Raw genomic sequence first — 142,661 nt, forward strand, 5'->3', positions numbered from 1 at the left:
CATGGATAGGAAAGGCTTAAAGGGTTACGCACTAAACACGGGCAGGTGGGACTACTATAGATGTTGAGGACGGATAGGTGACATTTGAGTCTGAAGACGACAATAGACGATAGGTGCAGGAGGAGGCCATTCAGCCCTTCGAGCCAGCACCGCCATTCAATGTGATCATGGCTGATCATCCCCAATCAGTATTTAAGAAGGAACTGCAGAGGCTGGAAAATCGAAGGTACAAAAAAATGCTGGAGAAACTCAGCGGGTGCAGCAGCATCTGTGGAGCGAAGGAAATGGGCAACGTTTCGGGACGAAACCCTTCTGGAAATAGGCAACGTTTCGGGCCGAAACCCGGAAGGGTTTCGGCCCGAAACGTTACCTATTTCCTTAGCTCCATAGATGCTGCTGCACCCGCTGAGTTTCTCCAGCAATGATCCCCAATCAGTACCCCGTTCCTGCCTTCTCCCCATATTCCCGGACTCCATTATTTTTAAGAGCCCTATCTTGCTCCCTCTTGAAAGTATCCAGAGAATTGGCCCCCACCTGAGGCAGAGAATTCCACAGACTCACAACGCTCTCTGTGAGAAAAAGTGTTGCCTTGGCTCCGTTCTAAATGTCTTACCCCTTATTCTTAAACTGTGTGGCCCCTGGTTCTGGACTCCCCCAACATCGGGAACATGTTTCCTGCCTCTAGCGTGTCCAAACCCTTAATAACCTTACATGTTTCAATAAGATCTCCTCTCATCCTTCTAAACTCCAGAGTGTACGAGCCCAGCTGCTCCATTCTCTCAGCATATGACAGTCCCACCATTCCGGGAATTAACCTTGTAAACCTACGCTGCACTCCCTCAATAGCAAGAATGTCCTTCCTCAAATTAGGGGACCAAAACTGCACACAATACTCCAGGTGCGGTCCCAACCTTTGAGCAATTCAATATGATCGTGGCTGATCATTGAAACTCAGTTCCCGCTTTCTCCCCATATCCCTTGATTCTGTTAGCCCTGAGAGCTCTATCTAACTCTCTCTTTTATACATCCAGTGAATCGGCCTCCACTGCCTTCTGCGGCAGAGAATCCCACAGATTCACAACTCTCTGGGTGAAAAAGGTTTTTCCTCATCTCAGTCCTAAATGGCCGACCCCTTATTCTCAAACTGTGTGTGGCCCCTGGTTCTGGACTCCCCCCAACATGGGGGGAACATTGTGGTGAAGAATGAATGCTTATCTTGACCATAAACCAGGGCTACTGATGAGTCAGCATGTTTGGGATTGTGTTGGAGGCAAGGGAGGGATGAGAAGGCAGTTCTGTGGTTGCAAGAGAGCGTTGCTATTAATAGCCTGCATGAAGTAATCACCTTTGCCCACGCATACACGACTTGAACTCCCTCCTTCCCCTTAATCAAACCATCACCTTGGTCTCCTGTTTCCAGTCAAAAGTCAGGAGTTTTTTTAGTTTTAGTTTAGAGATACAGCGCGGAAACAGGCCCTTCGGCCCACCGCGTCCGCGCCGACCAGCGATCCCCGCACGCTAACACTATCCTACACACACTGGGGACAATTTACATTTATACCGAGCCAGTTATCCTGCAAACCCGTACGTCTTTGGAGTGTGGGAGGAAACTGAAGATCTCGGAGAAAATGCTGAGAGAATGGAGCAGCTGGGCTTGTACACTCTGGAGTTTAGAAGGATGAGAGGGCATCTCATTGAAATATATAAGATTGTTAAGGGTTTGGACACGCTAGAGGCAGGAAACATGTTCCCGATGTTGGGGCGAGTCCAGAACCAGGGGCAACAAACAGTTTAAGAATAAGGGGTCGGCCATTTAGAACAGAGACGAGGAAACACTTTTTCTCACAGAGAGTGGTGAGTCTGTGGAATTCTCTGCCTCAGAGGGCGGTGGAGGCAGGTTCTCTGGATGCTTTCAGGAGAGAGCTAGATAGGGCTCTTGAAAATAGCGGAGTCAGGGGATATGGGGAGGAGGCAAGAACGGGATACTGATTGGGGATGATCAGCCATGATCACATTGAATGGTGGTGTTGGCTCGAAGGGCCGAATGGCCTACTCCTGCACCTATTGTCTATTGTCTATTGTCTAAAACCCTCGCAGGTCACGGGGAGAACATACAAACTCCGTACAGACAGCACCCGTAGTCGGGATTGAACCCGGGTCTCTGGCGCTGTGAGGCAGCAGCTCTACCCGCTGTGTCACCGTGGAGCAGGTTGTTTAATTATCAGAAGTAGAAACAAGGAACCTCAGGTGCCGGTTTGCAAGAAAAGGCACAAGGTGCTGGAGCAACTCAGCGGGTCAGGCAGCATCTCTGGAGAACATGGATAGGTGACGTTTTGGGTCGGGACCATCTCAAACCATCAAGGCAGGGTTTGGGAACAGCTCCATCCAAGACCGCAAGAAATTGCAGATAATTGTGGACGCAGACCAGACCATCACACAAACCAGCCTCCCTTCCATCGACTCCACTTACAAAATTCTTAAGGGGTTGGACAGGCTGGATGCAGGAAGATTGTTCCCGATGTTGGGGAAGTCCAGGACAAGGGGTCACAGCTTAAGGATAAGGGGGAAATCCTTTAAAACCGAGATGAGAAGAACTTTTTTCACACAGAGAGTGGTGAATCTCTGGAACTCTCTGCCTCAGAGGGTAGTCGAGGCCAATTCATTGGCTATATTTAAGAGGGAGTTAGATGTGGCCCTTGTGGCTTAAGGGATCAGGGGGTATGGAGAGAAGGCAGGTACGGGATACTGAATTGGATGATCAGCCATGATCATATTGAATGGCGGTGCAGGCTCGAGGGGCCGAATGGCCTACTCCTGCACCTAATTTCTATGTTTCTATGTTTCTATGACTCCATCATCGGGGCACCTCACGCTGCCTCGGCAAGGCCAGCAGCATCATCAAGGACCAGTCTCACCCCCCCCCCCCCCCCCCCATCACAGTGTTAACACAAATGGTGCATATCCATGTTCTCCACAGATGTTGGCTGACCCGCTGAGTTGCCCCAGCACTTTGTGTCATTTTTAAGCTTGCCGTAACTTTATACATTCTAGGAGCAGAATTAGGCCATTCGGCCCATCGAGTCCACTCCACCATTCAATCATGGCTGATCTATCTTTCCCTCTCAACCCCACTCTCCTCGTAACCCTAAACGCCCCTGAATCCTTGTCTCTCTCTGTGGATGATGAATGTTTTGTGTCTGTTTTACCCCATTTTATGGATGGATTGAGTGTTTACACAGGTGCTGAATTATTCTGTGCCTAAGTGAAGGGCGGTAGAGTTGCTGCCTCACAGTGCCAGAGACGCGGGTTCGATCCCGACTGCGGGCGCTGTCTGTACGGAGTTTGCGCGCTCTCACCGTGACCCGCGTGGGTATCCTCCGGGTGCCCTGGTTTCCTCCCACACTACAGGTTTGTACGTCATAGAAACATAGAAAATAGGTGCGGGAGGAGGCCATTCGGCCCTATCAGTCAATTGGTGTATGTGTAAACTGTCCCTAGTGTGTGCGGGATAGTGTTATAGTGTGCAGGGATCGCTGGTCAGTGCGGACTCGATGGGCCGAAGGGCCTGTTTCTGCCCTGTATCTCCAAACCAAACCAAACCAAACCAAAAATGAATTGATGCCGCTATTATAGAAACATAGAAACATAGAAATTAGGTGCAGGAGTAGGCCATTCGGCCCTTCGAGCCTGCACCGCCATTCAATATGATCATGGCTGATCATCCAACTCAGTATCCCGTACCTGCCTTCTCTCCATACCCCCTGATCCCCTTAGCCACAAGGGCCACATCTAACTCCCTCTTAAATATAGCCAATGAACTGTGGCCTCAACTACCCTCTGCAGCAGAGAGTTCCAGAGATTCACCACTCACCACTTATGCATTTCGTTGTCTCTGTACTGTACACTGACAATGACAATTAAAATTGAATCTGAATCTGAATCTGAATCTGAATCACAAGAAAAAAGCAGGAGATAGGATTCATTTTGCCATTGGGTATTTATTCCCAAGACCAACATTGTGACTACTGCAGGAACCAGTTAAAACAGGAATTATTCAACCTTTTCTTGCAACATTCTCGTAAACTCTCACGGACTATTGTGGAAGATTAATTGCAAGTTAATAACCTGGCTGTGATTGCTGTGACACACAGTAAGTTGTTTCCTGACCACCCCTTCATCTCTCACAACACTGCGCCTCTTGTCGCTGCCCAGCTAAAGCAAACATCGCTCGCTCACTAAATGTCACGTACACCTGGATTTTCCCGAAAGTGAAATACTTGGCAGAACTAGTGAGGCACCTCTAACAATAACCATTATGTGGCGTTTTTTGGACAACAGGTTGACTAGTTTGTCGGTTTAGTAGAGCATCGCTTTTCTTTAGAAGCTTTTCGGAAGAAGGGTCTCGACCCGAAACGTCGCCTATTTCCTTCGCTCCATAGATGCTGCCTCACCCGCTGAGTTTCTGTGGAGGAAGGAACTCCATCTTCTCCCCTCTCCCGTCGGGCAAGAGGTACAGAAGTGTGTAAAAGCAGTGAGGCGACTATGTTGGCTGACCCGCTGAGTTGCCCCAGCACTTTGTGTCATTTTCAAACTTGCCGTAACTTCACCATGAAGTTCATCATGGTGCACTATGTTGCACCAACCTCTATTCTAAGGTAGACAAAAATGCTGGAGAAACTCAGCGGGTGAGGCAGCATCTATGGAGGGAAGGAAATAGGCGACGTTTCGGGCCGAAACCCTTTGGGTTTCGGCCCGAAACGTCGCCTGTTTCCTCAGTCTGAAGAAGGGTTTCGGCCCGAGATGTCACCTATTTCCTTCGCTCCATAGATGCTGCCTCACCCGCTGAGTTTCTCCAGCATTTTTATCTGCCTTCGATTTTTCCATCATCTGCAGTTCTTTTCTTTGGAATGTCGGGGCCTGGATCATGCATAGAGTCATAGAGTCATACAGTGTGGAAACATGCCCTTCGGCCCAACATGCCCACACCGGCCAAAAGTCCAGCCATCCCGGCAATTAACCTTGTAAACCTACGCTGCACTCCCTCAATAGCAACAATGTCCTTCCTCAAATTAAGGGGACCAAAACTGCACACAATACTCCAGGTGGCTGTCTCACTAGGGCTAACTAAGTGTGTGTGTCTCATTGTCACCTTAGCCTCAGCCAACAATGAACCAGTCTAAGGTTACACAAAAAAGCTGGAGAAACTCAGCGGGTGAAGCAGCATCTATGGAGCGAAGGAAATAGGCAACGTTTCGGGCCGAAACCCTTCTTCAGACGGGTTTCGAATGAACCAGTCTACATTTCCCCGACCATCGTCTGCTTTGATCTGTCATCGGGGGCTGAGACGCTCACGTGAGGGCAACCCGGCTCGGGGCTGGAGTGGTGCCCCGGTGGCTGAGACGGCGTTCTGGTGGCGGTGGCCTGAGTCCGGGGTTCGGCCGCGGGCCAGTGGACGATGCCGTCAACAGCTGCGTCCGCTGGACTGGAGCGCGGCAGCTTCGACCACCCCCGGGCCGCGGTGTTTGAACCGGCCCGTTCGCGGGGTTCGGCGAGCCACGGGAATGACTTACCATCGCCCGGTGGGGTATCGCCTCAGCGCAGAGGGAGAAGAGGAGGGAAGCTATGTCGCTCTTCCAGGGAGATGCTAAATGCATTTCGTTGTCTCTGTACTGTACACTGACAATGACAATTAAAATTGAATCTGAATCTGAATCTGAATCGGAAGAGACTGCAGCCTTAAGATGACTTTTGCCTCCATCGCAGTGAGGAGGTGCTTGGTGGAGTCACTGTGGTGGATGTTAATTTGTGTTCACTGTCTGTTCTGTTGTCTATTATTGTATTATTGTATGTATGACTGCAGGCACGAAATTTCGTTCAGACTGAAAGGTCTGAATGACAATACAGGAAATTCAATTCAATTCAATTTTCACACCTTACCTTTCCATACCTCTGGTAGACAAAAATGCTGGAGAAACTCATGGGGTGAGGCAGCATCTATGGAGCGAAGGAAATGGGCGACATTTCGGGTCAAGATCGAAGGGTCTCGGGAGTGCAGCGTAGGTTTACAAGGTTAATTCCGGGATGGCGGGACTGTCATATGCTGAGAGGATGGAGCGGCTGGGCTTGTACACTCTGGAGTTTAGAAGGATGAGAGGGATTCTCATTGAAACATATAAGATTGTTAAGGGTTTGGACACGCTAGAGGCAGGAAACATGTTCCCGATGTTGGGGAATCCAGAACCAGGGGCCACACAGTTTAAGAATAAGGAGTTAGCCATTTAGAACGGAGACGAGGAAACACTTTTTCTCACAGAGAGTGGTGAGTCTGTGGAATTCTCGGCCTCAGAGGGCGGTGGAGGACGGTTCTCTGGATTGAAACATAGAAACATAGAAAATAGGTGCAGGAGTAGGCCATTCGGCCCTTCAAGCCTGCACCGCCATTCACTATGATCATGGCTGATCATCCAACTCAGATGCTTTCAAGAGAGAGCTAGATAGGCCTCTTAAAAATAGCGGAGTCAGGGGATATGGGGAGAAGGCAGGAACGGGGTACTGATTGTGGATGATCAGCCGTGATCACATTGGATGGCGGTGCTGGCTCGAAGGGCCGAATGGCCTCCTCCTGCACCTATTGTGTATTGTCTATTCCTTCTCTCCAGGGACGCTGCCTGTCCCGCTGAGTTACTCGAGCACTTTGCGTCCATGTAAAAGCCGTCTTAAACACCACTATGATATCTGCCTCCTCCACCACCACCCCAGGCAGCGCGTTCCAGGCACCCACCACCCTCTGTGTTAAAAAAGACCTGCCCCGCACATCTCCTTTAAACTTTGCCCCCCCCCCCCCCCCCCCACCTTAAATGTACGCCCTCTAGTCCTTGACATTCCACCCTGCAGCAATGCATCCCATAATTCCATACAATTCCATCAGCTCCCCCGCCAGCCCAGAGAAGACCAAGGATTTGAAGGCACTGGGCCTCTACTCGCTGGAGTTTAGAAGGTTGAGGGGGGAGGACCTCATCGAAACTTACAGAATAATGAAAGGCCTGGATAGAGTGGATGTGGAGAGGATGTTTCCACTGGTGGGAGAGTCTAGGACCAGAGGGCACACACAGCCTCAGAATTAAAGGGCGCTCTTTTAGAAAGGAGGCGAGGAGGAACTTCTTTAGTCAGAGGGTGGTGAATCTGTGGAACTCATTGCCACAGAGGGCTGTGGAGGTCAAGTCATAAAAACATAGAAATTAGATGCAGGAGTAGGCCATTCGGCCCTTCGAGCCTGCACCGCCATTGAATATGATCATGGATGATCATCCAACTCAGTATCCCGTACCTGCCTTCTCTCCATACCCTCTGATCCCCTTAGCCACAAGGGCCACATCTAACTCCCTCTTAAATATAGCCAATGAACTGTGGCCTCAACTACCCTCTGTGGCAGAGAGTTACAGAGATTCACCACTCTCTGTGTGTGAAAAAAGTTCTTCTCATCTCGGTTTTAAAGGATTTCCCCCTCTATCCTTAAGCTGTGACCCCCCTTGTCCTGGACTTCCCCAACATCGGGAGCAATCTTCCTGCATCTAGCCTGTCCAACCCCTTAAGTCAGTGGTCTCTTGCTAGCTCGAAGGGCCGAATGGCCTCCTCCCGCACCTGTCGTTTATTGTCTATTGATAATTTTAAAGGCAAAGATAGACAAATTCTTGATTGGAACCGGTGTCAAGGTTAATGGGGAGAAGGCAGGAAAATGAGATTAGGAGGCAGTGATCAGCCATGAGTGGACTCGATGGGCTGAATGGCCTAATTCTGCTCCTATAATGTAACATGATTTAAAAAAAAATATCCAATTCTTTTTCCAGCTGGGTATAGAAATGTCTAGCAGGGGTGTTATTTTGACAGACACAAAAATGCTGGAGTAACTCAGCGGGACAGGCAGCATGTTGTGTTTAAGAAGGAACTGCAGATGCCGGAAAATCGAAGGTAGACAAAATGTGCTGGAGAAACTCAGCGGGTGCAGCAGCATCAGTGGAGCGAAGGAAATAGGCAACGTTTCGGGCTGAAACCCTTCTTCAGACTGAGGAAATAGGCGACGTTTCGGGCAGAAACCCTTTGGGTTTCGGCCCGAAACGTCGCCTATTTCCTTCGCTCCATAGATCCGCCTCAGAATAGAGATTGATGCAACATAGTTGCCTCACTGCTTTTTCACAGTTCTGTACCTCTTGCCCGACTGGAGAGGTACAGAAGACTGTCTTCGGTTTAAAGCAGCATCTGCAGTTCCTTCCTCCATGGGGTTATTTTGATCTTGAGCCCAGGGTAAGAGGATTTGAGTATAGGAGCAGGGAGGTTCTTCTGCAGTTGTACAGGGTCTTGGTGAGACCACACCTGGTGTATTACGTGCAATTTTGGTCTCCAAATCTGAGGAAGGACATTATTGCCATAGAGGGAGTGCAGAGAAGGTACACCAGACTGATTCCTGGGATGTCAGGACTGTCTTATGAAGAAAGGCTGGATAGACTTGGTTTATACTCTCTAGAATTTAGGGGATTGAGAGGGGATCTTATAGAAACTTACAAAATTCTTAAGGGGTTGGACAGGCTAGATGCAGGAAGATTGTTCCCGATGTTGGGGAAGTCCAGGACAAGGGGTCACAGCTTAAGGATAAGGGGGAAATCCTTTAAAACCGAGATGAGGAGAACTTTTTTCACACAGAGAGTGGTAAATCTCTGGAACTCTCTGCCACAGAGGGTAGTTGAGGCCAGTTCATTGGCTATATTTGAGAGGGAGTTAGATGTGGTCCTTGTGGCCAAGGGGATCAGAGGGTATGGAGAGAAGGCAGGTACGGGATACTGAGTTGGATGATCAGCCATGATCATATTGAATGGCGGTGCTGGCTCAAAGGGCCGAATGTCCTACTCCTGCACCTATTTTCTATGTTTCTATGTTTCTAATAGGGGCAGGCAGAGGCCACTGATGAATTAGAACGTAATGTCCTTCTGAGTTGGCAGAACACTGTATTCCTACAAAAAAAACACTGCTCAAACGCTGCAGCTTCTGGGATCAGTGGCTGTGGTATACGACCATCCGCACTTCAAACAGACCAGAGTCTTTCGAAGTGTGGAATCAGCTGCAGGAGACGTTAGTTTAGTTTAGATTAAATTTACAGAGCGGAAACAGGCCCTTCGGCCCACCGAGTCCGCGCCGCCGTTGAGCTGGATAACTCAGCGGGACGGGCAGCATCTCTGGAGAGAAGGAATGGGTGGCGTTGCGGGTCGAGGCCCTTTTTATGACTGAGAGTCAGGGGGGGAAGGGGATAGGAGAACGAATTGGGCACCAATCCAATCGCCCTTCCTGTATTTAAGGACAAGGCGGAAATCTTTTAGGGCCGAGATGAGAAAAACATTTTTCACACAGAGAGTGGTGAATCTGTGGAATTCTCTGCCACAGAAGGTAGTTGAGGCCACAGTTCATTGGCTATATTTAAGAGGGAGTTAGATGTGGCCCTTGTGGCTAAAGGGAATATGGAGAGAAGGCAGGAACAGGATATTGACTCGGTTTGTACTCACTAGAATTTAGAAGATTGAGGGGGGATCTTATAGAAACCTACAAAATTCTTAAGGGGTTGGACAGGCTAGAAGCAGGAAGATTGTTCCCGATGTTGGGGAAGTCCAGGACAAGGGGTCACAGTTTAAGGATAAGGGGTAAATCTTTTAGGACTGAGATGAGAAAAACATTTTTCACACAGAGAGTGGTGAATCTGTGGAATTCTCTGCCACAGAAGGTAGTTGAGGCCACAGTTCATTGGCTGTATTTAAGAGGGAGTTAGATATGACCCTTGTGGCTAAAGGGATCAGGGGAGTATGGAGAGAAGGCAGGTACAGGATACTGAGTTGGATGATCAGCCATGATCATATTGAATGGCGGTGCAGGCTCGAAGGGCCGAATGGCCTCTACTCCTGCACCTATTTTCTATGTTTCTATGAAAGCTAGGGCATAGGAAATAGGTAACGTTTCGGGCCGAACCCCTTCGGGATTCGGCCCAAAACGTTGCCTATTTCCTTTGCTCCATAGCTACTGCTGCACTACTGAGTTGGATGATCAGCCATGATCATATTGAATGGCGAATGGTGCAGGCTAGAAGGGCCGAATGGCCTCTACTCCTGCACCTATTGTCTATGTTTCTATGTCCCACCGTAGCCACTCAAGGTCAATGCCAACATCAAGGCTATACGACGGAGTTACAATCAGTTTAATTTGTCTCCCTGAAACCTGGCAACGATTGTGAAATGAAGATGAGAACCAGCCTTCTCTGGCATTGGTGAGAGATCGCTTTCAAAGATTAAGAGAATGTCTCTCCAACATGCGGGCTTCTTTGTAACTATGGTGAGCGAGTCCAAGATGTAAACAGTGCGGCCATTGTTGGAATAGTGTAGTTGCTATTAAATGATGTCAACGCCTTCCCTCGATCACCGTTGTCCAGGACTGCTCTTCCGTACAATCAGTAGAATGGTGATAAGACAGTGCAATGTAGTGTACAGTACCACCAGCTACCTTGGCAGAAGTTTCAACTTGTGGCCATTTACCAGGTAGACTAGCAAAACACAGCAGCGGTAGAGATGCTGCCTTACAGTGCTTGCAGCTCCGGAGAACCGGGTTCAATCCCGACTACAGGAGCTGTCCAGAACCAGGGGCCACACAGTTCAAGAATAAGGAGTAAGCCATTCAGAGCCATTCGGAGATGAGGAAACACTTTTTCTCACGGAGAGTGGTGAGTGTGCGGAGTGCGGTGGAGGCAGGCTCTCTGGACGCTTTCAAGAGAGAGCTGCTAGAGGTGGTGGAGGCATGATACGATAATATTGTTTAAAATACTCTTGGCATATTGGCCTTCATAATGAGGAGTTGAGTGTAGGAGCAAAGAGGTCCTTCAGTTGTACAGAGCCCTAGTGAAATCACACCTGGAGTATGAGAGACCTCTTCCACCCCTGCAACGGACTGTTCCAGCCGCTACGGTCAGGCAAATGCCTCCGTTGCCATGCAGTGAGAACGGAGAGGTTGAGAAGGAGTTTCTTCCCATAGGCAATTCGGACTGTAAACGCCTATCTCACCAGGGACTAACTCTACAGAACGTTTTTCCTTCTATTATTTATTATGTAAAAGAATATGTGTGATGATTGTGTTTATAATTTGTTTGGTTGTTTTGTTGTTTGTCTTTTGCACAAAAGTCCGCGAGCATTGCCACTTTCATTTCACTGCACATCTCGTATGGGTATGTGACAAATAAACTTGACTTGACTTGACTTGACTTGTGTGCAGTTTTGGTCCCCTAAATTGAGGAAGGACATTCTTGCTATTGAGGGAGTGCAGCGTAGGTTTACAAGGTTAATTCCCGGGATGGCGGGACTGTTATATGCTGAGAGAATGGAGCGGCTGGGCTTGTACACTCTGGAGTTTAGAACGATGAGAGGGGATCTAATAATAATAATAATAATAATAATAAATAATTTATTGATCCCCTCAGGGAAATTCAAATGTCCAGAAGGCCCCAACCAACAAACTTATACATCCAGAACAAGAGCAGACAGAAAATACATAAAATACCATGTAGACAATACCTGAGAGCAATAAATACTTAAAAAGACCAAAAATGAACAATTAAAAAATGCAAAAAGCATCCCCCTACAGGCTAGCGGTCCGTATTATAAAATCTATTGGCTGCAGGGGTGAAGGAGTGAAGGATCTTATTGAAACATATAAGATTGTTAAGGGTTTGGACACACTAGAGGCAGGAAACATATTCCCGATGTTGGGGGAGTCCGGAACCAGGGGCCACACACACAGTTTAAGAATAAGGGGTAAGCCGTTTAGAACGGAGACGAGGAAACACTTTTTCACGCAGAGAGTGGTGAGTCTTTGGAATTCTCTGCCTCAGAGGGCGGTGGAGGTCGGTTCTCTGGATGCTTTCAAGAGAGAGCTAGATAGGGCTCTTAAAGATAGCGGAGTCAGGGGATATGGGGAGAAGGCAGGAACGGGGTACTGATTGGGGATGCACAAAAATGCTGGAGAAACTCAGCGGGTGCAGCAGCATCTATGGAGCTAAGGAAATAGGTAACGTTTCGGGCCGAAACCCTTCTGGGTTTCGGCCCGAAACGTTGCCTATTTCCAGAAGGGTTTCGTCCAGAAACGTTGCCCATTTCCTTCGCTCCATAGATGCTGATGCACCCGCTGAGTTTCTCCAGCATTTTTTTGTACCTTCGATTTTCCAGCCTCTGCAGTTCCTTCTTAAATACTGATTGGGGATGATCAGCCATGATCACATTGAATGGCGGTGCTGGCTCGAAGGACTGAATGGCCTACTCCTGCACCTGTTGTCTATTGGAAAGGCATTTGATAGGTAGGAAGTGGAAGGAAATGCATTATGTGCAGGCAGATGATTTGGTCTGGGCATCATGTACAGCACAGACATTGTGGGCTGAAGGGCCTGATACATTTATATTGTGTCATGTTCTATTCCACACTAGTACCTGCCCTATTTCAGCTTTGCATATAAGACATTATATGTCCATTATAAAGGTTAAAAACATAAAATTTAAATTGTACACAATTTAAAAACCATTTTGTCCAAGTGCCAAATTAAACGAGTCCCGGTATCATTAAAAAGTCAAACTTGGTTGCACTAAATGTTCTGCATAGGAAGGAACTGCAGATGCTGGTTTAAACCGAAGATAGACACAAAATGCTGGAGTAACTCAGCGGGACAGGCAGCGTCTCTGGAGAGAAGGAATGGCCTGACGTTTCGGGTCGAGACCCTTCTTCAGCCATGCACTACATGTTTTGTTTTCGACAAGTTTTCTTGCCCGCAGTCTTCAGTTTGGTTTAGGTATACAAGGGTGGAAACAGGCCCTTCGGCCCACCGAGTCCGCGCCGACCAGCGATCCCCGCACACTAACACTATCCTACACGCGCACTGGCGACAATTTGCGATTTTTACCAAAGCCAATTAACCAACAAACCCGCACGTCTTTGGAGTGTGGGAGGAAACCGGAGCACCTGGAGAAAACCCACGCAGGTCACGGGGAGAACGTGCAAACTGTGTCAGACAGCGCCCGTAGACAGGATCGAACCCGGGTCTCTGGCGCTGTGAGGCAGCAGCTCCACCGCTGCGCCACCGGATCAAGTGCAAATACATGCAGCATTTTGTGGAATTAACTAAATATCAGTTTAGAAATTGGTTTCGTTCATCCTTAGAAAAAATAAATATTTCTATATAAACAGAGGAGTCCTCAGAGCGCCTGATGCCAACACATGGTTCAAATGGAGTCCAATCCGAGCCGGTTTAATCCCGATATTCAGCAGCATTTCTTCCTCTCTGCTGAATCACCGTCTCCCAGAGAGATAGAGTTTGTTAAATAAAAATCTTTGCCTTCAGATATCTAACAACGAAGGAAAAATAAACAGTCAAATGTTGTTTAGAATTACGTTTAGAGATACAGCATGGTAACTGGCCCTTCAGCCCATCGTGTCCACGCTGACCAGCGATTAACTAAATTATCTAAACGGTGGCCGATTGGGAAGGGGGAGATGCAGCGAGACCTGGGTGTCATGGTACACCAGTCATTGAAGGTAGGCATGCAGGTGCAGCAGGCAGTAAAGAAAGCGAATGGTATGTTAGCTTTCATTGCAAAAGGATTTGAGTATAGGAGCAGGGAGGTTCTACTGCAGTTGTACAGGGTCTTGGTGAGACCACACCTGGAGTATTGCATACAGTTTTGGTCTCCAAATCTGAGGAAGGACATTATTGCCATAGAGGGGAGTGCAGAGACGGTTCACCAGACTGATTCCTGGGATGTCAGGACTGTCTTATGAAGAAAGACTGGATAGACTTGGTTTATACTCTCTAGAATTTAGGAGATTGAGAGGGGATCTTATAGAAACTTACAAAATTCTTAAGGGGTTGGACAGGCTAGATGCAGGAAGATTAGGGTTCCCGATGTTAAGGGGGAAAAGTCTCACACAGAGAGTGGTGAATCTCTGGAACTCTCTGCCACAGAGGGTAGTTGAGGCCAGTTCATTGGCTATATTTAAGAGGGAGTTAGATGTGGCCCTTGTGGCTAAGGGGATCAGGGGGTATGGAGAGAAGGCAGGTACGGGATACTGAGTTGGATGATCAGCCATGATCATATTGAATGGCGGTGCAGGCTCGAAGGGCCGAATGGCCTACTCCTGCACCTAATTTCTATGTTTCTATGTTTCTAACCCATTCACACTATCTCACTTAAAGATTCAGTCTGAAGAAGGGTTTCGGCCCGAAACGTTGCCTATTTCCTTCGCTCCACAGACACTGCTGCACCCGCTGTGTTTCCCCAGCACTTTTGTCTACGTATACAGATACATGACAAGGGAATAATGTTTAGTGCAAGGTAAAGCCAGCAAAGTCCGATCAAGTGTTCAAGAAGGAACTGCAGATGCTGGAAGATCGAAGGTAGACAAAAATGCTGGAGAAACTCAGCGGGTGCAGCAGCATCTGTGGAGTGAAGGAAATAGGCGACGTTTCGGGCCGAAACCCTTCTTCAGACTGAGGAAATAGGCAACGTTTCGGGCCGAAACCCTTTGGGTTTCGGCCTGAAACGTTGCCTATTTCCAGAAGGGTTTTGGGCCAAAATGTTGCCTATTTCCTTCGGGAGAGGCAGCATCTATGGGAGTGAAGGAAATAGGCGACGTTTCGGGCCGAAACCCTTCTTCAGTCTGATGGGGATCAAGGATAGTCCCAGGGTCCCTGCTGAGGTAGATAGTAGTTCAGGACCGCTCTCTGGTTGTGGTAGGATGGTTCAGTTGCCTGATAACAGTCGGGAAGAAACTGCCCCAGAATCTGGAGGTGTGCGTTTTCACACTTCTGTACCTCTTGCCCGATGGGGGAAGATTAGGTTAGATTAGGGTTACATTGGGATTAGATGAGGTGACAACGTGCAGTTGTTTGAAAGACAAATGTTCCTCCAGCTCTTTGCCAGGGATTTTCTGCAATTTCATAAAAGCGGAATGCAGTGAAAGGGAGGACAACTAATCCAGGAAAGGGCAGCCCCCTAGATTGCTCCGTTGTGAGTCATGGCGATGTTTCCTAAACACAACTGCTCCCCACGCTCTGTGTCTCTCCCACAACTCCTGATTAATGCAGCAGCTCCAAAAACATTCCACTCACCTGGCCCCGGATCACCTGGTAGCCGAGGTACAGCTCACCTGGCAGTGGGATCACTGCTTCCTTCCCCCCAGATTCCCCAGCCCACCCCCGCCCCCGCCCTCTCTCCTCCTCCTCATCATCTACCTCTCACCCCCCCTCTCTCTATCTCTCCTTCTACAGTTTCTCTTTCTCTCTATCTCTCGTGTTCTCTCGTCTCTCATTCATTCTTTCTTTCTGGCTATTCTCTCTCTCTCTCTTTTCTCTCTCTCTGTTCCTCTCTTCTCTCCCTCTCCCTTTTGCCTTTCCCTCTCTCTTCTTCTGGATAGGGGAAGAGGGGAGAAGGGGGAGTGACCGGGGGTGAGACTGGATAGACTTGGTTTATACTCTCTAGAATTTAGGAGATTGAGGGGGGATCTTATAGAAACTTACAAAATTCTTAAGGGGTTGGACAGGCTAGATGCAGGAAGATTGTTCCCGATGTTGTGGAAGTCCAGGACAAGGGGGTCACAGCTTAAGGATAAGGGGGAAATCCTTTAAAACCGAGATGAGAAGAACTTTTTTCTTTCACACAGAGAGTGGTGAATCTCTGGAACTCTAAGCCACAGAGGGTAGTTGAGGCCACAGTTCATTGGCTATATTTAAGAGGGAGTTAGATGTGGCCCTTGTGGCTAAGTGGGTCAGGGGGTATGGAGAGAAGGCAGGTACGGGATACTGAGTTGGATGATCAGCCATGATCATATTGAATGGCGGTGCAGGCTCGAAGGGCCGAATGGCCTCTACTCCTGCACCTATTTTCTATGTTTCTATGAAAGCTAGGGCATAGGAAATAGGTAACGTTTCGGGCCGAACCCCTTCGGGATTCGGCCCGAAACGTTGCCTATTTCCTTCGCTCCATAGCTACTGCTGCACTACTGAGGTGGATGATCAGCCATGATCATATTGAATGGCGGTGCAGGCTCGAAGGGCCGAATGGCCTCTACTCCTGCACCAAATTTCTATGTTTCTATGTTTCCACTCCCTCGTTTTACTGCCCCTCTTTCATGTTCCGACCTCTCTCTCTCTCTCTCTCTCTCATTCTTCCCGTCTTCTATCTCTATCTGATAACTCCTGGAGAGAAACCTATGGGAAATCAGCCGTGTTTCAGGGGGGGGGGGGGGGGGGGGGGGGGTGTGGGTGGAGGGGAGAGGAGGAGGTGGTAGGACCGAAGGGCCTCTTCCACTGCTGTACTGTTGTATGTTTGAGGATCGCCGACAGATTGCGGGCACTACCTGAGACAGCGCAATGCGGGCGATGCCATCGAAGGCTTCACTAACACTCGTTCCCTCCTTAGCGCTCACTTCATAGTACGGAATGTTCCGGCTGTGACTCCAGGTCTCGGCCTCCTCTGTTGTAACCTGCAGCAGGGAAGAGAGATCAGGACATTAAACAAGGCAGCATCTCTGGAGAGAAGGGATAGGTGACGTTTCGGGGTCGAGACCCTTCTTCAGTCTCCTTAGAGAGTGTGTGTAGAGAAACTGTCCTCAACGTTGGGAGGTTTAGATTTAATTCCGTCACATGTGCCGAGGTACAGTGAAACGTTTTTTATTGCGTGCTATCCAGTCAGCGGAAAGACAACACATGATTACAATCGAGCCGTCCACTCTGTACAGATACAGGATAAGGGAATAATGTTTACTGCGAAATAACGTCCAGCAAAGTCCGATCAATGATAAGTCCGAGGGTCTCCAAGGGAGGTCAGGACCGCTCTCCAGTTGGTGAGAGGACGGTTCAGTTGCCTGATAACAGCCGGGAAGAAACTGTCCCCGAATCTGGAGGTGTGCGTTCATTTTCACACTCTTGCCCGATGGGTGAGGGGAGAAGAGGGAGTGACCGGGGGTGAGACTGGTCCTTGGCTATGCGGGGTATGGCGAAAAGAAAATGTGTTTCTAAGTTCTCCCGAATGGTGACCTGCGTGAGTATAGGTTTTCTCAGGGTCGAGATGGAGTATTCGGTTTTTCCCTTCCAGGACATTATTGCCAAGAGGGTGCAGGTAAGGTAGGTTAATTGGCTTGGCGTCTAATAAAAGTGGATATAACTTTGTATACTCCTAGAATTTGATTGAGAGGGGGAAACTTACAAATGCGGGGATCGCAGGGTCGATGTTGGGGAAGTCCAGGCGGGTCACAGGCCAAAGGGCCTGATGAGAAGAACTATTTTCACCGTGAATCACTGTATCTCTAAGTCGAGGCCTTCAAACTAAACTGACTCGATGTGGCCCTTGTGGCTAACAATGGACACACACAACTGACACACAAAAAATTATGAACATCATGCATTGTCTTTCCGCTGACTGGATAGCACGCAACAAAAGCTTTTCACTGTACCTCGGTACACCTGACACCTGAACTAAACTCAAACAAATTATATATAAATTATACACAAACTGCACGTAATTGCAATTGCACAAATTGTTTTAAAAAGAAATATGCAAAAAAAACAAAACAAGACATAAGATAGACACAAATTGTTGGAGTAACTCAGCGGGACAGGCAGCATCTCTGGAGAAGGGTCTCGACCCGAAACGTCACCCATTCCTTCTCTCCGGAGATGCTCCGTCTCGCTAAAGACCCTGTCCCACCATGCGAATTTACCCAAGATCTCTCCCGAGTTTAAAAAAAAAAATCTAACTTGTGGTAAGTCCGTCGAATGTACGTAGCGGGTACGTCGGAGCTCGTGGACGTCTTGTAGCGGCTCGTAACGCTAACGGCAGGCACTCCGGAAACGCGGAAACTCGTGAGGTTTTTTCAACAGTGTGAAAAATTTCCAAGAGTAAAAAATACTCGTGATGAAGTTTGTTTTTTTTTAAACTCGGGAGATATTTAGATCTTAAATATTAGATATTAGATATTTAACCTATTAGATAATTGATATCAGATTCAGATTCAATTTTTGAATCCCCGTTCAATATTTAGATGTTTAAATGTTACGTTAGATGTTTAGATATTTGGATATTTAGATACATCACTATTTAGATGTTAGATATGAGATATTAGAAATAAACAGGCCCTTCGGCCCACCAAGTGCATGCCGACCATCGATCACCACTTCCTACTAGTTCCTGCTATCCACTCCCTACTCACTAAGGGGCAATTTCCAGAGGCCACAAACCCGCACGTCTTTGGGGAGTGGGAGGAAACCGGAGCACCCGGAGAAAACCCACGTGGTTGAGGGGGAGAGCCTGCAAACTCCACACGGACAGCACCCGAGGTCAGGATCGAACCTGGGTCTCCGGCGCTGTGAGGCAGCGGCTCCAAACGCCGCGCCACCGAGCTGCCGAGTTCTGGAATGAACCAGAGGGTCAAACCGGGAGCCAGTGGAAATTTCCGAGCCTCTCAAACCACCTCGGCAATTGAATGAGATCGCGGCTGATCTGGCTGCAATCTGCACACTACATTCCTGACAACCCCACCAACCTTTCCCCCCCTGCCTTATCTCCCTTCCTCTGCCTTCAAATATTCAAAGACTCTGCACGCCACCATCCTTTAAATTCCAGACCCAGAGCAAAAGAATCTGCCTCAGTTGGCGGCACGGTGGCGCAGCGGGTAGAGTCGCTGCCTCACAGCGCCAGAGACCCGGGTTCGATCCCGACTACGGGCGCTGTCTGTACGGAGTTTGCACGCTCTCCCCGTGACCTGCGTGGGTTTTTCTCCAAGATCTTTGGTTTCCTCCCACACACTGGAAGACGTGCAGGTTTGTAGGTTAATTGGCTTGGCGCATGTGTAAATTGTCCCTCGTGTGTGTGGGATAGTGTTAGTGTGCGGGAGTCGCTGGTCGGCGCGGACTCGGTGGGCCGAAGGGCCTGTTTCCGCCCTGTATCTCTGAGGCTAAAGCTAAAACAGAAACCCACTGCCCCCGATACAAATGAGCAAGTGAATGTGAATGGTAGTCTTAATCAATAGGATTACCTCCCCTCTCCCATCAGGCAAGAGGTACAGAAGTGTGAAAACGCACACCTCCTGATTCAGGGACAGCTTCATCCCAGCTGTAATCAGGCAACTGAACCATCCTACCACAACCAGAGAGCAGAGCTGAACTACTATCTACCTCTTTGGTGACCCTACACCTGGGTAGTTTACACCCCAGCGGTATGAACTTTGACTTCACCAATTTCTGGTAGTCCCTGCTTTCTCCCTCCCCTTCCCAGCTTCCCTGAGATTGGAAGTGAAGTGAAGTCAAGTTTATACAGGTGAGGTTCAGGTGAGGTGCAGGTGAGGTGCAGGTGAGGTGCAGTTGTACAGGGTCTTGGTGAGACCACACCTGGAGTATTGCGTACAGTTTTGGTCTCCAAATCTGGGGAAGGACATTATTGCCATAGAGGGAGTGCAGAGAAGGTTCACCAGACTGATTCCTGGGATGTCAGGACTGTCTTATGAAGAAAGACTGGACAGACTTGGTTTATACTCTCTAGAATTTAGGAGATTGAGAGGGGATCTTATAGAAACTTACAAAATTCTTAAGGGGTTGGACAGGCTAGATGCAGGAAGATTGTTCCCGATGTTGGGGAAGACCAGGACAAGGGGTTACAGCTTAAGGATTAGGGGGAAATCCTATAAAACCGAGATGAGAAGAACTTTTTTCACACAGAGAGTGGTGAATCTCTGGAACTCTCTGCCACAGAGGGTAGTTGAGGCCACAGTTCATTGGCTATATTTAAGAGGGAGTTAGATGTGGCCCTTGTGGCTAAGGGGATCAGAGGGGTATGGAGAGAAGGCAGGTACGGGATACTGAGTTGGATGATCAGCCATGATCATATTGAATGGCGGTGCAGGCTCAAAGGGCCGAATGGCCTACTCCTGCACCTAATTTCTATGTTTCTATGTTTCTATGAGGTGCAGGTGATATACAGATACAGAAGCATCACAGGGACACAGACTCAGCCAACACACAAATCCATAAATCATACATAAATGACACAGAAACTCTCCAAGACAGCGAGAGAAATAAAAGATTTGCAAAGACAAGGCTTCCGTTCAAAACCATGTCTAACCCAAGTACAATTAAAACCTTGCCCTCAGCTACGTGGTAGACAAACCCCACAAATTAATTGTGTACAAATTATATGTAAATGACAGAGAAATTCTACAAGACAGCGAAAGCACACGGTTGCCAAAAACAAGGCATTAGTTCAAAACCCTATCCCACAGCCACATCATACACAAATGTACAAACTAATTCGGCATAAATCATACATGAATGACATGTAAATTTTCTAAAGACAGGTACATAAAAATGCTGGAGTAACTCAGCAGGTGAGGCAGCATCTATGGAGAGAAGGAACAGGTGACGTTTCGGGTCGAGACCCTTCTTCAGACTGGACATGGTACATGGATAGGACAGGTTTAAAAGGACATGGGCCAAACGCGGGCAAGTGGGACTTACGATAAGGGGGATTGTTGATGATAGATGCTGCCTACTTGAAGCAGCGCCTAGTGTCAATGGCCTCGATGGAGGGGAGGGAAGGGGAGGGGGATGGGAGGGGAGGGGAGGGGATGGGAGGGGATGGGCAGGTATGGGGGGGGATGGGAGGGGAGTGAGGGGATGGGAGTGAATGGGAGTGAATGGGCAGGGATGGGAGGGGATGGGATGAGAATGGGGGGATGGGAGGGATGGGGGGGGTGGGAGGGGACGGGAGGGATGGGGAAGGAAGAGGAGTGGAGCGGAGCCGAATGGGGGGGGAGGTGGGGAGTGGATGGGGGAGATGGGGTGGGAGGTGAGGGGAGGCGGGGGATGGGAGGGGATGGGAGGGGGAATGGGAGTGAATGGGCAGGTATGGGGGGGGGGATGGGAGGGGGATGGGGGGGATGGGAGTGAATGGGAGTGAATGGCAGGTATGGGGGGGATGGGATGAGAATGGGGGGATGGGAGGATGATGGGGGGGTGGGAGGGGATGGGAGGGGTGGGCAGTGGCCGTGATGGACCATCCACCACTCTCTCCAGCCACTTGTGTTCCTGTGCCGGGGAATTACTGGAGCAGTATGTGTTGGGCTGGAGAGACCGTTCTATACAGCTGCCCGACTCCTTCAGACAAGAGTTCCCAACCTGCCCTTATATGTCGATACCCATTGGGTAAATTTGTTGATTCTGGATTTGTAGATATTTGTTCTCACACACTGACTGTGTTTGTTTCTGGTAAAACCCCCGGTATCTGTTCATCGTTAGTTGTTCATATATAAATGAACTAACATTGTTATGTGCTATAAATGTTGCCGGGGGGGTAAACAGGACGAAAACAGTTGTGAATCCCTGCCTTGAGGGATGAGAGAAGCTCTCCCTCTCCTTCCCGGCTCATCCCGAAGGTTCCTGGCGGAGTGTTAGACAAGGTGCAGGAGAAGGCCATTCGGCCCTTCGAGCCAGCACCGCCATTCAATGTGATCAATCCCCACTGGGTAACTCAGACCTGGGCCTCGTGCCCCACCTGCTGGCCACCCTTGGAACAGCACCATGCATTTGACCCAGGCCTCTGGAGCAATGGGATACTGCAGATGCTGGTTCACATTGAAGATAGACAACAAAGTGCTGGAGTAACTCAGCGGGTCAGGCAGCATCTCTGGAGAAAATGGATGGCTGACGTTCTCCAGACCCTTCTTCAGACTGAGAGTCAGGGGAGAGGGAAACGAGAGATGATATGGAAATATGAATGAATGAACAAGCATATTGGCAAAGTATATATTGGCCACACCTGGAGTATTGCGTACAGTTTTGGTCTCCTAATCTGAGGAAAGACATTCTTGCCGTAGAGGGAGTACAGAGAAGGTTCACCAGACTGATTCCTGGGATGGCAGGACTTTCATATGAAGAAAGACTGGATAGACTCAGCTTGTACTCACTAGAATTTAGAAGATTGAGGGGGGATCTTCTAGAAACTTACAAAATTCTTAAGGGGTTGGACAGGCTAGATGCAGGAAGATTGTTCCCGATGTTTGGGAAGTCCAGGACAAGGGGTCACAGTTTAAGGATAAGGGGGGAAATCCTTTAGGACCGAGATGAGAAAAACATTTTTCACACAGAGAGTGGTGAATCTCTGGAATTCTCTGCCACAGAGGGTAGTTGAGGCCAGTTCATTGGCTATATTTAAGAGGGAGTTAGATGCGGCTCTTGTGGCTAAAGGGATCAGGGGATATGGAGAGAAGGCAGGTACAGGATACCGAGTTGGATGATCAGCCATGATCATATTGAATGGCGGTGCAGGCTCGAAGGGCCGAATGGCCTACTCCTGCACCTATTTTCTATGTTTCTATGTATTCACATACAAGGAATTTGCCTTGGTGCTCCGCCCACAAGTGACAACATGACATACAGTGACAGTTATGAACGACACATAAAACGCTAAACATTAATAATAAAACATTATTGATTAAACATGTGAATTAAATAAAATACCAGATCAAAGGGAGGCTACAGATTTTTGGTTGTTGAGTAGAGCAACTACTCGTGGAAAAAAAAAGCTGTTTTTTATGTCTGGCTGTGGCAGCTTTGACAGTCCGGAGTCGCCTTCCAGAGGGAAGTGATTCAAAGAGTTTGTGGCCAGGGTGAGAGGGGTCAGAGATGATCTTGCCCGCTCACTTCCTGGCCCTTGCAGTGTACAGATTTATAGAACAAATGAATGAAAGACATGCAAAAAAGTAACGATGATCAAAGAAAGGTGGAGCCCACAATGGTCCATTGTTGGCTGTGGGGAAGGTGATAACGAGTTATGCAGACAGTGAAACAGCCAAACTCGTACAACGACTTGGGGAGGGGGAGCGACGGAGAGAGAGGGGATCCAAGGGTTACTTGAAGTGAGAGAAAGCAATATTCATACCAGGTAGACACAAATGCTGGAGAAACTCAGCGGGTGCAGCAGCATCTATGGAGCGAAGGAAATAGACAACGTTTCGGGTCGAAACGCCTTGTTCAATATTCATACCGCTGGGTTGTTAGCTGCCTGCTGTGGCAGAGAATTCCACAAATTCACAACTCCTTGGGTGAAAATGTTTTTTCTCATCTCAGTATTAAATGGCCTCCCCTTTATTCTTAGACTGTGTCCTGGACTCCCCCAACATCGGGAACATTTTTCCTGCATCTAGCTTGTCCAGTCCTTTTCAAAATTTTATGCGTTTCTATAAGAGAGCCTCTCGTCCTTCTGAATTCCAGTGAATACAAGCCCAAGTCTTTCCAATCTTTCCTCGTATGACAGTCCCGCCATCCCGGGGATTAACCTCGCGAGACCTTTGTCCTCTTTGATGTCTTGTTTTCGCATCTTAAAATTTTAAGAAAGAACTGCAGATGCTGGAAAAATCGAAGGTAGACAAAAATGCTGGAGAAACTCAGCGGGTGAGGCAGCATCTATGGAGCGAAGGAATAGGTGACATTTCGGGTCGAGACCCGGAAGGGTCTCGACCCGAAACGTCACCTATTCCTTCGCTCCATAGATGCAGCCTCACCCGCTGAGTTTCCAGAAGGGTCGAGACCCGAAACGTCGCCTATTCCTTCGCTCCATAGATGCTGCCTCACCCGCTGAGTTTCTCCAGCATTTTTGTCTGCTACATATTAAAATGTACATCAGCCTCAGTCACAAAATACTCTGGACTCAAAGTGAAAGCAGATTCCACCCCAATAGTATTAAATCAAAAGGAAAAATACACGAGGGGCAAAACACTTTTTCTCACAGAGAGTGGTGAGTCTGCAGAATTCTCTGCCTCAGAGGGCGGTGGAGGCAGGTTCTCTGGATGCTTTCAAGAGAGAGCTAGATCGGGCTCTTACAGATAGCGGAGTCAGGGGATATGGGGAGAAGGCAGGAACGGGGTACTGGTTGGGGATGATCAGCCGTGATCGCATTGAATGGCGGTGCTGGCTCGAAGGGCCGAATGGCCTCTACTCCTGTGCCTATTGTCTATTGTCTATATCTCTGTGTCTCCTTCTGCCCCTGACTCTCAGTCTGAAGAGGGGAAGGGTCTCAACCCGAAACGTCACCCGTTCCTTCTCTCCAGAGACGCTGCCTGTCCCCGGCTGCGTTACTCCACCAGAAACTCGTGCCTCGTCTTCGACTTACCTCCCTGTCGCTGAGATCCATTTTGTTGCCCAGGACTGCGAGGGGGAAGTCCTCTTGCTCGGCCGGTACATTGGCCAAGACCATGTCCCTCCAGCCTTCCATGGCGTGGAAGGAATCGCGGTTGGTCACGTCGAACACCAGCAGGCAGCCGTCCGAGCCTTTGAAGAAAGAGGACACCAGGGCTTTGAAACGCTCCTGTCCGCCCGTGTCCCAGATCTGGCCCGGGAGAGAACAGAAGAAGGTGAGCACCAGGAACAGGAGTTGGTCAAACAGTTGTATCGGGCCACACTGCCCTGCCCTGCCCTTCATATTAAGTTCAATCCGCTCAGAAACTGTAGATCAGTGCATGTTCCTTTAACCATAGTGACCTCCCCATTACTAACCACTCCCCATTGTCTCCAGTATAATTGTAGTGTCCCCACCTCTAGCTCGCTCTCTAGCTCCAGTGATGACCACAGACAGCTACAGCCTAGTGTTAACTCTAGTATTAATAAACAGTTTCAGTAAAAAGACTTGTGTGTGCAGTAAGTCATTTTACAGAAACTTAATTTAGACAATAGACAATAGGTGCAGGAGTAGGCCAGCACCGCCATTCAATGTGATCATGGCTGATCATCCCCAATCAGTTCCCCCCGTTCCTGCCTTCTCCCCATATCCCTGACCACTATTTTTAAGAGCCCCGTCTAGCTCTCTCTTGAACGCATCCAGAGAACCTGCCGTAGACAAAAGTACTGGAGGAACTCAGCGGGTGCAGCAGCATCTATGTAGCGAAGGAAATGGGCAACGTTTCGGGCCGAAACCCTTCTTCAGACTGAGCGTGCAGAGAACCGGCCTCCACCGCCCTCCGAGGCAGAGAATTCCACAGACTCTTAATTTAGTTTAGTTTAGAGATACAGCGCGGAAACGGGCCCTTCAGCCCTTCCGAGCCGACCCGCGATCCCCGCACGTTATCCCTATCCCACACACCGCACACTTAGGGACAATTTACATTTATACCAAGGCAGGCAAAAATACTGGAGAAACTCAGCGGGTGAGGCAGCATCTATGGAGCGAAGGACGTTTTTCGGGTCGAGACCCTTAAGGGTGAGGCAGCATCTATGGAGCGAAGGAAATAGGCAACGTTTCGGGCCGAAACCCAAAGGGTTTCGGCCCGAAACGTTACCTATTTCCTATTTCCTTCGCCCTTGGTTTCGTCCCGAAACGTTGCCTATTTCCTTCGCTCCATAGATGCTGCCGCACCCGCTGAGTTTCTCCAGCATTATTGTCTACCTTCGATTTTTACCAGCATCTGCAGTTCGTTCTTAAACTAGTGTCTTTTAAATGTTGTTGTAGTCCCGGCCCCAACTACCTCCTCTGGTAGCTCTTCCCAAGTACCCATCTGTGTGAAACGGCTGCCCCTCAGGTTCCTATTAAATCTTTCCCCTCTCACCTTAACCTATGTCCACTGGTCCTCGATTCCCCTACTCTGGAAAAGGGACCTTTATCCTTATTCCCTCGTGGATCTCCATCCGATGAAGATCCTGCTGCGATATTTGACAACCATCTTCGCAATCTGCTTTCCCACCCATGGTAAGGTCTCTAACCTTAAGTAACCCCGCATTCCCCCCCTCTCTCTCTCTCTCTCTAACCCCCCCCCCCCCCCCCTCCCTCCCCCCACCCAAGTTAAGTTCTTAAAGATATCTTAAAGATAGCAGAGTCAGGGGATATGTGGAGGAGGCAGGAACGGGGTACTGATTGGGGATGATCAGCCATGATCACGTCCTACCTATCTGAGCTTCTTCACCCTTATTCGCCCTCCCGCTCTCTCAGGTCAGATGATCAGCTGCTCCTGATTGAGCCAAAGACTAAGCGGAAGCTCAGAGGGGACCGTGCCTTTGCTGTGTCGGCTCCGAGATTGTGGAATGAATTGCCTCTGCACGTTAAACAGGCCCCTTCTCTAGCTGTTTTTAAGTCACTCCTGAAGACATATCTATTCTCCATGGCCTTTGTAGACCAGTGAGGTGTTGAATTGTTTATTAACTTTATTTGCTTGGTTTTGCTGCGTTGTTCGTACTCGTGTTTTATGTTTTTTAATTTATTGTTTGGATTTTTGTATGTAATTTATGCGCCTCGTGTTAGTTGTATGTTCTGTTGTTCTGCCTGTTTTATGATATCTTGCTTGTTTTCTTTTTTCTGTACAGCACTTTGGTCAGCTTTGGTTGTTTTTAAGGTGCTTAACAAATAAAGTTATTATTATTATTATTATTATTATTGAATGGTGGTGCTGGCTCGAAGGGCCGAATGGCCTACTCCTGCACCTATTGTCTATTGTCTATTGTACACATAAATGCTGGAGATACTCAGCAGGTCCAGCAGCATCTATGGAGTGAAGGAAATAGCCAACGTTTCGGGCCGAAACCCTTCTTCAGACTATTGTCTATTGTCTATTGTCAAGTGGCACCAGCTTCTCGTTCTCACCCAACAAACAGCTAACAACGGCCTGTTGCCTTCATCATCGTTACTTTTTTGCATATCTTTCATTCATTGTTCCTTATCTCTCCACATCATCGTCTATATCTCTCGTTTCCCTCATCCCTGACTAGTCTGAAGAAGGGTCTCGACCTGAAACGTCACCCATTCCTTCTCTCCAGAGATGCCGCCGGTCCCGCTGAGTTACTCCAGCATTTTGTGTCCATCTTCGGTATAAACCAGCATCCGCAGTTCCTTCTTACACATGCCACCTCTTGGCATTCACCCACCTTTGGAGCCGATTGTCGGCACTGAGCCTGTACTCGCTGGAGTTTAGAAGGATGAGGGGGGACCTCATTGAAACCTACCGAATAGTGAAAGGCCTGGATAGAGTGGATGTGGAGAGGATGTTTCCACTGGTGGGAGAGTCTAGGACCAGAGGGCACAGCCTCAGAATTAAAGGACGTTCCTTTAGAAAGGAGATGAGGAGGATTTCTTTATTCAGAGGGTGGTGAATCTGTGGAATTCTTTGCCACAGACGGCTGTGGAGGCCAAGTCGGTGGATATATTTAACGCAGAGATACATAGATTGATTGTTGATTAGTACGGGTGTCCGAGATTATGGGGAGAACGCAGGGGAATGGGGTTGAGAGGGAGAGATAGATCAGCCGTGATTGAATGGCGGAGGAGACTTGATGGGCCGAGTGGCCTAATTCTGCTCCTAGAACTCACAAGCCCCCCCTAGTGTTTCATCGATGGATCTGCTCACCAGTAGCTTGACTGTCACATTGTCCACTGTGATGTGTTTTGTGAGGACATTTACTCCAAGTGTACACTGGTAGTCGGACTTATACCTGTTGTTGATGTATCGGTTCAGAAGTGCTGTTTTACCCACGCTGTAATGAGACAAGTGGATACGAGTTTAGTTCAGTGTAGTTTAGCTTAGGGATACAGAGCGCAAACAGTCCCTTCGGCCCACCGAGTCCGTGCTGACCAGTGATCACCCCACACACTAGCACCATCCTACACCCACTAAGGACAGCTTACAATTCTCCCAAAGCCAATGAACCTACAAACCTGCACGTCTTTGGAGTGTGGGAGGAAACCGGAGCACCCGGAGAAAACTCACACAGGTCATGGGGAGAATGTACAAACTCCATATAGACAGCACCCGTAGTCAGGATCGAACCAGGGTCTCTGGTACTGTAAAGCAGCAATTCTACCGCTGCAACACCAGCCTGAGTACTTGGAAGGTGCTGCCAGGGGTGGTGGTGGAGGCAGGTACACCCAGTGGCGTTTAAGAGGCTTTTGGATAGGCACATGGATATGCAGTGAGATAGGAATTGGGCTAGGCACAGACATTGTGGGCCGAAGGGCCTGTTCATTTGCTGTCTTACGAACTTCTACAGATGCACCACGGAGAGCAGACTGTGTGGGGTTGCATCACAACTAGGTTTGGGAACAGCTCTGAGCCCAAGATCACAAGAACTTGCAGAGAGTTGTGGATGAAGCCCAGCCCATCACACGGACCACACTCCCCATCATTGACTCCATCTACACTTCACGCTGCCGCAGAAAAGCAGCCGACAGAATCAAAGACTTGTCCCTGTCCCACCCCGGTCATTTCTCCTTCTCCCTGGTCCCTTAGATTTACTAGAATGTTGCCTGGGTTTAAACAACTAAGTTACAGATAAAGGTTGAATAAGTTAGGTCTTTATTCTCTGGAGCGCAGAAGGTTAAGGGGGGACCTGATAGAGGCCTTTAAAATGATGAGAGGGATAGACAGAGTTGATGTGGACAAGCTTTTCCCTTTGAGAATAGGGAAGATTCAAACAAGAGGACATGACTTCAGAATTAAGGGACAGAAATTTAGGGGTAATATGAGGGGGAACTTCTTTACTCGGAGAGTGGTAGCGGTGTGGAATGAGCTTCCAGTGGAAGTGGTGGAGGCAGGTTCATTGGTATCATTTAAAAATAAATTGGATAGGCATATGGATGAGAAGGGAATGGAGGGTTATGGTATGAGTGCAGGCAGGTGGGACTAAGGGGGAAAAAAATTTGTTCGGCACGGACTTGTAGGGCCGAGATGGCCTGTTTCCGTGCTGTAATTGTTATATGGTTATATAGTCCTGTCTAGCAGAAGGTATAGAAGCTTGGAAGCGCGCACCACCAGACTCAGGAACAGCTCCTTCCCCTCTGCTATCAGGCTTCTGAACGGTCCTTCCATAAGCTAGGGTACTGTCCGATTCACCTCTGCCCCATTGCGGACATTGGTTCTGCAGAGTCCCTGCTTTTTCTACGCTACCTGCCCACAAAGCAAAGCTTTTCACTGCAACTTCAGTTCATCTATGTGGCAATATCATAATCAACCAGCAAAACCAAGGAACTGAATGTGGACTTTGGAAGGGGTAGGATAGGGACCCACAGTCCCGTTTATATCAACGGGCCGATGGTGGAAAGGGTCAAGAACTTCAAATTCCTGGGCGTGCACATATCCGAAGATCTCTCCTGGTCCCAGCACACTGATACAATTATAAAGAAAGCTCATCAGCGCCTCTACTTCCTGAGAAGATTACGGAGAGTCGGTTTGTCAAAGAGGACTCTCTCGAACTTCTACAGGTGCACAGTAGAGAGCATGCTGACCAGTTGCATCGTGGCTTGGTTCGGCAACTTGAGCGCCCAGGAGCGGAAAAGACTACAAAAGGTTGTGACCACTGCCCAGTCCATCATCGGCTCTGACCTTCCCACCATCGAGGGGATCTATCGTAGTCGCTGCCTCAAAAAGGCTGGCAGTATCATCAAGGACCCACACCATCCTGGCCACACACTCATCTCCCCGCTACCATCAAGTAGAAGGTACAGAAGCCTGAAAACTGTTACATCCAGGTTCATAGAAACATAGAAACATAGAAAATAGGTGCAGGAGTAGGCCATTCGCCCCTTTGAGCCTGCACCGCCATTCAATATGATCATGGCTGATCATCCAACTCAGTATCCTGTACCTGCCTTCTCTCCATACCCCCTGATCCCTTTAGCCACAAGGGCCACATCTAACTCCCTCTTAAATATAGCCAATGAACTGTGGCCTCAACTACCCTTTTCCTTAGAATTCCACAGATTCACCACTCTCTCTGTGAAAAATGTTTTTCTCATCTCGGTCCTAAAGGATTTCCCCTCTATCCTCAAACTGTGACCCCTTGTCCTGGACTTCCCCAACATCGGGAACAATCTTCCTGCATCTAGCCTGTCCAACCCCTTAAGAATTTTGTAAGTTTCTATAAGATCCCCCCTCAATCTGCTAAAATCTAGCGAGTACAAGCCGAGTCTATCCGGTCTTTCTTCATATGAAAGTCCTGCCATCCCAGGAATCAGTCTGGTGAACCTTGTCTGCACTCCCTCTATGGCAAGAATGTCTTTCCTCAGGAACAGCTTCTTCCCCACAGCCATCAGGCTATTAAACCTGCCAGCAAACAGACTCTGAACTGTAACAGCCTATTGCACTTTATCTGGTTATTTATGTGTATATTGAATTGAATTGATCTGTTCTGTAGTCAATGCCTACTATATTCTGTTGTGCTGAAGCAAAGCAAGAATTTCATTATACTATCTGGGACACATGACAATAAACTCTCTTGACTTGACTTGACTTGGCTGCTGTGTGAAATGTCCCATCATCTGGTCTCCTAATCTGAGGAAATACATTCTTGCCACAGAGGGATTACAGAGAAGGTTCACCAGATTGATTCCTGGGATGTCAGGACTTTCATATGAAGAAAGACTGGATAGACTCGGCTTGTACTCGCTAGAATTTAGAAGATTGAGGGGGGATCTTATAGAAACTTACAAAATTCTTAAGGGGTTGGACAGGCTGGATGCAGGAAGATTGTTCCCGATGTTGGGGAAGTCCAGAACAAGGGGTCACAGTTTAAGGATAAGGGGGAAATCTTTTAGGACCAAGATGAGGAAAACTTTTTTCACACAGAGAGTGGTGAATCTCTGGAATTCTCTGCCGCAGAAGGTAGTTGAGGCCACAGTTCATTGGCTATATTTAGGAGGGAGTTAGATGTGGCCCTTGTGGCTAAAGGTATCAGGGGGTATGGAGAGAAGGCAGGGATGGGATACTGAGTTGGATGATCAGCCATGATCATATTGAATGGCGGTGCAGGTTCGAAGGGCCGAATGGCCTCTACTTCTGCACCTATTTTCTATGTTTCTATGAGACCAATATTTCCTTCGCTCCATAGATGCTGCTGCACCCGCTGAGTTTCTCCAGCATTTCAGTCTACCTTAGAACAATCCCGCTCGCCTCCAGTACTGGGGATGGCCTCTGGATGGCGCCCCTGGCTCACAACCAGCACCAGCACAGAGGAGGTTTGTGTGGGAAGGAACTGCAGATGCTGGTGTGAATCTGAAGATAAACACGAAGTGCTGGAGTAACTCAGCGGGACAGGCAGCATCTCTGTAGAGAAGGAATTGGTGACGTTTTGGGTCTCGACCCGAAACATCGCCCATTCCTTCTCTCCAGAGATGCTGCCTGTCTCGCTGAGTTATTCCTGCATTTGTGTGGTACATAGAAGGCTTACCAGAATGCTGCTTGGATTAGGCAGCATTAGCTACAGGGAGAGGTTGGGCAAACTTAATACAAGTATAACGTTTTCTTTGAAGCATTTGAGGGTGTTATTGGGGAGACCAGATAGAAGCATATAGTATATCTGAGAGGCATTGAGATATGTTTCCCCATGTTGGGGGAGTCCAGAACCAAGGATCACACACAGTTTAAGAATAAGGGGTTGGCCATTCAGGACTGGGATGAGAAAAAACATTTTCACCTAGAGAGAGTTGTGAATCTGTGGAATTCTCTGCCACAGATGGCAGTGGAGGCCAATGCAGTGGATGTTTTCAAGAGAGAGTTAGATGTAGTTCTTAGGGCTAACAGAATCAAGTGATATGGGGAGAAAGCAGGAACGGGGTACTGATTGTGGATGATCAGCCATGATCATATTGAATGGCGGTGCTGGCTCGAAGGGCCGAATGGCCTCCTCCTGCACCTGTTGTCTATGTTTCTATGGTAATAGTGAGAACCTTTTTTTCCCCAGCATGTGAATGTCAAAGACTAGTCTAGACTAGAGTGCACTGCTTTAAGATGAGAGGGGCAAGGAGATTTGAAAGGGAAGTGTTTTGTTTGCACAGAGGGTGGTGGGTGCCTGGAACATGCTGCCAGGGGTGGTGGTGAATAGAGATATAATAGTGGGGTTTAAGGCATTTTTGGACAAAAAACCTTTCAACCCCGACACCAAACATCACGTTTCCGTTTTCTCCAGAGATGCTGCTGACTCGCTGAGTTATGTCCCCGTCCCACTTAGGAAACCTGAACGGAAACCTCTGGAGACTTTGTGCCCCGCTCAAGGGTTTCCGTGCGGTTCCCGGAGGTTTTTGTCAGTCTCCCTACCTGCTTCCACTACCTGCAACCTCCGGCAACCTCCGGGAACCGCACGGAAACCTTGGGTGGGGGGCAAAGTCTCCAGAGCTTTCCGTTCAGGTTTCCTAAGTGGGACAGGGGGCATTAATTCTCCGGCACTTTGCGCCGGTCTGTGTTTGGACAGGCACGCGGATATGCAGGGGATGTGTCGGAAGGAACGGCAGAAGCTGGCTTTTAAAAAAAACGAAGATAGACACAAAATGCTCGGGGGTAACTCAGTGGGACTGGAGGGAAGGAATGGGTGACGTTTCGGGTCGAGACAAATGGTGCATACAACGAGATTCAGGCACACCGCCCGTGCGGAGCTCAAATGCACAAGATAAAAAATAACAATAAAATAACAGCAAAAATCTGAGAAAAATAAAATTGTTCACACAGTCGCTGCGACTCATACACTCAGACTCACACACACACACACACATGCATGCACATTATGCCTACCCATGCATCCTTAACTGAATATACGATATTGCACTCAGAAGGTCATTGTCAGAATATTAGATATTGTTGCACATAATCGTATTATAAAAATAAATATTATGCATGAATATGTCAGTATTGCACAAAGGTAGGTGTTGTACAGGGTAAATATTGATTATGGTGTGGGGGGTGTTCAGTGCAGAGTTCATTGTAGTGATGGCCTGAGGGTGGAAGCTGTTTGTTAGTCTTGTGATGGACCTGTAGCGCTTTCCTGAGGGCAGCAGGGCAAACAGGTGATGGGTGGGGTGTGATGGGTCCCTTTAGGATGCAGGATGCCTTCCGCAGGCAACGAGAGCTATAGAAGGTACACAAAAATGCTGGGGAAACTCCGCGGGTGAGGCAGCATCTATGGAGCGAAGGAAATAGACTATAGATGTCCGTCCAGATGTGTGTCGGTGATCTTCTGGGCTGTGTTGATGGCTCTCTGCAGAGAGCCTGAATGGATATACATGGACCGTCCTCTGTCTATTCCCTCCACAGATGCTGCCCGACCCGCTGAGTTCCTCCAGCACTTTGTGCACTTTGCTCTAGATTCCAGCATCTGCAGTTTGTGATTGAGGCAGTGCAGCGTAGGTAAACGAGATTGATCCCTGGGATGGCGGGACTGTCATATGAGGAAAGATTGAAAAGTCTAGGCTTGTATTCACTGGAGTTTAGAAGGAAGAGGGAGAGGGGGGGATCTTATAGAAACACATAAAATTATAAAAGGACTGGACAAGCTAGATGCAGGAAAAATGTTCCCAATGTTGGGCGAGTCCAGAACCAGGGGCCACACACACAGTCTTAGAATAAGGGGGAGGTAATTTAGAACTGAGGTGAGAAAAAATGTTTTCACCCAGCGAGTTGTGATTTTATGGAATTCCCTGCCACAGAGGGCGGTGGAGGCCAAGTCACTGGATGGATTTAAGAGAGAGTTGGATAGAGCTCTAGGGCTAGTGGAGTCAAGGGATATGGGGAGAAGGCAGGCACGGGTTATTGATAGGGGACGATCAGCCATGATCACATTGAATGGCGGTGCTGGCTCGAAGGGCCGAATGGCCTCCCCCTGCACCTTTTTTCTATGTTTCCATGTCCCGTACAATTCTGCGCATCTCTGCTCTCCAGTTGTAATTCCTGGGCCAAGCTGCAGGTGGTGCCGTTGTCTGATGATCAGCACCAGAGGCCTTTGTCGTTTTTAAAGTTGCCTCAACATTTCACCATTTATATCTCGATCTTTTCCCACTTATTTATCTTTGGGCATTTCCTTGGGTTCAAATCATCTGGGCGGCAAAAGCAGAAATTTCAGATATTTAAGGAACAAAAAAATTAAAAAATGACTGGGCAGGCCTTGGAGTTTACACAAAAAAGCTGGAGAAACTCAGCGGGTGCAGCAGCATCTATGATGCTGCTGCACCCGCTGAGTTTCTCCAGCTTTTTTGTGTAACCTTCGATTCTCCAGCATCTGCAGTTCCCTCTTAAACACAGGCCTTGGAGTTTACAAGGAACTGCAGATGCTGGAGCCTTGAGCAAAATACAAAGTGCTGGAGGAACTCAGCGGGTCAGGCAGCATCTGTGGAGGGAATGGAGAGACGATGTTTCAGGTCAGGACCCTTCTTCAGTCTGTGTAGGATTTAGTTTAGTTTAGAGATACAGCGTGGAAACAGGCCCTTCGGCCCACCAAGTCCACGCCGACCAGCGATCGCCCCGTATACTAGCACTATCCAACATAAATATCCCGGGGAGAATGTACAGAAGCGAATTAACCAACGAACCTGCACGTCTTTGGAGTGTGGGAGAACGTGCAAACTCCGTACAGACAGTCTGTTCTAGAGTCTGTTCTCACCTTCTCCATCATGGTCTGGTTTGGCTCGGCCACCAAGCACGACACCTGGAGGCTGCAGCGAATCGTCCGATCAGCAGGGAAGGTTATTGGCTGCAACCTTCCCTCCATTGATGAACTGTACACTGTGCAAGGGCCAGGAAGCGAGTGGGCAAGATCACCTCTGACCCCTCTCACCCTGGCCACAAACTCTTTGAATCACTTCCCTCTGGAAGGCGACTCCGGACTGTCAAAGCTGCCACAGCCAGACATAAAAACAGCTTTTATCCACGAGTAGTTGCTCTACTCAACAGCCAAAAATCTGTAGCCTCCCTTTGATCTGGTATTTTGTTGGTTCACATGCTTGATCAATGGTGTTTTATCATGAATGTTTTATTATTAGTAATGTTTAGTGTTTTCTGAGTCATTTGTAACTGTCACTGTATGTCATGTTGTTACTTGAGGGCGGAGCACCAAGGCAAATTCCTTGTATGTGAATACTTGGCCAATAAACTGACTTACTTACTTACAGCGCCCGTAGTCGGGATGGGAGACCCCGTTTCCGCCCTGTCCCTCTAAAGTAATGTCTAATGTCAGATTGTTATTCCTCCTTCCCACCCCCCCACCTCTCCAACACTTTTCTCAGACGTTCCCGCAATATCTCCACATGACAGCAGGCTACAAAAAAAGGGAAGACATGTCGTGACTTACGCTATGGAGCCGATGATGATAATTTTCAAGGCCTTTGTTCTGTCGGCTGTCATCGATGGTATCTGTAAAAACAAAAACAGCGGTGACTGTTTCAACGTTGTGTCTGTCGAGGAAAGACAATCGATCGAGCAGCTCGGAACAGCGCAGCGGCAGACTCAAGAACAGCCTCGTCTCCTCCGGCACCTTACAACCCAGCCCCATGAATATTGAATGTCGCCCGTTCCTTCTCTCCAGAGATGCTGCCTCACCCGCTGAGTTACTCCAGCATTTTTGTGTCTGCCTTTAGCATGAATATTTATTACTCTAACCCTCACTCTCTCCACCACCCAACTCGTTATACCAGCTTCAAAGTCCTCTCGTTCAGTCTCATTGTCTGCAACTCGTTTTTCATCTACAATTAGCCAACGATGTCCTATTTCCTTTATCAACGTTACTTGTTTGCATATCCTTCATTCATTTGTTCTATATCTCGCTATATCACTGTCTAGATCTCTTGTTTCCCTTCGCCCTGACTCTAAGTCTGTAGAATGGTCTTGACCCGAAACGTCACCTATTCCTTTTCTCCAGAGATGTCGTCTGTCCCGCTGAGTTACTCCAGCATTTAGTGTCTATTTTCGGTTTAAACCAGCATCTGCAGTTCCTTCCAACACTTCTCCCCTCTGCTATCAGGCTTCTGAACGGTCCTTCCATAAGCTAGGGTACTGTCAGATTCACCTCTGCCCCATTGCGGACATTGGACTTGGTGTCTGGAACTGATGCGCTACGATGCTGAGAACAATATTCTGCACTCTGTACCTTCCGCTTGTTTAGTTTAGAGAAACAGCGCATAAACAGGCCCTTCGGCCCATCCAGTCCGTACCGACCAGAGATCCCCGCACACCAACACTATCCTACACACACTGGGGACAATTCACATTTACACCAAGCCAACTAACCTGCACGTCTTTGGAGTGTGGGAGGAAACCGAAGATCACAAAGAAAACCCACGCAGGTCACTGGGAGAATATACAAACTCCGTACAGACAGCGCCCGTAGTCGGGATCGAACCCGGGTCTCTGGTGCTGTGAGAGATCAAGATTCAATTTTAATTGTCATTGTCAGTGTACAGTACAGAGACAACGAAATGCATTTAGCATCTCCCTTGAAGAGCGACATAGCAAACGATTTGAATAAAAAAATAATAAGTGAGGCACCAACTCTACCGCTGCGCCACAGTGCGGCCCCGTTTAGTTTAGTCTAGGTTAGGTTAATGTAGGTTAGGTTAGGTTAGGTTGGTTTTAGTTTAGTTTTTAGTTAAGTATTTTATTTGAGTTCGACCTTACTGTATTAATGTACGATATGTCTCATCGAAACAAAGCTTTTCACTGTACCTCGGTACACTTAACAAAAATTAAACTTAAAGCTAAGATTTTTAATCAACGGCATGCAAGACAAGGTATTTCTTTGTACCTATTTACATGTTCTATTTGTTTTTAATGCTATTCAATATCGGCACGTTGTACTGAGGTACATACAGAAATTGTGTCTCAATTTTGATCTTATAGGGGTGAAAGTTAGGCGAGGGTTTTATTCCTTGGAACACAGAAGGCAAAGGGGTTTAGATAAGTTGTAGTTTAGTTTAGTATAGGGTGGCACAGCGGTAGAGTTGCTGCCTCACAGCGCCAGAGACCCAGGTTCGATCCCAACTACGGGTGCTGTCTGTACGGAGTTTGCACGCTCTCCCCGTGACCTGCGTGGGTTTTCTCCGGGTGCTGCGGTTTCCTCCCACACTCCAGCGTCACAGCTTGGTTCGGGAACTGCTCCATCTAAGAGCGCAAGAAATTGCAGCGAGTTGTGGACTCAGCCCGGACCATCACACACACAAACCAACCTCCCTTCCATTGACTCCACCAGCACCTCACGCTGCCTCGGCAAGGCCAGCAACATAATCAAGGACCAGTCTCACCCCTGGTCACTCCCTCTCCCACCGGGCAAGAGGTACAGAAGTGTGAAAACGAACACACACACACCTCCAGATTCAGGGGCAGTTTCTTCCCAGTTGTTATCAGGCAACTGAACCATCCTCTCATCAACTAGAGAGTGGTCCTGAGCTCCCATCTACCTAATTGGAGACCCTCGGACTATCCTTGATCGGACTTTACTTTGCACTAAATGTTGTTCCCTTATCCTGTATCTGTACACTGTAAACGGCTCGATTGTAATCATGCATTAATAATAATAATAATAAATGTTATTTATGGGCGCCTTTCAAGAGTCTCAAGGACACCTTACAAAATTTAGTAACAGAATAAAAAACATGTAAGCAGAATGGAACAAAACAAAAAATAACGACAAAAATATATATAAAGACATCAACAATACACAATTCAAATACACAATTGAAAGAGAGAGCAGCGGCAGCTAATCGCGCCAGCGTTCACTCTCCCATCCGGCAGCCATCTTGGAAACGGAACAAATTTAGAATCATTTAACATAGAAACATCCCCCCACAATGGTTCCCATTATGAGGGAAGGCACAATGTCCAGTCCCCATCCCCAGTTCACCCATAGTCGGGCCTATTGAGGCCTCCACAGTTGCCTCTACGGAGGCCCGATGTTCCAGGCCGTTCTCGCCGGGTGATGTTGGACCGGCGTCGGGAGAGTCCCCTCAGCGGCTGGGACACCTGGAACGGCCGCTTCCTTACCGGAGACCGCGGCTTCCGAAGCCGACAAGGCCGCGCCGGTTGGAGCTCCACAACTGGCGATCTCATCGAGAGATCCCAGGCTCCCGATGTTGAAATCAGCGCCGCCGCCTGCAGCTGGTCGCTCCGCAGACCCGCAGCTCCGCGATGGTTTCCTCAGCGGTCTCAGCTCACACGGCGATCCAGCGCAGTGACCCAGGCAAGGCATCGCCCGCTCCGCTCCGCGAAAGCGCCCCGGCGCTGTGCCGCCACTGAAGCCGAAGATGCTGGGAGGTCCCCGACAGGAAACGCCGCTCCACGCCCGCTGGTAGGGTGCGAGGACGGGTCGAAACTGCAGCCCGGAGAAAAGCTGCCTCTCCGACCAGGTAGGGACCTAGAAAGTAGTTTCCCCCCCCCACATAAAAAAGTCTAGACCTCCTAAGACAAAATACAAAACTCACTAAAAATTAAAGAAAAGAGTGGAAAAAACGGACAGCTGCTAGCTAGGCAGCCGTGCCCCAAGATGGCGCCCCCTACCCTTGATGCATTGTCTTTCCGCTGACTGGTTAGCACGCAACAAAAGCTTTTCACTGTACCTCGGTACACGTGACAAACTAACCAAACCATACCTGCAACTGTACAGGATTGTAGATGAATTGCCTTTGGTAAAGATTGTAAAATTATCCCTAGTGTGTGTCGGGCGGTGTTAGTGTGCGGGGTGGTCGGCGTAGACTCGGTGGGCCACAGGGCCTGTTTCCGCGCTGTATCTCTAAAGCTAAACCTAAAATGAATAAGTTTGCTATGGTCATGTGTGCTGAGAGAAAAACTTTAGTTGTGTGCTATCCAGTGAAAGAAAAGATGAGATGAAATCAGTCAAATCCTCGACAGTTCACAGATCAGGAATTAAGGGGTACAGCGTTTAATATAAGAGACTACACCCTTAAGAGTATAAGGCCCGGATAGAATGTATGAGGAGAGGAAGCTTGTATGTGTTGGAGAGTCGAGGACCAGAGGTGACAGCCTCAGAATAAAAGGACTTTTCTTATTTAAGAATAAGGGGTAAGCCATTTAGATTGGAGACAAGGAAACATCTTTTCTCACAGAGAGTGGTGAGTCTGTGGAATTCTCTGCCTCAGAGGGCGGTGGAGGCCAGTTCTCTGGATACTTTCAAGAGAGAGCTAGATAGGGCTCTTAAAGATAGCGGAGGCAGGGGATGTGGGGAGAAGGCAGGAACGGGGTACTAATTGGGGATGATCAGCCATGATCACATTGAATGGCGGTGCTGGCTCGAAGGGCCGAATGGCCTACTCCTATTGTCTATTGTCTTTAGGAAGGAGATGAGGAGCAATTTCTTTAGTCAGAGGGTGGAGAATGTGTGGAATTCATTGCCGCAGCCATGATTGAATGGTGGAGTAGACTTGATGGGCCGAATGGCCTAATTCTACCCCAATCACTTATGACCTCATGACAGCTGGCTGTGGAGGCCAAGTCAGAGATAGATAGATTCTTGATTAGTATGGGTGTCAGGGGTTATGGGGAGAAGGCAGGAGAATGGGAGTTAGATGTGGCCCTTGTGGCCAAGGGGATCAGAGGGTATGGAGAGAAGGCAGGTACGGGATACTGAGTTGGATGATCATCCATGATCATATTTCTTGAATGGCGGTGCAGGCTCGAAGGGCCGAATGGCCTACTCCTGCACCTAGTTTCTATGTTTCTATGGGGTTAGGAGGGAGAGATAGATCAGCCACGATTGAATGGCCGAGTAGACTCAATAGACAATGGATGCAGGAGTAGGCCATTCGGCCCTTCGAGCCAACACCACCATTCAATGTGATCATGGCTGATCATCCACAATCAGTACCCCGTTCGGGGTGGGAGATTGCAACCTTCACGCGATCCACCCTGTTGTGACTAATGCAATCACCCCGATGTGCACAAACAAGATCAAATAGAACAAGTTGACCAACAACTTGAAACAGTGCAAGCCACACGCAAGTAGAAGTACCCAGTTCCTGCCTTCTCCCCACATCCCCTGACTCCGCTGTTTTTAAGAGCCCGATCTAACTCTCTCTTGAAAGCATCCAGATAACCTGCCTCCACTGCCCTCTGAGGCAGAGGATTCCACAGACTGGATTTACGAAGTGGATTAAAGTGGAAGTAAAATATCATTGAAGCATTGAAATTGAACGTGGCGGCTGTGGTGTTGTGTTGTTCCACCAGTACTCACTGCTTGGCACATCCCCAATGCAACTTGGAAGGAGGTTTGTGCTGTCTCTCTCGGCAGGAGAGAGTCCCCCTCCCCTGACTCGCGATGTGAAAACAATCGGACATAGAACTCAGTAGACTCACCTGGAGAAGGGCTGCTCAGAGCAACCTGTCGGCTGTCTCCAGGTGCAGTGCAGGAAACTGGTCTGTTGAGATCCAGATTCCAGAGGGTGTGAGATGACAGGCAGGGAGGGAGGGGTGTTCCCCAGTACAGCTCCTCTGCCGAAGGGTGGGACTAACTCGTCATTCACTCTCTGCTGCATTAAAGGGAGAGCTCGGCTGCCTGGTTTTGCAATCAGTGACTCACCCCCACCACGGGCTGGCAAAGCGTCACACCTACACTGACCGCCTGACTGTGGGGAAAAAACACACAGCTTAGAAACACACACACAGAGTGCTGGAGTCATCTATTTATTTATTTATTTCAGACTGGACACCAAAATAGAGAACAAACTATTAAACATGAAGGACTATCATGTTAGCCTACTCCTGCACCGAATTTCTATGTTTCTATGTTTAATTTCTATGACAAAGGTTTTGTCCCTGGAAGTTAAATATCAGATAATATACAATAGACAATAGGTGCAGGAGTAGGGCATTCGGCCCTTCGAACCAGCACCGCCATTCAATATGATCATGGCTGATCGTCCAATTCAGTAACTCAGTATCCTGTACCTGCCTTCTCTCCATACCCCCTGATACCTTTAGCCACAAGGGCCACATCTAACTCCCTCTTAAATATAGCCAATGAACCGGCCTCATTAGGTGCAGGAGTAGGCCAATCGGCCCTTCGAGCCAGCACCGCCATTCAATGTGATCATGGCTGATCATCCCCAATCAGTACCCCGTTCCTGCCTTCTCCCCATATCCCCTGACTCCGCTATTTTTAAGAGCCCTATCTAGCTCTCTCTTGAAAGCATCCAGAGAACCGGCCTCCACCGCCCTTAGAATATGAGATATTGTTGTGCAGAATAGTATTATAAAAATAAATATTATTATTAAATATGTCAGTATTGCACAAAGGTAGGTGTTGTACAGGGTAAATATTGACTATGAGGGGTTGTGTGTTTCAGTGCAGAGTTCATTGTAATGATGGCCCGAGGGTGGAAACTGTTTGTTAGTCTTGTGGTGCGTGCCCTGATGGACCTGTAACGCTTTCCTGAGGGCAGCAGGGTGAACAAGTGATGGGTGGGGTGAGATGGGTCCTTTAAGGATGCAAGATGCCTTCCGCAGGCAATGACAGCTATAGATGTCCTTCCAGGTCAGGCAATGGACAATAGACAATAGACAATAGGTGCAGGAGTAGGCCATTCGGCCCTTCGAACCAGCACTGCCATTCAATGTGATCATGGCTGATCATCCACAATCAGTACCCCGTTCCTGCCTTCTCCCCTGACTCCGCTATCTTTAAGAACCCTACCTAGCTCTCTCTTGAAAGCATCCAGAGAACCGGCCTCCACTGCCCTCTGAGGCAGAGAATTCCACAGACTCACCACTCTCTGTGAGAAAAAGTGTTTCCTCGTCTCCGTTCTAAATGGCTTACCCCTTATTCTTAAACTGTGTGTGGCCCCTGGTTCTGGACTACCCCCAACACCGGGAACATGTTTCCTGCCTCTAGCGTGTCCAAACACCTTAATAATCTTGTGTCTTCAGTCTAAAGAAGGGTTTCGGCCCGAAACGTTGCCTATCTCCTTCGCTCCATAGATGCTGCTGCACCCGCTGAGTTTCTCCAGCGTTTTTGTCTACCTTAATAATCTTATATGTTTCAAATGGAGATGTGAGTCGGTGATGTGAGTGGGCTGTGTGTCGCTGAGTCTCTGCAGAAACTTCTTGTCAGCCGCAGATGCTGAACGTCCAACTGTTAGCGAGCACATCTGCCAACGCAACGAACTCTGTGACTTCCTGAGGATGTGAGCAGTGTTTCAATATTCCTTCCTGAAAGTGACATCTTGGCAGACTGCTCTCGGAGTTCTGTCATCTCTCTGGATACATTTCACCGATCAATGCGTACAGACAGCACCCGCAGTCGGGATCGAACCTGGTTCTCTGGCGCTGTGAGGCAGCAACTCTACCGCTGTGTCATAGAAACATAGAAACATAGAAATTAGGTGCAGGAGTAGGCCATTCGGCCCTTCGAGCCTGCACCGCCATTCAATATGATCATGGCTGATCATCCCCAATCAGTATCCCGTACCTGCCTTCTCTCCATACCCCCTGATCCCCTTAGCCACAAGGGCCACATCTAACTCCCTCTTAAATATAGCCAATTAACTGGCCTCAACTACCCTCTGTGGCAGAGAGTTCCAGAGATTCACCGCTCTCTGCGTGAAAAAAGTTCTGCTCATCTCGGTTTTAAAGGATTTCCCCTTTATCCTTAAGCTGTGACCCCTTGTCCTGGACTTCCCCAACATCGGGAACAATCTTCCTGCATCTAGCCTGTCCAACCACCCCTTAAGAATTTTGTAAGTTTCTATAAGATCCCCTCTCAATCTCCTAAATTCTAGAGAGTATAAACCAAGTCTATCCAGCGAAATTTCAGGACCATTAGGGCTGCACGGGGGCGCAGCGGTAGAGTTGCTGCCTCACAGCGCCAGAGAACCAGGTTCGATCCCGACTACGGGTGCTGTCTGTACGGAGTTTGCACGTTCTCCCCGTGACCGTGTGGGCGTTCCCCGGGTGCTCCGGTTTCCCCCCACATCCCAAAGACGTGTGGGTTTGCAGGTTAATTGGCTTCTGTAGATTGTGTGTAGGATAGTGTTGGTGTTGTAGGGGATCGCTGGTCGGCACGGACCCGGTGGGCCGAAGGGCCTGTGCCCGCGCTGTATGGCCAAACCTAACTAAAGTAAACCTCATAACGTCAGAGACATGGGTTCAATCACGACCCCTGGTGCTGTCTAAGTGGAGTTTGCACGTTCGTCCGATTTCCATCCACATTCTAAAGATGTGCAGGTTTTTGTAGGTTAATTCATAATTGTATAAGTCTCAGGAGATGCTGCCTGTCCCGCTGAGTTACTCCAGCTTTCTGTGTCTATCATTATTTTAGTTTAGTTTATTCTTATGTGTACCGAGGTGCAGTGAAAAACATTTTTGTTGCGTGCGATCCAGTCAGCGGAATGACTATACAGGATTACAATCGAGCCGTCCACAGTGTACAGATACAGGATAAAGGGAATAAGGTTTTGTGTACCTTCGATTTTCCAGCACCTGCAGTTCCTTCTTAAGCACTCCGATTAAAGATAGTCTGACGGTCTCCTATGAAGTGCCGTTGTCTTGGTGATAGGACGGTTCAGTTGCCTGAAGAAACTGTCCCCGAATCTGGAGGTGTGCGGAGTGCGTGCGTTCGTTTTCACACTTCTGTACCTCTTGCTTGATGGGCGAGGGGAGAAGAGGGAGTGACCAGGGGTGAGCCTGGTCCTTGATGATGCTCACATACAAAAAATAATCCTCCGTCAGTTTCGCCACCTCCAACGTGACCCCACTACTCGCCACATCTTCCCATCTCCCCCCATATCTGCCTTCCGCAAAGACCGCTCCCTCCATAACTCCCTTGTCAATTCTTCCCTTCCCTCTCGGTCCACCCCCTCCCCGGGCACTTTCCCTTGCAACCGCAAGAGATGCAACACTTGTCCCTTTACCTCCCCCCTCGACTCCGTTCAAGGACCCAAGCAATCGTTCCAGGTGCGACAGAGGTTTACCTGCATCTCTTCCAACCTCATCTATTGCGTCCGCTGCTCTAGATGTCAGCAGATCTATATCGGTGAGACCAAGCGGAGGTTGGGCGATCGTTTCGCCGAACACCTCCGCTCGGTCCGCAATAACCAAGCTGACCTCCCGGTGGCTCAGCACTTCAACTCCCCCTCCCACTCCGTCTCCGACCTCTCTGTCCTGGGTCTCCTCCATGGCCACAGCGAGCAGCACCGGAAATTGGAGGAACAGCACCTCATATTCCGTTTGGGGAGTCTGCACCCCCGGGGCATGAACATCGAATTCTCCCAATTCTGTTAGTCCTTGCTGTCTCCTCCCCTTCCTCAGCTCCCCTGCTGTCTCCTCCCACCCTCCAGCCTTCTGGCTACTCCTCCTTTTCCCTTTCTTGTCCCCACCCACCCCCACCCCCGATCAGTCTGAAGAAGGGTTTCGGCCCGAAACGTTGCCTATTTCCTTCGCTCCATAGATGCTGCTGCACCCGCTGAGTTTCTCCAGCTTTTCTGTGTAACCTTGATGATGCTGCTGGCCTTGGTGAGGCAGCGTGAGGTGTAGATGGAGTCAGTTCTCTAAGGTAGATCAGTAGATCAATTCCTTGGTTTAGTTTAGTTTAGTTTGGAGATACAGCGTGGAAACAGGCCCTTCGGCCCACCGAGTCCGGGCTAACCAGTGATTCCCGCACACTAACACTAACAATTTTTATATTTACCAAAACAAGTATTGGTTTTGTAACGGCGCCTACTGGCGCACGCAGGTATCGAACCCAGCGTTCGGAAGCCGCGGTCACGTGACTCGGGAGGGGCTGCTTGTTTTCGCGCGGTTTCGCTTTCGCCCGGCAGTTCAGCGCTGACCACCGTTGTGGCCAGACGTGTCGAGAGAACCTGTAAACTGAGAGGTGATTTTCTGAATAAAAGTTCGTTGTTAAACTCAGTTGTCGTTCCCAAAGTTTTATATTTACACCAAGCCAATTAACCTGCAAACCCGCACGTCTTTGGAGTGTGGGAGGAAACCGAAGATCTCGGAGAAAACCCACGCAGGTCACGGGGTGAACGTGCAAACTCCGTACAGACAGCGCCCGTGGTCAGGATCGAACCCGGGTCTCCGGCGCTGCATTCAATGTGAGGCAGCAACTCTGCCGCTGCGCCACCGTGACCGCCCACGTTGATGTTGAGCGAGGGATTGTTGTTGATACCACATCAACCGGGTTTAAGTTGTTAACCTGGGTCTGTGGGGCCCCCGTCCCATTTAGGAAACCTGAACGGAAACCTCTGGAGACTTTGCGCCCCACCCAAGGTTTCCGTGCGGTTCTCGGAGGTTTTTGTCAGTCTCCCTACCTGCTTCCACTACCTGCAACCTCCAGCAACCACCTGCAACCTCCGGCAACCACCTGCAACCTCCGGCAACCACCTGCAACCTCCGGCAACCGCCTGCAACCTCCGGCAACCACCTGCAACCTCCGGCAACCACCTGCAACCTCCGGCAACCGCCTGCAACCTCCGGCAACCACCTGCAACCTCCGGCAACCACCTGCAACCTCCGGGAACCGCACGGAAAACTTGGGCTGGGGCGCAAAGTCTCCAGAGGTTCCGTTCAGGTTTCCTAAGTGGGACAGGGGCATAAGGCAGCAACTCTACCACTGCGCCCGACTGTCTCCGCCTCTCTCTCCTGCCCGCCGGCTCATCACCAGCCGTGATTCAGGCAACATTCAGGCAGCACTGAATTAGTGGCTGCCATGGTGACTGGATACACATTCAACACGTGACTGTCCTTTGCTGCCTCTGTTTGTGGTTAGTGGTTGCATGAGTCATTGTTTAATCTTGCAAATACACACATCTCTGTCCTCCAATTCCTTCGGACCTCAGCCGCTGGAAGTATAGGATTTTGGTGTGTGTGTGTGTGCTTTGTCATCGTTCCTTACAATGCCGTGTGCGACAGTGATCGCAACTTCTACTGAAGGTAGACGAAAATGCTGGAGGAACTCAGCGGGTGAGGCAGCGTCTATGGAGCGAAGGAATAGGCGACGTTTCGGGTCGAGACCCGGAAGGGTCTCGACCCGAAACGTCGCCTATTCCTTCGCTCCATAGATGCTGCCTCACCCTTAAGAGTCTCGACCCGAAACGTCACCTATTCCTTCGCTCCATAGATGCTGCCTCACCCTTAAGAGTCTTGACCCGAAACGTCGCCTATTCCTTCGCTCCATAGATGCTGCCTCACCCTTAAGTGTCTCGACCCGAAACGTCGCCTATTCCTTCGCTCCATAGATGCTGCCTCACCCTTAAGGGTCTCGACCCGAAACGTCACCTATTCCTTCGCTCCATAGATGCTGCCTCACCCTTAAGAGTCTCGATCCGAAACGTCGTCTATTCCTTCGCTCCATAGATGCTGCCTCACCCTTAAGAGTCTCGACCCGAAACGTCGCCTATTCCTTCGCTCCATAGATGCTGCCTCACCCTTAAGAGTCTCGACCCGAAACGTCACCTATTCCTTCGCTCCATAGATGCTGCCTCGCCCTTAAGAGTCTCGACCCGAAACGTCACCAATTCCTTCGCTCCATAGATGCTGCCTCACCCTTAAGAGTCTCGACACGAAACGTCACCTATTCCTTCGCTCCATAGATGCTGCCTCACCCACTGAGTTCAGGGCCTGTCCCACCTGCCCGTCATTAGCACGTAACGCGGATGGCGCGCAAAGGTTTTGTACATCACGAAATCCCGCGACGCCTGCACCATGCGCGCGCATCACGTGCGTGACCCGTAAATTACGTGCAATTGATGGCCAAGTGGGACAGGGTCCTTTACTCCAGCATTTTCTGTCGACCACGTTACAGGTGTGCCTTTGGAGGTAGGGCGCGGGAACAGGCCCTTCGGCCCCTCCGAGTCCGGGCCGACCATCGGTCACTCTCATCATACCCACAAAGGGGGACAATTTCGCAACCTGCCGAAGCCAATTAGCCAGTCGGGGATTCTTCCCACAGGGCGTTGGTGGAAGCTAGTCGAAGTATTTGGTGACATGCCAAATGTCTCGGAGGATGTATGCTCTGGCAAGTCCTACGCTGCTGGTACTGGGTGAATCGGGCCAGCAACACGCAGGAATTTGACGATGTTAACCCTCACAACGCTGAACACACTAGGCCGACATTATCCCACTTCCTCATCCACTCCCTACGTTCCAGCCGGCCCAGCCTCTCCCGACGCCGGAGCAACACCACCAGGAACATCGGGCCTCCGTAGAGGCAACTGTGGAGGCCTCAATAGGCCTGACTATGGGAGAACTGGGGATGGGGACTGGACATTGTGCCTTCCTCCACAGTGGTAACCATTGTGGGGGGGATGTTTTTTTGTGTGTAAATTATTATTTTATTTTGTGTCCAAGATGGCTGCCGGAAGGGAGCGTGTACGCTAGCGTGCTTTAGCTGCCGCTGCTCTCTCTTCACATTGTGTCTTTGATTTTTGTCTTTGGATTGAATTCTGTCTTTAATTTGTGTACTGGTGATGTCGTTACTATTTATTTAATTCCGCTTACATGTTTTTACTCTATTTGCTAAATTTTGTAAGGTGTCCTTGAGACTCTTGAAAGGCGCCCATGAATAAAATTTATTACTATTATTATTATTATTACACACGAGGGGCCAGTTTACACAGGGGCCAATTAACCGTACAAACCCGCACGTGTTTGGGGTGTGAGGGGAAACTGGAGCACCTGGAGACAAACCCACACTGTGACATAAGTTCATAAGTCCAGAGGAGCAGAATCAGGCCATTCGGCCCCACCGAGTCTACTCCGCCACTCTATCATGGCTGATCTATCTCTCCCTCCTCACCCCCATTCTCCTGCCTCCTCCCCAGAACCCTGAAAATGCAACAACGTTTTTTGCATGTGTTTAAGAAGGAACTGCAGATGCTGGGAAATCGAAGGTAGACAAAAGTGCTGGAGAAACTCCGCGGGTGCAGCAGCATCTGTGGAGCGAAGGAAATAGACAACGTTTCGGGCCGAAACCCTGATGGGGGGTGGGGGGAGCGGGGAGAAGAAAGGAAAAAGGAGGAGGAGGCTGAGGGATGGGAGGAGACAGCCCGAGGGCTGAGGAAGGGGAGGAGACATCAAGGACTAACAAAATTGGGAGAATTCAATGTTCATTCAGACTGATGGGGGGGTGGAACATTGAATTCTCCCAATTTTGTTAGTCCTTGCTGTCTCCTCCCCTTCCTCAGCCCTCGGGCTCCTCCTCCTTTTTCCTTTCTTCTCCCCGCCCCCCCCCTCCCCACCCCCCATCAGTCTGAAGAAGGGTTTCAGCCCGAAACGTTGCATATTTCCTTCGCTCCATAGATGCTGCTGCACCCGCTGAGTTTCTCCAGCATTTTTGTCTACCAACGTTTTTTGCATGGACTGATTTCTTTAACCAGGCCCTGGTTTTTGCACAATATGTTGGCCAGCCATTTAAAGAATTTGCAGGAATGCACAAGACTGATATCCTTCTTGATGAAGCTTGTCAATACTAGCTGGATTTGTTACCAACACCTATGAGAGAGAAGCGAGTGTCACCAAACTTCTGAATTCTCTGGTCGGGGTGGAACCCTCCCCAAGACAGACAGACGTGAAGCTCACCGTTTGATCTGTTTTAACAAAATGTTAAATGGTCAGCCCGACATAGACTGCAAGACCTACACCAAACCCAAACCAATTAGGAGCAGACGAGGGCATTTGATCCAATTTGTGATCCCAGCTACAAAGACAGATGTGTACAGCAATTCGTTCTTCCCCCGCACAATTAAAGCACGGAATAATCTCCACCCAACTATAGTTACCCAACCAGATGCAACTACATTTAAAGTAGCTCTTTCTTCCCAAAACCCCTTTCTGGCTTAAGTCCTCCCTCCACCACCTCCAGTTTAAATTCCAATTTGGAATATTTTGGAGGACCAAGAATTCAAGAACCAAGTATGTTCATCACTTTAAACATGCCAGTTATTTTCCACTTCCAGGACAAGGGGTCACAGCTTAAGGATAAGGGGGAAATCCTTTAAAACCGAGATGAGAAGAACCTTTTTCACACAGAGAGTGGTGAATCTCTGGAACTCTCTGCCACAGGGGGTAGTCGAGGCCAGTTCATTGGCTATATTTAAGAGGGAGTTAGATGTGGCCCTTGTGGCTAAGGGGATCAGAGGGTATGGAGAGAAGGCAGGTACGGGATACTGAGTTGGATGATCAGCCATGATCATATTGAATGGTGGTGCAGGCTCGAAGGGCCGAATGGCCTACTCCTGCACCTAATTTCTATGTTTCTATGACTTGGCTCCAGAGAGGAGTCCATGGGTAGATTTTGGTTTCTAGTTACATAAGAAGAGAGATTATTAGGAAGGAACTGCAGATGCTGGAAAATCGAAGGTAGACAAAAATGCTGGAGAAACTCAGCGGGTGAGGCAGCATCTATGGAGCGAAGGAAATAGGCAACGTTTCGGGCCGAAATCGTTCTTCTGACTGAGGAAATAGGCGACGTTTCGGGCCGAAACCCTTGATTGGAACTAGTGTCAAGGGTAATGGGGAGAAGGCAGGAAAATGGGATTAGGAGGCAGTGATCAGCCATGATTGAATGGTGGAGTGGACTCGATGGGCCGAATGGCCTAATTCTACTCCTATAACGTGATCTTGTGAACATGATTTAAAAAAAGTATCCAATTTCTTTCAGGCTGGATACAGAAATGTCTAGCAGGGGTGTATTTTTGACAGACACAAAAATGCTGGAGTAACTCAGCGGGACAGGCAGCATGTTGTGTTTAAGAAGGAACTGCAGATGCTGGAAAATCGAAGGTAGACAAAAATGCTGGAGAAACTCAGCGGGTGCAGCAGCATCTATGGAGCGAAGGATAGTCAACGTTTGTAGGTTAATTGAATAGTCAACGTTTCGGGCTGAAACCCTTCTTCAGACTGAGGATATAGTTTGTAGGTTAATTGAAATAGTTTGTAGGTTAATTGAATAGTCAACGTTTCGGGCTGAAACCCTTCTTCAGACTGAGGAAATAGGCAACGTTTCGGGCCGAAACCCTTTGGGTTTCGGCCCAAAACGTCGCCTATTTCCTTCCCTCCATAGATGCTGCCTCACCCGCTGAGTTTCTCCAGCATTTTTGTCTACCTTAGAATAGAGGTTGGTGCAACATAGTCCCCTCACTGCTTTTACACACTTCTGTACCTCTTGCCCGACGGGAGAGGGGAAAAGATGGAGTTCCTTCCTCCACAGCCTGTGGAAGATGGTCGGGGAACTATGAGTGCCGCAATAATCACTGCCACAATATTCAACGTTGCTACATGTCCAGTTTATCTTTTGCCTGGCGCATGGATGGACAGATACATCACGGGACAGATTTGGCCAGCCCCACTTTGTTGTTGCCTCTATCGAACACAGCGTAGTAATGGCCGATGAAGACATCTCCGAGGATCCACAGGGGCCCAGCGGGAGGGGGGATGTCCATGCCCTGGAACCCACTGGTGCAGAACATTTGTCCCCATTCAGCGGCCTCCTGCACAATAGACAAAGAGGATTCATGAGTCTTATGAAGAAAGACTGGATAGACTCGGCTTGTACTCTCTATTATTATTCATTGCAAAAGGATTTGAGTATAGGAGCAGAGAGGTTCTACTGCAGTTGTACAGGGTCTTGGTGAGACCACACCTGGAGTATTGCGTACAGTTTTGGTCTCCAAATCTGAGGAAGGACATTATTGCCATAGAGGGAGTGCAGAGACGGTTCACCAGACTGATTCCTGGGATGTCAGGACTGTCTTATGAAGAAAGACTGGATAGACTCTCTAGAATTTAGGAGATTGAGAGGGGATCTTATAGAAACGTACAAAATTCTTAAGGGGTTGGACAGGCTAGATGCAGGAAGATTGCTCCCGATGTTGGGGAAGTCCAGGACAAGAGGTCACAGCATAAGGATAAGGGGGAAATCCTTTAAAACCGAGATGAGAATAACTTTTTTCACACAGAGAGTGGTGAATCTCTGGAACTCTCTGCCGCAGAGGGTAGTCGAGGCCACAGTTCATTGGCTATATTTAAGAGGGAGTTAGATGTGGCCATTGTGGCTAAGGGGATCAGGGGGTATGGAGAGAAGGCAGGTACGGGATACTGAGTTGGATGATCAGCCATGATCATATTGAATGGCGGTGCAGGCTCGAAGGGCCGAATGGCCTCTACTCCAACACCTAATTTCTATGTTTCTATGCTTCTATGAGTTAATTATGAGAGTGAAGCCACATGCATCCTAGACAATAAGCAATAGACAATAGGTGCAGGAGTAGGCCATTCGGCCCTTCCATTCAATGTGATCGTGGCTGATCATCCCCAATCAGTACCCCGTTCCTGCCTTCTCCCCATATTCCCTGACTCCGCTATCTTTAAGAGCCCTATCTAACTCTCTCTTGAAAGCATCCAGAGAACCTGCCTCCACCGCCCTCTGAGGAAGAGAATTCCACAGACTCACAACTCTTGTGTGAAAAAGTGTTTCCTCGTCTCCATTCTAAATGGCTTACCCCTTATTCTTAAACTGTGTGTGTGGCCCCTGGTTCTGGACTCCCCCAACATCGGGAACATGTTTACCGCTGCCCCACCGTATCTCTCCCTCCCCTCCCCCCCACCCCACACGTACACAGGCAGCGTTTAGCACGTTGGGACCCTTCTTCAGACTGATTGAGGGTGGGGGGGATGTGGTGGTGGGGGATGGGGTGGGTGTAAGGAAATTGGAGGGGAGGTGGAGCACAACAAACCCTGCTCCCTGTGGAGTCAAAGAGGTTTTTTTCTTCTTGGAAAGAAATGTTAAGGGCCTCGACCCGAAACGTCGCCCATTCCTTCTCTCCAGAGATGCTGCCTGTCCAGCTAGGCACAAAATGCTGGAGTGACTTAATGGGACGGGCAGCGCCTCTGGAGAGAAGGAATTGGTGACGTTTCGGGTCGGGCTGAGTTACTCCAACTTGTTGTGTCTGTCCTGGGACACCGTTCCTTCCCACACAGTCAACCTACCTGAAGTACGTACGCCTCTGGAGGTAGAATGTACTTGACCCCTCCTATGATGAAGGTGATGTCAGGCATGGCATCTAGACGGTTGCAATCCACGGCTGCCTGCAGAAGCAGAGCGGGATCGTGTTAGAATTAATATCACTGCTCATTGCAACATATAAGATTATTAAGGGTTTGGACACGTTAGAGGCAGGAAACATGTTCCCGATGTTGGGGGAGTCCAGAACCAGGGTCCACACAGTTTAAGAATAAGGGGTAAGCCATTTAGAACGGAGATGAGCAGACAATTTTTCTCACAGAGAGTTGTAAATCTGTGGAATTCTCTGCCTCAGAGGGCGGTGGAGGCCGGTTCTCTGGGCACTTTCAAGAGAGAGCTAGATAGGGCTCTTAAAGATAGCGGAGTCAGGGGATATGGGGGAGAAGGCAGGAACGGGGTACTGATTGGGGATGATCAGCCATGATCACATTGAATGGCGGTGCTGGCTCGAAGGGCCGAATGGTCTCCTCCTTGTTTATTGACCACTACCCATTTCCCAGCTCCCTTGAGCCGCTCCGGAGATTATCCGTTTTGCCAGACCAACTAATGTCTGGAAACCGTGACCTCCAGGTTCTGGAACATTCATTCATTCACCATCGTTGAAAACACTAGTGGCGCTGGTTTCCGATGGGAACGGTGACAGACGCACCACACACCTCTGTCCTCCAGTTCCTGCGGACCTCCGCCGCTGGAGGTATAGGATTTTTGTGTGTGTGTGTGTGTGTGTGTTTTACCATCGTTCCTTACAATGCCATGTACCACAGTGGTGGCCGATTGGGAAAGGGGGAGATGCAGCGAGACCTGGGTGTCATGGTACACCAGTCATTGAAGGTAGGCATGCAGGTGCAGCAGGCAGTAAAGAAAGCGAATGGTATGTTAGCTTTCATTGCAAAAGGATTTGAGTATAGGAGCAGGGAGGTTCTACTGCAGTTGTACAAGGTCTTGGTGAGACCACACCTGGAGTATTGCGTACAGTTTTGGTCTCCAAATCTGAGGAAGACATTATTGCCATAGAGGGAGTACAGAGAAGGTTCACCAGACTGATTCCTGGGATGTCAGGACTTTCATATGAAGAAAGACTGGATAGATTTGGTTTATACTCTCTATAATTTAGAAGATTGAGAGGGGATCTTATAGAAACTTACAAAATTCTTAAGGGGTTGGACAGGCTAGATGCAGGAAGATTGTTCCCGATGTTAGGGAAGTCCAGGACAAGGGGTCACAGCTTAAGGATAAAGGGGAAATCCTTTAAAACCGAGATGAGAAGAACTTTTTTCACGCAGAGAGTGGTGAATCTCTGGAACTCTCTGCCACAGAGGGTAGTTGAGGCCAGTTCATTGGCTATATTTAAGAGGGAGTTAGATGTGGCCCTTGTGGCTAAGGGGTTCAGGGGGTATGGAGAGAAGGCAGGTACGGGATACTGAGTTGGATGATCAGCCATGATCATATTGAATGGCGGTGCAGGCTCGAAGGGCCGAATGGCCTACTCCTGCACCTAATTTCTATGTTTCTATGTTTCTATGTGATCGCAACTTCTACTGAAGTTACGCAAAAATGCTGGAGAAACTCAGCGGGTGAGGCAGCATCTATGGAGCGAAGGAATAGGTGACGTTTCGGGTTGAGACCCGGAAGGGTCTCGACCCGAAACGTCGCCTATTCCTTCGCTCCATAGATGCTGCCTCACCCTTAAGGGTCTCGACATGAAACGTTACCTATTCCTTCGCTCCATAGATGCTGCCTCACCCTTAAGGGTCTCGACCCGAAACGTAACCTATTCCTTCGCTCCATAGATGCTGCCTCACCCTTAAGGGTCTTTGGAGTGTGGGAGGAATCCGGTGATTTTGGAGAAAACCCATGACGGATCACGGGGAGAACGTGCAAACTCCGTACAGACAGCGCCCGTGGTCGGGATCGAACCCGGGTCTCTGGCGCCGTGAGGCAGCGACTCTACCCGCTGCGCCACCATGAGGCCCTTGATTCGTGACTAACGAACCTATTGCCGACGTGACAATATTGAACGCTGGTCAACGCCTGTGATAACGTGTGTCCCGTGTTGATCGACATACCGTCCCGTCACCGCTGGTCACCGCGCCGATCCTGTCCTGAATCACCGCGATACTGCTGGTGGGGCCCGTCAGGAGTGATGTCCCCGTGTCTACGATGGCTTTACATCCACCCTCACACAACACAAGGGCACCCCCCACCTCCACACTGAAACATATGAAACACACACACACACAAGCATCAGAATGGGAGCAGGAGTTGTCCTAACAGCTGATTGAGTCATTTGCTCAATTTCTTTCTAGCTTAAAGTTTAGTTCAGATATAATTGTCATTAATTTACAATTTTCTCACAGAGAGTGGAGGAAACACTTTTTCTCACAGAGAGTGGTGAGTCTGTGAAATTCTCTGGTGGAGGCAGGTTCTCTGGATACTTTCAAGAGAGAGCTAGATAGGGCTCTTAAAGATAGCGGAGTCAGGGGATATGGGGAGAAGGCAGGAACGGGGTATTGATTGTGGATGATCAGCCATGATTACATTGAATGACAGTCCTGGCTCGAAGGGCCGAATGGCCTATTCCTACACCTATTGTCTATTGTCTATTGTCATAATAGCAAGTATTTTAAAAACATACAAGGAAGTTGATTTGCCATGTACATAGTTACATCAAAAAAGCACAAGGCACACAACTACATGAAAATTAACATAAACATCCACCACAGCGCGCTCCACTACATTCCCCACTGTGATGGAAGGCAATAACGTATTGTCTTCTTCCCTCCTTTTCTCCCTCGTACCATCCGCGATCGGGGCGGTCGAAGCTTCCACGGCTTGGAGCTCCCGAAGTCGATCCCTAAACAAGGGACCGCCACCTCCACGATGTTAGGCCGCAGCGGGGACGGAGATACGATACGGGAAATGTCGCATCTCCGTCGAGGAAATAGATTGTTAAAAGTTTCCCCATCCCCGCCAAATAATACAAAACTAAAGATACACTCAAACATACATTTTACAACAAACTAAAAACACCAAGAAGGAAAAAGACAAGACAGACCGTTGGCGAGGCCGCCAGCGTGCGGCGCTACCCGATGTAAACAAGCCCTTCGGCGCACCAAGCCTGCGCAGTTTAGTTTAGTTTAATGTTTGTCTAAAGTTTCGTCCATCGAGAGCCTGCTGACATACTGCATTACAGCATGGTATGGCAGCTGCACCATGGCAGACAGGGAGAGGCTTCAGAGGGTAACTAGGACAGCGCAGAAGATCATTGGTTGCCCTCTCCCCTCCCTGATGGATATCTACACCTCCCGCTGCCTTAGCAGGGCAAAGAATATCATCAAAGACAGCTCCCATCCTGCGTTTGGACTGTTCAACCTGCTGCCCTCTGGAAGGCGCTATAGGTGCATCAAATCCAGGACAAATAGACTCAGGAATAGTTGCTTTCCGAGAATTATAACTACTCTTAATTCAAATTCACACATGCACTGACTTCACAGCCCAACACCCGGACTTCCATCTGTATATATGTATATATAGCGCCGCAGAATTGTGCACCTATCCCCCACCTCTTCCCCTTCTCCCTTCTGTTTTTGTTTTTCTGTTTCTTGTTTTTTGTACTAAATTGTATGTATGCACTGAGTACGAGCAGCTTTTAATTTCATTGTACATGTACAGTGACAATAAATGGCATATCTATCTATCTATCTATCTATCTAGTTGAGAGATATAACGCGGAAACAAACCCTTCGGCCCACCGAGTCCGCACTGTTTAATTTAGCTTAGCTTAGTTTACTTTAGAGATACAAAGTGGAAACAGTCCCTTCGGCCCACCGAGTCCGCCCTGCACACTAACACTATCCTACATACACTAGGAACAATTTACAATCTTTACCAAAGCCAATTAACCTACAAACCAGCACGTCTTTGGAGCGTGGGAGGAAACCGGAGCACCCGGAGAAAACCCACGCAGGTCACGGGGAGAACGTACAAACTCCGTACAGACAGCACCCGTGGTCAGGATCGAAAACCCGGGTCTCTGGCGCTGTGAGGCAGCACCTCTACCGCTGTGCCACCGCGCGGCCCCAAGTTTAGAGATACAGCGCGGAAACAGGACTCATCATTTCAAACTGGAAACCAAAATAGGGAATAAACTACTAAAGGCCATCATGACAAAAGTGCAAAACTTATGAGTTTTGTTCCTGGAAGTTAAATATTTTCTTGTAACTTTAGGTTTGGACATCAGTCATGAACTAGAGCATTAATTACGTATTGTCTTTCCACTGGCTGGATAGCACGCAACAATAAACTAAACTAAACTCAATTAAACTGGCTGGTTAGCAGGCAACAATAAGCTTTTCACTGTACCTCGGTACACGTGACAATAAACTAAACTGAACTGAACTAATCTATATTAAGCTAAGGTCGACAAAAATGCTGGAGAAACTCTGCGGGTGAGGCAGCATCTATGGAGCGAAGGAATAGGTGACGTTTCGGGTCTTCAGACTGATGTGGGGTGGGGGGGAGGGGGCGGGAAGATGAGAGGAAGTGGCGGTGACAGTGGGCTGTGTGGGAGAGCTGGGAAGGGGAGGGGAAGGAGGGAGAAAGCAGGGACTACCTGAAATTAGGGAAGTCAATGTTCAATGTTCATGCCGCTGGGGTGTAAACTACCCAAGCGAAATATGAGGCGCTGCTCCTCCAATTTGCGGTGGGACTCACTCTGGCCGTGGAGGAGGCCAAACTAAACTACATCAAACTAAAGTAACTGGATAGCATGCAGCAATAACCTGGTCACTGTTCCTCAGTGCAAGTGACAATATACTAAACTAAACTAAACTTAACTGACTGGGCGCATGTGGAAACAACTGCAGATGCTGGTTTAAATCGAAGACAGACACAAAATGCTGGAGTAACTCAGCGGGACAGGCAGCATCTCTGGAGAGAAAGAATGGGTCATGTTTTGGGTCGAGACCTATCTTCAGACTGGACAGCACACAACAAAACGCTTTTCACTGTGTCTTGGTGCACGTGACAATAAACTAACCAAAAGTAAATTGTGTGACTGCTGCGGTCTGGAGTGCAGGAGCATTTCCCTCAGCTGACAATGCACTATTCTATATTCCCTTATCATCATCTGCTTTGATCTGCCAGTTTCACTCGCACCTTACTCTTCCATATCTCTAGTCAAAAGAATGGTCTCGACACGAAACGTCACCCATTCCTTCCGCTGAGGTACTCCGGCACTTTGTGTGCTCTATGCCCCTGTCCCACTTAGGAAACCTGAACGGAAACCTCTGGAGACTTTGCGCCCCACCCAAGGTTTCCGTGAGGTTCCCGGAGGTTGCAGGTGGTTGCCGGAGGTTGCAGATAGTGGAAGCAGGTAGGGAGACTGACAAAAAGCTCCGGGAACCGCACGGAAACCTTGGGTGGGGCACAAAGTCTCCAGAGGTTTCCGTTCAGGTTTTCTAAGTGGGACAGGGGCATTAGGATCTGACGAAGGTTCACCGCCTGAAGCATCATCTATCCGTGTTCTCCAGAAATGCTACACTGAGTTACTCCAGCACTTGGTGTCTTTTTTTGGTAAACAAGCATCTGCAGTTCCTCTTGTCTCAGATACATTGTGCTGTGGTTAGACCTCAGCTTGAGTTTAGTGGATTCATCGGATTAGCACATGACAGGAAAGACATGATTGCCTGTGAGAGATTAGGTCATATAGTAGAGTCGTTTACCACAGAAACAGGCCCTTCGGCCCAACTCATCCATGCTGTCCAAGATGCTGTGGGTTGCCGAGGTAGTTGGATGAAGTGGAAAAAGTTAATCCGTGCATCTCTGGGGCTGTAAGCGCTGTAAAGGCATTATCTCTACTTTAGTTTAGTTTAGTTTAGTTTAGAGATACAGCGCGGAAACAGGCCCTTCGGCCCACCGGGTCCGTGCCGACCAGCGATCCCCGCACATTAACACTATCCTACACACACTAGGGGCAATTTTTACATTTACACCAAGCCAATTAACCTACAAACCTGCACGTCTTTGGAGTGTGGGAGGAAACTGAAGATCTCGGAGAAAACCCACGCAAGTCACGGGGAGAACGTACAAACTCCGTACAGACAGCACCCGTGGTCAGGATCGAACCTGGGTCTCTGGAGCTGCATTCGCTGTGAGGCAGCAACTCTGCCGCTGCGCCACCGTGCCGCCCATAATTAATTGAAGGAAAATAATGTAAAGAAAGATGTAAAGAAGCCTGTACGGAGTTTGCACGTTCTCCCCGTGACCTGCGTGGGTTTTTCTCCGAGATCTTCGGTTTCCTCCCGCACTCCAAAGACGTACAGGTTTGTAGGTTAATTGGCTTGGTTTAAATGTATAAATTGTCCCCTAGTGTTAGTGTGCGGGGATCGCTGGACAGCACGGACCCGGTGGGCCGAAGGGCCTGTTTCCGTGCTGTATCTCTAAACTAAACTAAACTAAACTAAACATGTAAAGAAATAGGAAGATTAGATCTTGGAAAGACTTGTACTAGTTGGCCATTCACATTAACTCCAACTACTCCAAATGCAGGAACTACTGCCATCTAATGGTGTGCAGTAAAACTGCAATCCCCTGCTTCCTGTACTGACAAATACATGGAGAGTTCAATTAAGTTTAGGATAGGAAGGAACTGCAGATGTTCGTTTACAACAAAGATAGACACAAAATGCTGGAGTAACTCAGCGGGACAGGCAGCGTCTCTGGAGAGAAGGAGTAGGTTGCTTTTCTGATCGAGACCCTTCTTCAGACTGAGAGTCAGGGATCTCCTAATCTGAGGAAGGACATTATTGCCATAGAGGGAGTGCAGAGAAGGTTCACCAGACTGATTCCTGGGATGTCAGGACTTTCATATGAAGAAAGACTGGATAGACTCGGCTTGTACTCGCTGGAATTTAGAAGATTGAGGGGGGATTATATAGAAACTTACAAAATTCTTACGGGGTTGGACAGGCTAGATGCAGGAAGATTGTTCCCGATGTTAGGGAAGTCCAGAACAAGGGGTCACAGTTTAAGGATAAGGGGGTAGTCTTTTAGGACCGAGATGAGAAAACGTTTTTTCACACAGAGAGTGGTGAATCTGTGGAATTCTCTGCCACAGAAGGTAGTTGAGGCCACAGTTCATTGGCTATATTTAAGAGGGAGTTAGATGTGGCCCTTGTGGCTAAGGGGATCAGAGGGTATGGAGAGAAGGCAGGTACAGGATACTGAGTTGGATGATCAGCCATGATCATATTGAATGGCGGTGCAGGCTCGAAGGGCCGAATGACCTCTACTCCTGCACCTATTTTCTATGTTTCTATGAAAGCTAGGGCATAGGAAATAGGCAACGTTTCGGGCCGAACCCCTTCGGGATTCGGCCCGAAACGTTGCCTATTTCCTTCGCTCCATAGCTACTGCTGCACTACTGAGTTGGATGATCAGCCATGATCATATTGAATGGCGAATGGTGCAGGCTCGAAGGGCCGAATGGCCTCTACTCCTGCACCTATTTTCTATGTTTCTATGAGAGGTATGTAAAGACACAAAGATCAAATGAAACGTGTGAAAAGAACAAATCAAAGTCATTTTGGTTTAGTTTAGAGACACAGCAAGGAAACAGGCCCTTCGGCCCACCGAGTCTGCACAGACTATCGATCAGAAAGTGCTGGAGCAACTCAGCGGGTGAGGCAGCATCTCAGGGGAGTAGGAATGGGCGACGTTTCGAGTCGAGACCCTTCTTCAGTCTCGACACGAAACGTCACCCATTCCTTCTCTCCATAGATGCCGCCTCACCTACTGAGTTACTCCAGCATTTTGTGTCTATCTTCGATTTTATCCAGCATCTGCAGTTCTTTCCCACACCGACCTGAATTTAACGTTAGTTGCAGAGAGAAGGTGTCCTTTTTGTGTATTAACCAGCATCTGCTGATGAGTTTAGTTTAGTTTAATTTAGTTTAGAGACACAGTGTGTCAACAGGCCCTTCGGCCCACCGGGTCCGTGCCAACCTATGATCACACTAGCTCTATCCTACACACTAGGGACAATTTACCAAAGTCAATGAACATACAAACCCTCACGTCTTAGGATTGATTGTCGGGGAGGGTGGGGGGGGGGGTGGGTGGAAGGGGGGGGGAGGCGAGACAAAGCCTGGCCACGTCTGGACTTTGACCAATCATCTGCCCACCAGACGGCGGAAGGGTCCGGTGGCCAGACGATGCGCGAGCAGTGCCGGCGTTTACCCGTCTAGCCGGATTTGCCAGTATCCTTGGTGGGTTACAGGAACCCAGTGGAGTTCCCCGGTGAAATGAGAAATATCGAACCCGCCAAAAACGATCTCGCTGCCTGACTCATCGTTGGAGTTCCTGGGAAGGGGAAAAAAACAACAAAAAGACAAATTCTTTAAAACCTTTAAAACTAAAGACGTTTGTTCAAATATTAGATAGATAGAAACATAGAAAATAGGTGCAGGAGGAGGCCATTCGGCCCTTCGAGCGAGCAGCGCCAATCATTGTGATCATGGCTGATCGTCCCCAATCAATAACCCGTGCCTGCCTTCTCCCCATATCCCTTGACTCCACTAGCCCCTAGAGCTCTATCTAACTCTCTCTTAAATCCATCCAGTGACTTGGCCTCCACTGCCCTCTGTGGCAGAGAATTCCACAAATTCACAACTCTCGGGGTGAAAATGTTTTTTTCTCACCTCAGTCTTAAATGACCTCCCCTTTATTCTAAGTGTGTGTGGCCCCTGGTTCTGGACTCACCCCACATTGGGAACATTTTTCCTGCATCTAGCTTGTCCAGTCCTTTTATAATTTTATATGTTTCTATAAGATAACCCCTCATCCTTCTAAACTCCAGTGAATACAAGCATAGTTTTTTCAATCTTTCCTCATATGTTGCTCAAGGTAGACACAAAAAATGCTGGAAACTGACCCCCCCCCCCCCCCCCCCCCCTCGACGTTGAGGATGATGTTCTATGTTCTGTTATTTTAATGGACTCTCAGGTGGCTTATGAGTCCAATCCTGGCTTTGAAAGTTCTATGGTATCATAGAATCATGGAAACATAGAGAATAGGTGCAGGAGTAGGCCATTCAGCCCTTCGAGCCAGCACCGCCATTCAATAGGGTCATGGCTGATCATCCAAAATCACTACCCCGTTCCTGCCTTCGCCCCATATCCCCTGATTCCTTTAGCCCTAAGAGCTAAATCTAACTCTCTCTTGAAAACATCCAGTGAATCGGCCTCCACTGCCTTCAGTGGCAGAGAATTCCACAGATTCACAACTCTCTGGGTGAAAAAGTTTTTCCTCATCTCAGTCCTAAATGTCCGACCCCTTATTCTTCAACTGTGTGTGACCTCTGGTTCTGGATTCCCCCCAGCATCGGGACAATTTTCCCTGCGTCCAGCCTGTCCAATCCCTATCATATCGTCTGGTCTATGAACGTATTTCAGCAGGTCTATTCTGCACTGGAGTGTCGTACCTGGAAAGGAAGACGGAGAACAGGGGCAGGGCCACCAGGCCTTGTGCCATCATGTTGTCGAACACCGGAGTGGCGTCGGCTGCAGCGATGGATGGGTAGGCCAGACCAAGGATGCCATCGAACGGGGAATGCTCGAAGGTGGTGCCCGGCTCTGTCACGCTCTCACCGAATAGCTGTCCCACCACGGAGAGACCTTCAACCTAAACACAGGAGACAACACCAGAGGTTCCATCAGTCCGAGGGGCCACCCCATTGTACCAGGACTGTACGGTACACTATTTGTCACATGTACCAGGGTGGCACGGTGGCACAGCGGGAGAGTCGCTGCCTCACAGCGCCAGAGAACCAGGTTCGATCCCGACTACGGGTGCTGTCTGTACGGAGTTTGCACGTTCTCCCCGTGCTCTGCGTGGGTTTTCTCCGAGATCTTCGGTCTCCTCCCACACTCCAAAGACGTACAAGTATACATCAAGGCTACGATGCACTTAGATAAGCATCTCAGATGCAGTACAAGTGTACAGCAGCAGTACACTCAGACAGTGGACAGAGTCGCCAGTTAAATGCCGTTTACAAGTAGGTATGTTGCAAGACTTATCTTCAGCGGCGCTGCAATTCGGCCACTGGCCGTGTGCGCAATTTTGGCGCCTTTGGGGGGGGGGGGGGGGGGGGGGCGGGGCGGGGGTTAAAACGCGTTTTTTTCTCCTACCTTGTCCTGGATTATATTTGGTTGGAGTCCAAGCTTTTGCTGAACGGGCGTTCTGTATATTTTCTTTTTCATAGCCCGACTAGTTCAGCGCTGGACTAATTTTAAAATCAGCTTCTAAAGCCGTCAACGCCGACAACGGGGACGGATTTCACGAACGGGACAGGTAAAGGAAAGCCGTTTATTTGATGTATAAAAGTGCTCCTTATGATGCCTTTAATTCACGTTTTACGTTGCGAAACTGTGATTTTTTCCCCCCCCATACGAATCGGCAGTATTTTTCCTGCCGATATGGGGTTTAAATTCACTGCAACCGCAACGTTCCAAATGATCGCGTTCCAGAAAAACCCACTCGCAAGATGATTTAAATGGCCATTAATTTGCAGGTATTAAACACTCCTTCCATTTGGCCTATAAATCCATGACAATGAGATTTATAAATTATGTTATATTGTGAATTCTTGTGTGAATGTTATTTGGACACTTAGGCTATTTAAAAATGTTAATCTATTCTTAAGAAATTGATAGATGTTTAGATCTAGTTATTGAATTTTGTAATTAGCTACAATTAGGTAACTAACTATAGGCTTTAATTTCAAGTCATCTAAGTAAGATTGTTTCATATTAGTTTCAGAATGTTTCAATCTATAATAACTGAAAATTTCTTTCAGTTCTCTTAATTTTTAAGAAAGTTATGGGCTTTTGACTGTCCTGGATCACAACTTTTGTGTTAAGTCAATGGAAAAGCAATAGGGAACAAGGTGCTAATTTCCGAGTATGAAAATGGCCATAACTTTTTTAATACTGAAGATATGAAAGTAAATTAGGTGTCAAATTAAACTTCTTTTTATGCTTTATCTGATGGGATAAATTACAGATTTTTGATTACTTGATTTTTTAAATCTCAGATTTTTGTAACATTTCTATTACAAGTCCCAGATGTTGCCGGGATCTTGGCTTAACATAGAAAAACATAGAAACATAGAAATTAGGTGCAGGAGTAGGCCATTCGGCCCTTCGAGCCTGCACCGCCATTCAATATGATCATGGCTGATCATCCAACTCAGTATCCCGTACCTGCCTTCTCTCCATACCCCCTGATCCCCTTAGCCACAAGGGCCACATCTAACTCCCTCTTAAATATAGCCCCAATGAACTGGCCTCAACTACCCTCTGTGGCAGAGAGTTCCAGAGATTCACCACTCTCTGTGTGAAAAAAGTTCTTCTCATATCGGTTTTAAAGGATTTCCCCCTTATCCTTAAGCTGTGACCCCTTGTCCTGGACTTCCCCAACATTGGGAACAATCTTCCTGCATCTAGCCTGTCCAACCCCTTAAGAATTTTGTAAGAATTAACCGGGAGGGATTGCAGGGGTGGTCCTGGCCAAGCCTAGCCGTTGGTGTCCTCCACCACTGTAGTCCTCCAGCACTCCCCCCATCGAGGCCCTGCACCCCCTCCCTCCCACAGCCCGACTGCTAACTGGCCCTCGAAGGTGGTCCCTCGATCTGCGGTGAGCCAGACCCCGGTCTCTCGCCGCTGTGAGGCAGCAACAACAGAGACGGGTGCAAGGACACTTCTGAACCAGACCGCCACATCTCAGAAGAGTTACTCACGTTCACTGTGTCCGTTCCAAGAACTCCGGAGAGGCTGCCCGTACCATAGTGGATCGAGAACGGGCGGCCATCTCTCTTGTACGTCGAGGAGTTCTCTGGGATAAATTTGTTGTGTTGCTCTGTGTAGATCAACCATATTATTCGCTGTCAATATAACCTTCACCACATATATTATGCATATTACACATTCCATTATGTAAACCAGTCCGGGATTTGAGGAGGAATGCAGTAATGCCCCTGTCCCACTTAGGAAACCTGAACGGAAACCTCTGGAGACTTTGCGCCCCACCCAAGCTTTCTGAGCGGTTCCCGGAGGTTTTTGTCAGTCTCCCCACCTGCTTCCACTACCTGCAACCTCCGGCAACCACCTGCAACCTCCGGGAACCGCACGGAAACCTTGGGTGGGGTGCAAAGTCTCCAGAGGTTTCCGTTCAGGTTTCCTATGTGGGACAGGGGCATTATTACTGATAACAGCCTGCTTGTTCCTTAGCACGACAGTCTGTAAGATGCTGCAACAAGTGCAACAGTATGTATTGTGCTCTCTGCATGGGCTTTAATAAATGCTCTGTGATTCACCTAATACTTTGTCATGGTTTGATTACAAGACAGTCTGCAAAAGGCAAAAGGAAGAAACTTTCACACCTGGGACCCGGAACTTCTGTCAGTTCTACCTTCAACCTTAGACACAGAAATGTTGGAGTAACTCAGCGGGACAGGCAGCATCTCTGGAGAGAGGGAATGGGTGACGTTTCGGGTCGAGACCCTTCTTCAGGCTTAGAGAGGGATCTGAGTCTGAAGAAGTGTCTCATCCCGAAACGTCACCCATTCCTTCTCCCCAGAGATGCTGCCTGTCCCGCTGAGTTACTCCAGCACTTTGTGTCTATCTTCGCTTTAAACCAGCATCTGCAGTTCCTTGCTCAATCTTCACAACTGGGGCATTAGTCCACAGTATTGATGGGTTATGGTTGCGTATACTGATATAGCGTGAGAAGTTTTTATTGGTGTGTGACCCAGTCAAAGCAGACCACACATGAGTGTAATCATAATTTGAAGAAGGACATTCTTGCTATTGAGGGAGTGCAGCGTAGGTTTACAAGGTTAATTCCCGGGATGGCGGGACTGTCATATGCTGAGAGAATGAAGCAGCTGGGCTTGTATTCTCTGGGCTTCAGAAGGATGAGAGGGAATCTTATTAAAACATATAAGATTATTAAGGGGTACACAAAAATGCTGGAGAAAATCAGCGGGTGCAGCAGCATCTATGGAGCGAAGGAAATAGGCAACGTTTCCTGCCGAAACCTTCTTCAGACTATTATTACGGGATTGGACACGTTAGAGGCAGGAAACATGTTCCCGACGTTGGGGGAGTCCAGAACCAGGGGCCACAGTTTAAGAATAAGGGGTAAGCTATTTAGAACGGAGACAAGGAGACACTTTTCCACACAGAGAGTGGTGTATCTGTGGAATTCTCTGCCTCAGAGGGCGGTGGAGTCCGGTTGTCTGGATGCTTTCAAGAGAGAGCTAGATAGGGCTCTTAAAAATAGCGGAGTCAGGGGATGTGGGGAGAAGGCAGGAACGGGGTACTGATTGGGGATGATCAGCCATGATCACAATGAATGACGGTGCTGGCTCGAAAGGCCGAATGGCCTCTACTCCTGCACCTATTGTCCATTGTGTATTGACTATATAACACATCACCTTTAAACTTTGTCCCTCTCACGCTAAAGCTACAGTATGTCCTCTAGTATACGATACTTCCACCCCGTGATAGTCGGGGTGTACGGTGCCTCTGACTGTACTTACTGCAGGCTGCACTGTAGCAATAGACGGATGGCACCCACAGGTTTGATGAGCCGGTGTCAAATACGACCGTGAAGTTCTGTGGCGGTGTGCCGATGGAAATGATCCCTGCGTACTGCGTCTGGCGAGAAAGGTGAACAGCCCAGTCAATCTGGCAGTCGGTGAGCAGGAGTCAAGAACACAGCAAAATAGGAGCAGAGAAAGTTCACTAAACATCCCGAGCCTGGTGCTCCGTTTAATAGGAAAAATAAACACAAAATGCTGGAGTAACTCAGCGGGACAGGCAGCGTGGCTGGAGAGAAGGAATGGGCGTCTTTTCGGGTCCGGACCCTTCTCCAGGGTCCTTGTTCCTTCCTACGCCTCCATTCAGACAAAAGACAATCGACAATAGGTGCAGGAGTAGGCCATTCGGCCCTTTGAGCCAGAACCGTCATTCATTGTGATCATGGCTGATCAACCCCGTTCCTGTATTCTCCCCATATCTCCTGACCATGCTATCTTTAAGAGCTCTATTTAGCTCTCTCTTGAAAGCCTCCAGAGTATTGGCCTCCACTGCGACAGAGAATTCCACAGATTCACAACTCTCTGTGTGAAAAAGTGTTTCCTCGTCTCTGTTCTAAATGGCTTAACCCTTATTCTTAAATTGTGGCCCCTGGTTCTGGACTCCCCCAACATCGGGAACATGTTTCCTGCCTCTAGCGTGTCCAAACCCTTAATAGTCTTTTATGTTTCAATAAGGTCCCCTCTCATTCTTCTAAATTCCAGAGTTTACAAGCCCAGCCGCTCCATTCTATCAACATATGACAGTCCCGCCCCTTGGTTAAATTTGATAAGACTTGGGGAAAATGTATTGAACATTTACATACAACATAAATTGCTCCCTCTTTAACCTTTATAAAAATTATTTTACCTCTATAGGGTGGAACGCACTTGATGCCAACCAGACTTAAATTGTTGAAATTCTCAGTTCAGATTCGGTTTTGTTTTGTATTTGTTTTTTTATCTATTTTATTTTTATGCTATAGAAACATGTAAAATTCCTATGGGATTGGACGGGCTAGATGCAGGAAAAACGTTCCCGATGTTGGGGGAGTCCAGAACCAGGGTTCACAGTGTAAGAATAAGTGTTAAGGGCATGTCCCACTTACGTGTCCTTGGCACGCAAATTACGCAACCTCGTGGTCGCGTTGAGCCGTGACGTTCACACGAAGGTCGCGCTCGAATTCATTCGACCGCACAGCCGTCTGGAGCGCGTGACGTCATTTGAAGATGGACGCAAAATGCTGGAGTAACTCAGCGGGACCGGCAGCATCTCTGGAGAGAAGCAATGGGTGACTTTCGACACTCCTTCTTCAGTCTGAAAAAAGGGGCCTTGACCCGAAACGTCACCCATTTAGGACTGAGATGAGAAAAAACCTTTTCATCCAGAGAGTTGTGAATCTGTGGAATTCTTTGCCACAGAAGGCAGTGGAGGCCAATTCACTAGAGGTTTTCAAGAGAGAGTTAGATAGAGCTCTTCGGGCTAACGGAAACAAGGGATATGGGGAGAAAGCAGGAACAGGGTATTGATTGGGGATGATCAGCCATGATCACATTGAAAGGCGGTGCTGGCTCGAAGGGCCGAATGGCCTACTCCTGGACCTATTGTCGATGTTTCTATGTTTTTCTGAAGACCCAGGCTGCTGTATGTAACTTACATCCATGTAGTTGAGAAGAGGTTCAGTCGATGTCTGCAGTGTGGAACATTGTTGAGCGTGGCCACTTTGGATCAGATCCAACTTGTTGTGCTCCCAGAATTCCGACAGCATCCCTTTCTCCCTCATCCTTTGCCGGATCGACTTGTGCCTCCTCAGTGGGATTCTGTGGAGATACCATGGGAAAAAAAATTGGCACATGGATAAGCAGTGAATGGAGGGATATGGATCACATGCACACTGATATGATTACTTACTTGCAGGTAATTGAACCATCCTATCACCAACAGGCCCTTCGGCCCAACTTGCCCAACATATCCCAGCTATACTTGCCCCACCTGCCCACGTTTGGCCCATATCACTCCAAACCTGTCCGATCCGTGCACCTGTCCAACTGTTTCCTAAACATTGGGTTAGACCCAGTCACAACTACCTCCTCTGGCAGCTCATTCCATACACCCACAACACACTTTGCGTGAAAAAGATACCCCTCAGACTCCTATTAATTATTTTCCCCTTCATAGAAACATAGAAACATAGAAAATAGGTACAGGAGTAGGCCATTCAGCCCTTTGAGCCTGTATCGCCATTCAATATGATCATGGCTGATCATCCAACTCAGTATCCTGTACCTGCCTTCTCTCCATACCCCCTGATCCCTTTTGCCACAAGGACCACATCTAACTCCCTCTTAAATATAGCCAATGAACTGGTCTCAACTACCTTCTGTGGCAGAGACTCACAACTCTCTCCGTGAAAAATGTTTTTCTCATCTCGGTCCTAAAGGATTTCCCCTTTATCCTTAAACTGTGACCCCTTGTCCTGGACTTCCCCAACATCGGGAACAATCTTCCTGCATCTAGCCTGTCCAACCCCCTAAGAATTTTGTAAGTTTCTATAAGATCCCCCCTCAATCTTCTAAATTCTAGCGAGTACAAGCCGAGTCTATCCAGTCTTTCTTTATATGAAAGTCCTGACATCCCAGGAATCAGTCTGGTGAACCTTCTCTGTACTCCCTCTAAGGCAAGAATGTCTTACTTCAGATTTGGAGACCAAAACTGTACGCAATACTCCAGGTGTGGTCTTACCAAGACCCTGTACAACTGCAGTAGAACCTCCCTGCCCCTATACTCAAATCCTTTTGCTGTACGTTGACTTATTCAAATGTATTAGAGATAGGAGGATCGAGCCTATACTAAAAGGCAAACATTCTTCCCTCTCCATTTTTAACCAATTTACATGTTGACATGTACCGTCCAACCAGAAAGTTAACTTTTTTTAAATTAGTTGCCCAGTAGTAAAAAAGAATAGTTGGCGTGGACTTGGTGGGCTAAAGATTCTGTGTCCACCTGACTCTCAAGTCAAGTCAAGTTTATTTGTCACATACACATACGAGATGTGCAGAGAAATGAAAAGTGGCAATGCTCGCGAATTGTGCAAAAAACAAACAAACAAACTACAAAACAGAATGGAACACAATCGCATATTCACATATTACATATTTATGGCTTTAAATTGCAGCGGACTTCCTAGCGCCCGCCAGGGGCTCCAACATCAAGACCCGGGGGCAGGGCCTTACATCGCCCGGCGTGGCTTTCAGTGGCCGCGGACTTGCTAGCGCCCGCCGGGGCCTTTGACCTCGACTTCGGGAGAGGAATGGAGAGCAGGGGAGAGACAAGACTTTGCCTTCCATCACAGTAAGGAGGAGACTCACTGTGATGGATGTTTGTGTGGATTGTGTTGGTGTGTGTCTTGGTTCTTTTCTTGTACGGCTGCAGAAACCAAATTTCGTTTGAACCTCATGTGAGGTTCAAATGACAAATAAAAGGTATTGTATTGTATTGGGAGGGAGTGAAGAAAAATGAAAAAAAACCCAGCAATTTTAAAAAGACACCACACAACAGTAGAATGGTTCAGTAAAGCTCGTCCCTGGAGAAATAGGTGTTTACAGTCCTAATGGCCTCTATATGGGAAGAAACTCCTTCTCATCCTCTCTGTTCTCACAGCATGGCAACGGAGGCGTTTGCCTGCCTAACTCCAATACCTCTGTGTCCCCAAGTCAAACCAAAAGAGGTTTTGTTTAATTACCTTTCAAGACCCTCTGAAAGGTCGAACCAAATGAGTGCAAGGATTAACCATTTCATCGCAACGTGCTTCATCGCGCTGGTCTCAGGCAACGGACCTGCAATACCAGAGAACTTGTACCACCAGATTATTAAAGACCACAACACAATATGAAAGACCAGCCCTGTGCCAAGGTGCAGGGCAAATGAGGCAGGAATTAGTCAACAGCGTAACTGATAACGTTTGGACGTGTTCACGTAACTATTACAATGGGAACGTTTACCCACTCTATCAGTAGCATCTGAAACATGCTTTGTATAAGGGTTAGTCACTGGGCTGCACAATACCAGAGAGAGAGAGAGAGCGAGTTGTGTAACAGTTCCACCCAGTAAAATAATCAGGCAAAGTCTTGAGGAGATTAATTTTAAATAACTCCCCCCCCTCTCCCGTTCCCCCCCACCTCTCCCGTTCCTCTGCATTCCCCACCCCCCCACCCCCCCCACCCCCACCCCGTTGTGCCACCCTGTCTCCCATTACCTTTAGGAAGGAGATGATGATGAGGAGGAATTTCTTTAGCCAGAGGGTGGTGAATCTGTGGAATTCATTGCCACAGACGGCTGCGGAGGCCAAGTCAGTGGATATTTGTAATGTGGAGATAAGAAACATAGAAACATAGGAATCAGGTGCAGGAGTAGGCCATTCGGCCCTTCGTGGCCAGCAGGAGTAGGCCATTCAGCCCTTCGTTGCCAGCAGGAGTAGGCCATTCGGCCCTTTGTGGCCATTCAATATGATCACGGCTGATCATCCAAAATCAGTACCCCCGTTCCTGCTTTCTCCCCCATCCCCCTTGATTCCGTTAGCCCTAACGGCTAAATCTAACTCCCTCTTGAACACATCCAGTGGATTGGCCTCCGCTGCCTCCTGTGGTGGAGATTGACAGATTCTCGACTGGTTTAGATGTCAGGGATTACAGTTTGTGCCTAGAATAGATACAGGGGTAAAGATGGCGTGGGGTTTGCTGGTCTTCATAGGTCAGGGCATTGAGTTCAAGAGTCAGGAAGCCATGTTGCAGCTTTATCGGACGTTGGCCAGGCCACATTTGGGTTGTTGCACCCAGCTCTGGCCACCCCCCGTTACAGAGAAGGATGCAGAGGCTTTGGAGAGGATGCAGAGGAGGTTTGCCAGAATGGTGCCTGAATGACAGGGTGCTGGCTACAGAGGGTGGGTGGACAAAGTTGGACTGGCTGTTCATGTGCATATTAAATCTTGCCCTTCTCTCACCTCAAATCCATGTCCACACGGCTCTTGACTCTCCCACTGTGGGTAAAGGTCACTGGAAGAACATGCAAACTCCACCCAGACAGCACTCGAGGTCAGGTTTCCTCCGGGTGCTCCGGTTTCTTCCCACGTCCCATAGGCGTGCGGGTTTTCCGGCTAATCGACCCCTCTGTAAAATGCCCCCTAGTGTGTAGGGAGTGGATGAGAAAGGTGGATAACATAGAACTCGTCGTGTGAGCGGCTGATCGCTGGTCGGCGTGGAATCGAAGGGCATGTCTCCATGCTGTATCTCTAAACCAAACTCTAGACTACGTTTGACCCTGTTGTTTTACTTCCCTGTTAGATATCAGAAGGCAAAGAAACTCAATCTCGCCATGAGTCAACAATGCTCTAGAGACGAGGAAACGCTGCTGAACGCGAGAGTCTGGGACTAGAGGGCACAGCCTCAGAATTAAAGGACGTGCTTTAGGAAGGGGATGAGGAGAAGTATCTTCAGTCAGAGGGTGGTGAATCTGTGGAATTCGTTGCCACAGAAGACTGTGGAGGCCACGTCAGCGGATATATTTAAGGCACAGATAGACCTGGTTAGCGTCACTTATCAATAAATCTTGTAACGTCTTCAATGAAAGAATGGAGCGCCCCTAATGCAGTAGATAAATGTGAGGTTTTCCACTTTGGTAGCAAAAACAGGAAGTCAGATTACTATCTAAATAGGGTCAAGTTGGGAAAAGAGGAAGTACAACGGGATCTGGGGGTCCTTGTACATCAGTCTATGAAAGTAAGCATGCAGGTACAGCAGGCAGTGAAGAAAGCAAATGGCGTGTTGGCCTTTTTTAACAAGAGGAATCGAATATAGGAGCAAAGAGGTCCTTCTGCAGTTGTACAGAGCCCTAGTGAGACCACACCTGGAGTGTTGTGTGCGGTTTTGGTCCCCTAATTTGAGGAAGGACATTCTTGCTATTGAGGGCGGTGGAGGTGGGTTCTCTGGATGCTTTCAAGAGAGAGCTAGATAGGGTACTTAAAAATAGCGGAGTCAGGGGATATGGGGAGAAGGCAGGAACGGGGTACTGATTGGGGATGATCAGCCATGATCACATTGAATGGCGGTGCTGGCTCGAAGGGCCGAATGGCCTCTACTCCTGCACCTATTGTCTATTGACTCACTGAGTTCCTCCAGCACTTCTCCACAGATGCTGTGAAACCCGCTGAGTTACTCACCTATCCATGTTCTCCACAGATGCTGCCTGACCCGCTGAGTTACTCCAGCACTCTGTGAAACGTCACCTATCCATGTTCTCCACAGATGCTGCCTGACCCACTGAGTTATGGTGCAGCAGCATCTATGGAGCTAAGGAAATAGGCAACGTTTCGGGCCGAAACCCTTCTGGAAATAGGCAATGTTTCGGGCCGAAACCCAGAAGGGTTTCGGCCCGAAACGTTGCCTATTTCCTTAGCTCCATAGATGCTGCTGCACCCGCTGAGTTACTCCAGCACTCTGTGAAACGTCACCTATCCACGTTTCACCACAGATGCTGCCTGACCTGCTGAGTTACTCCAGGACTCTGTGTCTAACTTTAGTGCAATGCTTGCGTGAGTTGAGCCCCACCTCACACGTACAAACTGACATGAGGAAAGGAAACCAAAAGTCTGATAATATGCGTTTCATTATTCCATTTTATTGAAAATTTGCAGGCATTATTTAATAACAGATCTTTCACAGGAGAGAATAATACGCTGTGTAATTCCTAGATCACCTTTACATCCAAACTGAGCTGAATGCGCATGGCTTTAGATTGAATGATGGAAAGTCACAGCTGAACCAAGGACGAAATGCAAAAGAAATGCTGTAGAATCAGAGAGCAGAAATAATTATATAATATTAACTACCCATCTCCAGCCCAGCCCAACATTCATTCATGGCTGTGTTAAGATCCCATCCAGACGGCATCATTTCTTTTCCTTTTATCTTCCTGAAGCAATGAAGCTTCCCTTTAATTAAACCGCTGAGAAAATCGCCGCTGAACTCGAAGCTGTCAGCAGAGTATCTTCAGTATAGGACATCCGAGAGTGACATCTTGATCTTTGGTACTGGGTGGCATGGCGAGAGTTGCGGCTCTGGGGATCGCGAGATGGCTTCAGTCAAGTTGAATGGGGCTGGATCTTCAATGGGGGCGGGTGGTGGACGGAAGAGTTAAACGGCCTTGGCCAGACCCACGCGGTTGTTTCCACGGTCGAAGATGGAGTAGTACTCGCCAATGAAGACGTCGCCCAGAATCCAGAGGTTCGAGCCGGTGTCACCAAATCCGCTCATGCAGCTAACCTGGTTGTAGTAGGTGCTCTGGAGGAGAAGAAATAAATGAATGAATGAATCACTCAATGAGTGAATGGGTGAGTGAGTGAGTGAGTGAGTGAGTGAGTGAGTGAGTGAGTGAGTGAGTGAGTGAGTGAGTGAGTGAGTGAGTGAATATTTTGTTATCACATGTGCCAAGTCACAGTGATATTCTTCGTTTTGCTTTCTCAAGGTATGCAAAGAGTCGCTAGATAAAGGGCGCTGACTGACAACGTTACAAAGTATCCCATGCCAGGTCCTTTCATCCTCCGCACCCCCCCCCCCTCCCCGATCTCTCGGCTGTCCCCCCCACCCCCACACTGGGTCCCCCTTGCCCCGTGAGATGGAAAGCAATTCGCAACAGTCCACGGTCTACGCCTAGAGTGCCCGGTACAGCAGGAGATAGAGAAAGGAGACGAGGAGGATTTTTTTTAGCCAGAGGGTGGTGAATTCATTGCCACAGACGGCTGTGGAGGCCAAGTCAGTGGACATTTTTAAGGCGGAGGCCGACAGATTGTTGAATAGTGCGGGTGTCAGGGGTTATGGGGAGAATGGGGTTGAGAGGGAGAGATAGATCAGCCATGATTGGAGTGGACTTGATGGGCCTGTTCTGAGCCTAGAATTTATGAACCCGTAAACATATTTATGAACTCATTTAAGTCATCCTAGAAAAATCAACCAATACCATACAGAGTCCAATGACGTACCTTGAGTGCGTAGGCGCTAGCGGGAAGAGTGAAATCGTATCCATTGATGGTGAAGACCACATCAGGCATGCTGCTGAGATCATTGCAGTTTATGGAGTACTGGAAGACAAGGGCAACATTGTTCAGATCACAGACACAAAAAGCCGGGGTAACTCAGCGGGTCAGGCAGCATCTCGAGAGGGAAAGAAGAGGTGACGTTTCGTTGTCGAGACCCTTCTTTAGACTGAGAGTCAGGGGAGAGGGAAATGAGAGGTATGAAAAGGGTACAAAGGAAAAATGAATCAAAGGTGTGAAAAGGACAAATCAAAGCCAGCAACGATGATCAGGGAAAACGTGGAGCCCACAATGGTCCATTGTTGGCTGTGGGGAAGGTGCTAACGAATTGTAAAGACAGTGAAACTCAACATGACAACAATGAAACTAGTACGATGACTAGGGTGGGGGAGGGACGGAGAGAGAGAGGGAAAGCAAGGCAGACATGAAGTTAGAGAAGTCAATGTTCATACCGCTGGGCTGTAAGGAAATTGCCCAATGAAAATATGAGGCGCTGCTCCTCCAGATTATGTTGGGCCTCACTCTGACAGTGGAGGAGGCCCAGGACAGAAATGTCAGTGTGGGAATGGGAGGGGGAGTTAAAGTGTTTGGCCACTGGGAGATCACTTAGGCCAAGGTGTTCAGCAAAACGATTGCACTCCGTCATGTCTGAGGAAAGTCAACTAAAAACTAGAAAACCAAACTCTTAAGAAACTAAACTGATCTAAACTCAAGTAAACTATATAAACTAAACTAATCTAATCTAAACTCAACTCAACTCGCCTAAACTAGTCTAAACTCAAACTATGCTATACTAAACCAAACAAATCTAATTTAAACTAATCTATACTAATCTAATCTAAACATCGAAACTAAACTCATCTAAACTATAGAAAATTAATCTGAGCTAAACTAAACTGAACAATACTAAACTCTTACTAATCTAAACTAATCTATATTAAACTAATCTAAACTAATCAAAAATAAGCTATCTTAAACTAATCTAAACAAATTTAAACAATGCTAAAATATGCTAAACTAAACTAATATATACTATGCTAATGTGAATTAAATTATACTAAGCTATGCTAAATTAATCTGAACTATACTAAGGTAGACAAAAATGCTGGAGAAACTCAGAGGGTGAGGCAGCATCTATGGAACGAAGGAATAGGGTGACCTGAGGCAGCATCTATGGAGCGAAGGAATAGGTGACGTTTCGGGTCGAGACCCTTCTGGGTCTCGACACGAAACGTCACCTATTCCTTCGCTCCATAGATGCTTCCAGGTCTCGACCTGAAACGTCACATATTCCTTCGCTCCATAGACGCTGCCTCACCCGCTGAGTTTCTCCAGCATTTATGTCTACCTTCGATTCTTCCAGCATCTGCAGTTCTTTCTTAAACAATGCTAAGCTAATCCAAACCATGCTAAACTAAACTAAACAGAACTCTACTAAACTAATCGGAAGTAAACCAAAGCACGCTACACTAAACATCCAAACTAATTGAGTTGAATGGAGAGAACATGGTGCTGATCGTACAACACATTGGACGGTGCAGGTGAGTTCAGGTGAGTACAGGTGAATGGTACCTGGCCATAGGAACCAGGTGTGGCTCCGATTGCCTGTTGGATGTTGGTGATGGCGCTGGTGGGTCCAACAAGGAGGGAGGTGCCGGTATCTACAATGGCGGGGCAACCCTCGCTGCAAGCCACCACCTGCCCGTTGACAGTCACTCTGAGGGGAGAAACACACATTGACTTGGTCAACAACTGTCCAGATTATGGAGTGGTGAGTGCTGGAGAAACTCAGCGGGTGCAGCAGCATCTACGGAGCGGAGGAAATAGGCAACGTTTCGGGACGAAACCCTTCCGGGTTTCGGCCCGAAACGTTGCCTATTTCCAGAAGGGTTTCAGGCCAAAACGTCGCCTATTTCCTTCGCTCCATCGACGCTGCTGCACCCGCTGAGTTTCTCCAGCACTTTAGTCTACCTTCGATTTTCCAGCATCTGCAGTTCCTTCTTAAACATGGAGTCATGAGGGAACAGGGCCCTCGACCCAACTGGTCCCTGCCGACCAAGATGCCAAATCTACACTAGTCCCACTTGCCCTTATTTAGCCCATATCCCTCTAAATCAGGGGTGGGGAACATTTTCATATCGGAAGACCGCATTAAGTTAGCTGTAATCTAATAAGGCCGCATCTAAGAAACTTCAATTAGATATACTTCAAAATGTACATTGTTTTGTTAAAACAGACCCCGTGACTTAGAAGGGTTTCGGCCCGAAACGTTGCCTATTTCCTTCGCTCCATAGATGCTGCTGCACCCGCTGAGTTTCTCCAGCTTTTTTGTGTAACCCCCGTGACTTACTAATGTTTTAGTTGTGGACGTCAGTTGGGGAGGATTATTTAGTTGAATCTTTTTTTACTCTTTGGTATTTTAAATACGTTCATTTTAAGATTAAAATGAAAAATGGTAAAAGACAAACTAAAACATATTAATAAAAATAAAAGGATTTGTTCTACAAAATTTGGATTCATTCAAAAGGCCGCACTTAATGGCCTATAGGCCTCATGCAGCCTTAAGGCCGCAGGCTCCCCACCCCTGCTCCAAATCCTTCCTATCCATGTACCTGTCCAAGTGTCTTTTTAAAGGGGTTGGACAGGCTAGATGCAGGAAAATTGTTCCCGATGTTAGGGAAGTCCAGGACAAGGGGTCACAGCTTAAGGATCAGGGGGAAATCCTTTAAAACCGAGATGAGAAGAACTTTTTTCACACAGAGAGTGGTGAATCTCTGGAACTCTCTGCCACAGAGGGTAGTTGAGGCACAGTTCATTGGCTATATTTAAGAGGGAGTTAGATGTGGCCCTTGTGGCTAAGGGGATCAGGGGGTATGGAGAGAAGGCAGGTACGGGATACTGAGTTGGATGATCAGCCATGATCATATTGAATGGCGGTGCAGGCTCGAAGGGCCGAATGGCCTCTACTCCTGCACCTAATTTCTATGTTTCTATGTTTCTATGTAATGCCGTTATAGAACGTTAGATTTAGTTCAGAAATGGGAACAGGCCCTTCTGCCCACTGAATCCATGCTGACCAGTGATCAGCCGTCCACTAGTTCTATCCTACACACTGGGGGCCAATTAACCTACAAACCTGCACATCTTTGGAGTGTGGGAGGAAACCGGAGCACCCGGAGGAAACCCACGTGGTCACGGGGAGAACGTACAAACACTATACCGACAGCACCCATGGTCAGGATCGAACCAGGGTCTCTGGTGCTGTGAGGCAGCAATTCTACCGCTGCACCACCGGTTGATGTAGTTAATCTTTGAAGACCGATGGGTAGCGAGCGAACTACTCTCAACATTGTGTTGGTCAGAGATTTGCAAGCACGTACCTTTGGATCTCGATCTGCCAGTAAGCTTGATGTGTGACAGGTACCCAGTTGATTGAGCCTTGGTAGTGGCTGGGGTCAACTCCACCAAAAATGATTTCACTTCCAGACTCACCATCTCCTCTGCAAAACAATGGTTAGAATCATTATAGCCCAGAATCATCGAAAACACTCAAAGAACCAATGAATGAATGAATACTTTATTAGACAATAGACAATAGGTGCAGGAGTAGGCCATTCGGCCCATCGAGCCAGCACCGCCATTCAATGTGATCATGGCTGATCATCCCCAATCAGTATCCCGTTCCTGTCTTCTCCCCATATCCCCCTGACTCCGCTATCTTTAAGAGCCCTATCTAGCTCTCTCTTGAAAGTATCCAGAGAACCGGCCTCCACCGCACTCTGAGGCAGAGAATTCCACAGACTCACCACGCTCTGTGAGAAAAAGTGTTTCCTCGTCTCCGTTCTAAATGGCTTACCCCTTATTCTTAAACTGTGTGTGTGGCCCCTGGTTCTGGACTCCCCCAACATGGAGAACATGTTTCCTGCCTCCAGCGTGTCCAAACCCTTAACAATCTTATATGTTTCAATGAGATTCCTCTCATCCTTCTAAACTGGATGATCAGCCATGATCATATTGAATGGCGGTGCAGGCTCGAAGGGCCGAATGGCCTCTACTCCTGCACCTATTTTCTATGTTTCTATGAAAGCTAGGGCATAGGAAATAGGTAACGTTTCGGGCCGAACCCCTTCGGGATTCGGCCCGAAACGTTGCCTATTTCCTTCACTCCATAGCTACTGCTGCACTACTGAGTTGGATGATCAGCCATGATCATATTGAATGGCGGTGCAGGCTTGAAGGGCCGAATGGCCTCTACTCCTGCACCTATTTTCTATGTTTCTATAAGGTCATAGGTGATAGGAGCAGAATGAGGCCATTCAGCCCATCAAGGCTACTCCACCATTCAATCATGGCTGATCTACCTCTCCCTCCCGGCCCCATTCTCCTGCCTTCTCCCCGCCACCCCTGTCTATCCACGGCATTAAGGGCGCTCTGTTCAGTCATCGAAGGCGCGACAAGGTTTACGCGGGAGACGCTGACCTTGTCAAGTAGACGGAGAAGAGGGGCTCGGAGAGAAGATTCTGAGAGATCATGTTGTGTAGCACAGTGGTGGCACCCTCTGCGGAGAGAGACTGGTAGCCCATGCCCAAGATACCATCAAATTTGACATAGTTGAAGAATCCGCCAGGTTCAGTCAAACTTAAACCCAGTTCCTGGCCGCGGATGGTGATGTCAGCAACCTAGAAGGAACGAGATCAGGAGAATGTAATTGGAGTTATCCTGTATCCACCTTGTAGGAAGGAACTGCAGGTGCTGGTTTACACCCAAGACAGACTCAAAGCGCCGGAGTAACTCAGTGGGACACGTCTGGGGAAGGGATGATGCTGTCTGACCCGCTGAGTTACTCCAGCGTTTTGTGTCCATCTGTCCACCTCCCATTCGCCAGCATGGGCACAAAGTGCTGGCGACGCTCAGCGGGACAGGCGGCGTCTCTGGGGAGAAGGAGCGGGCGGGGGTTTCGGGTCGAGGCGTTGGTTTGACCGAAGGGTCTCAAACCGGAACGTCACCCGTTCCTTCTCCCCAGAGATGCTGCCCGGCCCGCTGGAGTTACGTCAGCGTTTTGTGTCTATCTATACTGTCCCTGTCCCACTTAAGAAACCTGAATGGAAACCTCTGGAGACTTTTTGGTGGGGCACAAAGTCTGCAGAGGTTTCCGTTCAGGTTTCCTCAGTGGGACAGGGGCATAAGGTAAACCGCTGCCAGTATATGTGACAATTGAATTGAATTGAATTGAATTAATTTTATTAGCCAAGTATGTACACATACAAGGAATTTGCCTCGATGCTCTGCTCGCAAGTAACAGCACGATATACATTAGACAATTAAAAATAAAACATCAAGATTGGATGAATAATTATACTTTATAAACTATGGACCTATCTCCAAAATTCTGATATTAGTAATCTATTTTATTTTTTAAGTTTTTCTCCCTCCCTTCTTTCAAAAAAATCTATTAAAAATCTATAAACAGGCGCTGTGTTAATATGTAATTGATAAACAAATTGCATTTTGGTTATGACCGGTGTGATGTGTGATGTCCGACCGGAAGGCATTGCAGAGGGTGGTGAAAATTGCCCAACACATCACCGGTTCCACGCTCCCCTCCATTGACTCTGTCCAAAGCAAGCGCTGTCTGCGGAGGGCGCTCAGCATCACCAAGGACTGCTCTCACCCCAACCATGGACTGTTTACCCTCCTACCATCCGGGAGGCGCTACAGGTCTCTCCGTTGCCGAACCAGCAGGTCGAGGAACAGCTTCTTTCCGGCGGCTGTCACTCTACTCAACAACGTACCTCGGTGACTGCCAATCACCCCCCCCCCCCCCCCCCGGACACTTATTATTATTTATTCAAATTGTTTGCTATGTCGCTCTTCAAGGGAGATGCTAAATGCATTTTGTTGTCTCTGTACTGTACACTGACAATGACAATTAAAATTGAATCTGAATCTGAATCTGAATCTGAATCTGAATCTGACATGTATATGCTTCTAATAAAACTATTAAAAAAAAAATAATAATAAAAATCATAATTTACACATATGAAGAATGAAATAAAATGCCAGATCAAAAGGAGGCTACAGACTTGTGGCTGTTGAGCTACTGCCCGTGGATTAAAAACTGTTTTGGTGTCCAGCTGTGGCGGCTTTGACAGTCCGGAGTTGCCTTCCAGAGGGAAGTGATTCAAAGAGTTTGTGGCCAGGGTGAGAGATGATCTGAAAACACTCTTGACTGAACTTTGGAGTGATGTGGTGAGGAGTGAAGTCTACTTACTCTCAGTGTGTCGTATCCCAATACTCCCGTCATGCTCCCAGTTCCGTATTGGATGGCAACGCGCTCGTTATTGGAACGGTAGGTCGAGGAGGAGGACGGCCTGAATCTCTTGTGGCTCACTGAAAAGAGACAGCAGTTTCTTCCGTTAAAATGGAAGAAAGGTTTCAGCACATTCACATAACACCGTGGGCGGCAAGGTAGATGTTGCTGCCTCACAGCGCCAGAGACGCGGGTTCGATCCTGACTTGCCTCCACCGACCTGTGGGTTTTCTCCAAGACCTTCGGCTTTCTCCCACACTCCAAAGACGTGCAGGTTTACAGGTTTATTGGCTTGGAGTAAATGTAAAATTGGCCCCAGTGTGTGTAGGGCAATATTAATGCACTGGTCGGCATTGAAACAGTGGGCCGAAGGGCCTGTTTCCGTGCTGTATCTCTAAACTAAACAAAAAATACAGACCCACACTCAATCAAAGTCTATTGCCAATGGTTTCCTGAAACCTCACTTCTAATTAAAGATGATTTTTGACACCACACCATCCTTGCTGGAACGAGCTGCCAGAGGAGGTCGCTGAGGCCGGCATGATAACAATATTTAAAACGACATTTAGGCAGGTACAAGGCTTAGAGGGTAAAGGGCCAAACGCAGGCAGGAGGGACTAGTGTCGATGGGATTTCTTAATCGGCAGACACAAAGTGCTGGGGTAACTCAGCGGGTCAGGCAGCATCTCTGGAGAACATGGATAGGTGACGGGACAGTCTGAAGAAGGGTCCTGACCCAAAACATCACCTATCCTTTTTCTCCAGAGATGCTGCCTGACCCGCTCAGTTACTCCAGCATTTTGTGTCTATCTTGGTTGAGTTGTGAGTTGCCCAAGTGGAATATGAGGTGCTGTTCCTCCAGTTTGGGTGTGGCCTCACTCTGACAGTGGAGGTGGCCCAGGATTGAAAGGTCAATGTGGGAATGGGAAGGGGAATTAGAATGTTTAGCAGCCAGGAAATCCAGCAGCCCTTGGCGGAGCTAGTGTAAGGAATTACAGAGGAATTAGTTTAGTTGTGAGTTGTGAGTCTGTGAAATTCTCTGCCTCAGAGGGCGGTGGAGGCCGGTTCTCTGGATACCTTCAAGAGAGAGCTAGATCGGGCTCTTAGAGATAGCGGAGTCAGGGGATATGGGGAGAAGGCAGGAGCGGGGGGGTACTGATTGTGGGCATAGGAAATAGGTAACGTTTCGGGCCGAACCCCTTCGGGATTCGGCCCGAAACGTTGCCTATTTCCTTCACTCCATAGATACTGCTGCACTACTGAGTTGGATGATCAGCCATGATCACTTTGAATGGCGGTGCTGGCTCGAAGGGCCGAATGGCCTACTCCTGCACCTATTGTCTATTTAGTTTTGAGATACAGTGCAGAAACAGGCTCTTCGGCCCACCGAGTCCGCGCCGACCAGCGATCCCCACACACCAACGCTATCCAACACTAGGGACAATTTACATTTATTCCAAGCCAATTAATCTAAAAAAATCTGTACATCTTTGGGGTGTGGGGGGAGGAAACCAAAGATCTTGGAGAAAACCCACGCAGGTCACGGGGAGAACGTACAAACTCCGTACAGACAGCACCCGTAGTCGGGATCGAACCCGGGTCTCTGGCGCTGCAAGTGCTGTAAGGCGGCAACTCTACCGCTGCGCCACCGTTAGGAATCGCAGGATGCGAGTAAAACTTAAAATATATCCAAGGGCAGGGAACGTTGACTTACTGCAGGGAGCGTCGCTGCAATAGACAGAGGGGACCCAGAGGTTGGATGAACCAGTGTCAAAGATGACGGTGAAGCTTTGTGGAGGATTACCAAGGCTGATTGTTCCATAATAAGACATCTGTCGGCAAAAAACACAAATAATATTTAGTTCAGATTCACAACATGGAAAGTCAACACGGGCCTTTCAGAGTCTGTGCATCAGCCCACCGAGGCCGCGCCGACCAGCGTTCCCACACCATCCCATTTTCTCGTCCACTCCCTACGCACTAGGGGCAATTTCACAGGGGGCCGATTCATCTACAAACCCCAATCATCTTTGGGATGTGGGAGGAAACCGGAGCAACCGGAGGAAACTGTGAAAACGTGCAAACTCCACACAGACAGCATCCGAAGTTTTTACACACTTTATGTCTTTATAAAGTGCGTCTTTAGACTCAAAAAGCAGATGCTGGAATCTTGTGCAGAATACAAAATGCTGGAGTAATGGCCCCTGTCCCACTTAGGAAACCTGAACGGAAACCCCTGGAGACTTTGCGCCCCGCCCAAGGTTTCCGTGCGGTTCCCGGAGGTTGCAGGTGGTTGCTGGAGGTTGCAGGTAGTGGAAGCAGGTAGGGAGACTGACACAAAGTCTCCAGAGGTTTCCGTTCAGGTTTCCTAAGTGGGGCAGGGGCATTACTCAGCGGGTCAGGCAGCATCTCTGGAGAACGGGGATAGGTGACGTTTCAGGTCGGGACCCTTCTTCAGACTGATTGGAGTGGGGAGGAGAAAGCTGGAAAAGAGAGGTGGGGGAAGGACAAAGGCTGAGGGGTGATAGGTGGATACGGGTGAGGATGGGGATCAGTAGATGGGTGGATAAAGGATCGAGAGGAACAGGAAACTAAAGGGCGCTAACAGGAGACTAAATTACACCATGTTTAATTTATCATTGTCACATGTACCGAGGTTCAGTGATTAGATATTTGTGCTCTCCAGCCAGTGAAAAAACTTCTGTGAAAGAAGGAACTGCAGATGTTGGTTTAAACTTTGTACAAGGCATTGGTGAGACCAAATCTGGAGTATGGTGTACAATTTTGGTCGCCCAATTATAGGAAGGATGTCAACAAAATAGAGAGAGTACAGAGGAGATTTACTAGAATGTTGCCTGGGTTTCAACAACTAAGTTACAGAGATAGGTTGAATAAGTTAGGTCTTTATTCTCTGGAGCGCAGAAGGTTAAGGGGGGACTTGATAGAGGTCTTTAAAATGATGAGAGGGATAGACAGAGTTGATGTGGACAAGCTTTTCCCTTTGAGAATAGGGAAGATTCAAACAAGAGGACATGACTTCAGAATTAAGGGACAGAAGTTTAGGGGTAATATGAGGGGGAACTTCTTTACTCAGAGAGTGGTAGCGGTGTGGAATGAGCTTCCAGTGGAAGTGGTGGAGGCAGGTTCATTGGTATCATTTAAAAATAAATTGGATAGGCATATGGATGAGAAGGGAATGGAGGGTTATGGTATGAGTGCAGGCAGGTGGGACTAAGGGAAAAAAAGTTGTTCGGCACGGCCTTGTAGGGCCGAGATGGCCTGTTTCCGTGCTGTAATTGTTATATGGTTATATGGTGAAACCGAAGTTGGAAACAAAACGCTGCCTGTCCCGCTGAGCTTTTTGTGTCTATCTTCAGTGAAAAGACTATTGTTGGTCGGTGTGGGCAAGTTGGGCCGAATGGCCTGTTTCCATGCTGTATAACTCCATGACTCTGTGACTAAACATGTTTACACAGTGGTCAAAGATTGTTAAGGATTTGGACACGCTAGAGGCAGGAAACATGTTCCAGATGTTGGGGGGAGTCCAGAGCCAGGGGCCACACACAGTTTAAGAATAAGGAGTAAGCCATTTAGAACGGAGGCGAGGAAACACTTTTTCTCACAGAGAGTGGTGAGTCTGTGGAATTCTCTGCCTCAAAGGGCGGTGGAGGCTGGTTCTCTGGATACTTTCAAGAGAGAGCTAGATAGGGCTCTTAAAGATAGGAGTCAGGGGATATGGGGAGAAGGCAGGAATGGGGTACTGTTTGGGGATGATCAGCCATGATCACATTGAATGGCGGTGCTGGCTCGAAGGGCCGAATGGCCTACTCCTGCACCTATTGTCTATTGTCTGTTGTCTATTGTCTATTGTCTATTGGACTGATACCAGATAAAGGGTACAACATTCAATGAGGTCCAATTAAAGATACTTCAAAGGTCTCCAGTGAGGTAGATGGGAGGTCAGGGCCACTCTCTAGTTGGTGAGAGGACAGTTCAGTTGCCTGAAAACATCTGGGAAGAATCAAACTGTCCCTGAATCTGGAGGTGTGCGTCTTCACACTTCTGTACCTCTTGCCGGATGGGAGAGGGGAGAAGAGGGAGTGAGACTGGTCCTTGATGATGCTGCTGGCCTTGCCGAGGCAGCGTGAGGTGTAGATGGAGTCAATGGAAGGGAGGTTGGTTTGTGTGTGTGATGGTCCGGGCTGCGTCCGCAACTCTCTGCAGAGAGGAAAAGGGTACAGTGTAGGGAGGAGCTGCAGATGCTGATAGACACAAAAATGCTGGAGTAACTCAGCGGGTCAGGCGGCATCCCTGGAGAGGAATGGGTGACGTTTCGGGCTGAGACCCTTCTTCAGACTGGGAGTCAGGGGAGATTATAGACAGTGATGTGGAGAGATATAGAACAAATGAATAAAAGATATGCAAAAAAACTAACGGTGATAAAGGATTGTTAGCTGTTTGCTGGGTGAGAACGAGAAGCTGGTGGGGGAGGAATGGAGAGAGCGGGGAGTGCAGGGATTACTTGAAGTTAGAGAAATCAATATTCATACCACTGGGCTGTAAGTAATGTGTGCTTTTTCCCATCACACTTCCACTTATAACAGTCGGGAATAACTTACGTCCAGGTAGTTGATCATAGGTTCTGTTGTTGACAGGGTTGCCACGCCGGTGAGGCCATCAAACTTTGCGCAGGGATCGGAATAATGTTCCCTCAGGAAGTCGTCCAGTAATCCCTGCTCCCGAAGAGCATCCCGGGCAGATTTCCCCTTAATCAAGGGAACCCTGTGAATGCGGGAAGAAAGTCGGAAATGTTATTCCCACACCCAGACTTCATCATGTTTACTGCAGAAAGTTGCGACCACTGCCAGTCCGTCACCGGCTCTGACCTCCCCACCGTCGAGGGGATCTATCGCAGTCGCTGCCTCAAAAAGGCAGCCAGCAACATCAAAGACCCACACACACTCATCTCTCCGTTGCCATCGGCAAGAAGGTACAGGATCCTGAAATGCGAATGGCTCGATTGTCATGAGGTCACATGCGATCCATGCAGGGCATATTTCCTAATGAATTAATATCTTGTCATCCTTGTTAATAAGGTGCAGAAACAGTCCCTTCGGCCCACCGAGTCCATACTGACCAGCGATCCTTGCACATTAATACTACCCTACACACACTAGGAACAATTTTTTTTAAACTTTATCCCAAGCCAATTAACCTGAAAACCTGTACATAGAAACATAGAAAATAGGTGCAGGAGTAGGCCATTCCGCCCTTCGAGCCTGCACCTCCATTCAATATGATCTTGGCTGATCATCCAACTCAGTATTCTGTACCTGCCTTCTCTCCATACCCCCTGATCCCTTTAGCCACAAGGGCCACATCTAACTCCCTCTTAAATATAGCCAATGAACTGTGGCCTCAACCACCTTCTGTGGAAGAGAATTTCATAGATTCACCACTTTCTGTGTGAAAAATGTTTTTCTCATCTCGGTCCTAAAAGACTTCCCCCTTATCCTTAAACTGTGACAACTAGTTCTGGACTTCCCCAACACCGGGAACAATCTTCCTGCATCTAGCCTGTCCAACCCCTTAAGAACTTTGTAAGTTTATATAAGATCCCCCCCTCAATCTTCTAAATTCTAGCGAGTACAAGCCGAGTCTATCCAGTCTACGCCGGAGGAAACCGAAGATCTCGGAGAAAACCCACGCAGGCCACGGGGGGAAAAGCGGATAGAGACAAGCACCCGTGGTCAGGATCAAACCCGGGTCTCAGGTGCTGCAAGGCAGTAGCTCTAGCACTAATGCAATGCTGCCCTAATCCAGGCATCATCCTGATAAACCTGGATTCTGTTCCATCTCCCATTCAAGGGTTAAGGTTGTCCTACCTGTAGATAATAGCATCAGAGAGCTGCAGGCAAACGAGAGCTAAGATCAGTGACTTCATGTTGAATCAGCTGGACTCTTTGCAGAATGTGAGGTCTGGCTTCTGAGCCACGATATTTATACCATAGGAACCCATGTCACATGGACACAGATTCCATCATTCAACATGAGGAGAGTCAATAGTAAAGTCCTCGTGATTCCTTTATCTCAAATATAATCTCTCTTATTAAGGAGAGACCTCAATGTGAATGATACAAGTTGGTTTGTAAGTAGGTTAAGTGGTGTGCAATTAAAGATAAGGTTTATCAAAGATAACACAATCAGAAATTGGATTAAAATTTCATATCAATAAATTAAAATTGGATTAAAATTTCATATCAATAAATGGCATATCATATCAAAAAACTGTGGTGAAAAACAATGACATGGAATTTTTACATATGCATTGGCAGATAAGTTGGATGTATTCTTAAACGGTTCGGCCAATGCGAATGTTCAAATCTCTTGTCCAGAGGACTACAGACTTAATGCGGGGAGCTAGTAAATGGGATGTTTGAGAAGGAACTGCAGATGCTGGTTTAAACCGAAGATAGACACAAAAAGCTGGAGTAACTCAGCGGGACAGGCAGCATCTCTGGAGAGAAGGGATGGGTGACGTTTCGGGTCAAGTCTGAAGAAGGGTCTCGACCCGAAACGTCACCCATTCCTTCGCTCCAGAGATGCTGCCTGTCCTGCTGAGTTGCTCCTGCTTTTTGAGTCTACCTTTAGTAAATGGGATGAGTGTAGATAGGTGCAATGGGCAGTATGGACATAGTGGGCCGGAAAGCCTGCTTCTCTGATGTATGACTCTATGCCTCTCCTGGATTGCCAAGGGTTTACTACATGGAGTCATACTGAAAGGAATCAGGCCCTTTGGCCCAACTTTCCCATGCCAACTAACATGCCCCATCTACACCAGTCCCACCTGCCAGCATTAGGCCCATATCCCTCTCAACCTGTCCTATCCATGTACATACCTGTCCAAATGTCATTTAAATATTGTTATTGGACCTACCTACCTCCTCTAGCAGTTTGTTCCATATTCCCACCATCCTCTATGTGGAAAACGTTGCCCCTCAGGCTCTTATTAAATCTTCAACCTCTGTCCTTAAACCTACGACCTCAGGTCCGTTGATATTCACCCAACCACAGGTGAACATCAAAGAACATCAAAGAGGAGGATGACAATTTTGGTGCCTTCCCCCACAGTGGGAAACGTTGATTCCACTGTGTGGGGATGTTTATCGTGTCCTGTGTTCTTTTTTCATTCGTATGGCTGTATGGTGACCCCAAATTTCACTGTACCAATTGGGGGAGTGCAGCGTAGGTTTACAAGGTTAATTCCCGGGATGGCGGGATTGTCATATGCTGAGAGAATGGAGCAGCTGGGCTTGTACACTCTGGAGTTTAGAAGGATGAGAGGTGATCTCATTGAAACATATAAGATTGTTAAGGGCTTGGACACGCTGGAGGCAGGAAACAGGTTCCCGATGTTGGGGGAGTCCAGAACCAGGGGCCACACAGTTTAAGAATAAGGGGTAAGCCATTTAGAACAGAGAAGAGGAAACACTTTTTCTCCGAGATCTCCAGGTTTCCCCCCACACTCCAAAAACGTCCAGGTTTCTAGGTCAATTGACTTGGTGTAATTGTAAGTGATCCCTAGTGTGTGTAGGGTAGTGTTAGTGTGCGGGGATCGCTGGTCAGCATGGACTCGGTGGGCCGAAGGGCCTGTTTTTTACGCTCTGTTTCTCGAAACTAAACACAGGAAGAAACGTTTAGATCTATTTTTCTAACATGTTCAAGAATAATTTACAGAGAAAGGTTGAACAAGTTAGGGCTTTATTCTTTGGAGCGCAGAAGGTTAAGGGGGGGACTTGATAGAGGTCTTTAAAATGGTGAGAGGGATAGACAGAGTTGACGTAGATAAGCTTTTCCCAATGAGAGTAGGGAAGATTCAAACAAGGGGACATGACTTGAGAATTAAGGGACTGAAGTTTAGGGGTAACATGAGGGGGAACTTCTTTACTCAGAGAGTGGTGGCTGTGTGGAATGAGCTTCCAGTGAAGGTGGTGGAGGCAGGTTTGTTTTTATCATTTAAAAATAAATTGGATAGTTATATGGACGGGAAGTGAATGGAAGGTTATGGTCTGAGCGCAGGTATATGGGACTAGGGGAGAATACGTGTTCGGCACGGACTAGGAGGGTCGAGATGGCCTGTTTCCGTGCTGTAATTGTTATATGGTTATAGGGTTATATGGTTAATAATGAAACGCTCTGAGAATACTGAACCAAACTGGATGGCGACCAAATTCGTAAGTGCATTTGCAACCACTTAGTTGGTCAACAAAGGAAATTCAGGCCAAGTGGACATTTATTCGATAAGGTGTACAACCTTGTATAACCTCGACATCTATTGTATTGTGTTATTCCCCAGCACCTGATCTCAGATGTCAATGGAAACAAAATTATTGGCAGCCACAATGACCTTCGTTCAATTACTTTCCTAGATACCTCCAGCGTTCCTTACACAAAAACAACGTGCTGGAGGGGAGGAACTCAGCGGGTCAGGCAGCATCTGTGAAGGGGGCTTGGGCAGATGGCAGGACTGCCATATGCTGGGAGAATGGAGCGGCTGGGCTTGTACACTCTGGAGTTGAGAAGGATGAGAGGGTATCTTATTACATGGAAACATAGAAACATAGAAAATAGGTACAGGAGTAGAGGCCATTTGGCCCTTCGAGCCTGCACCGCCATTCAATATGATCATGGCTGATCATCCAACTCAGTATCCTGTTCCTGCCTTCTCTCCATACCCCCTGATCCCTTTAGCCACAAGGGCCACATCTAACTCCCTCTTAAATATAGCCAATGAACTGTGGCCTCAACTACCTTCTGCGGCAGAGAATTCCACAGATTCACCACTCTCTGTGTGAAAAAAAGTTTTCTTCATCTCGGTCCTAAAAGGTTTCCCCCTTATCCTTAAACTATGACCCCTTGTTCTGGATTATTGAAAGATTATTAAGGGTTTGGACACGCTGGAGGCAGGAAACATGTTCCCGATGTTGGGGGAGTCCAGAACCAGGGGCCACACACAGTTTAAGAATAAGGGGTAAGCCATTTAGAACGGAGATGAGGAAGCACTTTTTCACACAGAGAGTTGTGAGTCTGTGAAATTCTCTGCCTCAGAGGGCGGTGGAGGCCGGTTCTCTGGATACTTTCAAGAGAGAGCTAGATAGGGCTCTTAAAGATAGCGGAGTCAGGGGATATGGGGAGAAGGCAGGAACGGGGTACTGATTGGGGATGATCAGCCATGATCACATTGAATGGCGGTGCTGGCTCGAAGGGCCGAATGGCCTAATCCTGCACCTATTGTCTATTGTCCATTGACATTTTGGGTCGGTACACCTTTTCAGACGGCCTGTCCATTCCCTCCACAGATGCTTCCTGACCCGTTGAGTTACTCCAGCACTTTGTGCTTTGCTCAAGATTCCAGCATCTGCAGTGTCTTCTCTCAGCCTATATCACATCAGCAAATCAAATTTCGGGCGGGGCAGTGGCGCGGCGGGTCGAGCCGCTGCCTCACAGCGCCGGGTTCAATCCCGACCTCGGGTGCTGCCTGTGTGGAGTTTGCACGTTCCCCCTGTAACCTCGTGGGTTTCCTCCGGGTGCTGCGGTTTCCCTCCCACATCCCAAAGACGTACGGCGAGCTTGTGGGTTAATCGGTCCCCTGTAAATTGTCCCCGAGTGTGCGGGGAGTGGATGGGAAAGTGGGATAACACTGCTAGTATGAACGGGTGATCATGGTCTGGGTGGGCCGAAGGGCCTGTTTCCGTTCTGAACTCTCTGTCGTCAAGTCAAGTCTATTCGTCACATACACACACGAGATGTGCAGTGAAATGAAAAGTGGCAATGCTCGCGGACTTTGTGCAAAAAGACAAACAAACAAACTACAAAGCACAAAGTGCTGGAGTAACTCAACGGGTCAGTTCACCAGACTGATTCCTGGGATGTCAGGACTGTCTTATGAAGAAAGACTGGATAGACTCGGCTTGTACTCGCTAGAATTTAGGAGATTGAGGGGGGATCTTATAGAAACCTACAAAATTCTTAAGGGGTTGGACAGGCTAGATGCAGGAAGATTGTTCCCGATGTTGGGGAAGTCCAGAACAAGGGGTCACAGCTTAAGGATAAGGGGGAAATCCTTTAGGACTGAGATGAGAAAAACATTTTTCACACAGAGAGTGGTGAATCTCTGGAACTCTCTCCCGCAGAAGGTAGTTGAGGCCACAGTTCATTGGCTATATTTAAGAGGGAGTTAGATGTGGCCCTTGTGGCTAAAGAGATCAGGGGGTATGGAGAGAAGGCAGGGATGGGACACTGAGTTGGATGATCAGCCATGATCATATTGAATGGCGGTGCAGGCTCGAAGGGCCGAATGGCCTACTCCTGCACCTATTGTCTATGTTTCTATGAAAGCTAGGGCATAGGAAATAGGTAACGTTTCGGGCCGAACCCCTTCGGGATTCGGCCCGAAACGTTGCCTATTTCCTTCACTCCATAGATACTGCTGCACTACTGAGTTGGATGATCAGCCATGATCATATTGAATGGCGGTGCAGGCTCGAAGGGCCGAATGGCCTCTACTCCTGCACCTATTTTCTATGTTTCTATCTTTTGAAGTAAATTTCTGATTACCATGATATTCCTTGATTGATGAGCGCTGCAGAACACCGCATGGCTCTAGGATATTCGTACAGAGAAAAAACTAAATTCTGCCCCTTTCATCAGGTTGAATTGCTAATGATGATGATGGGTGGCTTGGGGTTCACTGGTGCACTGATGGGCCCGTTCATAAATTCATAAGTTCATAAGTTCTAGGAACAAAGTTAAGCCATTCGGTCCATCGAGTCTATGCCATTCATTCATGGCTGATCTATCTTTCCCTCTCAACCCCATTCTCCTGCCTTCTCCCCATAACCCCGGACACCCACACTAATCAAGAATCCATCAATCTCCGCCATAAATATACGCATTGACTTGGCCTCCACAGCCATTAGTGGCAATTAATTCGACAGATTCACCACCCTCTGTCTATAGAAATTCCTCCTCATCTCCTTTCTTAAAAAAGCAACTCTTCTCCCCACTTTTGGAAACCAACTGATAATGAAGATCAGGAATTTGGGAAAATTCAATGGAATGTGCCACACTGTATCTCGAAACTAAAAAGGGATAAAGGGATATGTGTCAAACATGGGCAAGTGGGACTAGTATAGATGGGGCATTGTGGTTAGTATGGGTAAGTTGGGCCGAACGGCCTGTTTCCATGCTGAAGGGAGACACAAAAAGCTGGAGTAACGCAGCAAGTCAGACAGCATCTCTGGAGAGAAGGAATGGGTGACGTTTCGGGTCGAGACCCATCGTCAGATTCAGAGTCAGGGGAAAGTGAAACAAGAGATATAGATGTACACCTCTATTAGATCACCCCTCATCCTCCTGCGCTCCAAGGAGTAGAGTCCCAGCCTGCTCAACCTCTCCCTCAACCTCGCCCTTGAGTCCTGGCAACATCCTCGTAAATCTTCTAGAGGAAAGGAATTGGTGACATTTTGGGTCAGAACTCATCTTCAGACTGAAAGGTAAAGAAAGATCCCTCTCTATCTTTCAGCCTGAAGAAGGGTCTCGACCCGAAACGTCATCCATTCCTTCTCTCCAGAGATGCTGCCTGACCCTCTGAGTTACTCCAGCTTTTTGTTCCTATCTTCGGTTTAAACCAGCATCTGCAGTTCCTTCCTACACAGCTTCCTTGCTCCAGAATTTGGTTTCATGCTTCCAAATCTTCCATATTCTTTTGTGCGGATTTTAGAACTAATGTTTGAGGTATCCCGCGTGAAAATGAAATGAACATGTTTCCATTAGACAAAAGTTGACAAGAAATGCTGGAGAAACTCAGCGGGTGAGGCAGCATCTATGGAGAAAAAGGCCAGAATAAAAGCTTTATTCTTAGAATAAAGGGGAGGTCATTTAAGACTGAGGTGAGAAGAAAAAACAACCCAGAGAGTTGTGAATTTGTGGAATTCCCGGCCACAGAGGGCAGTGGAGGCCAAGTCACTGGATGGATTTAAGAGAGAGTTAGATAGAGCTCTAGGGGCTGGTGGAGTCAAGGGATATGGGGAGAAGGCAGGCACGGGTTATTGATAGGGGACGATCAGCCATGATCACAATGGCCGAAGGGCCGAATGGCCTCCTCATGCACCTATTTTCTATGTTTCTATGTAAAAGGAGTAGGTGATGTTTCGGGTCGAGACCCTTCTTCAGACTAATGTCGGGGGGGGGGGGGAGGAGAAAGGAAGAGGCGGAGACAGTGGGCTGTGGGAGAGCTGGGAAGGGGAGCGGAAGGAGGGAGAAAGCAGGGACTACCTGAAATTAGAGAAGTCAATGTTCAATGTTCAATGTTCATACCGCTGGGGTGTAAACTACCAAGCAATACGAAACATACGCTGGGACAATAGGTGCAGGCCCAGGTAGAAAGGTCCATTCGGCCCTTCGAGACCGGGCATCCGTCATTCAATATGACTGATGATGAGTATCCGACTGAAGCTAGCGCAGCAACGCCAAGGCTCGGAGCGAGAGGACCACAGTCTAGGCAACGTTTGCGGCTGGACATCAGGGGGGGGGGCAGGGTCTGGTGGAGGCGCCCATCAAAATAAAGAAAGGGATTCCATGCCAGTGGACCACATGAGTGGTGAGGGTGGGGGGGGTAAAATTGTGATTTGGGGAAACTGTATTGAATGTATGTATACCCTCCGAGAATGTCAGATGGAGTTTTGGAAGGATCATAGAAACATAGAAACATAGACAATAGGTGCAGGAGTAGAGGCCATTCGGCCCTTCGAGCCTGCACCATTCGCCATTCAATATGATCATGGCTGATCATCCAACTCAGTATCCCGTACCTGCCTTCTCTCCATACCCCCTGATCCCCTTAGCCACAAGGGCCACATCTAACTCCCTCTTAAATATAGCCAATGAACTAGCCTCAACTACCCTCTGTGGCAGAGAGTTCCAGAGATTCACCACTCTCTGTGTGAAAAAAGTTCTTCTCATCTCGGTTTTAAAGGATTTCCCCCTTATCCTTAAGCTGTGACCCCTTGTCCTGGATTTCCCTAACATCGGGAACAATCTTCCTGCATCTAGCCTGTCCAACCCCTTAAGAATTTTGTAAGTTTCTATAAGATCCCCTCTCAGTCTCCTAAATTCTAGAGAGTACAAACCAAGTCTATCCAGTCTTTCTTCATAAGACAGTCCTGACATCCCAGGAATCAGTCTGGTGAACCTTCTCTGCACTCCCTCTATGGCAATAATGTCCTTCCTCAGATTTGGAGACCAAAACTGTACGCAATACTCCAGGTGTGGTCTCACCAAGACCCTGTACAACAAGATCATGTACTGTATATATTTCTTTCTCGAATAAAGTCTATTTTGAAATAAAAAATAAATACATTTTAAAGTACGGACTGTGCGGAGGTTGTTGGGCAAAGTGGTCGCTGAGTCTACGCTTGGTCTTGCCGATGTACGTCATTGCCTTCCGTATATTTGATCGACTTTGGGCCAGTTCAAACTTCATCTAAGTTGTTATCTTTTTACAAATGTACTTGTGGTTTTCATATCAGTGCGAGGTACTTTAATCTTTAATCTTAATATTTAAAAGCATTAGCTGATGAAGATTAGACAACATGTTTTGTCTGCCATTCTTCCCCAAGGACAATCATACAATCAACATGTTTGGCTGACCTTCATCATCTGGAAAATTATACATAAGATTAAGAGAGGCATAGATAATAGATAAGGTGGGCAGTCCCCCCCCCCCCCCCCCCCCCCCCCCCCCCCCCCCCCCCCCCCCCCCCCCAAGGTGGAACTGTCAAGGACTAGAGGCTTTAGCTTTAAGGTCCCAGGTCAACAAAATAGAGAGAGTACAGAGGAGATTTACTATAATGTTGTCTGGGTTTCAGCAACTAAGTTACAGAGAAAGGTTGAACAAGTTAGGGCTTTATTCTTTGGAGCGCAGAAGGTTAAGGGGGGACTTGATAGAGGTTTTTAAAATGATGAGAGGGATAGACAGAGTTGACGTGGAAAAGCTTTTCCCACTGAGAGTAGGGAAGATTCAAACAAGGGGACATGACTTGAGAATTAAGGGACAGAAGTTTAGGGGTAACATGAGGGGGAACTTCTTTACTCAGAGAGTGGTGGCTGTGTGGAATGAGCTTCCAGTGAAGGTGGTGGAGGCAGGTTCGTTTTTATCATTTTAAAAATAAATTGGATAGTTATATGGACGGGAAGGGAATGGAAGGTTATGGTCTGAGCGCAGGTATATGGGACTAGGGGAGAATATGTGTTCGGCACGGACTAGAAGGGTCGAGATGGCCTGTTTCCGTGCTGTAATTGTTATATGGTTATTATATGGTTATATGTAGGAAGGGTCTGAAGATAGACACAAAATGCTGGAGTAACTCAGTGGGTCAGGCAACATCTCTGGAGAGAAGGAATGGGCGACGTTTCGGGTCGAAACTTTTCTTCAGACTGAGAGTCAGGGGAAGGTGAAACAAGAGATATAGATGTACACCTATATAAGATCACCCCTCATCCTCCTGCGCTCTAAGGAGTAGAGTCCCAGCCTGCTCAACCTCTCCCTATAGCTCAGTCCCTGGAGTCCTGGCAACATCCTCACAAATTTTCTCGAGGAAACGAATTGGTGACATTTTGTGTCAGAACTCATCTTCAGACTGAAAGGTAAAGAAAGATCCCTCTCTATCTTTCAGTCTGAAGAAGGGTCTCGACCCGAATCATCACCTATTCCTTTTCTCCAGAGACGCTACCAGTCCCACTGAGTTACTCCAACTTTTTGTGTCTAACTTTCAACTAAAAGGGGCGAGCGAAAAGGAGATATGCAGGGCAAGGTTCAGTTTTTAGTTTAAACTAAACTAGTCATAGAGTGGTACAGGCCATTCGGCCCAACTTGCCCACACCATCCCACTAGTCACACCTTGGTCCGTATACCTGTCTATATTCCTGTCCAACTGTTTCTTAAACGATGGGAAAGTCCCAGCCTCAACTACCTCATCTGGCAGCTTGTTCCATACACCCACCACCCTTTGTGTGAAAAAGTTACCCCTCGGATTCCTATTAAATCTTTTCCCCTTCACCTTGAACCTATGTCCTCAAATAGTTGAGTTTAGCTTATTGTCACGATCAGTGAGATGTTTTTTTGTTGCTTGCTATCGGGTCAGAGAAAAGACTGTACATGATTACAATCACATCATCCACAGTGTACAGATATAGGATAAAGGGAATAACGTTTAAGTTAAGTTAGTCAGAAAAGTCTGATTAAAGATAGTCCATGGGTCTCCAATGAGGTAGATGGGAGATTAGGATCGCTGTCTAGTTAATGGTAGGGTGGTTCTGGGATGTCAGAACTTTCATATAAAGAAAGACTGGATAGACTCGGCTTGTACTTGCTAGAATTTAGAAGATATAGGGGGGGTCTTATAGAAACTTACAAAATTCTTAAGGGGTTGGACAGGCTAGATGCAGGAAGATTGTTCCCGATGTTGGGGAAGTCCAGGACAAGGGATCACAGTTTAAGGATGAAGGGGAAATCCTTTAGGACTGAGATGAGAAAAACATTTTTCACACAGAGAGTGGTGAATCTGTGGAACTCTCTGCCACAGAGGGTAGTTGAGGCCACACAGTTCATTGGCTATATTTAAGAGGGAGTTAGATGTGGCCCCTGTGGCTAAAGGGATCAGGGGGTATGGAGAGAAGGCAGGTACAGGATACTGAGTTGGATGGTCAGCCATGATCATATTGAATGGTGAATGGTGCAGGCTCGAAGGGCCGAATGGCCTCTACTCCTGCACCTATTGTCTATGTTTCTATGTTTCAGTTGCCTGATAACAGCCGGGAAGAAACTGTCCCTGAATCTGGAGGTGTGTGTGCGTTCGTTTTCACACTTCTGTACCTCTTGCCCGATGGGAGAGGGGAGGAGAGGGGGTGACGGGGGTGAGACTGGTCCTTGATGATGCTGCTGGCCTTGCCGAGGCAGCGTGAGGTGTAGATGGAGGCGATGGAAGGGAGGTTGGTTTGTGTGTGTGACGGTCTGGGCTGCTGGCCTTGCTGAGCCTTCTGAAAATCCAGGTTAAAGCTCGAGGACGTTTAGTCTAGGTTACTTCAGTGGTCCAGCAATGAAACAGGACCTTCGACCATCGGCTCCACGCCGACCATCGATCACCCGCTCACACTAGTTCGATGTATTCCCACTTTCACATCCCCACTGGACATTAGTTCGATTCTGCACGCTCGGGACAATTTGTTGGAACCAACTAACCCGGGATCTCTGGCGCTGTAAGGCAGCAACTCCACCACTCTGGAAGGCCCAACCTACCACCCAAAACTGATAGCATGCAGAACAGTCCAGCACAGGAACAGGCCCTTCAGCCCACAATGTCTGTGCCGAACATGCTGGCAATGAAACTAACCCCCTCTTCCCATGTGACCCATATCCCTCCATTCCCAGCATATACACGTGCGTACTTCAAAGCCTCTTAAACGCCACTGTTGAATCTGCCTCCACCACCACCCCTGGCAGCATGTTCCAGACTCTCACCACCCTCTGTGTAGAAAATCTGTTGTTGATAGTTTAGCTTAGTTTAGTTTAGTTTGGTTTAGTTTAGTTTAGTTTAGTCTATTGTCACGTGTACTGGGATACAGTGACCAGTCAGCGGAAAGACAATACTATGATTACAATCGAGCCATTCACAGTGTACAGATACATGACAATGGAATTATCACGCTCCAGTTATCTGGTTAACATACGATGAGCATTTGTCGGCTCTGGGCCTGTACTCGCTGGAGTTTAGAAGGATGAGGGGGCACCTCATTGAAATTTACCGAATAGCGAAAGGCTTGGATGGAGTGGATGTGGAGAGGATGTTTCCACTAATGGGAGAGTCTAGGACCAGAGGACACAGCCTCAGGATTAAAGGGTGTTCCTTTAGGAAGGCGATGAGGAGGAATATGTCCAAGGGTGGTGAATCTGTGGAATTCTTTGCCACAGAAGGCTGTGGAGGCCAAGTCAGTGGATATTTTTAAGGTAGAGATAGATAGATTTTTGATTAGTACGGGTGTCAGGGGTTATGGTGAGAAGGCAGGAGAATGGGGTTAGGAGGGAGAGATAGAGAGATAGATCATCCAGTCCTCAAACAACTTCATTGGCTTCCCATCTCCCACCGGATCACCTACAAAATCCTGGTCATCACCTACAAAGCCCTCCACCATCTGCCCCCCCCCCCCCCATATCTCACTGACCTCCTCTCCCCCTACCAACCCTCACGGTCCCTCAGATCCATATCAGCCGGTCTCCTCTCCATCCACAAGTCCAACCTCCGCAGTTTTGGGGACAGAGCCTTCTCCAGGGCAGCTCCCAGACTCTGGAACTCCCTCCCCCAACTGATCCGCAATTCCGTGTCCCTCACCATCTTCCAGTCCCGCCTCAAGACCCATCTCTTCACCTCTGCCTATCCTTAGCCCCACGTCCCCCTCCCTTTTCATCTGTGCTTGAATTGCCTCATATTGTGTTTTGAATTGAATTCTGTCTTTACTTTGTGTACTAGTCATGTCTCTACTATTTATTTCATTCCCCTTACATGTTTTTCCTCTACCTGCTAAATTTTTGTAAGGTGTCCTTGAGACTCTTGAAAGGCGCCCATAAATAAAATGTGTTATTATTATTATTATTATTATTATGATTGAATGGTGGAGTAGACTTGATGGTTCTGGACCGCTCTCTGGTTGTGGTGGGATGATTATACACCACACAATATACATCAATAATTTGGATGAAGGGATTCAAAGTAACATTAGCCAATTTGCAGATGACACAAAGCTGGGTGGCAGTGTGAACTGTGAGGAGGATGCTATGAGAATGCAGGGTGACTTGGACAGGTTGGGGGAGTGGGCAGATGCATGGCAGGTGAAGTTTAATGTGGATAAATGTGAGGTTATCCACTTTGGTATAAAAAACAGGAAGGCAGATAACTATCTAAATGGCATCAAGTTGGGAAAAGGGGAAGTACAACGGGATCTGGGGGTCCTTGTTCATCAGTCTATGAAAGTAAGCATGCAGGTACAGCAGGCAGTGAAGAAAGCGAATGTCATGTTGGCCTTTATAACAAGAGGAGTCGAGTATAGGAGCAAAGAAGTCCTTCTGCAGTTGTACAGAGCCCTAGTGAGACCACACCTGGAGTATTGTGTGCAGTTTTAGTCCCCTAATTTGAGGAAGGACATTCTTGCTATTGAGGAAGTGCAGCGTAGGTTTACAAGGTTAATTCCCGGGATGGCGGGACTGTCATATGCTGAGAGAATGGAGCAGCTGGGCTTGTACACTCTGGAGTTTAGAAGGATGAGAGGGAATCTTATTGCAACATATAAGATTGTTAAGGGTTTGGACATGCTAGAGGCAGGAAACATGTTCCCGATGTTGGGGGAGTCCAGAACCAGGGGCCACACAGTTTAAAAATAATGGGTAAGCTATTTAGAACGCGGACGAGGAAACACTTTTTCTCACAGAGAGTTGTGAGTTTGTGGAATTCTCAGAGGGCGGTGGAGGCTGGTTCTCTGGATACTTTCAAGAGAGAGCTAGACAGGCTCGTAAAGATAGCGGAGTCGGGGGATATGGGGAGAAGGCAGGAACGGGGTACTGATTGGGGATGATCAGCCATGATCACATTGAATGGCGGTGCTGGCTCGAAGGGCCGAATGGCCTACTCCTGCACCTATTGTCTATTGTCTAATGATTCAGCTGGAAAGCTACTGACCCTGAATTGGAGGTGTGCGTTTTGACACTTCTGTTCCATTTGCAAAACTGCGTACAGTTTTGGTCTCCAAATCTGAGGAAGGACATTATTGCCATAGAGGGAGTACAGAGAAGTGTTCACCAGACTGATTCATTGGAAGTCAGGACTTTCATATGAAGAAAGACTGGATAGACTCAGCTTGTACTCGCTAGAATTTAGGAGATTGAGGGGGGATCTTATAGAAACTTACAAAATTCTTAAGGGGTTGGACAGGCTGGATGCAGGAAGATTGTTCCCGATGTTTGGGACGTCCAGGACAAGGGGTCACAGCTTAAGGATAAGGGGGAAATCCTTTAGGACCGAGATGAGAAAAACATTTTTCACACAGAAAGTGGTGAATCTGTGGAACTCTCTGCCACAGAAGGTAGTTGAGGCCACACAGTTCATTGGCTATATTTAAGAGGGAGTTAGATGTGGCCCTTGTGGCTAAAGGGATCAAGGGGTATGGAGAGAAGGCAGGTACGGGATACTGAGTTGGATGATCAGCCATGATCATATTGAATGGCGAATGGTGCAGGCTCGAAGGGCCGAATGGCCTACTCCTGCACCTATTTTCTATGTTTCTATGAAAGCTAGGGCATAGGAAATAGGTAACGTTTCGGGCCGAACCCCTTCGGGATTCGGCCCGAAACGTTGCCTATTTCCTTCACTCCATAGCTACTGCTGCACTACTGAGTTGGGATGATCAGCCATGATCATATTGAATGGCGGTGCAGGCTCGAAGGGCCGAATGGCCTCTACTCCTGCACCTATTGTCTATGTTTCAATGTTTCTATTTGCCCGATGGGAGAGGGGGGAAAGAGGGAGTGGCCAAGGGTGCGACACGACCTTGATCGACCTATAACAATTGTGATCGAGCTTGTATTTGCTGATCCGTTATCAGACTCGACAGGCAATGGATAGGATTGTTGGCGTTTGTTATAAAAGCAGAAAATGGAACACCGTCCTCACCCCTGGTCTCAGAAGCACCGCACACCAACGCTCCCATTCAGCTAAGGACCAAAATGAAGTGGTTACTTATTGCATTCGCTTGCTTTCAACTCTCAGAATGTTTGATCAGGTAAGATCTAATATAGTGTGTAGGAAGGAACTGCAGGTGCTGGCTTACACCGAAGATAGACACAAAATGCCGGAGTAACTCAGCGGGACAGGGCAGCATCTCTGTGTAGAAGGGACGGGTGACGTTTCATGTCGAGACTCTTCGTCAGACTCTGATCTATTTCACATTTTCCTTGAGCTTCCTCCCCTTTGATGTCTCATTTTCACACCTTACCCATCTCACTCCTTACTCAGCACTTCTTGATTAGTACAGGAGTCAGAGGCTGTCTATACGGAGTTTGTACGTTCTCTCTGTGACCTTGTGGGTTTCCCCCGGGCGCTCTGGTTACTGCCCATGCTCCAAAGACATGCAGGTTTGTAGTTTAATTGGCTTCTGTGAATTAGACAATAGTAAGTAAGTAAGTAAGTAAGTAAGTTTATTGTCCAAGTATTCACATACAAGGAATTTGCCTTGGTGCTCTGCCCACAAGTAACAACATGACATACAGTGACAGTTACGAATGACTCAAGAAACGCTAAACATTAATAATAATAAAACATTAATGATAAAACACCATTGATCAAGCATGTGAACCAACAAAATACCAAATCAAAGGGAGGCTACAGATTTTTGGCTGTTGAGTAGAGCAACTACTCGTGGATAAAAACTGTTTTTATGTCTGTGGCTGTGGCAGCTTTGATAGTCCGGAGTCGCCTTCCAGAGGGAAGTGATTCAAAGAGTTTGTGGCCATAGGTGAGAGGGGTCAGAGATGATCTTGCCCACTCGCTTCCTGGCCATAGACATTAGACAATAGGTGCAGTAGTAGGCCATTCGGCCCCTCGAGCCAGCACTGCCATTCAATGTGATCATGGCTGATCATCCCCAATCAGTAACCCGTTCCTGCCTTCTCCCCATATCCCCTGACTCCGCTATCTTTAAGAGCGGAATTGTCCCTACAGTGTAGACTAGTGTATGAGGCGATTGCTGGGTGACGAGGTTTCAGTGGTAATTTGGCCTTCTCTAAATTGCCCCTTAGTTCGTCAGGAGTGGATAACATATGAACGGTGTGATCGCTGGTCGGCGCGGACTCGGTGGGCCGAAGGGCCTGTTTCCGTACTGTATCTCTAAACTAAACTAAGCTGAACTAAAGAAAGAAACTGCTAAGGGTTTCGGCCCGAAACGTTGCCTCTTTCCCTCGTCTACCTAACACTTTTGGACACCTAAACTGCAGATGCAGGAAAATCGAAGGTAGTTAAAAGTGCTGGAGAAACTCAGCGGGTGCAGCAGCATCTATGGAGCGAAGGAAATAGGCAACGTTTCGGGACGAAACCCTAAAGGGTTTCGGCCCGAAACGTTGCCTATTTCCCTCGTCTACCTAACACTTTTGGACACCTAGAGAAAGATTATATTTTTTTGCTTCCTGCCAGAAATTGTGATGTGGTTTCATGTCTATGTTTGCAGAATGCCATTGCACAGGGGTAAATCGGTCCGTGATGCGCTGCAGGAACGTGGATTGCTCAAGGACTTCTTGGAGAAACATCCATACAATCCCTACTCCAAGTACATGCGCCCGATCCACGAGGATTCAACCGAAGCCACTGAAACCCTGATCATAAGACCACCTGGACGTGAGTGGACTTCTTTACTTTTTCATATACGTTCATAAGTTCGTAACAGGGTCTTGGTGAGACCACACCTGGAGTATTGCGTACAGTTTTGGTCTCCTAATCTGAAGAAAGACATTCTTGCCATAGAGGGAGTACAGAGAAGGTTCACCAGACTGATTCCTGGGATGTCAGGACTTTCATATGAAGAAAGACTGGATAGACTCGGCTTGTACTCGCTAGAATTTAGAAGATTGAGGGGGGATCTTATAAAAACTTACAAAATTCTTAAGGGGTCGAACAGGCTAGATGCAGGAAGATTGTTCCCGATGTTGGGGAAGTCCAGAACAAGGGGTCACAGTTTAAGGATAAGAGGGAAATATTTTAGGACCGAGATGAGAAAAACATTTTTTTACACAGAGAGTGGTGAATCTCTGGAATTCTCTGCTACAGAAGGCAGTTGAGGCCACAGTTCATTGGCTATATTTAAGTGGGAGTTAGATGTGGCCCTTGTGGCTAAAGGGATCAGGGGGTATGGAGAGAAGACAGGTACAGGATACTGAGTTGGATGATCAGCCATGATCATATTGAATGGCGGTGCAGGCTCGAAGGGCCGAATGGCCTCTACTCCTGCACCTATTTTCTATGTTTCTATGAAAGCTAGGGCATAGGAAATAGGTAACGTTTCGGGCCGAACCCCTTCGGGATTCGGCCCGAAACGTTGCCTATATCCTTCACTCCATAGCTACTGCTGCACTACTGAGTTGGATGATCAGCCATGATCATATTGAATGGCGGTGCAGGCTCGAAGGGGCGAATGGCCTACTCCTGCACCTATTGTCTATGTTTCTAACTGCTAGGAGCAGAATCAGGCCATTTGGCCCATCTACTCCAGGTGTCTGTCTACTGTATCCGCTGTTCCAGGTGACAACTTCTCTACGTCGGCGAGACCAAGCGCAGGCTCGGCGATCTCTTCGCCCAACACCTCTGCTCAGTCCGTCTTAACCGACCTGATCGCCCGGTGGCTCGGCACTTCACCTCCCCCTCCCATTCCCAATCTGACCTTTCTGTCCTGGGCCTCCTCCATGGTCAGAGTGAGGCCCAGCGCAAATTGGAGGAGCAGCGCCTCATATTTCGCTTGGGTAGTTTACACCCCAGCGGTATGAACATTGACTTCTCTAACTTCAGATAGCCCTTGCTTTCCCTCTCTCTCCACCCCCCCCACCCCCCTTCCCAGTTCTCCCACTAGTCTTACTGTCTCCGCCTACATTCTATCTTTGTCCCACCCCCTCCTCATCAGTCTGAAGAAGGGTCTCGACCTGAAACGTCACCCATTCCTTCTCTCCAGAGATGCTGCCTGTCCCGCTGAGTTACTCCAGCATTTTGGGCCTACCTTCAATTTAAACCAGCATCTGCGGGTCTTTCTTACACATTCGGACCATCAAGTCCACTCTGCCATCCAATCGTGGCTGACCTATCCCTCCCTCTCGACCCCATTCACCGACCTTCGCCCCATAACCCCTGACACCCGAACTAATCGATTGCTCGATTGTAATCATGTCTTGTCTTTCCACTGACTGGGTGTCAGTGGTTATGGGGAGAAGGCAGGAGAATGGGGTTAGATGGGAGAGATAGATCAGCCATGATTGAATGGCGGAGTAGATGGGCCGAATGGCCTAATCCTGCTCCTATCTCTTATGATCTTATGATCAGGTAGAACGAAGGCAGAGATACAGAGTGTAGAATATAGTTCTCAGCATCGTAGCGCATCAGTTCCAGAGACAAAGTCCAATGTCCGCAATGGGGTAGAGGTGAATCGGACAGTACCCTAGCTTATGGAAGGGCCGTTCAGAAGCCTGATTGCAGAGGGGAAGAAGCTGTTCCTGAGTCTGGTGGTGCGCGCTCCAAGCTTCTGTACCTTCTGCCGGACGGGAGCGGGGAGAAGCAGGAATGACCGGGGCGGGACAGGGACAAGTCTTTGATTCTGTCGGCTGCTTTTCTGAGGCAGCGTGAAGTGTAGATGGAGTCAATGGTGGGGAGTGTGAACTTATGAACCAGCATGCAACAAAAAGCTTTTCACTGTACCTCGGTACATGTGACAATAAACAAGAATCTGTCAATCACTGCCGTAAAAATATCCACTGACCTGGCCTCCACCGCCGTCTGTGACAAAGAATCCCACAGATTCACCACCCTCTGACTAAACATATTCCTCCTCATCTCCTTTCTTTTCTTTACCAGCTGTCCTATTTTGGAACGATTAGTATCGGCACTCCGCCTCAGAGTTTCACCGTGATATTCGACACGGGCTCGTCCAACTTGTGGGTGCCATCCACTTACTGCTCCAGCCCACCATGCCGTGAGTACAAGCAATTATACATTCCAAAATGTCACTCCCGGTTACGTTTGCATGCATGCATTTCGTTGTCCCTGTACTGTACACTGACAATGACAATTAAAATTGAATCTGAATCTGAATCTGAATCAGATATCATGGAAACATAGACAGTAGGTGCAGGAGTCGGCCATTCGGCCCTTCCAGCCAGCACCACCATTCAATATGATCATGGCTGATCATCCACAATCCTGCTTTCTCCCCATATCCCTTGATTCCATTAGCCCCAAGAGCTAAATCTAACTCTCTCTTGAACACATCCGGGGAATTGGCTTCTGCTGCCTTGCACGAGGTTGCTTAATTTTACATCTGCCCTGCACTGAGCACTATTTATCCAATCTTTTAACTGGTAGTTTTAGCCTCGTTTAGAGATACAGCGAGGAAACATGCCCTTTGGCCCACCGAGTCCGCATCGACCAGCGATCCCCGCACAATAACACAAGCCAGAACCAGGGGCCACAGTTTAAAAATAAGGGGTAAGCCATTTAGAACGGAGATGAGGAAACACTTTTTCTCACAGAGAGTTGTGAGTCTGTGGAATTCTCTGCCTCAGAGGGCGGTGGAGGCCGGTTCACTGGATACTTTCAAGAGAGAGCTAGATAGGGCTCTTAAAGATATCAGAGTCAGGGGATATGGGGAGAAGGCAGGAACGGGGTACTGATTGGAGATGATCACAGCCATGGTCACATTGAATGGCGGTCGGTGCTGGCTCGAAGGGCCGAATGGCCTAGTCCTGCACCTATTGTCTATTGTCTATTGTCTAAACCTACACACACCGGGGACAATTTACACTTTTACCAAGTGTACAAACTGCACGTCTTTGGAATGTGGGAGGAGCCCAAAGATCCCGGAGAAAACCCACTCGGTCACGAGGAGAACGTACAAACTCCCGTAGACGGGATGGAACCCGGGTCTCTGGCGTTGCAAGCGCAGTAAGGCAGCAACTCTATCGATGCGCCACTATGCTGTACTCCAGCATGTTGTGTCTATATTGGGTGTAAACCAGCATCTGCAGTTCCTCACTACAGAGGAAGAGCCACTACCTCATCGCGCCAGAGACCCGCCACCCTCTGAGTGAAAACCTGAGTCTCCTCCACGGCCAGAGTGAGTCCCACGGCAAATTGGAGGAGCAGCACCTCATACTTCACTTGGGTAGTTTACACCCCAGCGGTATGAACATTGACTTCTCCAATTTCAGGTAGTCCCTGCTTTCTCCCTCCTTCCCCTCCCCTTCACAGCTATCCCAGACCTGAACCACCTACTCAGGGGAAATCTATCCCACCCACGAACCTGCACTCTCGTGTTGGTGATAGGATGGTTTGGCTGCCTGATAGCATTTAGGGTCAAGTCCCTTCGCATCCTATCCATGCTCTCCGGAGATGCTGAAGATAGACACCAAAAGCCAGGGCAACTCAGCGGGTCAGACAACATCTCTGGAGAAAAGGAATAGGTGACGTTTCGGCTCGAGAAACATCTTCAGACTGCGTCCCCCCAGACTGAAGAAGGGTCTCAACCCAGAACGTTACCTCTCCCTTTCCTCCAGGGACGATGCCTGTGACCAACCCGTTGAGTTAAGGGCCTGTCCCACTTGCATGCGTCTGGCGCGACCCAACGTGGTCGCTTGAGGCGTAAGGGCCGCCCGCGCGGGGCCGGTCCCACTTCCAAGCGCGGAGGCGTATGGAGTTGTGCAGGGCTGGTCCCGAAAATCCCGCACTGTCCGAAAATTCCGCGCGCCAACGGCCTGTCGTCCCGCAGGCGCATTGAGGGCGTACGCAGCGTCTTGACGGCGTACGCCTAGCACATGGCGTTGCGCGATGATGTCACCGCCCGGCGCCCAAATTCAGTCGGCCCGCCTCCTGCCCCGCTGATCGGTGAGTATGACGTAAATTACGTCACGCGCGTACTTACCGTGTACGTTGCGCGTACTTACCGCGATCTCAGCACGGACTCTGGTCGCGCCAAACGCATGCAGTCACGTGCAAGACGGGCAGGCCCTTTACTCCGGCTTTTTGTGTCTATCTTCGGTTTAAACCAGCATCTGCAGTTCCTTCCTGCAACTCACCAGGGATGATGCCTGGCCCGCTGAGTTACTCCAGCACTTTGTGTGGGGGTTTTTTTTTTTGTAAACCAACATCTGCAGTTCCTTGTTATCTATTCTTGCTCTTTCGAGGTGCGATCTTTAATATTATTTGGATACGACGTGCTTTATCTTTGCAGGGAACCATCCCAGGTTCGATTCAAGTGCATCCTCAACATTTCAGATGTCGCGGCAATACGTGTCCATCCAGTACGGAACAGGCAGTATGACTGGGGTACTCGGGTACGACACTGTCAGGGTAAGTCCAGACCTGAACCAACTACTCGCCCACTGTGTGCGCAGCCCAGATGCATCCTAGTAAAATTATAAAAGGACTGGACAAGCTAGACGCAGGAAAAATGTTCCCAATGTTGGGCGAGTCCAGAACCAGGAGCCACACACAGTCTTAGAATAAAGGGGAGGTCATTTAAGACTAAGGTGAAAAAAAACTTTTTCACCCACAGAGTTGCGAATTTATGGAATTCCCTGCCACAGAGGGCAGTGGAGGCCAAATCACTGGATGGATTTAAGAGAGAGTTAGATAGAGCTCTAGGGGCTAGTGTAGTCAAGGGATATGGGGAGAAGGCAGGCACGGGTTATTGATAGGGGACGATCAGCCATGATCACAATGAATGGCGGTGCAGGCTCGAAGGGCCGAATGGCCTCCTCCTGCACCTATTTTCTCTGTTTCTATGTTACTATGTAGTCCTCAGACATCGACACAATGATCTGTATAACTTATCAAAGGTAGACAAAAATGCTGGAGAAACTCAGCGGGTGAGGCAGCATCTATGGAGAGAAGGAATAGGCGACGTTTCGGGTCGAGACCCTTCTTCAGACTGATGTGGGGGGGGCAGGAAGAAGAAAGGAAGAGGCGGAGACAGTGGGCTGTGTGGGGGAGCTGGGAAGGGGAGGGGATAGAGGGAGAAAGCAGGGACTACCTGAAATTGGAGAAGTCAATGTTCATACCGCTGGGGTGTAAACTACCCAAGCGGAATATGAGGTGCTGCTCCTCCAATTTGCGGTGGGACTCACTCTGGCCATGGAGGAGGCCCAGGACAGAAAGCGCTGAGATCAGGTTGGTTATTGCGAACCGTGCGGACGTGTTGGGTGAAGCGATCACCGAGCCTGCGCTTGGTCTCACCGATGTAGAGCAGTTGACACCTAGAGCATTAGCATGTAACTATACACTGTATATGGCTCGATTGTAATCATGTGGAGGAAGGAACTGCAGGTGCTGCTTTAAACTGAAGATCGACACAAAGTGTTGGAGTAATTCAGCGGGACAGGCAGCATCTCTGGAGAGAAGGAATGGGCGACGTTTCGGGTCGAGAAATGCCACCCGGCCGTCTCGGGTCTGAAGAAGGGTCTCGTCCCAGAAAATCACCCATTCCTTCTCTCCAGAGACACTGCCTGTCCCGCTGCATTTAGTGTCTACCTTCGATTGTAATCATGTATTGTCTTTCCGCTGACTGGTTAGCACGCAACAGAAGTTTTTCACTGTACCTCGGTACATAGAAACATAGAAACATAGAAAATAGGTGCAGGAGTAGAGGCCATTCGGCCCTTCGAGCCTGCAACACCAATTCAATATGATCACAGCTGTTCATCCAACTCAGTATCCTGTACCTGCCTTCTCTCCATACCCCCTGATCCCTTTAGCCACAAGGGCCACATCTAACTCCCTCTTAAATATAGCCAATGAACTGTGGCCTCAACTACCTTCTGCGGAAGAGAATTCCACAGATTTACCACTCTCTGTGTGAAAAAAGTTTTCCTCATCTCGGTCCTAAAAGACTTCCCCTTTATCCTTAAACTGTGTCCCCTTGTTCTGGACTTCCCCAACATCGGGAACAATCTTCCTGCATCTTGCCTGTCCAACCCCTTAAGAATTTTGTAAGTTTCTATAAGATCCCCCCCTCAATCTTCTAAATTCTAGCGAGTACAAGCCGAGTCTATCCAGTCTTTCTTCATATGAAAGTCCTGACATCCCAGGAATCAGTCTGGTGAACCTTCTCTGTACTCCCTCTACGGCAAGAATGTCCTTCCTCAGATTAGGAGACCAAAACTGTACGCAATACTCCAGGTGTGGTCTCACCAAGACCCTGTACAACTGCAGTAGAACCTCCCTGCTCCTAGACTCAAATCCTCTATGGCAAGAATGTCTTTCCTCAGATTAGGAGACCAAAACTGTACGCAATACTCCAGGTGTGGTCTCGCCAAGACCCTGTAGAACTGCAGTAGAACCTCCCTGCTCCTATACTCAAATTCTTTTGCTATGTACACGTGACAATAAACTAAACTAAACAACTCGTTGCATCAGAGAGTAATAAATACAGCACAGGATTCTCCAGTGATGCTGCCTGTCCCGCTGAGTTACTCCAGCATTTAGTGTCTATCTTCGGTGTAAACCACCATCTGCAGTTCCTTCCTGCACATTCTTATCGGTGACGGTGACCAGCAGAAATCATTGAAAGGGTTCCCTCTCTCATTCAGGTGTCTGGTATTGACATAACTCACCAGGAGTTTGGTTTGAGCATGACCGAGCCGGGCACGTTCCTGTACTACGCCAAGTTTGACGGGATTCTGGGCTTGGCCTACCCGAACATCGCCTCGTCTGGAGCCACGACCGTCTTTGACAACATGATGACCCAGCGCCTGGTGGACGAGCCCCTGTTCGCTTTCTACTTGACCAGGTACGACACTGGTAACTCTTCTCTCCCACCGGAGCAGAGAATCACCTGGCGAAGCTACGGGGACGGCTCGGTCACCGTGGGCGGCACGGTGGCGCAGCGGTAGAGTTGCCCGCTCACGACGCCGGAGACCCGGGTTCGATCCTGACCAACGGTGCTGTCTGTACGGAGTTTGCACGTTCTCCCCGTGACCTGCGTGGGTTTTTTCTGACATCTTCAGTTTCTTCCCACACTCCAAAGACCTGCCGGTTTGTAGGTCTGAAGAAGGGTTTCGGCCCGAAACGTTGCCTATTCTACTAAGCAACTAAGTTACAGAGAAAGGTTGAACAAGTTAGGGCTTTATTCTTTGGAGCGCAGAAGGTTAAGGGGGGACCTGATAGAGGTCTTTAAAATGATGAGAGGGATAGACAGAGTTGATGTGGACAAGCTTTTCCCATTGAGAATAGGGAAGATTCAAACAAGAGGACATGACTTCAGAATTAAGGGACAGAAGTTTAGGGGTAATATGAGGGGGAACTTCTTTACGCAGAGAGTGGTGGCGGTGTGGAATGAGCTCCCAGTGGAAGTGGTGGAGGCAGGTTCATTGGTATCATTTAAAAATAAATTGGATAGGCATATGGATGAGAAGGGAATGGAGGGTTATGGTATGAGTGCAGGCAGGTGGGACTAAGGGGAAAAAAATTTGTTCGGCACGGACTTGTAGGGCCGAGATGGCCTGTTTCCATGCTGTAATTGTTATATGGTTATATGGTTAATCCCTCGTTCCATAGATGCTGCTGCACCCGCTGAGTTTCTCCAGCATTTTTGTCTACCTTCGATCTTTCCAGCATCTGCAGTTCCTTCTTAAACATCAGTCTAGACCTGAATCACTAGCCATGTCTCTGTCATAGAGCTACAACTTCTCAGCCACATAGAGCGTAGACATTTGCTGCATTTTTGAGCCTTAAAAGCATTTTAATTTTGCAATTATGTTGGAAGGAACTGCAGATGCTGGTTTAAACAAATTTAGAAGATTGAGGGGGGGATCTTATAGAAACATATAAAATTCTTAATGGGTTGGACAGGCTAGATGCAGGAAGATTGTTCCCGATGTTGGGGAAGTCCAGAACAAGGGGTCACACAGTTTAAGGATAAGGGGGGAATTCTTTTAGGACCGAGATGAGAAAAACATTTTTCACACAGAGAGTGGTAAATCTGTGGAATTCTCTGCCACAGAAGGTAGTTGAGTCCACAGTTCATTGGCTATATTTTAGAGGGAGTTAGATGTGGCCCTTGTGGCTAAAGGGATCAGGGGGTATGGAGAGAAGGCAGGGACAGGATACTGAGTTGGATGATCAGCCATGATCATATTGAATGGCGGTGCAGGCTCGAAGGGCCGAATGGCCTCTACTCCTGCACCTATTTTCTATGTTTCTATGAAAGCTAGGGCATAGGAAATAGGTAACGTTTCGGGCCGAACCCCTTCGGGATTCGGCCCGAAACGTTGCCTATTTCCTTCGCTCCATAGCTACTGCTGCACTACTGAGTTGGATGATCAGCCATGATCATATTGAATGGCGAATGGTGCAGGCTCGAAGGGCCGAATGGCCTCTACTCCTGCCCCTATTTTCTGCGTTTCTATGTTTCTAAACGGAGGACAGACACAGCGAGTGACACAGAGTGCTGGAGTAACTCAGCGGGTCAGGCAGCATCTCTGGAGGACAAGGACGGGCGACGTTTCGTGTCGGAACCTGTGTTTGGCTCCAGATGCCAACGTCTCTGCAGTATTTTTGTGACTCAGCCGGAGGATGTGGCCTTTGTCTGACGAGGCCGTGGGGAAGATTCCGCATTTGTAACTCATTTCCAACCTTTGGTTTGCAGAGGAGGCAGTGGGTCTGGGAGTGAGGTTGTGTTCGGTGGAGTCGACCCAAACCATTACACCGGGCAGATCCACTGGGTTCCTGTAACCAGACAGGAAGGCGTGTACTGGGCAAATCCTCGTGGACATGCCGTTTCTGGTAAGGACAAGTGTCGCAGAGCCATTGGCATGCGGTCAAAAATAGGCCATTTGGCCGGGTGATGCCCACACTCTTGGTGTTAGAGCCCCCCTGCGCTGAGTCCCGCGGCCATTCCCAGCCGCGCGGGGGCATGTTTGGCCCCGCTCCAGGAGCTCTTCAAACCCGCAACTCGGGCGGGGGAAGTCGCCGTTGCGAGAGCCCTGAAAAGCGGTCTCCCTCCAGCCGCGGGCTCCTCACAGACCTGCCGTTGGGGGTCCTTGCTCGAAGGGCCGAATGGCCCACTCCTGCACCTATTGTCTATTGTCTAAACCTTTTCTAATCATGTACCTGTGCGGCCCCCAAAATTCTTGACGAGAAAATGAGGGAGAGTTGTTTCCCCCCCCCCCTCCCACCCCACCCCCACCCCCCCACACACACACCCCCAAAAATGCCATACATTAGTCAATCATAGAGTGATACAGCGTGGAAACAGGCCCTTCGGCCCAACTTGCCCCCGCCGACCAACATGCCCCATCTACACTTGTCCCACCGGCCTGTGTTTGGCCCCATATCCCAATAGACAACAGACAACAGACAATAGGTGCAGGAGTAGGCCATTTGGCCATTCAATGTGATCATGGCTGATCATCCCCAATCAGTACCCCGTTCCTGCCTTCTCCCTATAATCCCCTGACTCCGCTATCTTTAACAACCCTATCCAGCTCTCTCTTGAAAGCATCCAGAGAACCGGCCTCCACCGCCCTCTGAGGCAGAGAATTCCACAGACTCACAACTCTCTGTGAGAAAAAGTGTTTCCTCGTCTCCGTTCTAAATGGCTTGCTCCTTATTCTTAAATTTTAAACTCCCTCTAAGCCGTTTCAATCCATCTACCTGTCCAAATGTCGGTGTTGATGTTGGGATGGTCCCTGCCTCAACTAACTCCTCCAGCAGCTCGTTCCACACACGCGCACGCTCTAAGCGAACGTGTTCCGATTAAATCTCACCCCGCCCCCCCTCCACACCTCCAACGTGTGTGTTTGTTCACAGCGTGAAGATCAACGGGCAGGTGGTGGCGTGCCAAGATGGATGCCAGGCCATTGTCGACACGGGCACCTCCCTCCTCACGGGTCCCAGCTACGCCATCGGCACAATCCAGCGCATGATCGGGGCGAGCCAGCAATCCAATGGCATGGTAAACCAATCTTCCGTTAGCTGGTGCTGTCTGTACGGAGTTTGCACGTTCCTCCCCGTGACCTGCGCGGGTTTCCTCCCACCATTCGTGGGTTAATTGGTCAGTACGGGGCGTCTGCGATTAGGGGGGGAAGGACAGAAGAATGGTGTTGAAGGATAGATCAGCCATGATTGAATGGCGGAGTGGACTTGAAGGGCCGAATGGCCTCATTCTGCTCCCAGAACCGATGAACTTGTGAGTTCAAGAAGGAACTGCAGATGCTGGAAAATCGAAGGTACGCAAAAATGCCGGAGAAACTCAGCGGGTGCAGCAGCATCTATGGAGCGAAGGAAATAGGCGACGTTTCGGGCCGAAACCCTTCCGGGTTTCGGCCCGAAACGTTGCCTATTTCCAGAAGGGTTTTGGGTCGAAACGTTGCCTATTCCTTCGCCCCATAGATGCTGCTGCACCCGCTGAGTTTCTCCAGCATTTCCATGAACTTATGAATTGGCTTTTGTAAAATGTCGCTAGTGTGTCAGATAGACCTAGTGTATGGGCAATCACTGGTCGGTGTGGGCTCGATGGGCCGAAGGGCCTGTTTCCACATTGTATCTCTAAACTGGGGGTCAAGGACAGAGCCCTGTTTCCACCAATCTGTCCCCCCACCAAGCACAAGAAGCGCAAGACGCTAGATAGGGCTCTTAAAGAGGACAAGAGGACAAACAAGAGGACATGACTTCAGAATTAAGGGACAGAAGTTTAGGGGTAATATGAGGGGGAACTTCTTTACTCAGAGAGTGGTAGCGGTGTGGAATGAGCTTCCAGTGGAAGTGGTGGAGGCAGGTTCATTGGTATCATTTAAAAATAAATTGGATAGGCATATGGATGAGAAGGGAATGGAGGGTTATGGTATGAGTGCAGGCAGGTGGGACTAAGGGAAAAAATAGTTGTTCGGCACGGACTTGTAGGGCCGAGATGGCCTGTTTCCGTGCTGTAATTGTTATATGTTATTATTATATGGTAAAGACAGCGGAGTCAGGGGATAGGGGGGAGACGGCAGGAACGGGGTACTGATTGGGGATGATCAGCCATGATCACATTGAATGGCGGTGCTGGCTCGAAGGGCCGAATGGCCTCTACTCCTGCACCTATTGTCTATTGTCTATTGTTTATTGACCCACTGAGTTCCTCCAGCACTTTGTGTCTATCCATAGTCTATTGCCTATTGAAGCAGACAAACAGAAAATGTAATCAGGAGGACCGTGAAACTCGTCGGAGAACTAGGGTGAGGGGAGGGACAGAGAGAGAGGGAAATCAAGGCTTACTTGAAGTTAGAGGAATCACCATTGGTACCGCTGGTGTGTAAGATGCCTAACCCCCTTCGCCTCCTGAGCTTCAAGGAATAAAGTTCCAGCCTGCCTTTGAGACACGGTTTCCTGGAGAGAAGGAGTGGGTGACGTTTCGGGTCCAGACTCTTCGTCAGACTGATGGAGATCATTGCTAAACGATGTATGTTTTGTTTCACAGGCCATGGTGGACTGCAGGTATCTCCCCCGCATGCCTTATGTGACCTTTACCATCAATGGCGTTGACTTCCCCCTGCCGCCATCTGCCTATGTGCTCCAGGTAAGCTCCGCACACGAGACTTTACACTTTACACTTTAAATATTTGATGTCTCCTCTCTGCCTAACCCTTTAAATAGGCACAAGATGCTGGAGTAACTCAACGGGACAGGCAGCATCTCTGGAGAGAAGGAACGAGTGATGCTTCAGACTCTGGAATAGGGTCTCGACTTGGAACGTCACCTATTCCTTTCTCTCCAGAGACGCTGCCCGTCCCACTAAGTTACTCCAGAATGTCATGTTTATCTTCTATAATGCAATACGATACAATATAATCATACTTTATTAGCCAAGTACGTTTTGCAACATACGAGGAATTTGATTTGTCGTAGTCACACCAATAAAAAGCAACAAAACACACAAAATTAATTTTAACATAAACATCCACCACAGTGACCCCTCCACATTCCTCACTGTGATGGAAGGCCCAAAAAGGCCCAATCTCTTCCCTTCTGTGTTCTCCCGTGGTCGGGTGGCCTCGAGCCTTCCGTTGACAGGACGATCTTGGCTCCCGTAGTCAGTGGCGGTCGGGCGCTCCACATCGGGGCGATCAAGCTCCTGCATCGGGGGGGAATCTCACCTCCCCCGCGCTGAGCCATCGGACCCCGGGTCGGGGCTGGTCGAAACCTTCTGTGTCGTTTGGAGCTTCCCGACATCTACGGGTCTCTACCCAAGACTGCGAGCTCCTCGATGCTAAACTCCAGGAAAGCAAGGATCAGAGTTACCATTAACACACAAAGCACGTGCCATAACATCGGGATAAGCTCCGGAGTAAACCGGCATCTGCAGTTCCTTCCAAAGATCCTCTAGCGGAGCAAGATAGACCACTCCTGCTAAATGCAATGGGCTGACGTGTAGTACGCAACGGAGTGGAACGTGGGCCTTTTGTTCATCCATTTCAGTAACCTGACCTGACCCGACCCGACCCGACCCGACCCGACCTGCAGTGTAATCAACGTTGCGGGGGAACAGTTTGTGTTAATAAATTATAATTCTGAAAATGAAGAGAAGATTTTTACCAAAGAACTTTTATTTTTACGAGGATGTTTCCGTAACCGGTTTCCGTCTCCGCACTAGTATCTTTGCCCCGCTACGGGATCTTTGGTGCGGAGACGGAAGCCGGTTACGGAAATGGGGCCGGAAATTCCCCACGAATAGTATCTTTGGTTCCTCCCGACACGTTCATTTACCCTTTTGAACTTTGATCTGTTTTCTTGCAGAGGGAATACAATGGCCAGGAAAGCTGCACCAGTGGCTTTGCCTCCATGTCTTTGGGAGGAGGTGAGGAGCTGTGGATTCTTGGCGATGTCTTCATTGGAGAATATTATTCCATCTTCGACAGGGGAACCAACCGCGTGGGTTTAGCGCGGGCTGCTTGAAGTCACTGCGCACCCCTCCACCCCCCCCCCAAGTTACAAATCTCCCCCCCCCCCATCACTAGCGATCACAAACACAACGGCCAATTCAGCGGCTGCACCAATAATTCCAGTAATTGTAAATATTAATTGTATACGTTGATAACACACTCGTACTGAACTGAAGAGGTGGCCACGACACCTGGGAAATGAGCGTTGCAGATTATCATGAAGAATAAATGGAGAATATATGGAAATAAATATTGAAATATCATTTTAATATCCTTGTGTTGTCTTATTGCACCTGTGTGACTGGCGTATGATGAGAGAATGGATCGACTGGGCTTCTATTCACTGGAATTTATACGGATGAGAGAGGATCTTATAGAAACATTCTTCAGGGATGGGACAGGCAAGATGCAGGAACAATGTTCCTCGTGTTGGGGGAGTCCAGAACTAGGGGCCACAGTTTAAGAATAAGGGGTAGGCCATTTCAAAGATTTCAAAAATTGATTTTTATTTTTTATTTTTGTTAGAAGTAAGTAGAATAAGACTGGATAGACTCGGCTTGTACTCGCTAGAATTTAGGAGATTGAGGGGGGGGGGGGGATCTTATAGAAACTTACAAAATTCTTAAGGGGTTGGACAGGCTAGATGCAGGAAGATTGTTCCCGACGTTGGGGAAGTCCAGGACAAGGGGTCACAGCTTAAGGATAAGGGGGAAATCCTTTAGGACTGAGATGAGGAAAACATTTTTCACACAGAGAGTGGTGAATCTGTGGAATTCTCAGAAGGTAGTTGAGGCCACAGTTTTTGGCTATATTTAAGAGGGAGTTAGATGTGGCTAAAGGGATCGGGGGGGTATGGAGAGAAGGCAGGTACAGGATACTGAGTTGGATGATCAGCCATGATCATATTGAATGGCGGTGCAGCCTCGAAGGGCCGAATGGCCTCTACTCCTGCACCTATTGTCTATGTTTCCATGTTTCTAATAATGTGGCACCACTGCACCTAATAGTTATTGACATATTACATTTCATATACAACTTCTTATTTTTAATTTAATTATAAAACAGGATTAAGGATGAAAAGCGTAGAAAAATATAAATTATCGTAGCGATTGTTGCGTGAGATAGTAAGAAGAGAGGAGGACACGGAAAGGTACAGACAGAAGAATGGAGAAGAGAGAGAGATAGAAAAGAAGAAATAGAAAGAGAAAGAGAGAGAAACGGAGTGAGGAAAAAAAGCAGATTGAAAGAGATATACCTGTTTAATGTTCTTGGCCACCCGTCACCTGATTCCTGAAGGCCTTTTATTGTTACGTGTACCAATTAAGGTACAGTGATATGTTAATTACCATACAGCCACACAAAAAAAGTAACAAGACACACAACTACATAAAAGTTAACGTAAACTTCCACCACAGCGGTTGAAGCCTCCGCATCGGGGCGATTGAAACTCCTGTGTCGGGGTGATCGAAACTCCCGTGTCGGGCTGATCGAAAGAGCGGTCAAAGCTCGTGCCGCTTGGTCTTCCCAAAGTCAGTCACTGACCAGAGACCGCGTGCTGAGCGATGGGCAGTCCGCATGCACCCACGGGGGAGCTCGCGGAAGTCACGCTCCAGCAAAGGCCGCCAACTCCTCGATATTAGGCCGCAGTGTTTTTGCTTGTGGGCGGAGGGAGCACCAAGGCAAATTCCTTGTATGTGAATACTTGGCCAATGAACTTACTTACTTACTTACTTACTTACCCTTCCAAATCTCGCGTTTCCCTCTCCCCTGACCCTCAGTCTGAAGAAGGGTCTCGGCCCGAACTGCCATTTACTTCTCTCCAGAGATGCCATGCCGCCTGTCCCGCTGATGCAGGAAAATTGTTCCCAATGTTGGGCGAGTCCAGAACCAGGGGCCACACACAGTCTTAGAATAAAAGGGAGGCCATTTAAGACTGAGGTGAGGAAAAAACGTTTTCACCCAGAGAGTTGTGAACCTGTGGAATTCCCTGCCACAGAGGGCAGTGGAGGCCAAATCACTGGATGGATTTAAGAGAGAGTTAGATAGAGCTCTAGGGGCTAGTGGAGTCAAGGAATATGGGGAGAAGGCAGGCACGGGTTATTGATTGGGGACGATCACAATGAATGGCGGTGCTGGCTCGAAGGGCCGAATGGCCTCCTCCTGCACATATTTTCTAATGAGTTACTCCAGCATCTTGTGCCGAACTCCCATAACGCAAAGGACATCTCTAACAGAATTACTATTAAAACACAAAGTACGTGTTATAACATCAGGATAAGTGCTGTACCAAGAAAACCAATCCCATTGCGAAAAGAAGTATCTAAACTACTTAAGGGCCTGTCCCACTTGGCGAATTTTTCAGCGACTGCCGGCATCATATCAGTGTCGCCAAAAGATTTTAAACATTTCAAAATCCAACCACGACAAAAAAAATGTGGATCTGTGGAATTCTCCGCCACAGAAGGCTGTGGAGGCCAATTCACTGGATGTTTTCAAGAGAGAGTTAGATAGAGCTCTTAGGGCTAACGGAATCAAAGTGATATGGGGAAAGAGCAGGAATGAGGTACTGATTTTAGATCATGAGCCATTTTCATATTGAATGGCGCTGCTGGCTCGAAGGGCCGAATGGCCTACTCCTGCACCTATTTTCTATGTTTCTATGCTTCAATGAAACCAAAGATCTCGGAGAAAACCCACGCAGGTCACGGGGAGAACGTGCATGCTCCGTACAGACAGCGCCCGTGGTTGGGATCGGACCCATGCACTGTAAGGCAGCAACCCTACCACTGCACCACTGCAGAATCTGTCAATTACTGCCTTAAAAATACCCACTGAACCTGAGGGGGTAACTGTTTCACCCAGAGTGTGGTTGGTCTATGGAACGAGCTGCCAGAGGAGGTAGTTGAGGCAGGTACATTGCTATAACAGCATTCAGTTTAGAGATACAGCGTGGAAACAGGCCCTTTGGCCCACCGAGTCCGTGCCGGCCGACCAGTTCTATCCTACACACTGGGAACAATTATTAAAGGTACCAATTAACCTACAAGTCTTCGGAGTGGAGCACCTGGAGAAAACCAATGCAGGTCACAGGGAGAACGTGCAAACTCCACACAGACAGCACCAGTCATCAGGACCGAACCCGGGCCTCTGGCGTTGTGAGGCAGCAACTCTACTACTGCGCCATCATGCCGCGGGAATTTAAAGACACCTGGACAGGTACATGGATGGGACAGATTCAGAGGGATGTGGGCCAAACGCGGGCAGGTTGGACTAGTGTAGATGGGGCACCATGGGCAAGTTGGGCCGAAGGGCCTGTTTCCGTGCTCTTCGACCATGTTGAGAGTTGGAATTCCACTGACTGTCGAGGACTAGGGTTCCTGGAAAATTACAGAATAATTTTGGTTTTATCCAGGCATGTTTGTTGTTTGTTGATCGTAGATTACGAGTGGTTCTCTTATCATTCTGTACCATTGACATTGTAGATACTTCAGTTTAGTTTAGAGATACAGCGCTGAAACAGGCCCTTCGGCCCACCGAGTCCGCACCGACCAGCGATCCCCGCACACTAACACTATCCTACACACACTAACATTTACACTAAGCCAGGTCACCTACAAACCTGCACTGCCCTACTTTCACAAAAGGAAGCAACTGACAGAAAGGCATTTTCTTCTAAACGAGGAAAATGTGTTTTTCTTTCATAGACATAGAAACATAGAAATTAGGTGCAGGAGTAGGCCATTCGGCCCTTCAAGCCTGCACCGCCATTCAATATGATCATGGCTGATCATCCAACTCAGTGTCCTGTACCTGCCTTCTCTCCATACCCCCTGATCCCTTTAGCCACAAGGGCCACATCTAACTCCCTCTTAAATATAGAAACATAGAAATTAGGTGCAGGAGTAGGCCATTCGGCCCTTCGAGCCTGCACCGCCATTCAATATGATCATGGCTGATCATCCAACTCAGTATCCCGTACCTGCCTTCTCTCCATACCCCCTGATCCCCTTTAGCCACAAGGGCCACATCTAAATCCCTCTTAAATATAGCCAATGAACTGTGGCCTCAACTACCTTCTGAGGCAGAGAATTTCACAGATTCACCACTCTCAGTGTGAAAAATGTTTTCCTCATCTCGGTCCTAAAAGATTTCGCCCTTATCCTTAAACTGTGACCCCTTGTTCTGGACTTTCAGCTCTCTGTGATGGAGGTTCTCACTTCTCCGGTCTAAATATTTTCAAATTGTACTCAGAGAAGAGTTATTCTGTTCACCGTTGTGTAGAGCATATCTCAAATACCCAAAAACAAGCAATAACTCAATTTTGACAAAATTGTCAGTTGCTTCCTGTTGTCAGATTAGGGCAGTGTACGTCTTTGGAGTGTGGGAGGAAACCGAGGATCTCGGAGAAAACCCACGCAGGTTACGGGGAGAGCGTGCAAACTCCGTACAGACAGCAGCATCCGTAGTCGGGATCGAACCTGGGTCATAGAAACATAGAAACATAGAAAATAGGTGCAGGAGTAGGCCATTCACCACCCTCCGACTAAAGAAATTCCTCCTCATCTCCTTCCTTAAGCAATGTCCAATTATTCTGAGGCTGTGCCCTCTGATGCTGGGCCCCACAACTAGTCTTTGGGATGTGGGAGGAAACCGGAGCACCCGGAGGAAACCAACGTGGTCACAGAGAGATCGTGCAAACTCCACACACACAGACAGCGCCCGAGGTCAGGATGGAACCCGGGTCCCTGGCGCTGTGAGGCAGCAACTCTACCGTTGAGCCACCGTGCCTCACTAATAACTTAGTTTGACTTAGTTTTACTGCTCTAGTGATTTGAACATGAACGTTGCAGACACTATGAAACATAGAAGATTGTTAAGGGGCTTGAACACGCTAGAGGCAGGAAATATGTTCCCGATGTTGGGGGAGTCCAGAACCAGGGGCCACACACACAGTTTAAAAATAAGGGGTAAGCCATTAAGAACGGAGATGAGGAAACAGTTTTTCTCACAGAGAGTGGTGAGTCTGTGGAATTCTCCGCCTCAGGGGGCGGTGGAGGCCGGTTCTCTGGACACTTTCAAGAGAGAGCTAGACAGGGCTCTTAAAAATAGCGGAGTCAGGGGATATGGGGAGAAGGCAGGAACGGGGTACTGATTGTGGATGATCAGCCATGATCACATTGATTGGCGGCGCTGGCTCGAAGGGCCGAATGGCCTACTCCTGCACCTGTTGTCTATCACTGACAAACTATGAATTAATAAATGATACTGCTCGGCTCCACTGTGACATTGTGTGCCGACCTTCAGTGTAAACCAGCATCTGCAGTTCTTTCCTGCCCCAGTGAGGAATCTCCACAAGGCACGCCTCCTCGGAAGAAGTTCTCCTCCTCTCTCTGACGAGATTTCTTGAACCTTCTCTGTCGCTGCTCCCCCTCTGTGTGATTCCTCCTGCTCACCAGTTCCATAACCCAGACTCACCACGTTATGTCTCGTTTTCACACCTTGCCCTTCCTTATCTCCGTGTCTCCCTCTCCCCTGACATCAGTCTAAGGAAGGATCTCGACCCGAAATGTCACCCATTCCTTCTCCCCCAGAGACGCTGCCTGTCCCGCTGAGTTACTCCAGCACTTTGAGTCTATCTTTATTGTCACGTGTACCGAGGTACAGTGAAAAGCTTTGTCCTGCACACTACTTAGACAATAGACTATAGGTGCAGGAGTAGGCCATTCGGCCCTTCGAGCCAGCACCGCTATTCAATGTGATCATGGCTGATCATCCCCAATCAGTACCCGTTCCTGCCTTCTCCCCATATCCCCTGACTACGCTATCTTTAAGAGCCCTATCAAGCTCTCTCTTGAAAGCATCCAGAGAACCGGCCTCCACCGCCCTCTGAGGCAGAGAATTCCACAGACTCACATCTCTCTGTGAGAAAAAGTGTTTCCTTTTCTCCGTTCTAAATGGCTTACCCCTTATTCTTAAACTGTGTGGCCCCTGGTTCTGGACTCCCCCAACATCGGGAACATGTTTCCTGCCTCTAGCGTGTCCAAGCCCTTAACAATCTTAGGCAACAATATGTACTTAGGCTAAGTGTTCAAAGTTTCAAAACTACCCAACAGTCTGATCTACTGCCTTCCGTCCTACATGGCAGACCCCCCCACCATGATCATATTGAATGGCGGTGCTGTTTCGAAGGGCCGAATGGCCTACTCCTGCACGTATTTCTATGTTTCTAACCCTTTGTGCCCCGTGCACCCCCCCCCTCCCCCTTTGTTCTCTGCGCCTGCCCCCCCCCTTTCCTCCCTCACTAGGTCCCCCTTCCCCCCCATTGTTCTTGGTGACCTCCCCCCTCTATATTCTCAGCTCCCCCATAAGTTGGGGAGCGTGTGTTGTGGTCCTAAGTTACAGACCGACCAGGCACCATATTTTCCTGGACGATGCTTTAATGTATCTCTCACGAACAAGCAACAGATGATCATTGTTACAGGGTGAAGCAGTTTATTAAATGAAGAGCAAAACATCACGGTCGACAAAGGCGCCAGAGACTGATCATCACGCGAAGACCATGCCTAAGGTGCAGGCTCTTGATCAAAAGAAAAGCATTGGAGTGAATGGATTCTGGTCAATCAATTGAAGAGGAATCATTGATGTTCTCGAGGAACTGGGTGAAGATCTGATCTTCGTCCAGGGTCATGGAGGATCAGTTGGGACGGGGGGGGAGGGGGAGGGAGGGGTATCTCAGACAGCTCTGGCAAATCCCATTCTGTTGTTGCCACGGTCGTAGATGGAATAGAACTCCCTCAGGAAGACATCCCCTAGAATCCAGAACGGGCCGTTCTGAGTTGGAGCGCGGAGATAGGTCGGCTCAAAAGCAGCATAACAATAGTTGTAATTCTGCAAAACGGGAGAGAAAGATGCACATTAGTTTAGTTTAGTTTAGTTTAGTTTAGTTTAGGTGATACAGCAAGGAACCAGGCCCTTCGGCCCACCGAGTCCGTGCCGTCCAGCGATCCCCGCACACTAACACTATCCTACACACACTAAGGACAATTTTACATTCAAACCTGTACGTCTTTGGAGTGTGGGAGGAAACCGAAGATTTCGGAGAAAACCCACGCAGGTCACGGGGAGAACGTGCAAACTCCGTACAGGCAGCGCCCGTAGTCGGGATCGAACCCGGGTCTCTGGCGCTGTGAGGCAGCAGCTCTACCGCTGTGCCACCGTGCCGCCCCACTCAGAAATGATCTCATAGATATATTAAACAACTGAGAGAAACTATCAAGTAAAAAGCAAAGAGCTATAGGGACTCTATAGGGATGGTACAGTGGTTCGATCCTGACTACGGATGCTGTCTGTACAGAGTTTGTACGTTCTCCCTGTGACCACATGGGTTTTCTCCAGGTGCTCTGGTTTCCTCCCACGCTCCAGAGACGTGTATTTTGCAGGTTAATTGGCTTCAGTAAAGATTGTAAATTGTCCCTAGTGTGTAGGATGGTGGTGGTCGCTGGTCGGCGAGGATTCGGGGGGCTGAAGGGTCCGTTTACTCACTGAATCTCTAGTGTAAACTCTATCCATGTTCTCCGGAGATCCAGTCCGGAGTTTCACTGAGTTACCCCGGCACTTTGTGCCCCAGTTTAGTATAAGTCAGTTCAGTGTCTGCGCTGTATCTCTAAAGTCGGAACGTCTGAACTAAAGTCGGAAGGCCGTTTACATCTGGGGTTGAAGCTAACCAGACTGAACCAAGTCACATTGAACCAACCTGATCTCCCGGTTGCTGGACACTTTAATTCCCCTTCCCATTCCCACACTGACCTTTCTGTCCTCAGTCTCCTCCATTGTCAGAGGAGATTGGAGGAACAGCACCTCATATTTCGCTTGGGCAGCTTACAGCCCAGTGGTATGAATATTGACTTCTCTAACTTCAGGTAGCCCCGGCATTCCCTCTCTCTCCATCCCTCTCCCACCCAAGCCACACCAGATTCTCGTTCTCACCCAACAAACAGCGAACAATGGCCTATTTCCTTTCTCATCGTTACTTTTTTGCATGTCTTTCATTCATTGTTCTTTATCTCTCTACATCATCGTCTATAACCATATAACCATATAACAATTTACAGCACGGAAACAGGCCATCTCGACCCTTCTAGTCCGTGCCGAACACATAATCTCCCCTAGTCCCATATACCTGCGCTCAGACCATAACCCTCCATACCTTTCCCATCCATATAACTATCCAATTTATTTTTAAACGATAAAAACGAACCTGCCTCCACCACCTTCACTGGGAGCTCATTCCACACAGCTACCACTCTCTGAGTAAAGAAGTTCCCCCTCATGTTACCCCTAAACTTCTGTCCCTTAATTCTCAAGTCATGTCCCCTTGTTTGAATCTTCCCTACTCTCAGTGGGAAAAGCTTGTCCACTTCAACTCTGTCTATCCCTCTCATCATTTTAAAGACCTCTATCAAGTCCCCCCCTTAACCTTCTGCGCTCCAAAGAATAAAGCCCTAACTTGTTCAACCTTTCTCTGTAACTTAGTTGCTGAAACCCAGGCAACATTCTAGTAAATCTCCTCTGTACTCTCTCTATTTTGTTGACATCCTTCCTATAATTAGGCGACCAAAATTGTACACCATACTCCAAAATTGGCCTCACCAATGCCTTGTACAATTTTAACATTGCATCCCAACTTCTATACTCAATGCTCTGATTTATAAAGGCCAGCACACCAAAAGCTTTCTTTACCACCCTATCTACATGAGATTCCACTTTCAGGGAACTGTGCACAGTTATTCCCAGATCCCTCTGTTCACCTGCATTCTTCAATTCCCTACCTCTCATATCTCTCGTTTCCCTTTTCCCTAACCAGTCTGAAGAAGGGTCTCGACCCGAAACGTCACCCATTCCTTCTCTCCAGAGATGCTGCCCTGTCCCGTTGCGTTACTCCAGCTTTTTGTGCCTATCTTCGGTTTAAACCAGCACCTGCAGTTCCTTCCTGCACATCGCGTAGTATCTGACGGATTCCATGCTAAGCAAGCGTTGCACTCACCTGTCTGATGTATGCTGAGGCTGGAATGGTGAGGTCCACCCCACCGATCACAAAGGTCAACGAAGGCATCCTCGAAACCTCGTTACAGTTGACGACATACTGTTAAATGAAGAAAAAAAACACTCAAAAGATATGCCCTTGTTCATCAGTCACTGAAGGTAAGCATGCAGGTACAGCAGGCAGTGAAGAAAGCGAATGGCATGCTGGCCTTCATAACAAGAGGAGTTGAGTATAGGAGCAAAGAGGTCCTTCTGCAGTTGTACAGGGCCCTAGTGAGACCACACCTGGAGTATTGTGTGCAGTTTTGGTCTCCAAATTGGAGGAAGGACATTCTTGTTATTGAGCGTAGGTTTACAAGGTTAATTCCCGGGATGGCGGGACTATCATATGCTGAGAGAATGGAGCGGCTGGGCTTGTACACTCTGGAATTTAGAAGGATGAGAGGATGAGAGGTGATCTTATTGAAACATATAATATTATTAAGGATTTGGACACGTTAGAGGCAGGAAACATGTTCTCGATGTTGGGGGAGTCCAAAACCAGGGGCCACAGTTTAAGAATAAGGGGTATGCCATTTAGAACGGAGATGAGGAAACACTTTTTCACACAGAGCGTTGTGAATCTGTGGGATTCTCTGCCTCGGAGGGCGAAGGTGGCTGGTTCTGTGGATGCTTTCAAGAGAGAGTTAGATAGAGCTCTTAAAGATAGCGGAGTCAGGGGATATGGGGAGAAGGCAGGAACGGGGTACTGATTGTGGATGATCAGCCATGATCACATTGAATGACGGTGCTGGCTCGAAGGGCCGAATGGCCTCTACTCCTGCACATATTGTCTATTGTCTATTGTTCTTAGAGTTAGAAATAACTCTTAGGGTTAACGGAATCAAGGGTTATGGGGAGAATGCAGTAACAGGATACTGATTCTGGATGATCAGCCATGATTATATTGTATGGCAATGCTGGTTCGAAGGGCCGAATGGCCTACTCCTGTGCCTATTTTCTATGTTTCTATGCAATGGGGAGAAGGCAGGAGAATAAGGTTGAGAGGGAAAGATAGATCAGCCATGATTGAATGGCGGAGTAGACTTGATGGGCCGAATGGCCAAATTCTGCTCTTGTCGACTGATAATGGTGTGATGCCAGCTCACCTCCCCGTTCTGGTTCTGCTGGGCACCGATGTGCTGCATCATCTCTTCCAGTTCTTCGCTTGGCGCAGTGAGTAATGACGTCCCAGTGTCCACCATGGCTTGGCAGCCGCGGCTACAGAAGCCAGTCCTGCCACCGAGCAGCACGCTGGCGGAGAGAATTACACCCAGCATCAAAATACTGTTTTACAACCAAAATCTGACCAAATATCCTTCTCAAGTTAGGGGCGGCACACGGTGGCACAGCGGCAGAGTTGCTGCCTCACAGCGCCAGAGTAACACTGACTACGGGTGCTGTCTGTACGGAGTTTGCACGTTCTCCCCGTGACTTGTGTGGGTTTTCTCCGGGTGCTCCGGTCTCCTCCCACACTCCAAAGACGTGCAGGTTTGTCGACTAATTGGCTTTGGTATATTGTAAGTTGTCCCTGGTGTGTGTGGGATAGTGTTAGTGTGCGGGGATCGCTGGTCGGCACGGACACGGTGGGCCGAAGGGCCTGTTTCCGCGCTGTATCTCTAAACTAAAAACTAGTTATGACTCATGGTGTTTATGCTTTAGACTTTAGACAGTGTGGAAGCAGGCCCTTCGGCCCAACGAGTCCGTGCTGACCAGCGATCTCCCCATATACTAGCACTATCCTACACACTATGGGAGCCAATTAACCCCGTACGTCTTTGGTGTGTGGGAGGAAACCGGAGCACCCAGAGAAAACCCACACGGAGAACCTACAAACTCCGTACAGACAGCTCCCGTGGTGAGAATCGAACCCGGGCCTCTGGCGCTGTAAGGCAGCAACTCTACCGCTGCGCCACCGTGCTGCCCCTTACTCGAGTAAGTGTGTGTGTGTGTGTAGGATAGTGCAAAGGGCCTGTCACACTTTCACGACTTAATTCAAAACGCCTGCCCAGTTTAAAGGACCTAAAAAAAAAAAATCAAGATGGTGGTGATCTACGAACTGCTACGACTATGTTCACGAACTCCGACAAGTATTTCTGCGAATTCCCACGACTATTTCGATGCCCTCCTTACGTGTAAAAAGTTGCAATTTCTTTCATCCCGACCATTTTTTTTAAACTCGTGGACGTTTTTTATCGGGCTGGAAAAAACGTCCCGACTTACCTGATGCCACGAGTACCTACGGCTGGCGTAAGGGGCCGCTACGATATATCTACGACCTCCGACGCACTCGTTACGGACATTCTGCGAGTTTGAATCAAGGGGGAAAACTCGGGAGAATTCGCGAAGAACTCGTGAAAGAGGGACAGGCCCTTTAATGTGCGGGGGATGGTTGGTCGGCGTGGAGTTGGCGTGGAGTTGGCGTGGAGTCGGCGTGGAGTCGGCGTGGAGTCGGCGTGGGATCGGCGTGGGATCGGCGTGGGATCGGCGTGGGATCGGCGTGGAGTCGGCGTGGGATCGGCGTGGAGTCGGCGTGGAGTCGGTGGGCCCGAGTTCGGTATCTCTAAACTAAACCTCTGCAATATGAGGTGTTGTTGAGGTCACGGTGACTTACGCTTGCATGGGGATGAGCCAGTAGAGTTCCTGGAGCACGGGGACCCAGACTATCTCACCGGTGTACAGGCTGCTGTCAACCCCTCCGAATGTCACTTCACCGCCGCTCTGGCTATTGGGTTGTCTGGAAGGAAGAAAAAAGTTCAGTTCGCAGAGCCATACAGCACAGAAACAGGCCCTTCGGCCCAACTCCCCCATGCCGGCCTTCTCGTCTCCCTCAGTCTCCCATCTGTCTCCCTTTAACCTCAACCCATTGTCCACCCATCTGCCTATCCCCCCCCCCCCCCCCCCACCCCAACCCATATCTGTATCCACCTGTCACTCCTGTATCCACCCATCACTTGCCAGACTTTGTCCCTGCCTCCTCCACCCTCTTCCCCCCCCCCCCCCAAGGGCACCACAATCTATCTTTCGAAGGGACTCGACCCAAAGCACCGCTCCATACCCCTGTCCCCAGAGACATCGCCACTCGTCCCACTTGCCCGCCTTGTGGCCAATATCCTAAACCTTCCCTATCCATGTACCTGTCCAAATGTCTTTTAAATGTTAAACATAGAAAACATAGCAAATAGGTGCGGGAGGAGGACATTTGGCCCTTCGAGCCAGCACCGCCATTCACTGTGACCATGGCTGATCATCCACAATCAGTAACCCGTGCCTGCCTTCTCCCCAAGATGGCGGTGGAGGCGGGTTCTCTGGATACTTTCAAGAGAGAGCTAGATAGGGCTCTTAAAGATTGTGGAGTCAGGGGATATGGGGAAAAGGCAGGAACGGGGTACTGATTGTGGATGATCGGCCATGATCACATTGAATGGTGGTGCTGGCTCGAAGGGCCGAATGGCCTCTACTCCTGCACCTATTGTCTATTGTCTATAACACCCTCCTAAATCTTTCCTCTGTTTAAGAAATAACTGCAGATGCTGGAAAAATCGAAGGCAGACAAAAAATGCTGAAGGAACTCAGCGGGTGAGGCAGCATCTGCGGAGAGAAGGAATTGGCGACGTTTCGGGTCGAGACCCAAAGTGATGGTACTCTTGTGTCTACCCTGGCGTGCCGTGTCCATGCCAGCCGGGGGGTCGTGGACTCACCTGCCCAGGTAGATGGAGAACAATGGCTCTGCCACCAGCCTGTCGTTCATCATGCCGTCAAACACGGTGGTGGCTCCACCGGCGGACAGCGCCGGGTAGGAAAGGCCGAGGATCCCGTCAAACTTGGCGTAGTAGAATACAGTCCCCGGCTCGTTCACACTGAGACCAAACTCCTGTTTCGGAATGGAAATTCCAGCGACCTTGGGACAAATGAAGAGGATGCAGTGGAGGCAGGAACGACAGTGACATTTAAAAGGCAGTTGGATAGATACACGGACGGGAACAGTTTGGAGAGATATGGGCCAAACCTATCTATTCCTAGCGTGCTTTTATACACCTCTATATGATCACACCTCACACCTCGGTCTACTGATTAAAGTCCGAGATTGCCCAACCTTCCCCCGACAGCTCAGACCCCTCGAGTCCTTGCAAGTAAGGGTTTGGACGTGCAAGGGCAGAAAAACATGTTCCCGATGTTGGGGGAGTCCAGAACCAGGGGCCACACAGTTTAAGAATAAGGGGTAAGCCATTTAGAACGGAGACGAGGAAACACTTTTTCTCACAGAGAGTGGTGAGTCTGTGGAATTCTCTGCCTCAGACGGTGGTGGAGGCCGGTTCTCTGGATGCTTTCAAGAGAGAACTAGATAGGGCTGGTGAGACTAGCTCCACCCTCTCTGGAGACTAAGAGAAGCAGGTCTCCCTACTGTGCATCTGAGGACCTTCTACAGGGGCACCATCGAGAGTATACTGTCCCACGGCATCACTTCCTGGTTTGGGAGCTGCAAGGCTTATGAGCAAAAGCAACTTAACAGGATAGTGAAGACAGCCAGTAGGATCATTGGTGCTCCACTCCCTTTCCTGTTGGAGATCTATCAGAAGTGTAACATCAGCAGAGCCATCTCCATTATTAAGGACCCCTATCATCCATCACATCACATCTTCTCCATTCTGCCACCTGGGAAGAGGTACAGGAGCCTCAGCTGCAAAACCAGCAGGATGCCCCACAGCTTCTTCCCACAGGCAATAAGACTGTGTCCCCTCCCCATACATCAAACAAAGTAAAGCCACTGTTCGATCTGAAAGTCTGTTTTCATTTCAATTTTGAGGCCTATTTTTAGATATGGTAATTTTAATTTTTAAAGCTATATGTATTTATTCTGTTTTTAGTAACCGCGCTGATTGAGAAACATTTTTTTCGTTTCACCTGTGTATGTAAGTACTCAGTTAAAATTACACTAATGTAAATACTGAATACAGCTTAGATGGGGAGTCTTGGTCGGCATATACAAGTCGGGCCGAAGGGCCTGTTTCCATGCTGTATGACTTCATGAAACGTTTAGAGGGATATGGACCAAACATGGGCAGGTGGGACTAGCTTAGATGGCAGCTGGCATGTACAGGTTGGGCCGAAGGGCCTGTCCCCACGATATACGACTCCCATCAACTTGTGAAAGCTGCCGATGAAACATCTCACATCCGACTATGTGACCGGTGCCTATTTGACAGATGCTTCAAGATACTCACGTTCACCGTATCGTAGCCAAAAAACCCAGTCAAACTCCCAGATCCATAACTCATCTGGAACCTTTGGCTGTTGGTGCTGAATGTGGAGGATTTCCGGGGATCGTACATAGGATGGTTCGCTGGGGAGAGGGAGAGAGGGAGAGAGGGAGAGAGATATGGGGAATTAATAAGGCTCCACTTAGGAAGTTCGGCATGTCCCCAACAACGCTCACCAACTTCTACAGATGCGCCGTGGAAAGCATTTTATCGGGAAGCATCATGGCACGGTTTGGGGACGGCTCCGTCCGAGACTGCAAGGAACTGCAGGGAATTGTGGACGCAGCCCAGACCGTCACACACACACAAACCAACCTCGACTCCATCTACACCTCACGCTGCCTCGGCAAGGCCAGCAGCATCATCAAGGACCAGTCTCACCCCCGGTCACTCCCTCTTCTCCCCTCTCCCATCGGGCAAGAGGTACAGAAGTGTGAAAACGAACGCACACACCTCCAGATTCAGGGACAGTTTCTTCCCGGCTGTTATCAGGCAACTGAACCGTCCTCTCACCAACTAGAGAGCGGTCCTGACCTCCCATCGAACTCACTGGAGACCCTCAGACCATCTTTAAATGGACTTTATCTTGCACTAAACGTAACGCCCTTTATCCTGTATCTGTAGATGGCAGACGCTTGATTGTAATCATCTACAGTCTTTCCACTGACTGGATAGAATGCAAGATTTTTTTTCCACTGTCCCTCCGTACACATGACTATAAGAAACTAAACTAGATAATTCCTCCTAATGTCACAAGACCACCAACCCAATCATCTACAGTCTTTCGGCTGACTGGATTGCAAGAGACAAAAAAAAGCTTTTCACTATACCTCGCTGCACATAGAAAAAACATAGAAAAATAGGTGCAGGAGTAGAGGCCATTCGGCCCTTTGAGCCAGCACCGCCATTCAATATGATCATGGCTGATCATCTAAAATCAGTACCCCGTTCCTGCTTTTTTCCCCGTATCCCTTGATTCCGTTAGCCCGAAGAGCTAAATCTGACTCTCTCTTGAAAACGAATGAATAAATTTACTGGCCAAGTATATTCACATACAAGGAATTTGTCTTGGTGCTCCGCCCGCAAGTGACAGTTAGGAATGACACATAAGACATTAATAATAAAACATTATCGATTAAACATGTGAATTAAATAAACTACCAGAGCAAAAGGAGGCTACATATTTTTGGAGTTACTACTCCAGTGAAACAGCCTCCACTGCCTTCTGTGGCAGAGAATTCCACAGATTCACAACTCTCTGGGTGGAAAAATCTTTCCTCATCCCAGTCCTCAATGGCCTAACTAACCCCCTTATTCCTAAACGGTGACCCTCTGGTTCTGGAGACGTCACAGTAATAAGCAAAACTAAACTTAGAGCCTGGAGAAATATTCAGCTTCTGCGACTGATACTCACAGCATGATTGACTGCTGCAGTAGACGGAATCGACCCAAAGATTGGATGAGCCGGTGTCAAACAGAACCATGAAGCTTTGCGGTGGTGTTCCAATGGTAATCGGTCCATAGTAGGTGGTCTGGCCAAGCAGAGAGAAGGGAGATTAGACATCATCACTTTTTTATCGTGCTGCGTTATCTCTCTCTCTGCAATATCCGCAATCTTAGTTTCTTACTTTAGAGATAGAAACATAGAAAATAGGTGCAGGAGGAGGCCATTTGGCCCTTCGAGTCAGCACCGCCATTCATTGTGATCATGGCTGATCGTCCCCTATCAATAACCCGCGCCTGCCTTCTCCCCATATCCCTCGACTCCACTAGTCCCTAGAGCTCTATCTAACTCTCTCTTAAATCCATCCAGTGATTTGGCCTCCACTGCCCTCTGTGGCAGGGAATTCCACAAATTCACAACTCTCTGGGTGAAAAGGTTTTTTCTCATCTCAGTTTTAAATGGTCTCCCCTTTATTCTTAGACTGTGTGGCCTCTGGTTCTGGACTCGCCCCACATTGGTAACGTTTTTCCGTCATCTAGCTTGTCCAGTCCTTTTATAATTTTATACGTTTCTAATAAGATCTCCCCTCATCTTTCTAAATTCCAGTGAATACAAGCCCAGTCTCTCCAATCTAGTGTGTCCAAGCCCTTAACAATCTTCTATGTTTCAATGAGATATCCTCTCAGCCTTCTAAACTCCAGTGAATACAAGCCCAGCCGCTCCACTCTCTCAGCATATGACAGTCCCGCCATCCCGAGGATTAACCTGGTGAACCTACGCTGCACTGCCTCAATAGCAAAGATGTCCTTCCTCAAATTAGGAGACCAAAACTGCACACAATATTTCCATGATACACCATGGGAAACAGGCCCTTCGGCCCACCGAGTCCATACCGACCAGCAATCAATCACCCGCACACACTCGTTCTATCCTACACACCATGGACAATTAACCTACAAACTTGTACGTATTTGGAGTGCGGGAGGAGAGCAGAGCACCCCGGCCACTCCCTCTTCTCCCCTCTCCCATCAGGCAAGAGGTACAGAAGTGTGAAAACGAACGCACACACACCTCCAGATTCAGGGACAGTTTCATCCCAGCTGTTATCAGGCAACTGAACCGTCCTCTCACCAACTAGAGAGACCTTTAAACTATCTGAGGTAGACAAAAAATGCTGGAGTAACTCAGCGGGAGAGGCAGCATCTATGGAGCGAAGGAAAATAGGCGACGTTTCGGGTCGAGACCCTTCTTCGACCCGAAACGACCCGACTATGTTGCACCAATCTCTATTCTACGGTAGACAAAAATGCTGGAGAAACTCAGCGGGTTTTTCACACAGAGAGTGGTGAATCTCTGGAACTCTCTGCCACAGAGGGTGGTTGAGGCCAGTTCATTGGCTATATTTAAGAGGGAGTTAGATGTGGCCCTTGTGGCTAAGGGGATCAGGGGGTATGGAGAGAAGGCAGGTACGGGATACTGAGTTGGATGATCAGCCATGATCATATTGAATGGCGGTGCAGGCTCGAAGGGCCGAATGGCCTACTCCTGCACCTAATTTCTATGTTTCTATGTGAGGCAGCATCTATGGAGCGAAGGAAATAGGCGACGTTTCGGGCCGAAACCCAAAGGGTTTCGGCCCGAAACGTCGCCTATTTCCTCAGTCTAAAGAAGGGTTTCGGCCAGAGACATCACCTATTTCCTTCGCTCCATAGATGCTGCCTCTCCTGCTGAGTTACTCCAGCATTTTTGTCTACCTTCGATTTTCCAGCATCTGCAGTTCCTTCTTAAACATTGAAACTATCTGTAATCAGACATTATCTTGCACTAAATGCTATTCCCTTTATCCAGAGTCTGTGCCCTGTGGACAGTTTGATTATAATCATGTAAAGCCTTTTACTTCGACAGGGTAGCATGTAAACGTAAGCTTTTCACTGTACCTCCGTACACACAACAACCATGAACTAAACCAGCACTAAACATTGGCTCTAACACCAAGACCCGGTGTGCGACCTTGCATCACCCGGCGTGGCTTTAATGGCCGCGGGACAATCGCCATCGCCAGCCGGGGGCTTTGACTTTGACTCTGACATCGGGGGGGGGGGGGGGGAGAGTGCAGTGGAGAGATATGTTTTTTTGGCCTTCCATCACAGCGATGTGATGGATGTTTATGTAAAATGTAAATTATGTTGTGTCTGGGGTCTATTTGTTTGTAATGTATGGCTGCAGAAACGGCATTTCGTTTGGACCTCAAGGGGTCCAAATGACAATTAAATTGACTCTTGACTCTTGACTCTCTTGGAGGCTCAATGTAACAAGCGATCTGTGCTGTGACTCTAGTTCAATGCAACGCTCACTTTATACCACACGGTGGCGCAGCGGTAGTTTCCGCCTCACAGCGCCAGAGACCCGGGTTCGATCCTGACCACAGGCGCTGCCTGTACGGAGTTTGTACGGTTTGGCCCGCGTGAGTTTCCTCCTGGTGCTCCGGTTTCCTCCCACACTCCAGGTTTCTAGGTTAATTGGCCATGTTTAAATGAAGTTGTAAATTGTCGCTAGTGTGTAGGATGGAACTAGTGTACGGGGATCGCTGGTCGGCACAGGCTCCGTGTCTCTAAACTGAACCCTTGGGCAGCTACACCCCATCACTCTTTGAAGCAGGTTACTCTCTTCCTTAGGCGAGAATTCCCAGAGGCAATTCGGACTTTAAACGCCTATCTCACCAGGGACTAACTCTACAGAATGTTTTTCCTTCCATTATTTATTATGTAAAAGAATATGTGTGTTATGATTGTGTTTATAATTTGTTTGGTTGTTTTGTTGTTTGTCTTTTGCACAAAAGTCCGCGAGCATTGCCACTTTCATTTCACTGCACATCTCGTATGTGTATGTGACAGATAAACTTGACTTGACTTGACTTGACTTGAAGGTGACGTTTTGGGTTGAGACCCTTCTTGTCCGAAGAATGATCACATTGAATGGCGGTGCTGGCTCGAAGGGCCGAATGGCCTACTCCTGCACCTATTGTCTATTGACCCAAAACATCGGCCCCTTCTTCCTTCGCTCCATAGATGCTGCCTCTCCCGCTGAGTTACTCCAGCATTTTGTGTCTATATTTAGTGCAAACCTGCATCTCTGCAGTTGTTTCCTACACACATGCTGTTACTTACGTCCATGTAATTCAGGAGTGGTTCATTAGCACCTTCGGACTGGTACCCAGGGAAGAGGTGCTGGTATTTTAAGGCCGGGTCACGTTTATGGGTGTCCAAGAATTGTTTCAGCTCTCCGCGTTCCCTCAACATGTTACGCAGAGACTTGCTTCGGTGCAAAGGCACTCTGTAATGAAGTCAAACAAAACATGGTTGCAAAGGTTTGGACGGACATCTGCTCCGTCACCAGAAGTCATGAACGGAGTCCATGTTGCAAGTTTCGGCAAGGGATTGGGGCAGCGTGATGGTGATGCTGCCCTACAGACCCGGGTTCGATCCTGACCACGGGCGCTGTCTGTACGGAGTTTGTACATTCTCCCCGTGACCTGCGTGGGTTTTCTCCACTTCTCTCCCACACTGCAAAGGCGTGTAGGTTTGTAGGTTAATTGGCTTGGGATAAATGTAAATTGTCCCCCCCCCCCCCCCCCCCATATGTGTGTAGGATAGTGTTAGTGTGCGTGAATCACTAGTGGGCTGAAGGGCCCCTTTCTGCGCTGTATCTCTAAACTAAAATGAGATTAAATGGTACACAAAAAAGCTGGAGAAACTCAGCGGGTGCAGCAGCATCTATGGAGCGAGGGAAAAAGGCAACGTTTCGGTCCGAAACCCTTCTTCAGACTGAGACTGATTGGGGGGGGGGGGGGGGGGGGGGGGGGGGGGGGGGGGGGAGGGGAGAAGAAAGGAAAAAGGAGGAGAAGGAGCCCGAGGGCTGAGGAAGGGGAGGAGACAGCGAGGACTAACAAAACTGGGAGAATTCAATGTTCATGCCCGCCGGATGCAGACTTCCCAGGCGGAATATGAGGTGCTGTTCCTCCAATTTCCGGTGTTGCTCGCTCTGGCCATGGAGGAGACCCAGGACAGAGAGGTCGGACGGGGAATGGGAGGGGGAGTTGAAGTGCTGAGCCACCGGGAGGTCAGGTTGGTTATCACCCGGAACGAGCGGAGGAACTCGGCGAAACGATCGCCCAACCTCCGCTTGGTCTCACCGATATAGATCTGCTGACATCTAGAGCAGCGGATGCAATAGATGAGGTTGGAGGAGATGCAGGTGAACCTCTGTCGCACCTGGAACGATTGCTTGGGTCCTTGAATGGAGTCGAGGGGGGAGGTGGGAGGTAAAGGGACAAGTGTTGCATCTTAAAATATGTTCAGGCGCCTATCTTTAATCGGACTTGACCTTGCACTAAACGATATTCCCCTTTTCATGTATCTGTAGAACATGGACAAGTTGATTTTAATCATCCAGTCTTTTTGCTGACTGGATAGCATGCAACAACACAGCTTTTCACAGTTTTCAAACTAAGGCAAATGTAGAAAGTGTGGACTTGTGGTTAATGCATGGTGATCCATTTTGAATTCAATGCAGCGGTGCAGCGGGTAGAGCTGCTGCCTCAGACCGCCAGGGAATCGGGTTTCGATTCTGACAATAGGTGCTGTGTTAGACAATAGACAATAGGGGCAGGAGTAGGCCATTTGGACCTTCGAACCAGCACCGCCATTCAATGTGATCATGGCTGATCATCCCCAATCAGTACCCCGTTCCTGCCTTCTCCCCCATATCCCCTGACTCCGCTATTTTTAACAGCCCTATCTAACTCTCTCTTGAAATCATCCAGAGAACTTGCCTCCACCGCCCTCTGAGGCAGAGAATTCCACAGACTCACCACTTTCTGTGAGAAAAAGTGTTTCCTCGTCTCCGTTCTAAATGGCTTACTCCTTATTCTTAAACTGTGGCCCCTGGTTCTGGACTCCCCCAACATCGGGAACACGTTTCCTGCCTCTAGCGTGTCCAAGCCCTTAACAATCTTATATGTTTCAATGAGACACCCTCTCATCCTTCTAAACTCCAGAGTGTACGAGCCCAGCTGCTTCATTCTCTCAGCATATGACAGTCCCGCCATCCCGGGAATTAACCTTGTAAACCTACGCTGGGCTCCCTCAATAGCAAGAATGTCCTTCCTCAAATTAGGGGACCAAAACTGCACACAATACTCCTTGTGTGGTCTCACTAGGGCTCTGTACAACTGCAGAAGGACCTCTTTGCTCCTATATTCGATTCTGTGTGGGTTCTCCCAGTGACCATGTGGGTTTCCTCCCACACCCCAAAAGGTGTTCAAGTTTGTGGGTGAATCGGCCCTCTGTAACTTGCCCCATGTGGGTAGGGAGTGGGAGAGAATGTGGGATAATGTAGAACTAGTGTGAACGTGTGATCGAACGGCGGCACGGACTCGGTGGGTTAAGAAAGAACTGCAGATGCTGGAGAAAAAATGCTGGAAAAACTCAGCGGGTGAGGCAGCATCTATGGAGCCAAGGAAATGTCGCTCCACATAGATGCTGCCTCCCCCGAGTGACTTCTCCAATTTCAGGTAACCATATAACAATTACAGCACGGAAACAGGCCACTCGGCCCTTCTAGTCCGTGCTGAACACTTACTCTCACCTAGTCCCATCACTCAGACCATAACCCTCCATTCCTTTCCCGTCCATATGCCTATCCAATTTATTTTTAAATGATAAAATCGAACCTGCCTCCACCACTTCCACTGGAAGCTCATTCCACACACCGCCACCACTCTCTGAGTAAAGAAGTTCCCCCTCATGTTACCCCTAAACTTCTGTCCCTTAATTCTCAAGTCATGTCCTCTTGTTTGAATCTTCCCTACTCTCAAAGGGAAAAGGTAGTCCCTGCTTTCTCCCTCCTTCCCCTCCCCTTCCCAGCTCTCCCACAGCCCACTGCCTCCGCCACTTCCTTTCTCCTTCCCCCCCCCCCCCCCAGTCCCCCTTAATCCCCACATCAGTCTGAACCCTTCCGGGTCTCGAGCTGAAACGTCACCTATTCCTTCACTCCATAGATGCTGCCTCACCCGCTGAGTTTCTCCAGCATTTTTGTCTACAGTGTGCATGGACTTGGCGGGTTAAAGGGCCTGTTTCTATGTTCAATGATTAGGAACAACAGTCAGGACTGGTATTCAATATTTGTCAAATACCATAAAAGGTTCCATTCGGCCCTTCGAGCCAGCACCGCCATTCACTGTGATCATGGCTGATCGTCCCCTTTCAATAACCCGTGCCTGCCTTCTCCCCATATCCCTTGACTCCATTAGCCCCTAGAGCTCTATCTAACTCTCTCTTAAATCCATCCAGTGAATTGGCCTCCACTGTGGCAGGGAATTCCACAAATTCACAACTCTCTGGGTGAAAAAGTTTTTTTCTCACCTCAGTCTTAAATGACCTCCCCCTTATTCTAAGACTGTGCGTGTGGCCCCTGGTGCTGGACTCGCCCAAGATTGGGAACATTTTTCCTGCATCTAGCCTGTCCAGTCCTTTTTTATATATATACCGAGTCAAATGGCGGAAAGATACGAAACTGTTTTAAGAACTTACTTGTGAAAACTTTCGGCGAGCTGGAAGCAAACGAAGGCGAGGATAAACCACTTCATCTCTGCTCGTTGATGTGGTCCTTCACCACAAGGGAAACGTCAAAGAACTGCGCAGTTCTTCTGCCAGTGGTTGTTGCAATCTGAGCGTTTTTATACCTGCACATAAACAACGACTGACCCTCCAACCTCACTAGTGAAGGTCATTTTTATCTCAAAGTGCAAACTCGGTTCTATTGTCCATTTTCAACACAAACAAAAGATTTCTTAGAAACACCTCTTTAACCTTGAGTTACAAAGTCACAGCCAGGTTTCCATCTGAAAACAAACCAATTTCTGATAAGTGTAGTCACACTAAATTAATGTCATGAGGAGAGATATACCTAATCCACTAGGTACACAACCCTGCTAGATTTGTATAACACATGATTGAATCTCAATACTCTGGGACATCACAGGGGGCATTAGAAATGATTAAATATTATTTTTAAAGGACAGACGTCATCAAAAAATGGGGGGGGGGGGGGGGGGGAATAAGTCCCTTGGAGTCACACAGCCTGGGAACAGGCCCTTCAGCCCACCTCGTCCATGCCGACCCAATGCCCCATCTAAGCTCGCCACATTGGGGCGGCAGTGGTGCAGAGGTGAAGTTGCTGCCTTACAGCGCCAGAGACCCTGGTTCGATCCTGACCTCAGGCGCTGTCTGTACGGAGTTTGCACGCTCTCTCCGTGGCCACGTTGATTTTTCTCCGGGTGCACCAGTTTCCACCCACATCCCAAAGACATACAGGTTTTGTAGGTTAATTGGCTTGAGTAAAATTGTAAATTGTCCCCAATGTGTGTGTGTAGGATCGCTGGTTGGTGCAGACTCGGTGGGCCGAAGGGCCTGTGTGTGTGCGCGCGCTGTACCTCTAATAATAGAACTAAAATGTCAGGCAACATCTGTGGAAGGAACGGACAGGCAACGTTTCAGGTCGAGACCCTTCCTCAGACACTGAAGACTCCCGCATCTAGAGGCAGGAAACATGTTCCCGATGTTGGGGGAGTCCAGAACCAGGGGCCACACAGTTTAAGAATAAGGGGTAAGCCATTTAGAACAGAGACGAGGAAACACTTTTTCTCACAGAGAGTTGTAAGTCGGTGGAATTCTGTGCCTCAGAGGGCGGTGGAGGCCGGTTCACTGGATGCTTTCAAGAGAGAGCTAGATAGGGCTCTTAAAGATAGCGCAGTCGGGGGATATGGGGAGAAGGCAGGAACGGGGTACTGATTGGGGATGATCAGCCACGATCACATTGAACGGTGGTGCTGGCTCGAAGGGCCGAACGGCCTACTCCTGCATCTACTGCCCATTCTTTGTGTACCCAGTTCGATCAAGTTCCTTGACCTTCCTTTGAAATAAATGACGGCAATTGTATGCTTGAGTCCATTTCTTTATTCTATATTTGCCATGTTTGAAGGCCAATAAAGTATGATACAACATTGCTTTTACAACATTTACTTGTTATATTTCATACATTTCCATACAGCATATAAACAAAGTATGAAATGGTGCTAGTTTGAACATAACATCTGCGATTCAGTATAATACAATGCATTTTTATAAACATAACCTGATTTCCATAAAACAGAAACATTCAACTTAATTGTTCATCCTACAGGAGGATTGTGTTTTTTTAGTGTAGTCACTAGATCATAAATACTCAGGGGCAGACTACAATTACCTTCTTACGGAAATTACAATATAATTATGCTGCATAAGCGTATCTACAGTATACCCATGGAATAACCGGGCCATTTGTGACATTTAACCCTTTCCCCGTCCACTCTGGTACAAGCGGCACTTGTATTAAGGGCTTGAAACTCAATTTAAGTCGGTAAATTTACATTTAAGTCGGACCACCTTCATTACAGAGAGTAATACTTTTAAATGACTCGGGCAAGAGGAGTTTCAACGTTGATGTTGGGAGTACAGATCCACAGGCCTGGATAGAGTGGATGTGGAGAGGATGTTTGCTATATTTAAGAGGGAGTTAGATGTGGCCCTTGTGGCTAAAGGGATCAGGGGGTATGGAGAGAAGGCAGGGATGGGATACTGAGTTGGATGATCAGCCATGATCATATTGAATGAATGGTGCATCAGCCATGATCATATTGAATGGCGAATGGTGCAGGCTCGAAGGGCCTACTCCTGCTCCTATGTTTCCACTAGTGGGAGAGTCTAGGACTAGAGGTCACAGCCTCAGAATTAAAGGACGTTCCTTTAAGAATGTGATGATGAGGAACTTCTTCAGTCATAGGGTTGGTAAATCTGTGGAATTCTTTGCCGCAGACGGCTGTGGAGGCCAGTTCGATGGATATTTTTTAAGGCATAGATAGATAGATTCTTGATTAGTGCGGGTGTCAGGGATTATGGGGAGAAGGCAGGAGAATGGGGTTAGGAGGGAGAGATAGATCGGCCATGATTGAATGGCGGAGTAAATTTGATGGGCCGAATGGCCCAATTCTGCTCCTTTTACTTAAACTTATGAACAGTGCCGGGGATAACAGTATTTTAAATAAAAAGTGTGTACAATATCTACCGAGGAGCATTAAAACAATTAAACTGCTTGATATAAGTTTATTGTCTGCTTAGCCTCAACAGCGCAGCATTCCCGGATAATCTATAGCATCAGACGTTTAAAACATGTAATGCAGTGAGTTTGAGATCCTCGTGGATTAGAAAGGGTTAAAGGCAGCACAGTTCATAACCTCATGGATATCAGGGCTAAGGTGATAGCGCGATCACAAGGTTTTCAGATGCGACCACAGTTCCCAGTCACGTTAAGAAAAATCTCTTTGCAGATGAATTAGAAATTCAGAGCCGCTGGTTTTGTGACGGTCAGTATTAACTACTACCAGGGTTACTAGTTAGAGTTAGTTACGGCCACAAGGCAAGGGGACCTTATTAACAGGGATGACAAGATATTAATCTGTTGGGAAATATGTCCTGCATGGATCGTACAGATCTGGGAATATGAACCTTGCAAATTTTACTGTGGGGAGGACAAATGACTTTAAACAAAGGATAGGTAGACCAGGTAAACCAGATAATAAAAAGCAAGGTATGAATGGAGATGAACAGCTTCCCGCTAAAGCAGCAATGCAGGTCAAAGATGGCCCAGTTTGAATTGTAATTCATCTAGAAAGATGTTTCAGATTTGGGGAGACCTGAACACACTGAGAAAATTCCGTGTTGCAGGAAGGAACTGCAGACGCTGGCTTTAAACCGAAGATAAGACCCAAAATGCTGGAGTAACTCAGCGAGGGGAGGCAGCACCTCTGCGGAGAAGGGATGGGTGACGTCTAGGGTCGAGACTGGAGGGTGACAGAGATAATGCAAGGGTAAGGTGTGAAAAGGAGACATCAAAGGAGGAGAAGAAGGGCGAAGGGGAATAATGCAGAATATTCTGAAGAAGGGCCTCCACCCGAAACGTCGCCCATTCCTTCTATCCAGAGAAGGTAGACAAAAAATGCTGGAGAAGCTCAGCGGGTGCAGCAGCATCTATGGAGCGAAGGAAATAGGCGACGTTTCGGGACGAAACCAAGGGCAAAGGAAATAGGAAATAGGTAACGTTTCGGCCCGAAACGTCGCCTATTTCCTTCGCTCCATAGATGCTGCTGCACCCGCTGAGTTTCTCCAGCATTTTTTGTCTACCTTCGATTTTCCAGCATCTGCAGTTCCTTCTTGAAAACCTTCTATCCAGAGATGCTGCTGCCTGTCCCGCCGAGTTGCTCCAGCATCTTGTGCGTCTGCCCCCAGTGAAAACCCTGTGATTCACTTCACCCGAGCCTCGCGGAAGCTCACAGTAGCCGACGTGTATATATGTACAGCAGCATCCAGAGTGGTCACCACAAGCCTACTAGCAGCACACAAGAAACTGCTCGTCTCAGCTCAACACGTGCAGAGAAACAAAGAGGCCAATGGGGGAAAAAGTCCTGCTACCTGCTCACGAGTATTGACTCGTGGAACTAAACATAATATTTTTAAAAAAGGGTGGGGTGGGGGAATGAGCTCCCAATTAAAAAGTCGATGCACAACCAAATATCAGCGCCAATGCACTTTCGACAACCGGGGATGTGAATGAATGTCGCCAGTGGCATTTCAAATCGTTCATAGCCCCCGACAACATGGTGTTTTATCATTAATGTTTTGTTGTCATTAATGTGTAGTGTTTTCTGAGTCATTCGTAACCGTCACTGTGTGTCATGTTGTTACTTGTGGGGGCGGAGCGCCAAGGCAAATTCCTTGTATGTGAATACTTGGCCAATAAACGTACTTACTTGAAGGTACACAAAAAAAGCTGGAGAAACTCAGCGGGTGCAGCAGCATCTATGGAGCGAAGGAAATGGGCAACGTTTCGGGACGAAACCAAGGGCGAAGGAAATAGGAAATAGGTAACGTTTCGGGCCGAAACCCTTTGGTTGCCTATTTCCTTCGCTCCATAGATGCTGCTGCACCCGCTGAGCTTCTCCAGCATTTTTTGTCTACCTTCGATTTTCCAGCATCTGCAGTTCCTTCTTAAAAAACTTACTTACTTAAAAAAAAACCCCCATAAAAGTCTTTCACTGCCATTATTAGTCACAGCGCTAAAGAATTCAACCACTTTTCCACTCCGACATCCCTGGCAACCCCAACCGTTTGAGGCCACAAGCTTAAATTTGGGACTATGGACACGACTGCGAGACGAAGAGGTGCAGACAAACAGGGCGAGCTCCTGCTTCGAGCCAAGTATCTTGCTAATGTAGTGACAAGGCACTTGCTTCTCGCTTTTATATCTTGCAGGGAGATATAGTCAGGCAAAGCCTTATACTTCCAAAGTAGTGGCAATGCTTCCCAAGTAATTTCCTTAGAACGGAGACGAGGAAACACTTTTCCTCACAGAGAGTTGCGAGTCTGTGGAATTCTCTGCCTCAGAGGGCGGTGGAGGGAGGTTCTCTGGATACTTTCAAGAGAGAGCTAAATAGGGCTCTTAAAAATAGCTGAAACCGCGTTGACCAGCAATCGCCCCTGTACACTAGTCCACACTGTAGGGACAATTCCGCTCTTAAAAATAGCAGTCAGGGGATATGGGGAGAAGGGGTACTGATTGGGGATGATCAGCCATGATCACATTGAATGGCGGTCGGTGCTGGCTCGAAGGGCCGAATGGCCTACTCCTGCACCTATTGTCTATAATCCAAATGTTGGCAATGATAGCATTGTGCCTTTTAATCTTCCTCCAAACAACAATCTACTTGGGAAACGAATGCTACCAACCTATCCACGCGGAAACGTAGACACTTGTGCTGTGAGATAATTTTAGCACTGAGCTGTAAACATAACTTTAGTTCCCAGTCACTGTTGACATGTGGGTTTTCCTCGTGTTAGACTCTGGAGATACAGCGCAGAAACAGGCCCTTCGGCCCACCGAGCCCGTGCCGGCCAGTGACCACCCCCCGCACACTAACACTATCCGACACACACTAGGGACCATTTTCAATTTTACCAAAGCCAATTAACCTACGAACCTGTACGTCTTTGCAGTGCGGGATGAAACCCAAGCAGTCAGGGGGAGAACGTGCAAACTCCGTAGAGACAGCACCCGTAGTCAGGATTGAACCTGGGTCTGTAGCGCTGTGAGGCAGCAACTCTACC

At 48.3% G+C, this 142,661-nt stretch overlaps 5 protein-coding genes across 6 annotated transcripts; 1 reads left to right on the plus strand and 4 right to left on the minus strand.

The window, feature by feature from the left end:
- Window positions 1-12,186: 12,186 nt before the first annotated feature.
- LOC129708912 (ras-related protein Rab-7b-like) lies at window positions 12,187-40,293 on the minus strand. 2 transcript variants are annotated; one of them, XM_055654966.1, is made up of 6 exons: window positions 40,153-40,293; window positions 35,144-35,205; window positions 27,445-27,571; window positions 24,228-24,443; window positions 16,426-16,551; window positions 12,187-13,415 (listed from the first exon to the last, which is right to left on the minus strand). In XM_055654966.1, the coding sequence occupies exons 2-6, from the start codon at window positions 35,194-35,196 to the stop codon at window positions 13,332-13,334; spliced, it is 606 nt and encodes a 201-aa protein (XP_055510941.1). In that variant the 5' UTR covers window positions 35,197-35,205; window positions 40,153-40,293; the 3' UTR covers window positions 12,187-13,331. The 2 variants fall into 2 exon arrangements, with proteins under 2 accessions (XP_055510941.1, XP_055510942.1); XM_055654967.1 differs by lacking the exon at window positions 40,153-40,293 and adding an exon at window positions 36,079-36,206.
- A 9,550-nt stretch (window positions 40,294-49,843) lies between these two features.
- Window positions 49,844-67,567, minus strand: LOC129708909 (cathepsin E-like). Its single transcript, XM_055654964.1, has 8 exons — window positions 67,109-67,567; window positions 65,415-65,532; window positions 63,612-63,730; window positions 61,296-61,495; window positions 60,053-60,175; window positions 53,881-54,025; window positions 51,781-51,879; window positions 49,844-50,282 (listed from the first exon to the last, which is right to left on the minus strand). The coding sequence occupies exons 1-8, from the start codon at window positions 67,304-67,306 to the stop codon at window positions 50,115-50,117; spliced, it is 1,170 nt and encodes a 389-aa protein (XP_055510939.1). The 5' UTR covers window positions 67,307-67,567; the 3' UTR covers window positions 49,844-50,114.
- Window positions 67,568-72,638: 5,071 nt separating this feature from the next.
- LOC129708992 (pepsin A-like) lies at window positions 72,639-85,791 on the minus strand. Its single transcript, XM_055655121.1, has 9 exons — window positions 85,733-85,791; window positions 84,467-84,629; window positions 81,562-81,679; window positions 79,809-79,927; window positions 78,017-78,216; window positions 76,918-77,037; window positions 75,110-75,254; window positions 73,484-73,582; window positions 72,639-72,785 (listed from the first exon to the last, which is right to left on the minus strand). Exons 1-9 carry the CDS (start codon window positions 85,789-85,791, stop codon window positions 72,639-72,641), a joined length of 1,170 nt encoding a protein of 389 aa, XP_055511096.1.
- A 13,558-nt stretch (window positions 85,792-99,349) lies between these two features.
- Window positions 99,350-114,631, plus strand: LOC129708910 (pepsin A-like). The gene is made up of 9 exons (XM_055654965.1): window positions 99,350-99,734; window positions 101,175-101,325; window positions 103,556-103,676; window positions 105,930-106,048; window positions 108,286-108,496; window positions 110,348-110,453; window positions 111,491-111,650; window positions 113,157-113,265; window positions 114,495-114,631. Exons 1-9 carry the CDS (start codon window positions 99,679-99,681, stop codon window positions 114,629-114,631), a joined length of 1,170 nt encoding a protein of 389 aa, XP_055510940.1. The 5' UTR covers window positions 99,350-99,678.
- Window positions 114,632-121,090: 6,459 nt separating this feature from the next.
- Window positions 121,091-137,151, minus strand: LOC129708908 (gastricsin-like). The gene is made up of 9 exons (XM_055654963.1): window positions 136,995-137,151; window positions 133,572-133,737; window positions 130,375-130,492; window positions 128,925-129,043; window positions 127,401-127,600; window positions 126,314-126,436; window positions 124,809-124,953; window positions 123,662-123,760; window positions 121,091-121,506 (listed from the first exon to the last, which is right to left on the minus strand). Exons 1-9 carry the CDS (start codon window positions 137,048-137,050, stop codon window positions 121,351-121,353), a joined length of 1,182 nt encoding a protein of 393 aa, XP_055510938.1. The 5' UTR covers window positions 137,051-137,151; the 3' UTR covers window positions 121,091-121,350.
- Between the last annotated feature and the right edge of the window lie 5,510 nt (window positions 137,152-142,661).

Source organism: Leucoraja erinacea, chromosome 24 (genome assembly GCF_028641065.1).
Source record: "Leucoraja erinacea ecotype New England chromosome 24, Leri_hhj_1, whole genome shotgun sequence".
In the NCBI taxonomy this organism is placed as follows: domain Eukaryota; kingdom Metazoa; phylum Chordata; class Chondrichthyes; order Rajiformes; family Rajidae; genus Leucoraja; species Leucoraja erinaceus.

What these genes read in the sequence shown, in the direction of transcription:
- LOC129708912 (XM_055654966.1), bottom strand. Translation starts at nt 35,196, where the DNA reads ATGACAGCCGACAGAACAAAGGCCTTGAAAATTATCATCATCGGCTCC. An exon ending in ATGTGACAGTCAAGCTACTG is followed by an intron (nt 24,444 to 27,444) that starts GTGAGCAGATCC and finishes CTCCCGGGCCAG; the next exon opens with ATCTGGGACACGGGCGGACA. An exon ending in CCCGCATTGCGCTGTCTCAG is followed by an intron (nt 13,416 to 16,425) that starts GTAGTGCCCGCA and finishes CTTCGTTGTTAG; the next exon opens with ATATCTGAAGGCAAAGATTT.
- LOC129708992 (XM_055655121.1), bottom strand. Translation starts at nt 85,791, where the DNA reads ATGAAGTCACTGATCTTAGCTCTCGTTTGCCTGCAGCTCTCTGATGCT. An exon ending in TGGGATACGACACACTGAGA is followed by an intron (nt 78,217 to 79,808) that starts GTAAGTAGACTT and finishes CGTTCCTTCTAG; the next exon opens with GTTGCTGACATCACCATCCG. An exon ending in TTCTCCGTCTACTTGACAAG is followed by an intron (nt 77,038 to 78,016) that starts GTCAGCGTCTCC and finishes ATTGTTTTGCAG; the next exon opens with AGGAGATGGTGAGTCTGGAA.
- LOC129708909 (XM_055654964.1), bottom strand. Translation starts at nt 67,306, where the DNA reads ATGTGCCAATTTTTTTTCCCATGGTATCTCCACAGAATCCCACTGAGG. An exon ending in CTCTTCTCAACTACATGGAT is followed by an intron (nt 65,533 to 67,108) that starts GTAAGTTACATA and finishes CTTTCTCGCCAG; the next exon opens with ACGCAGTACGCAGGGATCAT. An exon ending in CAGAGGCGTACGTACTTCAG is followed by an intron (nt 50,283 to 51,780) that starts GTAGGTTGACTG and finishes TCTATTGTGCAG; the next exon opens with GAGGCCGCTGAATGGGGACA.
- LOC129708908 (XM_055654963.1), bottom strand. Translation starts at nt 137,050, where the DNA reads ATGAAGTGGTTTATCCTCGCCTTCGTTTGCTTCCAGCTCGCCGAAAGT. An exon ending in CTGCAGCAGTCAATCATGCT is followed by an intron (nt 129,044 to 130,374) that starts GTGAGTATCAGT and finishes CCCTCTCCCCAG; the next exon opens with CGAACCATCCTATGTACGAT. An exon ending in CCTCAGCATACATCAGACAG is followed by an intron (nt 121,507 to 123,661) that starts GTGAGTGCAACG and finishes CCCGTTTTGCAG; the next exon opens with AATTACAACTATTGTTATGC.
- LOC129708910 (XM_055654965.1), top strand. Translation starts at nt 99,679, where the DNA reads ATGAAGTGGTTACTTATTGCATTCGCTTGCTTTCAACTCTCAGAATGT. An exon ending in AAGCCACTGAAACCCTGATC is followed by an intron (nt 101,326 to 103,555) that starts ATAAGACCACCT and finishes TCTTTTCTTTAC; the next exon opens with CAGCTGTCCTATTTTGGAAC. An exon ending in GCCAGCAATCCAATGGCATG is followed by an intron (nt 111,651 to 113,156) that starts GTAAACCAATCT and finishes TTTGTTTCACAG; the next exon opens with GCCATGGTGGACTGCAGGTA.